Raw genomic sequence first — 144,179 nt, forward strand, 5'->3', positions numbered from 1 at the left:
CTGATGACAATGGTAGGAAAACCAGGAACAGAGCAAGGTGCTGTCGAACGTCCATCATGCTTGATTGTTCAGCCGAAATATGACTTGGCTCCTATCTGCCAATATATAGACCTTTCAGTGTCACAGACTAGACTGATAAGCATATCCATATCTCAACATTGACCTACATGCTCTGGTATTTGAGGCAATCACTTTTGTTCAAGCTTAAAACTAAGGTAGGAACGATTTAAGACATTTAATGAGATTTAGGAAATGTAACAATCGCATAATTTCATGCACAAATCTGTATGTAACAGTTTTCAACATCAGTGTCCTGGCTAAGGAGCTACAGGATTATCACAACGACTGTGCGATACATTCCTCTCAGATAACGCAAATATGCAACAACGACTGTGATATAAAGTCATGTCAGGTATCTATTCAAACTTAGAATCAGCACAGGGACAGAACAGACAGGAGGGTATAATGCTGCCTGAAGGATGCTACTACAAATAAAGAGAGTTTTTGGTAATCTAGTGAGTGAAAAGGTGTATGCAGTGTTATAAATTAAGGAGGGTCCGTGAGCAATATTAGTATATTATTCAAATTCAGGGACCTCCCTTGTTGCTAACATTGTGCATAAGGTTTATGAGCCTTTGTCTTTAATTATAGCCTACATTTCGGTTACTGGGCCTCCAACCTGGAATACGCAAGCAACTCACAATCTATGGAACATGCTTGCAAAATAAAGGCTCCGTGAACAGCCTACTTAACGTTGGGGTTGTGAAGACATAAACCCTTCTGGACAAACGTGAGGCTCAACAAACAAAATGAATATTAAGTAGCACACAACTCTGTTGCTCAATATGAAAGTTATTTTGCCCTCCTGCATAGACTAACTCACGTGTTGCTTTACGCCTATAGCTAAGGTCTTGGACGTTACGACTTGCATTTGTCATTTAAACATAATGTCCGCTGGATGTTGGTTTAAGTCACGATAGGATCATACACATGTTGGTGCATTTCATCACCTTGCAACACCTATTCTTTTCTAGGAAATACACTAAACTCTCTCTCGTACTGCAATCAGCGTTACATAGTTTGTAAAGCATCACTGTTGTAACTTTGAGTTGGGGCGTTTAGTGGTTAAAGCGTTCGCTCGTCACGCCAAAGACCCGGGTTCGATTCCCGACATGGGTACAATGTGTGAAGCCAATTTCTGGTGTCCCCCGCCGTGATATTGCTGGAATATTGCTAAAAGCGGCGTAAAACCTCACTCACTCACTCATTATACATGGTGTGACATGCCGTTTACAGTTCAAAGTCAGTATGACCCTGATATTCAAAGAATGAAATGCGATGTTAATATTGTGTACAGATCATGAAAGAGAGAGAAGGGGGGTGAGAGAGAGATGGGGTGAGAGAGAGAGAGAGAGAGAGAGAGAGAGAGAGAGAGAGAGAGAGAGTCTGTGTCTTGGCATAGATTAAACGCTGGAGAAATCTGAGGACTTCACACTGGCTGTCTATCCCATATCTCTTTGAGCCGCAATATTTGAGGCGTTTCGGCTCAAACCAAGAAAGAACTGACATCCTCTATTTTGTATTATATGTAAATGACTTTGTCCATACATACCCCAACTGGCACTGTCATGCATGGTTATGGGTTGGACCATTGATTCATACAGGTTTGTAAATACATCATGGGTGAAGCCATCTGCATCTAGATACTACAGTGCACCTCGCGCGCCCTTGGCCGATTTGCCTGCCTTATGTGTTGCAACTGCAAAATCTAATTGTTCCTTATGCCACAACCCAATATATTTATAGTTATTTTAGTAGTCAATATTCTCCTCGCCTATGGTGAAATTGTATTGAGAACGCAGCACAATTGTCTGTCTTAATTGTAAAACATTTAGTAATATACTGAACCTCAAATAAAACGTCACCCCAAGTAACATTGCATGAACAGTTGTCATTTAAATATCTAGGTACGTTTTGTCAAAGTTTCTAAAAATTAACATTACCTTGTCCGGAAAAATTAAGTTTGATGATAAAAAACCCAAAGCAGATGACAATAAAACCGCATCACGGCAACGGCCATGAAATTGAAATGCACATGCGTTCCCCAATTCATGCCCTATCGGATCCACCCAGATCAGATAACATACATTTGTTATTGAATTGCTACCACATGCCAAGATTGACAAGAAATCAGCGACACCAAGCGCTTGGACGATTGCAGGCTGAACAAACCGCCCGGCAAGTAGCCAATGCATTTCACGTCCACGTAAGGACCATATACAGGCTCCAGCAACAGTTCCAGACCACCAACACTACAGATGACCGACCACGTAGTGGAAGACCAAGGGTCACCACCCGACGTCAGGATCGTCAGATCATGCGACAGCATCTTCAAGATCGCTTTGTTACTGGTGCGAAAACTGCTCGACAGACCACGGGAACACCAGCGACACATTAGTGCGGACACCGTGCGTCGATACCTCCACTGTCACAGGCCACACCGAGGACCCATTCTGTCAAAACGTCATCGCCGGGACCGTCTTCAGTGGGCAACACAGCACCAGCATTCGCGCCATCAGCAGTGGAGAAGAGACCTCTTCTCAGACGAGAGCCGTTACTGTATCTCAACAGCAGATGGCATAGAGAGTCTGGAGTGGGGAACGTTATTCGGTACATTGATCAAGTCTTGAGACCACACGCCATACCTCATTTGGCACGTCGCCGCAACCACACGAAATTCAGCATGATGACGCCCGTGCCCGCACTGCGAGAGCAACAAGAGACTACCCCTTGCAGAATGCCATCAGAACCATGCAGTGAACTGCCCTCCGTCCCGATTTAAATCCCACTGAGCACCTGTGGGACGAGATTCAAATACGGCTGAATGACGTCCGACCTAGGCGAACACAACAGCTGAACTGCGTCAGGCGTTCCCCAGAGTGTGGGCTCAAGTGCCTATGACCTTCATCAACCGCCTCATCCATTCCATGTATCGACGTTGCACGGCAGTCATCAATCCACATGGCGGACACACGAGATACTGACTTGTAAGGGTTCCTTTTAGTGGCGTTATGCTTATTATCTGTCACCTGTATGTTTCCTGTAACATATGTTTATCTGGTTCCTTATGTATTATGTTAACACAGGTTTAATATGCATCGAATAGACTTGTGTTAGCTTCCAGTTCATTTTCAGTGTGGTATATATTTCAATTATCTTTACCAATTAATGAGTCAGGGACAAATGGTCTCTGTTGATATGCATTTCAGTAGCTCCAACATTAACAGTGCGTGAGTGAGTTGGGTTTAACGCCGCTTTTAACAGTATTGCAGTTGTATCGCGGCGTGTCAGCTTTAAGTGGGAGGAAAGCCCGAAGTTATGCAGGTCTCAGACGTTTACCACTTCGGTGAAACCCACGAGCACGGGTATGGTGCTGGCAAACCTAGAAACATAATCGGGGCGAACCGGGATTCGAACCCACAATCATAGGTTTCTGGCGTGCCCAAGGGACGCAACTCTGCACAGCGACGACTGGGCTGAAACAAAACATCCAGGTTGTTTGCACAAGATGAGCATGAACATGAACACAGGGTGACTTCACTGCTTTCTAATGTTAGCCACAGGGTATCTTCGATGGCCCTGTCAAGAACAGTGACCTTGAAAACACCAATAAGCTCATTTTTTATAAGCAATCATTTCACCACCAGAGCCACGTCGTGCCTTTTTTGTCAATATGTTTTCTGTACCAAGTGTAGCCTTTAGACTTTATTTGTACCTTGTCCCTTAAGAAAGTTACACATAAGATATGATATCATAGAAGTTAGTTTTGATCCCCTTTTCTCTGGCACAATCAGAGTTTTTAACAATAGTATGTCCTCTTACATTGTAGCTGTCCTACTTGACAAGTTCCTTAAACTGTAATAAGGCAATGCTGTGTCTGTAGTTCTGCTTTGGACATACCGTTTTCTATGTTGAATCTTATACATTTGACGTCTTTCACCTTTCATAACATAATTACACCTGGTCTTGTCCCTGTCCTCTCTCACATTCTGTAGTTTCAGACCATCTTTGATTAGGGCACTCACTTTATTTATGTGTTAGGGTCATTTTCTTCATTATTTGACGTAGGAAGATTTGTCAAAACGAAAGCATTGTCAACTGAAGCAACAGACGCATACGAATTTCCAGTTATATGACGGCAGTCTAAATATTCGAATCTGGACAAGACAATCCAGTGATTTACATCATGGGCATCTATCTACGCAATTGGGATACGATGACATACATCTTTTATCCTGAAAACCCGATCCTGATAAACGCCTCTTACAAGCATGGGTTGTTCAAGATGTATTCTAATCCGGATTGTAATGGCTCTTGTGCGATATGAGCAGTATGTGATACATGTAGGTGATATGTGATATATGTGTGGGGAATTTCAGAGTAATATTTCATTTTCTGCTCAGCACTATGACCCCGGTCAATGGATTAATGTGCACTCGAGTTTCATGCTCAGCTCCCTGGTTGATATACAGTCCACTCAGACCGTAAAGCGCCCTCGGGTTAACAGTCACCTTACCATGTCATCTTACCGGGTACCCATTCACAGCTGGGTGAAATAGATGCATATTTCAAACGAAATTCATTGCATAAGGATACACGACATATGCTACATGTGCTTTCGTTTGGGCCAGAACTGCAGGCCTAGAACCTCTCAGGATTCAATCTGCCGAAGTTTAATTGATTTGTAACATATATACTTTACACAGGGCTACGTACCACTACGGTGCCTTATGTTTGGCCCGATGTTCGGCCTGACGTTCGGCCTGATGTTCGGCCTGTTGTTCGGCCTGTTGTTTGGCCTGATGTTCGGCCTGACGTTCGGCCTGATGTTTGGCCTGATGTTCGGCCTGAGGGGGGGCAGGCTCGCTGACTTGGTTGATGCACGTCATCATATCCAATTTGCGTAGATCGATGCTCATAACGTCAATCACTGGATGATCTGGTCGAGACTTGATTATTTACAGACCGTCGTCATATTTCTGGAATATTGCTGACTGCGGCGTTAAACAACCACAAAAAAACACAATGCTGAATAAGCAATATGTGTAACATCGATGAGTATTGTATTTCTCATCTTTACCGCTTGAAAGGAATTTACATAAACGGTTAATATATTGAACATTGTCGGTTGACATCAGCCATACAATAATTATATAAGTCTTTCTACTGTTGGTGAATGGATGAGAGGATTGGGAATAGCTGTCACATATCAATTGTACATGGAGTTATCCTCTGAATATACCAAGTTTCTCATATGGCAGAATAAACACAAGCATTCGTTATGGCAGCCACGTTGACAACTGCAAGTCTCAAATTATTACACCGAAACATTGTCAGCATTTTACGTTGACAAAGGAGAAGGTCAGAGTTTAAATAGGTTCCACACTCAGCAAAGATGTAACTTTAGAACAATAAATGCAGTATTTTGTGAATGGGTAAAAAAAATGTGTTTGACGATGACCATGATGGGAAGATGCAACCAATGTCTTGATATATATCCACGTATACCCAAATTCATATTTAGATAACATTGTCTTACATGAGACACCGGGATCGGGTGGTCAGACTCGCTGACTTGGTTGATGCATGTCATCGTATCCCAATTGCGTGGATCGATGCTCATGATGTCAATCACTGGATTGTCTGGACCAGACTCGATTACTTACAGACCGCCGTCATATAGCTGGAATATTGCTGAGTGCGGCGTTAAACAACAAACCAACATGAGACACCCACTATTACCATTAACATCAATAGTAGTAATTGTTGTATATATGCTAGGTGACGAAGTCTATGATTTGGTAGGTCAAGTCTTGACCAGTACTTGACTGATCTGAATCTATAATGATACTGCATGTGGTGTCAGACATAATCTGTGGTTTATGATTATTTGCACTCTCCCAAAGATAGTACAATAAGTTTGTGTGTGTTTGTTTGGTGTTTAACGCCGTACTCAGCAACATTCCAGCTACATGGGGCGGTCTTTCAACCTGGTATTTATAATATCACAATACACCTTACAGAGAAATGCCTCTTTAAGTGGACGGGTGACATCATGAGCATCGAGGCACGCAACTGGGATACGATGACATGCATCAACCAAGTCAGCGAGCCTGACCACCCGATCCCGTTAGTCGCCTCTTATCTCCGATCCCGTTAGACGCCTCTTATCTCCGATCCATAGCACAGAATAGGTGTGATAATTGCATAAAGACATGTTTAAAATGAAAAAGGCTATTTAGTAATATATCAAAAATGTTACTTAAAGTTGGCGATTGAGAATATTGCTTTTCTCGCTTGAGTTGTTTAACTTTTTTTAGTCTTTGTCCATGACAATTTAGGTGGAGAATACAACACCAACATGTGTGTAAATGTTGACAATTTCTAATTCTTCTCCATTTCGGAACCGTCGACATCACAGGGAAATCAACCTCTATTTCAAAAGACTAATATTATAGTTGAAATAAAGTTTCAAACATTAATTGTTTTGACGGTGTAAAGTAGTTGGTGAGACATTATGAACAAATAGTAATGAAAACATCAGCGACATTAGGAGATTTATAAAATACCTCTCCAACCATCCTCAGCCCAAATTGTTGCAAACTGGTTGATGAAAATTATGAACATTATTAGGGGTTCAGGATCTTTGAAATTAAAGTGTCATTAATGTTGAGTTTGTGTAATTCTATAAACAAACAAGGGACTTGTACCATGGGTGTCATGGCATTTTTGTCAGTTCTTCATTATAGCATGGTATAGAACACTTAGACTCACCTAACAGGCAAGCAATTAATTGCAGAAACACCACTTAGACACATTATTTTAGGATAATGCTTTAGCAGAAGTAGATGCTGCACCATTGCAAGAAAAAACACAAAGACTTGAGTTGGATGTAAGGCCACAGGTTTATATACAGAAAAGTACAAGGACAGGAGAACACTTCTGGGCTGAGTGTCAACCCGAAGGTGCCTGGACAGAACAGCAAACGCGGCTCCGAGGGTACAAACCATACGGGGCCAAATGATGGGACCCCCCAGGGAAAAGCGCAGAGTGGGTCTGCTGTAGGCTCTACAACCACCATTATACAATAGGGCCTAGATGGTATGTCTCAAATACCCACAAAACACCAAAATCACTACTCCCAGCCCAAAAGCGTTCCGCGACGCATAAAAACCATTAGTCGTGCGATGTACATTGTAATGTGATCATGAAGAATATGCTAGTCAAGGATCTTCACCTGCTGTGCACATACAAACCCCTGTGATTTGTTCGACGCATGTTTATGCCAGGACAGCTCTTGCCTCGCATCAGTCTCATTAAGTCAGACCTTAGTTCTCGCTACCACTAAACAAAGATCTGAAGACATCCCATTAGGGGTCACGTCAGAACGACCTTTCATCCGACCAATCAGTGCGTCGCTTACCAGATCATGAAAGTGACAGTTGGAATGTGATTTCTAGTCATGCAATCTCGAAAACTTTAACATGGTGTATTCCGAACGATACTTACGGGTTAAACGACTGAATCCTTACAATCTAGATCATCTATTTGCCATTCCAGAATGGTTTTTTTGTTCAGGTTTCAAACTTGTATTCGAGAATTTGTCAAAATATGTTTCGAAGCTTAATCGCCAATTTGAAATTTGTGCCGTAAAGCACGAGAAAGCTGCCTTCTGATTGGTCATTCCATTGGTCGGTCAAAGTTCGCGCAAGGTCGGCCTGACGTGACCCGTAATGGGATGTCCTCAGATCTTTGTTTAGCGGAAGCAAGAACAAAGATCTGATTTTAATGAGATTGGCCTCGCAAAAACTGAATTGTCCAAAACTTGCCACAACTACGATATAAAGGAAAACAAGCAGCAGTATTAAACCAGGAAGAGAAGCTTTCCTTGCACTATTAAACCAGGAAGAGTAGCTTCCCTTTGACCGTGGAACACGAATGCAGGGTGAGAAAGACCCTTGAATTGGAATAATGTAAGATTACCAAAATAATGCATTTTATTATACTTAATAATTTTAAGTATACTTAATGAGCCGAAAAGTCCTTGTTTTTCCGATCATGCCGACCGCCAGGCAGGATTACAAGTGACGTCTTTTCAAGTCTCTTTGGAAGATGATCCTGTCACCGACCTTCCGGTCTCCGGGCAGACGCTCTATCCACTCGACCACGGAGGCGGGGATACTAAAGAGCAACTGACAAGTGTTTACAAATATTGATTTATTTGAAAGTTGATGAACATATACCTGTGTCAAGTCTATAACACGTTAGTGAAAGTAGAACATGGATATAACGAACTACAAGGGACCGGAGAAATCAGTTCGTTATATACGTTGTTCGTTATATACGTTTCGGCTCGGAAACGTCCGCCATCTTGGCTAAAACAAAACACGAGAACATACGTTTGTACACTTTGCCTCCCGCATCTACCGGTGATTCAGTTGAAAAGTACCCAATGACACAACTTCAAAAAATATTGATGCAATGGTCGGAAGAATTGTGTCTGAATTTATTATTTTATCAGAATAATACATTCCAATATCGTGTTATTTTACAGTTTTCACTATACATATTTAAAATTATAAGAACCATAAGCGTAGCTCTTTGGTATAGGTGATTGCTATTGACGGATATTTTTACGTATGGAACAATTTGCCTCAAATATGACTTTTAACTAGTCAAAGTATGGCATTTATGATATATGTATCTATTCTCTTGCAACTAAAGTTCATTTCAAGGCGTCAAAAGCGGTAAACTGACCGCGGTTGCTCAAATTACGGTGAGTTGAGCGATCTACGGATCACTTCACACACGGTTTCACCGAAATTAATGTAAACATTATTGAATGAAATTTGCCTGTTTAACAGACAAGATTAGTCGAATTACTTGGACAGATAAGATTAACATAATGCATGTTCAGCAAAGTTGATTCGTCACCAGTGATTATGCTGATTCATCTCGACTGTTTTGATTCATTCGCCTCTGATTGCGAACAGCCAATTGTCACTGACACTTGACACTGAGTGAGATTTCTCAGTTCGCTTTTCACGTCACTTATTAGCGGTAGATGGGATTGTGAGTGGTCAGATATCAGTTCGCTATATACGTTAGTTCGCTGAAGAGAGTTTGTTATGTACATAAATTATATATGATCATATAGAGGAGATAAATCGGGGATTTTTTAACAGTTCGTTGTATCGGTTTGTTCTCACTATCCGTTATATCCGTGTTCTTCTGTATATCAACTTCCGATAACGTCAATCTCAAGTGGGGGAAGTAACATCTTATTTCAAACATACATGTTACATCTTGTCAGTGATGAAAACGCATTTCATCACACATTCAAAGTGCACAGTGTCCAGGCTTGATCCAATACATTACTGAAATGGCGATCGATCCTCTTGTCCAGAACACTATGTCGGCACGTTATGTCTGGGAATTGTCAATTGCGATCTTGACTTCCTTTTTTCACCACCTTTTTTATCCCAGTGAAAGGAATACGACACATTTACATCTGACATCATCTAAAATAAAGTTTTTTGGTCAACTTGGAACTAACATCGGGGAATTGTCCTTGCCATTCCTCATAGCGGTTGACCACTTTCCTACCTTTGACTCGTCTCGTCACTACCGTCATGATATCTGCTAGATGATCGCTGTAAACATTCATTGAACAATTGATTAAATCATGGACTGCAGAAGGAACACCTGAATACCTGTAACAAGATGTTCTGATATCTAGATGTCACACTGAAACTAGTCCTTCGATCGTTGCAAAACATTTTCATCTAGCATTTCGCGATATGACTGCAATATTGCCGATGCGATGTAAAATTTTAACTCTCTTAACTCATCTAGCCTTTTTATCAAAGTGACATGATATGAAGTCTATATTCAGTATGTTTATACATAAAGCTTCAAATGATGGTACGGACTGTGAACAACCAGATAAGTGACAAGTAACTAGTAGTTTATAAGACCAATAATACACATAGGGTTATTGTAAAAAAAAGTGGACACAGTGGATATCTATAATCGGAATTTCGAATCGGCATATGTAGTGGCAAATATATGATGCTACTCAATGTTTTCTAACAAATATTAGATCATTTTACCTGCCCGACAGCTCAGTCATTACTTTTATAAATTCGTCAGTGAAAACATCTCCTGTCTCATTGTTTCGAATTGAACTTTCACCAGGTTGGGCAGCATAGCAGAAAAAGAAGTCTTCAATATCCTCAATATCGCCACAAGACTCATTACAGCTGACAGAAAAATCTGGAAAATGAATAAAATCAGGCAAAGATAACGCATTAGATTCAGTCACATTCAATCAGTAACATTTCACCAACAAGAGATATTTTATTTGCGTTTGGAAGGAATGTGTTTACCTACGATTCAGGTACATGAAGGAAGATACTCTCTCTAGGTTATCTATATGTACATTTAGATATACAGAAGGAACTGCGGTACAACTACTACTGATGCTCTAATAATGAGTTGTGAATTACTGAGGAAGATGACCCGTGAAGGGTAGAATAGGTCTTCAGCAACCCATGCTTGCCGTAAAAGGTGACTATGCTTGTCGTAAAAGGCGACTAACAGGATCGTGTGGTCAGGCTCGCTGACTTGGTTGATGCATGTCATCGATCCCAATTGCGCGGATCGATGTTCATGATATTAAGCACTGGATTGTCTGTCCAGACTCGATTATTTACAATCCGCCGTCATATAGCTGGAATATTGCTGAGTGCGGCGTTAAACAACAAACCATCCAACCAACGAACAACTGAGGAAGATAGACAGACTAAAATCTCGGTTGTTTAAATCAGAATTGGTTATTGTGATTCCAGACCTCTGATTCACAAATCATAATTGAGCATTTGCAAATTTCATGATAGATTCACGGTTTTATTTTTAACTCAAAACAGATATAATTACACGTGTGTGCAGAACGTGGACACTAAATACAAAACATGAGGTTGTAGAATATATTCAAATTCAGTTAAACTTTACCACTCATACATTGTGGGTGTGAGATTTTATGGATAGTTCATACTTACCATACTTCCTACATGCGTCAATGAAAAACAGCTTTGGTTTCCCTTTCAGATTGGGACACTTGTCAGGTCTAAATTGACGTGCAATGTCTTTGATACAAATCCTTTGGAGGTCTTTACTATATATTACCCCTTCTCTTCCATGTGAAGAAATAAAGACCACAAAACAGTCGGTGGCATTGTCGTCCATGTATTTGCCTGCATCTTCAAGTATCTTCTCTATTTCCTTCTTTGTGTTATCAGTGTATGACCAAACTTTAAACTTCAAGTCCTCAAATAATGTTTTCAGTTTCGCTGGAATTTAAAACATGGTATTATAAACATCATGTGAAAATAATCCATATAACATTAAACTTATATTCCAATATCTACTATCCTTAGTTGTTACTGAAAAACCTTGTCAATCATGACAAATAATCTTATGGTTAACAGCAATACATCAATGCTATCACACCTACCAAATCTATCACATCTATCACACCTTTTCAATGGAAATGTCCAGCAGAGAGGCAACAGTGAGATGTGTGTATGGGAAAGCCGAGTAATAACACATGACAAGGTACACAGTGATTAACACAAAGTCTATATGGGACATCAAACATGAGGTCATTTTCTAATCAAAGACTGCAAAGATTAAACAAATGTTCCGAACGTTTATACCCATATATACCCTATCTAATTATTGGTATAACAGTCATATAACCACAAACCATTTGCACCAGCTGCTGCATGTCTGTTGAAGCCTGTCTTGTCGAAATGTACAATGTTGAGGATGACACAAAGTCCTGAAACGTGTACACAGTGAGATGCTGCAAGTCTATATCTGATTGGGTTAATTGTCACGTAAAATTTTAGAACAACCACCTCAAGTAAGACCGGACTGTGGTCTAGGAAGGAAGGTTTCAAAGGTATTCTAAAGCATTTCAAATTCAACCAAAATGTATATCTGTATACGTCCTTATGCATGTATTCAAATGTACAAGAGCACCATTTGATTTGGGCGGAGGTCCCGCGAGACAAAGTAATCTGTTCCTGAAAATACTTAAACAATAATTTATCCTCGGGTTTAACAATAATATCGTTTTGTTTAATAGGCATTTTCTATTGTGTCTGCTTAACAATATTGCTCACTGGACATACTTGATTTTCTGAAGAATACCCCAAACACCCACAAATCGTGTGCCACCCGTGGGTCAGGATATGCGCACCTTTTTGCCAACGCCTGGTACCATCACAATTTGATGTTGATTTAAAAAAATATGCTCATGATGTAGTTGGAATAGTGCCATATGTTTTTAGAAGAGGCTTTTTTTATTATGGAAATAGCTTTATCACTATGATTGTACTTTCCAGAGGAATATACTGAAAACATTGACTGAAAAAATATCAGGTTTCAAATACAAATGCCAGCATGCCCTCCTACTTAATACTTATTATTAAAAAGTCTAACCCAGGGAATATATGATTCATTTACTTTTCATAAATCAATTACATCTCAGTACAAGTACCTCTTGGTTCAGACATCATTTCGTAGCAACGATCATCTGGAAAGAAAAGAGCTAGCTATGGATAAAAATGTTTGATCTTGCTCACGCATCATCATATGACATTTTTTAAGAATATCCCTAAGGCCAGTTAGGAATCAAGTATCTATATTTCCTTTACTTGGAAAAAAATGCTGCATTTGTCTTGGCAAAGCTACGACATTGAAAAGGAGCAATGTAGTTTTACCTGAATGCTTTATTGTCAGAGCCGACATTTCTGCTGCCAAAGGACTGCGTCTCTGCCATGTGATGATATCTTTCACTTTCTGTTTCATTCTCAGAGTGACAGGTTTTATCCAATCAAGGGCATCTTGAGATTTAAGACCATCTAAGGGCTTTAGTCTTTTGTCTGTACGTAGAGATCTCACGTAATCTTTATTTTCATGTATACGTATTTGTGCAATAGCTTCGTGTCGGGTAAATTCGGCAACTCTATCATTCGACATGTTGCATGTGTGGAGAAAGAGCACCAACCTGCATTTTGAAGCGATTACACCAGGTCTTTGTACCAGATCTGCACCAAAACATGGATGTGTGAAAAGTCTCACATCAACAGCAGTACCATCAGTTAAACAAAGTTGATTCATTTCTTCAAAAATTTCCTCAGCTAGATCCTCATCAGCCGTTTCATATACAAGTGCAGCATCAAAACTCTTACCAACTCTGTCTGTCCGTGAAGTCGTAGTTGTTACCTGTGTCGCCATGTTGGGAGCAATATCTGTGGTAGCCGTATCCCTATTTGCAACGATTTGTGTAGATGTGGCCTCAGGGGATGTGTTTGATGCAGCAAGTGACTCAAACGGCTCAGAATCTTCAATAAGGTCACAGATATTGTCGGCATCAAAACCTCCTCCTGCCATGCTTACTGCTCTGTAATGACAGTAAACCGGTTCGGTTACAAGTAGTGGAAATCACCCCTATCAAATCACTCTCTTGCCACCATCCCAATCCGACCCCAGTCCACCTCACCCCACCTTACCCCACCCCCATTCCCCACCCACCACCTTTCCTCATGACCGCACATTCCTTCTAGACTCAACAGTTTACTTTTCATATATGTCGCTATCTTCCCCTGGTCGTGAAGTAACTATGTTTTTACTTCATTTGTATTAATGTTAATGCGAGCCACAAGAACATTTAAAGATAAATGTGATGGTGATGACGCGGTCTAAAGTCTATGAAATAAAAGTTATCTTACAACTATTCACATGAGAAATCATGAGAATCTACTTCTGGAATCAAAAGATTCAAGCCATTTCTCTGACGTAAATAATGCTATGATTGACATATATTTTCTCTGTAGTTGACCTATAAGTGCGGCAGTTTGACGTGTTTAAAATGCAGGTTCAGAATGACCAGTGAGTTCCTGGCTCAGTATCAACTGCAAGAACAAAAGCATGACGTCATAATGAGATAGAGCAACAACAGTTCACCACCTACCAATATCTTGGGCTGGTTTGCCAAATATTATAACAACATATTGTTGTATAAATTGTTCTAATCAAAATACAAAACAATAAGCACTTTATTAGTTTGGGGGTTGTAAGTTTGCAATACCATTAACCACAAGACGTGCATTGCTGTGGCCCTTCTGTGCCCTTTGTCGGCGCTTCGACTGTGACGTTTTGGCTGTGTCAGTACAAAAGACAAAGGCGTGATACAGACAATATCGGTGGAAACGAAAATACCGATTGACTGCACAGTGCGAATATATATTAGCTAAATGCAGTCCAGGTGTGTATGCAAGGGAGACAACTGCGAAAGACTTATAGCACAAGATCATATGTGACTTTAATGTTCAGAGTTTTGTGTAATGACCAACCAGTATAATCCTTGATACAGATTGCACTTGCTCTGCTTCCTCGAACATCTGGTGCAGTTGTGCCATCAGACTAAGCCAGTATGGACTACATAGTCGAAAACGTGTTGTACATATCAAATATACTTCATTATTACGCCTGGCAACTTCCTTGTTTCGTTTTGATGTTGACATAATGGGGCGTGACGAAACATGTCGCAATATGCCACCGTGGTGTAATTCAGTGAAATTCTCTACACATATCACCATGAACACCTCTTCATGATTTGTAATATAAATGACAGAACAAGCAGATAATCATTCAACATAAATATACCAACAAAACAGAACATAAAAGGTTCTCACGTGTCCCCGGATAACTATCAACGTACAGTGTATACGTATAACTGCAGCACGGCTAACACCTCCCTCGTCGTCAGACTGCGCAGAAAGTAGGTCAAGCAGGTGTGCTATAATACTTCCTGTTCAGTGTGAGCTGTGGCGACGGGTAAGGGTATCAGCCAATGAACGGCACTAGTGATGCAGTATAGATAACTGCTGTCTTATCATGACAACAAACAACAAACTGCAATGCATTTCCGTATTATTTTCACATATATGATTATTAATATTTCGTAAATTATTTCTTAGTTATAGAAATCCTTACAAAATCACTAACTCAACCTTTAGGGACGAGCTATTCTGACAGTTTTCTCAACAGTGAAATTTCTTTTAATGCACATGATAATGTCTACGACTCACTAATATGCTCAAATGTGTGTGTGTACTCGTTACATGTCCCATACACTGTATAGTTAGTTCAAGTAATTGTATTTTCTAAATTTTCTATTACAAATTCACTAGTACTGTTACGATTGTTCACTGACAAACTATTGATTATCCTGCTGTGCGAACGTGCACAGCAGATAGTTAGTGCAAATCATTGAATCGGAAGGCCAACAATGAGGGCAGCACCATCAAACAATACGTTTAATGAGACCATAATGTATACTTTGCGCGCGCGTGTGTGTGTGTGTGTGTGTGTCCGTGTGTGCGTGTGTGTGTGTGTGTGTGTCCATGTGTGTGTATAGCTATGTTACTAGGCATCCTTATATAGTTTTAGGTATTTATAGGTTTCTGCAATATGCAAAGTATGTGTGGCGGAAAGCACTATGAATTGGCGCAAGTCTATACGACTTTGACGTCATACCTCGACGTGTACCATATGTGCCCATGTTTGTTCAGTTGACCAATATGCTTGCCTTTGCGTGCGTTTGGGACGGTGCCACGGCGAGACAGGATAAGCTTACATTTTTGTGAACACCTGGTATCGTCACTAATTGATAGTGATTGCTGACCACATGCTTGTGATTGAATCGGAATCGTAAAATTCATTCAGCAGAGATTTATTTTATCTATGGTAATTGTTTTGTCGCTTGTATTTGTTGAATAATATGATGGGACTGGGATTGGATTGATCGTGTCAGGTGTATGAGAGAATAACGATGACAATGGACGATGACGATGATAATGCTTATTATCTTACCAAGCTCTTACAACACTAATACTGATATGCATCGCGTGATGTTTCTGGCTGCGTCAGTGTCTACTCCAGCACATTGGCTACATTGTGTGTGTGCAGCTTAAATGACCACCATATAAAATGAAAACCTCCTGCAAACCCAGTTCCTCAGGAATCGCTGCGTTCTTGTAAAACGAGAGTGAAATCGTTATCTCTGCATATGCCACGATACCTGGCACGCTTTCAAAACATTCACAACGCACTCCCCTCAAAGCTAATCCAGAGTTGTTGAGCTCAAACTAAATATCCATCTGGGAATCTGTCTAACTAGGCCCGCAAACATAAATGCCTGTGAATATCACGAAATAACACTCAGACACAAACTGTATATATCATACACACGCCCCCGTTACACTCAGACATAGCCTGTACATATCATACACACGCCCCCGTTACACTCAGACACAGTCTGTATAGATCATACGCAGCCCCCTGTTACACTCAGACATAAACTGTATATATCATATACACGCCCCTGTTACACTCAGACACAGTCTGTATATATCATACGCAACCCCTCTTTACACTCAGACACAGTCTGTATATATGATACACATGTCCCCGTTACACTCAGACACAGTCTGTATACATGTATGTCATAAACGCTCCCCCTTTACACTCAGACACAGTCTGTATATATCATACACACGCCCCCGTTACACTCAGACATAGCCTGTACATATCATACACACGCCCCCGTTACACTCAGACACAGTCTGTATAGATCATACGCAGCCCCCTGTTACACTCAGACATAAACTGTATATATCATATACACGCCCCTGTTACACTCAGACACAGTCTGTATATATCATACGCAACCCCTCTTTACACTCAGACACAGTCTGTATATATGATACACATGTCCCCGTTACACTCAGACACAGTCTGTATACATGTATGTCATACACGCTCCCCCTTTACACTCAGACACAGTCTGTATATATCATACACATGCCCCTGTTACACTCAGACATAGCCTGTACATATCATACACACGCCCCCGTTACACTCAGACACAGTCTGTATATATCATACGCAACCCCCTGTTACACTCAGACATAAACTGTATATATCATACACACGCCCCTGTTACACTCAGACACAAACTGTTTATATCATACACACGCCCTCTTTACACTCAGACATAGCTTGTATATAGCATACACACGCCCCCATTACACTCAGACACAATGAGAGAATTTATCATACACACACCTATGTTACACTCAGACACAAACTGTTTATATCATACACACGGCCCCGTTACACTCAGACACAGTCTGTATATATCACAAACACGCCCCTGTTACACTCAGACACAGCCTGTAATTATCATACACATGCCCCTGTTACACTCAGACACAGTCTGTATATATCATACACACGTCCCCGTTACACTCAGACACGGCATGTATATATCATACACACGACTCAGTTACACTCAGACATAGTCTGTATATATCAAAAACACTCCCCCGTTACACTCAGACACAGCCTGTATCGCCCCTTTACACTCAGACACAGTCTGTATGTATCATACACACGCCCCTGTTACACTCAGACACAGTCTGTATATATCATACACACGACTCCGTTACACTCAGACAGTCTGTATATATCATACACACGCCCCCGTTACACTGAGACACAACCTGTATACTGAGTATATGATACACAGCCTGGATATATGATACACACGCCCCTGTTACACTCAGACACAAACTGTATATATCATACACACGCCCCCGTTACACACACACACACACGAACTTCTATTGTAATTTAAGGCAACATTTAGCTTGTCTATGCATCACGGCCCCTCGTCCATAGAAACACAAAGCCGGGTTAGTGATGTGAGACATTTTCATCTGGCTGGTTGAAGAGTTTTTGTTAGTCCGTAAATACGCTCTCATATAATATCCGTGAGAGAGAGGGGGCTTTCCTTCCATGTGCGAACTTTGTGATAACTCGACAGGATGTCACATCGATAGCAAATACATACTCACTGTATTCGTGTCTGCCTACATAGTCTTTGTTTATAAGTTATATAAAATTACTAAAATTAGAAAAAACATCACTTTTTCAAACCGAAAGGAAAACGAGTTGGTGGTTTACACGAGTATTGAAACGAAAGTGAAACAAGTAGATTCGAGGTCTCATCTTTTCGAGGTCTGCAGGAAGAGGAGGAGGAGGTCCGAAAACAAGGTGAGTAGTGGAATAAGGCTTGATGGGACAGAACAGGAGAGGCAGCATAGACTGGTGTGAATGAGAGGAGCAGCACAGAGAGGAGTGAATGAGAGATGTTGTGTACTGTATAGTGAATGAGGGGGGCAGTACAGAATGGAGTGAAATGGAGGGCAGCACAGACTGGAGCGGAGTACATGTAATGACAGTAGAGAGGGAATGTATGAGAGGGGCAGCACAATGGAGTAAACGAAAGGGGCAGAGTAGACTGGATTGGAGTGAAGGGCATCGCAGGTTTCAGTAAATCAGAGAGGGAGCATAGATCGAAGTGAATGAGGAAGGCAGCACATACTTTAGTAAATGAGAGAGACAACACAGAATAGTGAATAAGAGAGGCTCGACAGACTGGATTGAATGAGAGGGGCAGCACAGATTGAAGTGAATAAGAGAGGCAGCACAGGCTGTAGTGAATGAGAGAGGCAGCATAGGCTGTAGTGAATGAGAGAGGCAGCACAGATTGTGGTGAATAAGAGAGGCAGCAGAGATTGTAGTGAATAGGAGAGGCAGCACAGACTGGATTGAATGAGAGGGGCAGAACAGATTCAAGTGAATAGGAGAGGCAGCACAGGCTGTAGTGAATGAGAGGGGCAGCACAGGCTGTTGTGAATGAGAGAGGCAGCACAGACTGTAGTGAATTATAGAAGCAATAGGCTGTAGTAAATGAGAGAGGCAGCACAGTGTTATGTGAATGTGAGAGGCAGCACAGACTAAAGTGAATGAGAGAGGCAGCACAGGCTGTTGTGAATGAGAGAGGCAGCACAGGCTGTAGTGAATGAGAGAGGCAGCACAGTTTTATGTGAATTAGAGCGGCAGCACAGACTGAAGTGAATGAGAGAGGAAGCACCGACTGAAGTAAATAAGAGAGGAAGCACAGACTGAAGTGAATGAGGGAGGAAACAGACTGAAGTGAATGAGAGAAGAAGCACAGACTGAAGTGAATGAGAGAGGAAGCACAGACTGGAGTGAATGAGAGAGGCAGCAGAGGCTGTAGTGAATGACAGAGGCAGCACAGGCTGTAGTGAATGAGAGAGGCAGCACAGTTTTATGTGAATTAGAGCGGCAGCAAAGACTGAAGTGAATGAGAGGGGCAGCACAGACTGTACTGAATGGGAGTGGCAGCACAGACTGTAGTGAATGAGAGAGGCAGCACAGTTTTATGTGAATTAGAGCGGCAGCAAACACTGAAGTGAATGAGAGGGGCAGCACAGACCGTACTGAATGAGAGAGGCAGCACAGACTGTAGTGAATTATAGAAGCAATAGGCTGTAGTAAATGAGAGAGGCAGCACAGTGTTATGTGAATGTGAGAGGCAGCACAGACTAAAGTGAATGAGAGAGGCAGCACAGGCTGTTGTGAATGACAGAGGCAGCACAGGCTGTAGTGAATGAGAGAGGCAGCACAGTTTTATGTGAATTAGAGCGGCAGCAAAGACTGAAGTGAATGAGAGGGGCAGCACAGACTGTACTGAATGGGAGTGGCAGCACAGACTGTAGTGAATGAGAGGGGCAGCACAGATTGGAGTGAATAGGAGAGGCAGCACAGGCTGTTGTGAATGAGAGAGGCAGCACAGACTGTAGTGAATTATAGAAGCAATAGGCTGTAGTAAATGAGAGAGGCAGCACAGTTTTGAGTGAATGAGAGAGGCAGCACAGACCTGAGTGAATGAGAGGGGCAGCACAGGCTGTTGTGAATGACAGAGGCAGCACAGGCTGTAGTGAATGGGAGAGGCAGCACAGTTTTATGTGAATTAGAGCGGCAGCACAGACTGAAGTGAATGAGAGAGGAAGCACAGACTGAAGTGAATAAGAGAGGAAGCACAGACTGAAGTGAATGAGAGCTGAAACAGACTGAAGTGAATGAGAGAAGAAGCACAGACTGGAGTGAATGAGAGAGGCAGCACAGGCTGTAGTGAATGACAGAGGTAGCACAGGCTGTAGTGAATGAGAGAGGCAGCACAGTTTTATGTGAATTAGAGCGGCAGCACAGACTGAAGTGAATGAGAGGGGCAGCACAGACTGTACTGAATGGGAGTGGCAGCACAGACTGTAGTGAATGAGAGGGGCAGCACAGATTGGAGTGAATGAGAGAGGCAGCACAGATTGAAGTGAATAGGAGAGGCAGCACAGGCTGTAGTGAATGGGAGGGGCAGCACAAACTTGATTGAATTAGAGCGGCAGCACAGATTGCATTGAATGAAAGCGGCAGCACAGGCTGTAGTGAATTATAGAAGCAATAGGTTGTAGTGAATGAGAAGGGCATCACAGATTGTGGTGAATAAGAGAGGCAGCACAGGCTGTAGTGAATTATAGAAGCAATAGGTTGTAGTGAATGAGAGAGGCAGCACAGTTTTATGTGAATTAGAGCGGCAGCACAGACTGAAGTGAATGAGAGAGGCAGCACAGACTGGAGTGAATGAGAGAGGAAGCACAGACTGAAGTGAATGAGAGATGCAGCACAGATTGGAGTGAATGAGAGAGGCAGCACAGACCTGCGTGAATGAGAGGGGCAGCACAGGCTGTATTGAATGAGAGAGGCAGCACAGATTGTGGTGAATAAGAGAGGCAGCAGAGATTGTAGTGAATAGGAGAGGCAGCACAGACTGAATTGCATGAGAGGGGCAGCACAGATTGAAGTGAATAAGAGAGGCAGCACAGGCTGTAGTGAATGAGAGAGGCAGCACAGATTGTGGTGAATAAGAGAGGCAGCAGAGATTGTAGTGAATAGGAGAGGCAGCACAGACTGGATTGAATGAGAGGGGCAGCACAGGCTGTTGTGAATCAGAGAGTGAGTGAGTGAGTTAAGATTTAACGTCACATCGGCAGTATTTCAGCCATATCGTGACGAGAAGTACATTAATAATACATAAATGTATACAACATAAAAAGCTGTCAACGATGGACAGTTAAATTACTAGAATATCACAGATTAATATTTAAAACTAGCATACAACTATAAAAGATATCACTATATATAACGGTACAATATAAAAAAGGGCTATAGATCGCCAGCAGCTGAAGGTAGATCACCATGCTAGGGTCCATGGGGACTTACAGTACTTTTGCTACCTGCATGGACCCCAGCCGGATTTACATCATCCCTTCCGCTGTTGGCGATTAATGACAAAACTAGCCAGAATAAATGAACATATATACTACGTCTAAAAACGAGCAGAAATAAACATACTTTGAAAGACGTGGTCTTACATACCCTCTCAGGGGGACAATAATTTTACACTACTTTAACCCCCTTCGAGGATATAGCCACTAACGATCTCAGTTACTGAATAATTCTACCAATTATAAAAGTTATTTATTTAATTACAAACTATAACATTCAAAATTTGTGCAGTAATTCGATTTCCTTTAAAAAACCAATAATTAAATGACTACTTACCTGATAAAAAAGATCCTTGATACATGATACCTTGAAATATTTATCCCTTGTGATGGAAAAATCAATGCAGTCAAGCAGGACATGCTTGACCGTGATTCTTTCATCACAAGGGACGCAGAATGGAGGATCTTCACCTTTTAAAATATATTCATGAGTATAACGTGAATGGCCAATACGACATCGTCTTAAAATGACCTCTTCAAATCTGGACTGACAACCCAAGTAGGTATAACCGATATTCGCTTTTATTGCATGTAATTTATTTATACCAACTTGGGTGTCCCACTTCTTCTGCATTAGATCTCTGATGTAAGATCTAATGACAGGTTTATAATCACTGTATGGTAAAAGAAGTGGTGTCACAGATTTGTCGAGTGCTGCTTTTGCGGCAGCATCAGCCAGTGTGTTACCAACAATCCCAACATGGCTTGGTAACCAACAAAAAACGATGTCATATTGGCCAGTCGCAAGATCATTAAATAACTCAAGAATTTCAATTAAAAATGGATGTTTACATGACATATTTTTAATAGCCTGAAGGCACGAAAGTGAATCTGAAAAAATAATGAAGTCTTTATATTTTGATTTCTTCTTGATATATTGTAGTGCTGTTAAAATTGCGTGCGCTTCTGCTGTGAATATGGAACTATTATCGGGTAAACGTGAAGATACTGTTTTGGATCCAATGACGGTGGCACTAGCAACTGCGCCACCATCCTTGGATCCATCTGTAAATATAGATTTATATGTGTCATAAGTGTGTCGTAATTGATTGTATTCTTGTTTATAAATAAGTGGATTTGTATCAGATTTCTTAAGTTTTGTTAATGTGAGGTCTACAGTTGGTCTTACCATCTGCCAAGGTGGTGATGAAAAAAGTTTTGTGGGAGCTATATCCTGAAAGGTAATGTTCGCAGCAGAAACGACTGATTTAATTCTTATTCCTAGTGGTGGAACAAGAGATGTTTTCTTATTGTAAATATCTTCGTAAAGAGGATTAAATACGCAATTAAAGGCTGGATTTGACTGATTAGAATATAATTTAGTGATGTATTGTAATGATAGTTTCAGACGTCGTTGTTTAAGAGAAGGCTCATCCGCCTCAACAGACAGACTTGGAATAGGAGAAGTGCGAAAGGCTCCAAGGCAAAGCCTCAGTCCTTGGTGATGGATAGTATCAAGTTTTTTTAAATTACTTTTACAGGCTCCACCATAGACGATGGAGCCGTAATCAAGTTTTGAACGGATCAGTGACCTGTATAAGTGTAGGAGGGTTGTCTGATCCCCTCCCCACTTGGAATTGGATACAACTTTCAATAAATCAAGCGCCTTCAGGCATTTAGCTTTAAGTGATTGAATGTGTGGTAAGAAAGTTAAATGGCTATCAAAGATGAGTCCCAAGAATTTGGCCTCCTTTACAACTTTGATAGGGGTGCCATTCAAAAATAATTCAGGGTCTTTATGCGGCTTATATTTTCTGCAGAAGTGTATACAGTTAGTTTTAGACATAGAAAATTTGAACCCGTTTTCTAGAGACCACTTATGAATTTTATTGAGACAGATTTGTAACTGCCTCTCTATGGTATGCATATTTTTACCACAACAAGATGCATTAAAATCATCCACGAACAGTGATCCATCCACTGAATTACTTAAAACCTTGGACAGACTATTAATTTTAATACTAAACAAGGTGACAGACAAAATACTGCCTTGTGGGACACCCTGATCCTGATTATAATGATCAGACAGGGTTGTACCCACTCGGACTTGAAATTGCCTGTCTGTTAAAAACTGGGATATAAAATGAGGCAGACGGCCTCTTAATCCAAAATCATGAAGATCTTTTAAAATACCATGTTTCCATGTTGTATCGTAAGCTTTTTCTAAATCGAAAAAGATCGATACAGCATGTTGTCTATTTACAATGGAATTTTTAATGAACGATTCTAAACGCACTAAATGATCGATAGTACTTCTGTTCTTCCGGAAACCACACTGTATATTGGTAAGAAGATTATTTGTTTCCAAGTACCACACTAATCGATTATTTACCATGCGTTCCATCGTTTTACAAACACAGCTAGTTAGTGAGATAGGTCTGTAACTTGATGGATCAGAATGATCCCGCCCAGGTTTGGGTATTGGTATAACAATGGCATTATGCCATGAAGGTGGAAACGTCCCAGATGTCCAAATATCATCGAATATATTTAACATAGTTTCAAGGCATGATTCGGGCAAGTGTTTCAGCAGCTGATAATGAATATTATCAGCGCCTGCTGCTGTATCATGAGCTTGCCCTAAGGCAGTATAAAGCTCATGTAGTGAAAATACCTCATTGTAATCTTCACCATTATCAGATGTAAAATTTACTTTTTTCTTCTCCTGTTGGAGCTGATATTTTTGAAATTCAGGAGCGTAATTAGTTGAAGAAGAATGATGAGATAAAGTTTCACCAATGCTATTGGCAATGGCAGATTTATCAGTTAACAAAGTATCGCCATCCTTCAGATGGTTAACTGTAGAATTTGATCCCTTGCCTTTGATCTTTTTGATCATGTTCCATACCTTGGACATAGGGGTACGGGAGTTAATTTTGGAGACATAAGTCTGCCAGGATTGACGTTTATTTTGTTTGAATAGACGTCTCGCCTTAGCATTTGAAATTTTGACGATGTTCAAGTTATGGACAGTGGGATGTTTACGGAAATATTTCTCCGCCTTCTTACGACATTTCCTAGCGTGTTTGCAAGTGTCATCAAACCACGGTTTACGAACACGTGGGTTGATCGAGGACTTAGGTATTGATTCATCAGCAATTTCATTCAGTAGATCTGAGAACAACTGAATCGGGTCAGTAACATTCTGAAAAGACGTAGGTAGTAATTTATCTTTGCATAAAGATTGAAATAAAAGCCAATCAGCCTTCACAAAATTCCATCGAGGTGAAGGTGGATCATCAGCGGGATTAATTGGTTTAAGCACCGTGGGGAAATGGTCACTCCCACATAGGTCATCATGGACGGACCATGAGAATTCATTCAACAAAACTGAATCCGTCAAAGACAGATCTAATGATGAATACGTACCAGTTGCAGGGTGTAAGTAGGTGTCCGAGTCATCGTTAAAGATGCAGAGGTCATTATCAGAAACAAAATCCTCAATGACTTTACCCTTTTGATTAATGATAGAACCTCCCCATAAAGGATTATGACCATTTAGATCACCCATGATGAGACAGGGCTTTGGGAGCTGGTCGTACAGTTTTTGTAGATCATTACGCTGAAGATTTGAAGATGGAGGAATGTATAAGGAGCAAAGTGTGAAGGCAATATGCAGTGTAAGTCTAACTGCAACTGCTTGCAAATTCGTGTCAAGCGGAACAGGACTGTGAACAACGCCCCGCCGCACCAACATAGAAGCACCTCCAGTAGCTTTATCTCCCGGAGGAGAAAAAGAATGATAGGAACTATACTGCCTTAATTCAAATTTATCTGTATTTTTTAAGTACGTCTCTTGTAAAGAAATTGCTGATGGACGTAAATCTGTTGTTAATAATTGCAGCTCGTTAAAATTATGCCTAAGTCCTCTGCAATTCCATTGAAAAATATTTGAATGGTTCATGGCGGTTCTATAGGAGAACGCTCACGTGAACGTACAGAAGAGTCATCACTCATAGTAGATGGAGTAACATCCATATCGAGAGGATCAAAGAAATTCTGAACATCAACAGATGTTTCAGTGACAGTAGGGATCTTAGTAGTAATTTTCTTGTTTTGTTTCTTCTTTTGTATTTTGGGCATTTCAGTCGATGGTTTGTTAGTTGCTGCTAATTCAGGAGTCGGTTTAGGTTGGGCCATAGTCTGAGTCACAACCTGAGATGCTGGAGAGATGCCACAAGATTGAGTATCTGAATCATCTGTCTGACTCTCTGATGTTGTAACCACAGGCACAGGGTGTTCAGAGTGTGCCCATGTCAAGTCAGTTTGACATTCTATTGATCTTGTGGTAGAAGGTCGAGAGACAGCAGCAGCATAAGTGTGTACTGATGGAGGTGACCGGCTGGCAATGACTTTTTTTGCTTCCTGAAAAGAAATGTTGTTTTGACATTTGACTGTCAAGATATCTTTCTCATGTTGCCAAAGAGGACATGATTTTGAAGATGCAACATGTTTACCCTTACAATTCACACATTTGGGGTCAGCTGTACAATCTGAGGCGTCATGATTTGCACCACAACGGTGACAAACAATCGGCCGATCGCATGATTTGGAACCGTGTCCAAACTTCTGACACTTGTAACATCGGAGTGGATTGGGGACATACACCTCCACTCCGATGTTGAAATATCCTGCCTTTATAGATTGTGGTATGGTCGACAGTGAAAAGGTGAACAAATAAGTATTTGTTGGGACAATGTTATCTCCATCCTTTCTAGTGAAACGTTTCACAGACGTGACATGTTGATCATTGAGTTCATCAAGAATTTCCTCTTCTGTCATTTCTGCCAGACAACGGGCTCTGTCGCGGATGATGCCTCGACTTGAGTTTAACGTTCTGTGCGCAGAGACAGCAACTTCAGTGTTTGCGAATGTAGTACATTTCAAAAGATTGATAGCTTGCTGTCTCCGTGCACACTCTACCAAAAGAGAACCGCTCCGGAGGCGTGAAACATTCTTGACGTCACCACAAATACCTGCAATGGCTTTAGAGATAGCAAACGGATTAATTTTCAAGGGTAGTTGATTTCGCGATTCAACAACTATAAAACGTGCCCAAGAATTAGAATTTTGTGAAATCGAGACATCATCATCAGTTGATAAAATCTCAGCTTCGAGTCGTCTCTTCTTTTCATTGCGGTTGGAACCAGAATGATTGTGAGCCATGATGAAAGTAATTTATTCAGCACCCCTGCTCCCCACCCACCATGGAGTGCTACACAGAGCGATGTTTTCCTGCACCGGATCTCCAACATGCAAACATCAGGGATACAGAGGTGGTATACTCCAGTAAAAACAACATGAATAGCTGCATTTGTCTAACAAATAAAATGCCAGGCTGGTCCGGCCCATGACAAGAAATTGAAGACATACAGAACACAGAGGTCGAAAGTACCAGATTGGCCCATGAGCCACCGCCTTCTGGCGTAAGACTCTAGGCAATTTATACAATCCAAAATTGAGAATATACACAAGGTATGCATGGCCAAGACCAAAATATACATTACAATACAACACATGTGTGCATATACAATATTACGCACAGGGCCTGGCATGACCAGCCGATTGATAAGACCGGGCCCATCTTACCACCCGTCTAGGCGAAGTAAGGGTCGAAGTAGTGTGTTGGACAAAGGAACACAGTTCCAGGAACCAGTGCCCTCAACTACCAGACTCCCGTCCTCCGCCGACACAGGGACGCAACCCACGGCAAACGGGCTGCCCACTTTGGTCGCCTCTTACGACCAGCAATGGGGTGCTGTGGAAATATTCTACCCCGGTTCCACACGGGGGAAGAGCGATTAGCGTTACCCAGCACTCACCACGAGGAGGTTGCTCTTCACGAGTGCCGTGAATGAGAGAGGCTGCACAGACTGAAGTGAATGAGAGAGGCAGCACAGACTTGAGTGAATGAGAGAGGCAGCACAGACTGTAGTGAATGAGAGGGGTAGCACAGATTGTAGTGAATGAGAGAGGCAGCACAGATTGGATTGAATGAGAGGGGCAACTCAGACTGGAGTGAATGAGAGAGGTAGCACAGACTGGAGTGAATGAGAGAGGTAGCACAGACTGGACTTAATGCGGGGGCAGCACATTCTTGAGTGAATGAGAGGGGCAGCTCAGACTGGAGTGAATGAGAGGGGTAGTCCAGAAAGATCTTAATGACGCAGGCCGAGTGGAGTGAGGGGCAGTTCACTGTAGTATATTAATGGTCGAAATATAAATTGCATTCCCTAGACTATTGACTTATGTGCTACTTCAGGGGTTCACACTATTTCTGTCAAATATGTTTCAGTAATACAAAGAATGTCATCCCTACTTATTCCCGAAGAACAAGAAATGTTTCAATCCGAATCTGACACAAGGTATGTTTTCCACATTCAACACATGGTGATTTAAGTTTGCTAGAGATGTACATGTCTTCATTCCCGCTGCTTGTACCTTAATCGTCCTTTAATTTGACGCCTCATTTCAGATGTACTCAGATCATGGTGTGAGTACTACAATATCAATCATGTATAGACACTGTACTGTATTAAACTGTGTGTAATACATTAAGTGATATACAGAAAACTTGATATTATTTGATAAGTCACAAGAAGTTTAAAAGAAAGATAATTGTTGGAAGAGTTCAAAAACTGAAATATAAAATCTTCACTGCACATTAATGCTTTAATGAATATTTCTAAGCAAGAAAATTAAAAAAAATAAAACATAATAACTGTAGTCTTCTTAGAATGAAAACGTTTGGAGTTTCTTTGTCTTTCTCTGTCTCAGTTACTAAAACAGACCTGTCATTACATGGAATACAATTTTACCAATGCTGTTCTTGAAATATGGACATATCTCAGAATTAAAACAGTCACGCCAATGTATGTTTCTAGACTCGGGAAATGTTACTAAAGAAGAGTTACGTATGATAATGTTTTGTATCTCTCACATTATCGATTCCAAACATGTACACATATATATTGTATATTGATATCAATGTGATCATGATGTTCTGAAAATAATAGCGTCTGTCCAGCTATTCACATTTCGAACAAGATCCACCCCTGTCTGGGTATGATGGCACGCAATAAAGTTTCAGCGCTTTACCACTCGATCCAACGTGACATTTACGACAGCATAGGTTAATTGGGACCGATTCCAACCCAGAATCCAACGGTGGACTTATACCTCTAACCTTCTGAAACGCACTTTTTATAATCGCTTTGTAAAAACTGAAATGTCACTTCATACAGCTAAAACGGAGACATCGTTGAACCATTACCTTACAAGCTGATCTTAAGAAGGAAATTTATATTATGATGTTGTCATTGTTGGAGTAAATCATCGTCTTCAAACACCATTAGGCCATACAATAATCAGTGAATGTGAATATGCTGCAGACTGAGAATGATATACTGAATCAAGCGACTCCAAAGCCACTGTATGGACTAGCTGTCAGTATGTTTGTTTTGTTTGTTTGTTGATTAACGCCGCACTCAGCAATATTCAAGCTATATGTCGGCGGTCTGTAAATAAACGAGTCTGGACCAAACAATCCAGAGATTAATATCACGAGCATCGACTTACGCAATTGGGATCGATGACATGTATCAACCAAGTCAGCGAGCCTGACCACCCGATCCCGTTAGTCGCCTTTTACGACAATCATAGTCGCCTTTTACGGAAAGCATGGGTTGCTGAAGACCTATTCTACCTCGGATCTTCACGGGTCTGTCAGTAGGTAGCATTACTGCGACTGTTATTTAAACATTTGACAATAATCATCATTTCATGTTGTCTCTGGCTACCTTTATGTTTAAAATTGCGGTTACAATAGGTCTTCAGAAACCCATGCTTGTCGTAAGAGACGACTAACGGGATTTGTGGTCAGGCACGCTGACTTGGTTGATGCATGTCATCGTATCCAAACTGCGTAGGTCGATGCTCATGATGTCATTCACTGAATTGTCTGGTCCAGACTCGATTATTTACAGACCACCGTTATATAGCTGGGATATAGCTGCATGCTACTTTAAAAAACAAAAAAAACATTCACAAATCCCTAATGGTCACTTTTTTACCTGCTTTAGAAATTTAATTTCATTGCGCAGCATTGAGATCAATTTATATTTAACGAGACATGGAGTATCTGTATATTTCATATGTCGAAAAACACACATTGCATTATTTATCAGTTCTTTTCAACTAGGATATGTTTCGATACTTGGTAGGGGAAATAAACAAAATTCAGGCAATATCTTTTTTTAATCTGAAGAAAGTCAAACCGAAAGCATGTAGTTGTATATAACATGATGTGCGGAAGACTATACAAAAGACTAATGAATTCAAGTTCTGATATTAAACTTTACTTCTTCTAGTTTCCAACTGAGAAATAATACGATTTATCAATTTTACAAGGCCATTTTAATACTTCGAATACAAGTAAGTGGTAATTGTTCATTTACCCTTGTTTTTTTTCAGTAACCATGTTATCTATATATGGATGCCCGTTGGAGTCAGTCAGGTCGGACATGCATCGTTGTGCTGAGTAACGGTGTATACGTAAGCTGGTGGCCACAAGATAAGAAATCAAAATGTGGGTTTAAGAAGAAAGAAAATAAATGCAATAGTAGCCTGCAGGGAGACATCAAAGAAGAGGGCATGGATCCTGACTACACGTTTAAGATACCCTCCACAAAGTTAGACCTGACTGACTGATATGACAACCTTTTGGAATAAACAAAAAAGCACGGGTCACTATTCCTTACTGAAACAAAACTGTTGCTGGGTTGTGTACCGCGTCCTCCGTGCAGGCAGATCCCCAATGAGTCAAACAATTCTTTGGAGACCAGAAACTTTACGGAGGTATCTGGTCATTTACCTGGGTGGTGGATCAGGATTTTTTACTTTTTTTAACATGCCAGATTGGGATTTACGTTTCAAAGGTAAATGTAACAACCATATATTATGTCTTATATAATATCGACACATCGTCAGCAAAGATTCAAAAACAAGACATACCTGTATTTATGAACTAATGTGCGTTCCATGTTCAATATCTTAATCTTCCTGGTACCTGAAAGTCCAAACAAAATGAACGATTTAACAGAGTAAACGATGACTCAGGTTTTTTACTGTAGCACCTCTTGGGGTGTCAAGTGCGAGTGAGTGAGTTAAAATTTAACGTCGCATCGGCATTATTTCAGCCATATAGCGACGAGACCAAGCTAATGTATACACAATTTAGTTATTTAAGCAATGTCATATTAAAAAACAATTGATGACAATTGATGGACAGAGCCTTTAATAATGTCAGTTGCTTATAGCATCACATCAAATTTAAAAACAAGCATTTAATTATTCACATACATATTTAAAATTTATTATGCAGACCAATTTCTTTCAAGTTATTTATGATGAGATGCCCGCTGACACGGGAACAGAGATCTTTTAGATTTACACTTTGATAATGTGAATCCCTTGCGATTGCAAAGTCCACACAGTCAAGCAATATATGCTTGACGGTGAACCTTTCATCACAAGGGACACACTTAGGAGGTTCGTCCTCATCTGTCTTAAGCAGATATTCGTGTGTAAACCGACTGTGGCCAATACGACACCGTCGTAAAACGACCTCTCGTCATGTCTTGACTGACAACCCAAGGTATGACCGATTGTTGGTTTCAATTCGTGTAGTTTATTGCTTCCTACTTGGGTGTCCCACCTCTTTTGCATGAGATCCCGAGTATAAGATTTGATGGTTGGTTTGAAATCACTGTACGGGATAAAGAGTGGAGACAACGGTTTGTCAAGAGCTGCTTTAGCTGCAGTATCGGCTTTTGAGTTACCTGTTATGCCTACATGACTTGGTAACCAGCAAAAGACGATGTCACATTGGCCAGTAGAAAGATCATTATAGAATTCTAAAATGTCAAGGATTATAGGATGATTTGAGGAGATACTTTTAAGTGCCTGAAGGCATGATATTGAATCGGAGAAAATGATGATTTTTTTTTATTGGTTTTGATGTTTGATATAGGTCAAAGCTGTGAAGAAAGCTTTGGCCTCAGCAGTAAAAATTGAACTGGTGTCTGGTATTCTTGAGGGAGACAGTTCTGGATCCAATGACGGTGGCACTTGCAACTTTGCCACCATCCTTGGACCCGTCTGTAAAAATGGACCTGTTAGAATTATATTTGGAGCGTAATTGGTTATATGATTGTTGATATACCAAAGGATTGGTATCCGGCTTTTTTAGATTGGTTAGAGTGAGGTCTGCTTCTGGCTTCACCATCTGCCAGGGAGGAGAAGACAGAAGACGGTGAGGTGAAATAATATTTAAATCCATGTTAGCTGTAGTGATGTGTGGTTAAATTTTGATTCCAAGTGGTGGAACCAGGTTTGATAGATTTTGAAACAGGTTTTCATAATGAGGGTGGAACACACAATTGTATGCTGGATAAGATTTATCTGAGTGCAATTTAGTGATATATTGCAGTGAAAGTTTAATGCGGCGCAGTTCGAGTGAAGGTTCACCGGCCTCCACATACAAACTGTCCAAGGGAGAGGTCCAGAAAGCTCAGAAAGAAAGAGTAATAGGCCTTGGTGGTGTACAGTGTCCAATTTTTCTAAATTGCTTTTGCAGGCTCCACCATAGACAATGGAACCATAGTCCAGTTTGGAGCGTATTAACTCTCTGTACACGTGAAGGAGGGTGGTCTGATCCCCTCCTCACTCGGAATTTGAAATGACTTTTAACAAGTCGAGAGCCTTCAGGCACTTTGCCTTCAGATATTTAATGTTTGGTAAGTCACTGATTATTGTGATTTCAAACATGTAGAAATGACTGCTTTGTGTTGAGATTATGCCATAAACACTCTTTCTGTTTCAGAAAAAATCACACTGTATACATGGAATGCCAGAGGTGGGAGGGAAAAACACCAGTCACTATTGCTAGATAACTCAGTATATGTAAGCTGTTGGCCCCGTCACTTATTGTCAGAAGGACATGCTTCGTGCAGCTTACAAGACGATCGAAGAAAGATGGGCAGAGTGGAAGATGAGGCACATATCCTTCCTAATATGACGTTGGAGTACCACCTCGTGAGGAGACGCTGGAAGCAAATGATGACAGAGGAAACATCGGAAATGGGGGCAGCTAAGTCGGACTGGGTCATACGACAAATTCTGATTGCAGGTGGCGCTCCTATATTACTGCGAATAGGAATAATATGATGATGCACACTTGACTTTCTGAAAATAATCAACATATGACACATTCATTGGATGACTGGATGCGGAAGAATACATAGATTTATTACAGCTTCTGTTTTAAGTCTCCTGAAGTTTGTGACGTGTGCTGCAAATAGACTTTTGTTGCAACTTTGTACTCGCATCTAAAGCCAGTCAATACTCGATTTAGAAATTAATAACCTACGAGCAACGAGAGATTATATGTGTCTTGTGAATAAATTTTGTAAATTCTGAGCCTTAGTAATTATGCTGTACATTACCCGTGGTCTTTTTCAACGATAAGTTTGAAAAATGGAGTTTCCTTATTCCAAATGGAGTTAATTTGTTGTTAAAACGACGCAATCTTCAATTATTAGCGACAATGCGTTCGATCACGTCACGTGGCTGTGGTAATCTTCGAAAATCATGAAAACAATGGTTGTTCCATTGTTTTCATGATTTTCGAAGATTACCACAAAGAAACTCAAAAGAAAGAAAAGAAACTTACCACAATCCCAAAGAAACTCTATTGGTAGCCAATATTGGATCGCATCTAAGCGTGGTTTATTTAGGAGATAAACCTACTGTGTTTGGAAATTTGATGTAGTCCCACTGTAGAAGAGATACCTCTTTAGCGAGGTTCCTAATTATAATAAAGAGGTATCTATTCTACAGTGGGACTACATCAAATTATAAACCTCCAGTGATGCATCACCATTGTTACAACAGGTTGTTCTTTTCTCCGAAAATTCCTCTGCCCACGGGATTCTCGAGCTATGGGCTTTTGACTGAGAACCTTCGAGTGCTACAATTGAAATTTCAGAATTAAAGTTATGTCTTGTAAACAAAAAACATCTTCATATCTGTCGGTTTATGTATAGGATATACGCGGGCTTTTCCTTTGCCGGACTGCATTATTTTCACGGATAGCCCGTGGAGGTGGTTTATATCTTATACATAAACCACGATTCGTTCTTCATTGTTCTTTGCAACTAATCGCGTATCTATCTTATACACGAATATCATAAACTTCACAAAATAATATACTAGCCACATAAAGAAACTGTGCATGGAGAAAATATATTCTGGATTGAAATACAACACAGCAAGAACAAAATGATGCAGACGCTGTAGCAGCTGAATGATCGGACCATAAGAAAATGTCAACGGGACCTGAACAACATCTGTTGCGATGACGTCAGAAGATCAAAATGGAGTAGGGGGTCAAACGACAAAGTCAAAATGTCAATAACGGGTATGACCACCCTGTGCGTGAATCACAACAGTGCATCGGCGACGCATGGACTCCACCATATGGGCATTGGAGGCTTGGGGAATGGCCTGCCATAGCCTCCTCAAATCCTGTGCCAAGTCACGGACGTTATCTGGCGGATGTGGAAGATGACGCAGACGGCGCTCCATTTCATCCCACACATGCTCTATTGGGGAGAGATCTGGGGAATTTGCAGGCCATGGCAGTAACATGACATTGTCATGGTGAAGGAAATCCATTGCGACCCTAGCCGTGTGAGGACGAGCGTTGTCCTGTTGAAATGTCAATCCCAGGCCATGACGTTGCAGGACAGGAATGACCACAGGCCTCAGAATCTGATCTCTGTGGCCAACACCGGTGTGATTGCCCTGAACAACCACCAAAGGGGTTCGGTGCCGTGCTGTTATCCCACCCCAAATCATCACAGAGCCACCTCCAAAACGATTCCTCTCCACAATACAGATGCGTGCATAACGTTCTCCCAAACGCCTGTAGAGACTTTGGCGCCCGTCACTGTGGGAAATGTTGAACCTCGATTCATCTGTAAAGACAACATTTCTCCACCATATTCGAGGTTGGCGAACATGATTTCGACACCATCTTAGACGGTTGTCTCGATGACGGTGTGTCAGGATGGGACGTATGGCAGGGCGTCGTGGTCGAATCCTGTACTGACCTAAACGATTCATGACAGTATTGGGATGGATACGGCGCAGTCCAGGCATTGTCTGGGACGTCGTTACTGCCGTTTGGAACCTGTGTCGGAGATCTGTAACTCGAATCCATCTGTCCTGTCTTGGCGTCGTTACTCGTGGACGTCCTGAACGTGGGTGGTCGGCAACGTCATTTGTGTTCTGATAACGCCTCACCAATACCGATATCGTGTTACGATGACATTGGAAATGTGTTGCCACCTGTTGTTGCCTCATTCCCGCTCGGATCATTCCAATGACTTCATGACGCTGTGCAGCTGTCAATCTTGGCATGATTTGCTTGTGACATGCTTGTGTCTGCGCCTGAGAAGTTTTGAATTTTTGAATGACCACAGATCATGCTTTCCAAAGTGACAGCGAATTTTGATTTGCACAAACTGTGTACAGCTGCACAAGATGCACCTGCAGTAACACATTGCACGTCCATAGGCCCCCCATAAATGACGTCATATCGCATGGCACGTGCATGAGCGTTTGAATGTTTCCAATAATTGCTGTGTTCAAACCTATATTTCATATATGGACGGTGTGCCCTTATATCTATATTTTCTCCGTGCACAGTTTCTTTATATTATGTGGCTAGTATAGATGCCGTCACAGGAGGTTTTTGAGATCACACTACATCCCCTTTTGCTTGATAGTACATGTCTAAGAGATATAACTGTTTTTGTCACTGTGCCCATTAATCATCCCTTGTGACTTCGTGCCACACTTTTGTGCCGAGGACTTGTGTTATCCAGACAAATTATATTGTGACGTATGTCACAAAGTCACGGGTGATACACCAGCAGAAGGTTGTTTTGCACAAACGGTGTCGGGAATCCACGGCGGCTTATGGACAGGATGCGACTCAGAAGTAGGTCAGTCGTACTGAAGTCCTCTGTGACCTTAGCACCCATGTCGGTTGTACGTGAATATCTCGATTGTTACAGTTTGTTTTCTTTGTGATCATCTGGATGGTCCTGTGTGCAGGTGGATTGCTAGATTATCATCTGGGTTGTTACAAGTGCACATCAATTGCTAGATCATCATCTAGATTGCTACACGTGCACGTGGATTGCTAGATGATAATGTGTAAAGGTTTCATACGCAGATGAGTTGCTAGATGATGATATGGATTGTTTCATGTGCATGTGGATTGCTAGGTGATCATCTGTATTGTTCCAAGTACACGCCGGTTTCTATTTGATCACTTGGATCGTTACATGTACACGTGGGTTGCTAGATGCTCATCTGGATTGCTAAATATGCACGTAGATTGATGTACGTCATCTGGATTGGTACAAGTGCACATGGATTGCTAAACGATAATCTTTTACTATTACAAGTACACATGGATTGCTTGATGATCATTTGGCTTGTGTACAAGGATTGCTTGATATATATTATAGATTGCTACATATGACCATATATTGCCAGATGACCATCCTGATTGTTACATGGACACGTGGACTGCAATCAGTGCAGGTAGACTGTTACGTGTTAATGTCGCCCTAACGTTTAGTGTGCATTGTATTTGTAACCATAGCGTCAGAAACAGTTGATACAATCGTATGTCCACTCGGGCAAATATCACTTCATGCGAGCCAGTGTTTAGTTTACGTCATCCACACGTCATTGTTGACGTCATTCGAAACTTTTTGTGACGCAAGTTCGGAATGGCGTCACACGAATGAATTCATCGCTGAAGATTGCTAACGTTATTCCAAAATTTTGGTTTTCTAAGACTGCGGTCGTGATCGGTGGGTTTTCCTTAAGGGGAGCTCAAAGGGATTAAAAACGGATTTTATGAAGCTTGCAACCGTGTATGCAGTCACGAATTACCCTCGCTCTTGCTCGGGAACTACAAGGATTCTGACACTCAAGTACACTTAATATAATCAGTATGCCACACACACTCTTGTAATAACCTATATACGTCCATTTGGATTCTTGTGTGTAAGGATTATTACATCTGCACATGGATTGTTGGTTGTTAAGTATGTATGTGGATTGCGATGTTTGCCAAAGGACTGTTATGTTTGAGGTGGGTTGCAATGCGTGTAATTGCTGGCTTGCTGTGATATACATATAACATCAGTGGTGTTAAACTAGAGTCACTCACTCAGTCAACCGGTCTTTCTAAATGGACCATAATGCTATCACGGGGGACCCTCTCGTCTAAAGGCGTCGCAAGTAGCTGCGTAGCAGTGCGTCTATTAGATATGCAAGAACCCTATGAATTTGAATCCTGTTTCACGCTAATCATTTCTAGGTTTGTCAGCTCCATACCAGTGATTGTGTTTAACGTCTAAGAACTACGTCAGTGCGAATCTTTTTCATCCACCGCGTCGTTATTTAACTGATATAATATCAAGTGGCGTTGAAGCCAACTCACTCACTCTACCCCAAGTACTCGAATGTCATCCCTGCAGACAGCTACACTGGCAGCCACAGTAAGAAAAATCTTCAGATCCGAAGAGTGTTGTTAACGCCGGACATGTAATGGAACACTTCTTCTTGCGGATAATATCAGCGAGACTGGCACCTTATCATTATTCGTTTGTTACTGGCCCGTTACAACTGTTTAACATGATCAGACTGCATTGTTTCATACTCTAAGGGCCATGTAGGGCGCCCAGGAAAATGACACTATCGCACGTTGTATCTATGTCACAGCTGCAATCCATACTGAACGCGACAACTATTAATCTGATCACATATAGTTTCCTTGACTGCCTCTTAAATGAAGTATTTATCTACGCCATTGATGATGCGTATTTGTTTCCTGGTTGTATATGTAATTCACAAAAGCATACAATAAGCATCGACATCACTATTCAACCAAGCGACATTACAGATCTAATGTATACTCTCTTTACCTAAATATTTCTGGAAACTGAAAAGCCTTTTGATCATTGTTCTTGAAAATTGTTCAGTGCGTTAAAAACACACGACTCGCACACCGCAATCACGAGACAGCCACTACAGGTGATGTGGGGTCAACCCAGATTCAGTCAACCCAAGGACCGCCTCCGTGGTCTAGTGGTAGAGCGTCCGCACGGAGAGCGGAAGGTCCGGGGTTCGATCCCCGACCGCGTCATACCAAAAGACGATAAAAGTACTTATTGTTACCCTGTCTGGTGCTCGGCATTAAGGGGCTTAACAAGGACTGGTCGGCTCGGAGTCAGTATACTGTGTCTGAGTGGGGTATTCATGTTAAACTGCGGCATGGTATCTCAGTGAGCTAGCGCTATAAATCGGCATCAGTCCGGACTAGTACAAGCAGCCACACAAACATACATACACGTGCATGCACGTCGCTATATAAGTGCAATAATCTTGGACGCGACGTTAAACCCCATTTCACCACACCTCACCTCAGTCAACCCAAACATGTCCTTATAACAAAACAATAGCCCTGCTGAGAAAATTAGAAGCCTAACTTGTTTTAACCTCTGAGGCATATTTCCAGTCAAGTCCTTATTTAGGAATACTGACAGGCCACAGACCTATCCTACAAATCAGTGAGATAGTAGATGTACAGACATCATTCTCATTGTGTTTATCACGTCACATCATTTTCTATCTCTTTTTGCGTGAAATTTATATGAAGCTAATGTTGACAATGATACCTTGATGTTTACAGACGAATTTTTTTCATGAAACTTAAAGATGTTTGGAATATTGGCACATTATTGGAGCTGGATATTTACAAACGGAAACGGTGACGTTGATGAAATGGGTTTATGAGAACAAGGTGGCGCTCGCCTTCTATTAACAACAAATTACACATTTTACGCAATCTACATTCGTGATTGTGATGCGTCTTCCTAATGCATGAGTCATTGCTCGTGATGAGAATCTAAATCAGAAAAATGCAATCTCATTTCAAAAGATAGTGCGAATGAAGTGTCATTTTTGTATAAACATATATTTGAGTCTTGGACTACATTATCGACAAACATTTCGGAAGAATCTGTGTTTGGGTTTGATATCCATATCAAATTCTTACTCGTTGATCCTTTTTTCCTTTCCATTGTTGTCAAAGAAAAACGTCATATGATTACATTTTCTTGGATATCTATAACTCTGCGTACTTCTTAGCTTTAGACTTTAACATGTGCATATGTTTATAATGAACCTTCCACATTCACCAGATACAACTGCATTTGACGTTTATTTCTTAACACCCAATAATCTGTCACAGAGAGCAAAAGAGACACAGAGACAGAGAGAGACAGGCTGTATCATGTCCTAAGTATCACTAGTCTAACCAGGATTTTCCCGACCTAATACTAAAAGGACCAACAATGTCATGAACCCCGAAATGCGATTTTTGTATGTTTAATGTTTGGTATTGTGTTTTCAAAAGGTATATAAAACATTTACTTTCAATACATGTTGCATCTTACATCATTTACATTCTGTTTAAATTTCTTGGAAAGACGCATGCTGCTTACAACTGAGCTTTCCAATTTATGTTTAACATCAAAGGCCAGTTTGAGTTGTATGGCAGACAATTCAGAGAAATATACGAAATTTGGTCCGTCGCTTGGCTACGTGATGCGCGGACCTTTTCAGGACACTCACTTTGAAAATGAAAATACGGTGATTGGTGGATGCTATACGGTAGGAGGGGCAGTCGGGTAGCCTTGTGGTTAAAGCGTTTGCTCGTCACGCCGAAGACCCGGGTTCGATTCCCGACATGGGTACAATGTGTGAAGCTCATTTCTGGTGTCCCCCAGTGATATTGCTTGAATATTGCTAAAAGCGGCGTAAAACTCTTTACGTGAAAACCGCATATCACCACTGATGTTCAGTGGTCCATTTACATAATGATCATCACTATTTTGGATTCGAATGTGGGGCTGCAATTTGTTCAGTTCTAGAACAAAACTTTAGTCTTCACAGCCGCATCACGTGGTCCCCTTTGCTGCAGTTTTAGGGACTGATGGTAAATGTGGTTTGATCAAATCTGCCCCACTCGGCTGCAGATGCCCCTCCCACAACGACTGAAGACACTCTTTGTTAAGTTGGCTAATATATGTTATCATTTGTCAAATGCATCTTTTTATAAACTCCAATAGAGTCTTATATACCCCATACTCTGAATGTCATCATCCAGATCAGTGCCATTGGCGGTTTCCATTCCATTCGTGGCGCGATGAATTTTTCCGTCTTTAAGCTCTTTCTTATGTCTTGGCCACCAACTTATGTAAGTGACATCGCTCAACTTGGGAGACACGTGTCCGATCTTCAAAAACGTTGTTGGCATCCATATATAAACCTCATGGGACCTTGAAACAAAACATAACTGAAACACAGAAATAACCGAATTTGATCATGAATTCAACAACTAATGCAGGGCTAAAAAGGCCTGCAATCATGTTTTAAACAATGTTGGACCCGCAAAGTCAAGGTGTCAAGACGTTTTAGTGTTTAACGACCCATTCAGCAATATTCCAGTTAAATAACGACTGCCCTAAGTAAACAGGTCAGGCCAGGATCAGACAAACCAGTGATGGATGGTATATACACCGTTCAACGTCTTCAGGGTATGATGACACGTAATCAATCAAGTGGTCTATTGGTAGAGGGTCCGCCCGGAGAGCGTAAGGTTCGGGGTTCGATCCCCGGCCGCGTCATACGTTAAGACGTTTAAAGATTCGTCGGCTTGGTGTTTGAGTGGGGTATTCATGTTAAACTGCGGCATGGTATAACAGTGGGATGGCACTATAAGATCGGCATTTGTCCGTACACTTACAAGTAGATACACATCCACACATCCACACGCTCACACACACGCACGCACACACACACACACACACACACACACACACACACACACACACACACACACACACACACACACACTGTGCATGCACGTCGCTATCTAAGTGCAATAATCCCATTTCACCTCACCTATTATAACCAAGAATCAAGCAGGCGTTTAGAATCCTCTATTTTAAGCTTTACATTTTCAGATATATTTTTCTAAGATGACTTTAACTGTTTCGAAATAAACGTAAACGTCACAATAGCGTTTCTTGCAATAAGAACCAAGACCTCAATCTTACTTTCGGCATGCTGCCATGGTCAACTCGTCACTTGTCTCGGAGGTAGATGTTAATGAGACGTAAGTCTCCGAGTCTAAAATTGAAGCAGAAACGCCATAGTACATGTAAAACGTATCCGTTCAGCTGAAATAGTCTTTACCTGTATTCTAACAATACAATCTCTCAAATTATAACTGTAATTTATTTCGTTTTTAGTGATTCGGATTTATTGCATTTACTGTCCCCAGGTAATACATGCTCATCCACGTAACAAATCACAGGCATTTTGTTCATAAAGTTGACATGAAATACATGTAAAGCTGTTCTACATAGCCCAATGCAAAGTAGATGGTGATGACTTCACAATAAATACAGTCTAACTGAGACTCGAGACATGAAATAACGTGCTGTCTTTGGCAGCGACATAGGTAACAACAAATGTCAGTTTACATAGGGTCACAACACATTCTTGTCATACTGGACAGACGTCCATTACCGACGTGTAAGATCGCTAGATGTGCGTGTTATAGATGTCAATCTGTCTGTTGAACATTGTTGACGTCATTACCTTATGCCTTTGTGTGCGTTTCTGCATGGTTACACAGAGAGCTCAGATGAACTGACAGAGCCTTCACTCAGTGCTGACTTCGCTATGGCTGGAGTGAAATCAACTACAGCCAACCAAATACTCTGTTAGAAACACATATAAATTTCATTCAAACAATTGCTGAAGATATTGTATTGACAAGCCCGTACATTCATTTTAATTATGAAATTGGCCCTGTTCCGATTTTTGCAATTGCAACAGCCTCCATAATGAATCAAATGCATTATTATAATCTGATTTATAACTAAATTTATTTTAATGACTGGCTGACCACCACTGTTGTCAACATTGAATTTTAGTGATCCATTTAAATATATACATTTTATTGCCAGTTTTCCTTCTCCGCCCTTCGGGAACATGTTGCAGGGGATATTCCTGATTGTTTATGCTCTGATGTTTTGGACACAAACTGACTTGATGTCGTAGATTGTGTGTTTTGTCTGTGAAACGAAAATACTTCCGCATTCATTCAGTTAGTCACCTCCACATATTACATTTCACGAACCGCGCTACCTGCGAGGCCTTTTATGTGAACGCAATAAACAAGGTAAACGTCAAGTAGAGGTTTTCCGACAGTTGTCGTTTAAGGTCAAATAAGGTATTTTCCTCTGCACTGATTGTAGTTACAATACTGTGGATAAGCTTCTACCTGCGTCACAACTGACATGTTGTATAAAGCGCCTTTATGTGCCAGTCCCCTCCACCATACATGTATTGAGAATAGGCCATGTGAGATAACCACGGTATAACGAAGCAGATACACTAACAATGATTTGGTAAATTCCTGATTCATTTCCCCAGACGCCATGCTAAAAGCCAAAGCGGTATTTGTCTTCTTTACTTCAATTATTTTTGTTTCTCCGGAGTTAAACGTGAATATCTAAGACAGTGTGGTCAAACATCATTAGTAGAATTGTATTATGTTCCCTATGAAAATGGCTTATAATGTGATCAATGAAATGGCATTTTATACTGATTCGAATTACGTTGTTGTACATGTTTTCATCATGGACGATTTATGTTGATAACTTTGGGGATAGTGTGAAATTGTCCAAATCTGTCTTCTTTTCTTCAAATATTCTTGTTACTCCTGATTCAACGTGAATATCTGGAGACCCAGATTGGTCAAACATCGACCATTCGTAGAATTGTATTTTAAGCCTAATGATGAGTCCTTTGTGAGGAGGCAGGGTAACAACTTAATACTACCCCGCTACTACTACTACTACTACTACTACTACTACTATTACTATTACTACTACTGACCCGTGATGATTCCGGGGTAGAATAGGTCTTCAGCAACCCATACTTGCCTTAAAAGGCGACTATGCTTGCCTCTTCAGGGCAGAGATTTCTTATGAATATGGAAAGGGATTTGTCGCTTGTATTTAATGCATGATAAAAAGACACAGGATAGTAAATGGAAACAACTGTTTCATTGGAAATGGGAATATGGGAAAATATTTTTCAATGAACACTAACGAAATGTCGTTTTGATATTAAAAAAAAACCGAAATGACGTTCTTAATCTTCTAATAACAGTCAAATATAATCTTTATAAAGTTAGAACATGTTCGTTTGTTCGTTTTCGTTCGTTTGTTGTTTAACGCAGCACTCGGCAGTATTCCAGCTATATGACGGCGTTCTGTAAATAATCGAGTCTTGACCAGACAATCCAGTGATTGTCATCATGAGCATCGATCCACGCAATTGGGATCGATGACATGTATCAACCAAGTCAGCGAGCCTGACCACCCGACCACCTGATTCTACCCCGGAATCTTCACGGGTCTAGAACATGTACGTTTCCATTTGTAACAGCTTAAACCGAGGACTATGCGTAGAACATGTACGTATAGTCCTCGACTTAGGCTGTTACAAATGGAAATTACTCATGCATATAGCATACATACATACATGCCTTTCCTACTTGTAAATACACCGCTTTCGTGAAAGTCTGGTCTTTTTGTCATCTCTTATTCCTTAATCTTTCTTTTATTTATTTTATTCGTATGCAAAGGTAAATGTTACTCTTCTTCCGTTGTAACTGGGGACCAGGTATTCAGCAACCCAGCTTGCCGTAAAAGAGACTATGCTTATCGTAAGAGGCGACTAAGGGGATCGGGTGGTCAGGCTCGCTGACTTGGTTGATGCATGTCATCGTATCCAAAGGGGGTGGATCGAAGTTCATGGTGTGAATCACTGGATTGTCTGGTCCAGACTCGATTATTTACAGACCGCTGGAATATTACTGGGTGCGTTTTAAACAACAAATAATCAATCAATCATATTGTAACGGAGGAAAGTAACCATTGACTCATCTCTACAAAGTGTACGAATTTCGTAATTTTGTAACATGTCTCTGTTGTCTATTATTTTAAACTTCGATATAAACCTTAGAGTTGTTACTATTCCATTGTACAATGTGACTATATATGTTCATGAATACCAAGAAAATATACCAAGACAATTGTCCAGAAACGTCATTAATACTTTACGAGGCAATGACAAAATACATCACCGTCGCATCAACAAAACTCATCCAACTGAATCTAACAATATATCCAATTTCAACCCAACGTTTTCTTTAAACTATATGATCTAAAGCTGCACCTGGCTACACACTTTTGTACCAGGTTACTTACAGAAATAAATCCGTTCTTAGAATTTCATTCTTGGCATCATTTTGAAATTGAGCGCAATATTCCATATGGGCTTGCTAGGTATATGTCATAGCTTCTACGAAGTGCTACAACAGTTGTATTACTGAAAAGAACATCAAGAAAACGTTCTGACAGCATTATGAAATTGACTTTATTACATGATTTCCAAATTAAAACATAAAGGTTAACCCAGAAATAAGTTTGTACAGAACTACCTTGTGAAATTAATATTTGACCACACAACATCAATGAATAATCAATCCATTATCATGAAACACAGATTGAGCTATACAATCACGAAAACTCTTTGGGTCACAAATAAGCTGTAGCTGCGATATGTAACAAGCATACGAAGAATAAAATCATAAAGTCACACAATCAGACTTCTAGAAACATCTGTTCCCATCCCGAAACGCAATCCATCAACACTGTCGTGTTCTTTGAGTGTTTAATTCTACAGTAACACTGAAAACTGTTCACAACATTTTTCGAGTGCCTCACTTATTTACTACCACTGACAATCACCACAAATTAGCCTAAAACTTTCACTTCTACCGCATGACAATATTTTCCTGCGAGCACTAAAAATACCCTGCCTAAACAGAACAAAAATATGAAAACGTTGGTCTCTTCATTCAGTCATAATCATCAAAGTGCCATAGTATTGTAACTCTCACCAAATGAATAGAAATAAAGATGTAGGGTTCTTAATTCAGACGAAAACAAAAAAACTATGTGAGAAAGCTCTTATCAGTCTCTTAATAAGGGTGCCTTGAGTTTCGTGAGTGAGTGAGTTGGGTTTAACGCCGCTTTTAAAACATATTCCAGTTATATCACGTCGTGTCAGCTTAATGTGGGAGGAAAGCCCGAAGTGATGCAGGTCTCAGACGTTTGCCACTTCGGTGAAACCCACGAGCACGGGTATGGTGCTGACATTAAACCTAGAAACATAATTGGGGAGAACCAGGATTCGAACCCACAATCATAAGTTTCTGGTATGCCCAAGGTACACAACTCTGCACAGCGAATTGCGGCGCCTAAGACGACTGGGCCACCTGTGTCCCCACATAGAGTTTCGAAATGAGGTGATTCACGCAGACGTGTTAAAACCTACCATCGTTAGAGATAACAAATGACAAGGTTTTCTGTAAAAATCATAATAGCTACATAAAAGAGCGTGTGAGCATGTACATGTAGATTATAATGAACAAAACTCTTGAAACATATCGGAAAAAGGTAAATTTAAAAAAAGTGGAATTGGCCATGAACCGCCAGGGTAAGTAGCCAAGTATCGACGCAGGGTCTCTGGTCTCCATAATATGGTTGCACTGGCTGGTGCCCCACCTGCACGCAGGATCTTGTAGACAACCCAGCAACAATTTGAACCGAAAAGACTGTAATGACCGCTAGTAAACCAACTGTCCCAATTTTTCTTCATTTCTTCTTCATTTAATGTTTCCTCCGGTATAGTAAATGTATGAGTCGGCTCACGTTCCATCTCGCGAATATCTTCCTTAAGGCTGGAGTTGGTTGTGGAAGACTTCTTACCTATCCTGCATTTGGATTTCCCTTTTTTACCTCCACGTGGCCACCAGCTGACATATTTCCCGCTGCTCATCTCCAAGGAGGCGTGACCAACCGAATTTCCTTTTGGCATCCAGATGTAAACTTTATGCTCTCTAAAGAGAATCGAAAAGTTAAAGTGACTACAAACGCTATTGGTGTACAGTTTCCATGCAAGTCAAATAGGAAAGGAACGGCCTTTTATCGTGTGCGCAATAGCCATGCAAAATGAGTATAAAAAAACATTGAAGCAGGCGGAGAGTGTGGAAATAATCATTTAAAGAAGATTTGGCTGATGATATTGCGCACACTTCATCAGCGCATAAGGTTCCTGACGGTGACCTCATCTTAGTACAGGACATTATGACTCAGAGGAATTATAGCTCGCATACGTCAGGGGTGTGTAGAGATGTCAATGTCGACGGACCAGTCCTGTACGACGTTAACAGCACCGAGACTGACAATAAATAGCGAAACTGAAAGGACAGCAATACATGCAATCAGACAGATCAGAGCCCGTCCATCAAATTCAGTTATTTAACCTCTTGGGGCGGTCGGGTAGCCTAGTGGTTAAAGCGTTCGCTCGTCACGCCGAAAACCCGGGTTCGATTCCCGACATCGGTACAATGTGTGAAGCCCATTTCTGGTGTCCCCCGTCGTGGTATTGCTGGAATATTGTTAAAAGCGGCGTAAAACCATCCTCACTCACTCATTATTTCATCTCTTGCAACGAGCACTGGGGTTCCGAGGACATGTTTTTTAACATGGGTCGTAATGGGGGCTAATGTGACGGAAGCAGTGTCGCAGTTTGCCATGCACATGTACGCAGCTCATTCTAAGTATCATTATTTGGCACTACAATGCAATATTGTGCTCTTAAGTGTATCCCTGCAATAATGTGCTGCTTAGAAATCAATTTGAGTGTTCTCTTATAAACGAATGATTTGGTTGGTCTGTTGTTAAACCTTTTGTTGTTAGGCCTTATCATAGTCTTCCTGATCGTCGTCCAGTCCATTTCCTAAAATGAAAACATGGAACACATACAGGAGATTTGAAGGTTTGTTAGTTATTTTACATGCAGATATTATTATCTTGTTTCCAAATTATGTTATTATTATTTATTCGCGTTAAGAAACAACTAATTGTCATTGTGGGGGATAATTTACCACATACCGATGAATCTCGAATTTAGCAGGACAATGTTGTAACGTCAAGATATCATGGACATTCGAGATAACGAGGCGTGGACACCCAGACAGATCAAGTAACAGTATTATAGACAAATAGCAAAACGATTTCATACTCGAGAAATTAAGAACGCAATACCTGTGTGTACGATGAAAAGTTTAAATGTATTTTGCCGGCAATGATTTATAACATGTGTGACACATTATGTACCTTAGGCATAGCAGCAATCACTATTTAGGTTATCTTGACAAAAAAAACGCCTTGTTAAATTAATCGTTGCTTGGATATTGCAAGTTGCTTTGAATAAGGCTAGGTGTTCCTGGTAGCAATATAGGCACATTCGACTATTCCTTTACATGGCCTGGCCATACGTGATTGTTGCTTGACATAGTTCCCTAACATAACGGACCGCCTCCGTGGTCTAGTGGTAGAGCATCCGCCCGGAGAGCGGAAGGTCCGGGGTTCGATCCCCGACCGCGTCATACCAAAAGACGTTAAAAGATGGTACTTGTTGTTACCCTGTCTGGCGCTCTGCATTAAGGGGCTAAAACAAGGACTGGTCGGCTCGGAGTCAGTGTACTGTGTCAGTGTACTGAGTGGGGTATTCATGTTAAACTGCGGCATGGTATCTCAGTGAGCAGCACTATAAATCGGCATCAGTCCGGACTACCACAAGCAGCCACAAAAACACACACACGTACATGCACGTCGCTATATAAGTGCAATAATCTTGGACGCGACGTTAAACCCCATTTCACCTCAATGCACCTAACATAACGTTCAGCTGGGCATAAATGAAAGCTTAATGTGTCACATAATGTGTCATATATCCCTGTTGGAACAATGTGTCTTGTAACAAACGCGTACCAGAAACATTTATATTTATATATTGTTATATAATAAGTCTTTTTAAACGTCTTCAATTAATCAATTTCAGTCTTTACTACAATATCCTCTCGTTCACTCGTGATCAACGGGTACATACACATGCAAGAGCAGGAGCAATACACTTTGATTTGCATATAGATCCCTTACAAAGCCTGTTGTAGACATTGTTACAGTAAACTACGATTACAACGAACTCAAAGGGACCACTAATTTAAGTTCGTTATAATCCTAGTTCGTTATAAGCACATAAACAGCACACATACAACAAATGGCCCGGACTAAAAAATAAGTTCGTTATATCGGTCTGTTCGTTATCAGCGTGTTCGTTATAACCGTAGTTTACTGTATATTATTGTACATCTCATAACATTTGTACTGAGTGGTTAAAATTATGTCAAAAGACCCTGGTAATAGATAATATTAACCAACATGCAACAGTCTTGTTCACATAGCTGTTTTTACATTGCCTATAATCATATTGGCTGATTGCAGTCAAGGTATGCACGCAAGGGAGACAACTGTGGAAGACTTGTAGCAATGTTTACAAAAGTAATCAAGATCTTCATGTTCAGGGTTATGTGTAAATAACCCAACAGGGTAACTGGAGATCGCCCCGACTCTCTTTCCTTGAACACATGAGCAAGATGAGACTTTAGACTAAGCCAGTTTGAAAATACAAAGTCGACAACCCTTGTAAATAACAAGTGTACTGCATCATTACACCTGCCGACTTCCTGGTTTCGTTTTGATAAAGGGTGAGACGTGGCGAACTTCGGATATGGACTACGGAACATTTCCCTATTCATATTCAACCCCAAGTGTACAGTATCACATGTATGTGATGAGTGTCAATGGTATGTCAAAATACAGTCACCATTTTGTGAACATCACTATTTGATATAATTTGAATAAACACATGAGCCGAAGTCATCACTGATCTACGCAGCGGAATTGAATCATTGTGTAAACGTACTCCTGATTTGTAACAGTCATGACAGTGCAATCAGAGATTTAACCAGAACGAGGATAACAACATTACAGAACATTTAAAGAGTTCTTACGTGGCCCAGTTACCTATCAACGTCCACGTATTACTGAATGCAGCACGGCACGCACGCCTCGCGTCGTCAGATTGCTTTTAGTAGAGTAGAGTTTATTTCCTCCAAGTTTCAGGCCATAGGCCCATAGAACATACATTATATCAATATAGTGTATGCATAAATACATGAAAGGAATATCATACATAAATAATATATCAGTGAATTGTGAGTGACTCGCGTATTCTAAAAGCGTGGTAGATATATTTAGCAAGTTGTGTAATAGTGTATTTACATTTAGAAGACATAAGATTTACAATTTTTTCATATGATCGATTAGTGTAAAAATATGTATCAATAAAATGTAAACGTAATGTTGAATATGAAGTACAAATAAGAAGGAAATGATATTCATTTTCAATGTAGTTGAAGTCCAATTTTTGACATTGTGGGCAAAATCCTATGTTTTCTTCTATATTGGTATGACGTCCAGTTTCGATCATAAGTTTATGGCAGCTGCATCGGAATCTTGTAAGGGTTTCTTTATAGATCTTCTTGTTTACCCCCTGAAGGTACATTTCTATTGTTAATACCGATTTGAAAGTTAAATATGTTTTAAGTTTTGATTTTTGAGATAGATTTTCAATCCAACGTTGTTGACCACAGTCAACGATACGTTGTTTGAATTGTGAAATGAATTCTTGCGGATCTCCAACATCTTGAATTATCCAGGCGTAGCCACATCCATACTTGAAAAGAATGTTTTTTGTATATGTTGCCGAGGATATACGGCCAGCTTCATCTAATTTATACATCATTAAATACGTTTGCTTCGGTAGACGTTCAGTGTTCATAGAGATTAATTTTGTCCAGTATTTAATACATTTACTAATATAATACACATATAATCGTTGTCTTCCAGTTTCACCAACAGATTGCTTTTGGAAGTATGTCAAGGAGGTGTTCTATAATACTACGTGCGGCGTGACAACATAAACAAACTGCAGTCCGTTTGACTCCAAATGAGAACGATGAATTGCAAAATAACTCGAAATACAGAAAAGTGTATGAAACATCAATACGGTACTTGACCATGAATACCCTGTACCCAGCAAAATCTAAAGTTTGTTTATTGTAAGACCCATGACGGATGAAGTTCTTTAAGAAACTATCATGTAATTTTGTATAGAAATGTGTACATGACACGTAGGGGGGACCAATCGTGGAAGGCACAGCGTAAGCACGGTCTACACGTGCGACACAGTGACCGTGTTCATTCAATGACAAGATGCGCTACTCAGCAGATGTTAAACAGTTGATGTTGAATGTGTATGATTTCTTTAGAAGTGAAGCAGAAAGAGCAAAGCCTTTTTATGCAATTAATAAATTCTTGAAACGAGCTTCAAAAGTTCTTTGTATGTCCCCTCAGAAACTCAAAAATGTTGTTAGTCGACGAGATACAAATAGTCAGGCCAAGGAGGTAGGGAACATGTCAAAACCACGCAAGGTTGATCAATTAGACAGTTTTCAGAGGGATCAAGTCAATTGTTAAACTGCACTCAGAAAATAAGTACCTGTCCCTAAGAATTTTGAAGAAACACCTTGAAATGGACCATGATTTACGTGTTACAAAGTACAAACTATGGCAGCTGTTTCATACATTTGGTTACAAATACAAAAAAGATAACTGGAGAAAATAGGGCTGTGTTGTGTCAACGGGCTGACATTGTTCGTCTCCGAAATCATTACCTTCGTACCATCAAGCAGAAACGTGAAGAAGGATATGAGCCCGTCTTCTTAGATGAGACATGGGTAAATGCGTTACCCACAGCCAGCAGTCAGTGGGTACCCAGTGGTGACTGTAAGGAGTCTTGTAGAAAGTTACCAATGGGAAAGGGTGAAAGACTCATATATAGTTCTCCATGCTGGTTCTGCTAGTCAGGGTTTTCTCCCAGACTGCGACCTCGTCTTTAGAGCCAAGGCCAAAGACAACAGGGACTACCACACAGAAATGAACGGCAATGTATTTCTGGAGTGGGTGAAAGATAAATTAGTCCCTACTTTGTCTACCAAGTCTCTCATTGTCATGGACAATGCACCGTATCATAGTGTGCAGGATCCAGAAAGCAAGACTCCAACCTCTAATAACCGTTAAGGAGACATGGTTACTTGGCTGCAACGGAGAAACATTACCTTTCCTTCACGAGCGACGAAACCACAGCTCTATGAAATCATCAAAACTATGAAACCTGACCCAGTGTATAAAGTTGACAGTTACATCAAGGGTCAGGGTCACGCTGTCTTACGACTGCCACGGTTATTTTGCTTCCAGAATCAACAAATTCAGGTGATTTCTCTGACTTAAACCATGTTATAATTTTGCAAATATGAACTATAATTGTGTCTGATATGCTGGTTTAAAATGCACGATGAGAACGGTCAGTGAATGCCTGGCTCAGAATCAACATTCAGCAACAACATTCATCCACCAATATTGGATGTCAAGCTTCTTGAGACAATAACCACATGTTGTTGTATTAACTGTTCTAATTAAAAGACAAAAGAGGAACCAATTTATTAGGGTTTAAATTGCACGTTTTGCAATGTTATTTAAATGAAATACATACTCTGTTGCTTGTAAATTCTGGGCCCTTTATCTGAGTTTAGACTATGCCTATTTAGCTGTGTCATCACAAAACTAAAAGGCGTGATGTAGAAAATATCAGAGGCAGGTGCAAACAAAAACACAAAATTGTTTTTTTCTTTTAGAATGCATACAAGGGAGACAACTGCTACAGACTTGTATCAATGTTTACAAAATCATACGTGATTTTAATGTTCAGGGTTTTCTGTAATAGCCAAAAAGTATGATCGTTGCTGCAGAGTGATCAAGCTCTGCTTCCTCGAACACATTAGGCAATTGTGACAATAGACTAAGCCAGTAACTTCTTGTAAATACTGCATTATTACGCCTGGCAATTTTCTAGCTTCCTTTTGATGTTTGACGTAATGGAGTCTGACGAAACATGTCACAATATGCCACCGTGGTGTAATTCAGTGAAATTGTCTATACATATCATCATGGACACCTCTTCATGATTTGTAATATGAATGACAGGACAAGCAGATAATCATTCAACATAAATATACCAACAAAACAGAACATAAAAGGTTCTCACGTGTCCCGGATAACTACCAACGTACAGTGTATACGTATAACTGCAGCACTGCAAACACCTCCCTCGTCGTCAGACTGCACTAAAAGTAGGTCAGGCAGGTGTTCTTACTTCCTGTTCAGTGTGAGCTGTGGCGACAGGAAAGGGAAGCGAATATTGCTGAGTGCGGCATTAAACAACAAACTGACCACCAAACACAACAGAAATCCATACACAATCAACTCAGCCTTTAGGGACGAGCTATTCTGACAGTTTTCTCAACAATGAAATCTCTGAAATACATGACACTGTCTACGACTACGACGTGTGTGTACTTGTTACATGTCCCATACACTGTATAGTTCAAGTGCTTGAATTTTCTACATTTTCTATAACAAATGCATTATTACAATTGTTCACTGACAAAATGAACCGTTCGAATGTGTCTGTCTGTCTGTCTGTATTATACTGGACCAACAACGCCGATTTAAAAATGTCACCGACCGTCTGCTTTCTGGGAAAATGTTCTACCCACTTCATCATGGTGTTACAAGGCATCCTTATATAGTTCTATGTACATTTATAGGTAACTGCAATATGCAAAGTATGTGTGGCGGAAACAAAAGTTGGCGCATGTCTATACGTCTGTGACGTCACATCTGCGTCACAATGAGAGATATGACTTCATGATAGTGACGTACGGTCTTGACGAAATCTTGCATGGCTTGCTTAGTTTTCTTTGAGATTAAGTACATTTCCAAATTTGATCCATTAGTGACAAATAATGTCACCTACAAGTCCTTATATTGACGTGAACCATATGTTCCCATGTTTGTTCAGTTGACCAATTTACTTGCCTTTGCGTGTGTTTTGGACGGTGCCACGGCGAGACAGGATGAGCTTACATTTTTGTGAACACCTGGTATCGTCACTAATTGATAGTGATTGCTGACCACATGCTTGTGATTGAATCGGAATCGTAAAATTCATTCAGCAGAGATTTATTTTATATATGGTAATTGTTTTGTCGCTTGTATTTGTTGAAATATAATGGGACTGGGATTGGGTTGATCGTGTCAGGGGTATGAGAGAATAACGATGACAATGGACGATGATGATGATAATGTTTACTATCTTACCAAGCTCTTACAACACTAATACTGATATGCATCGCGTGATGTTCCTGGCTGCGTCAGTGTCTACTCCAGCACATTGGCTACATTGTGTGTGTGCAGCTTTAATGACCATCATATAAAATGAAAACCTCCTGCAAACCCAGTTCCTCAGAAATCGCTGCGTTCTTGTAAAACGAGAGCGAAATCGTTATCTCTGCATATGCCACGATACCTGGCACGCTTTCAAAACATTCACAACGCACTCCCCTCAAAGCTGATCCAGAGTTGTTGAGCACAAACTAAATATCCATCTGGGAATCTGTCTAACTAGGCCCGCAAACATAAATGCCTGTGAATATCACGAAATAACACTCAGACACAAACTGTATAGATCATACACACGCCCCCTGTTACACTCAGACATAAACTGTATATATCATATACACGCCCCTGTTACACTCAGACACAGTCTGTATATATCATACGCAACCCCTCTTTACACTCAGACACAGTCTGTATATATGATACACATGTCCCCGTTACACTCAGACACAGTCTGTATACATGTATGTCATACACGCTCCCCCTTTACACTCAGACACAGTCTGTATATATCATACACACGCCCCCGTTACACTCAGACATAGCCTGTACATATCATACACACGCCCCCGTTACACTCAGACACAGTCTGTATAGATCATACGCAGCCCCCTGTTACACTCAGACATAAACTGTATATATCATATACACGCCCCTGTTACACTCAGACACAGTCTGTATATATCATACGCAACCCCTCTTTAAACTCAGACACAGTCTGTATATATGATACACATGTCCCCGTTACACTCAGACACAGTCTGTATACATGTATGTCATACACGCTCCCCCTTTACACTCAGACACAGTCTGTATATATCATACACATGCCCCTGTTACACTCAGACATAGCCTGTACATATCATACACACGCCCCCGTTACACTCAGACACAGTCTGTATATATCATACGCAACCCCCTGTTACACTCAGACATAAACTGTATATATCATACACACGCCCCTGTTACACTCAGACACAAACTGTTTATATCATACACACGCCCTCTTTACACTCAGACATAGCTTGTATATAGCATACACACGCCCCCATTACACTCAGACACAATGAGAGAATTTATCATACACACACCTATGTTACACTCAGACACAAACTGTTTATATCATACACACGGCCCCGTTACACTCAGACACAGTCTGTATATATCACAAACACGCCCCTGTTACACTCAGACACAGCCTGTAATTATCATACACATGCCCCCGTTACACTCAGACACAGTCTGTATATATCATACACACGTCCCCGTTACACTCAGACACGGCATGTATATATCATACACACGGCTCAGTTACACTCAGACATAGTCTGTATATATCAAAAACACTCCCCTGTTACACTCAGACACAGCCTGTATCGCCCCTTTACACTCAGACACAGTCTGTATGTATCATACACACGCCCCTGTTACACTCAGACACAGTCTGTATATATCATACACACGACTCCGTTACACTCAGACAGTCTGTATATATCATACACACGCCCCCGTTACACTGAGACACAACCTGTATACTGAGTATATGATACACAGCCTGGATATATGATACACACGCCCCTGTTACACTCAGACACAAACTGTATATATCATACACACGCCCCCGTTACACACACACACACACGAACTTCTATTGTAATTTAAGGCAACATTTAGCTTGTCTATGCAGCACGGCCCCTCGTCCATAGAAACACAAAGCCGGGTTAGTGATGTGAGACATTTTCATCTGGCTGGTTGAAGAGTTTTTGTTAGTCCGTAAATACGCTCTCATATAATATCCGTGAGAGAGAGGGGGCTTTCCTTCCATGTGCGAACTTTGTGATAACTCGACAGGATGTCACATCGATAGCAAATACATACTCACTGTATTCGTGTCTGCCTACATAGTCTTTGTTTATAAGTTATATAAAATTACTAAAATTAGAAAAAACATCACTTTTTCAAACCGAAAGGAAAACGAGTTGGTGGTTTACACGAGTATTGAAACGAAAGTGAAACAAGTAGATTCGAGGTCTCATCTTTTCGAGGTCTGCAGGAAGAGGAGGAGGAGGTCCGAAAACAAGGTGAGTAGTGGAATAAGGCTTGATGGGACAGAACAGGAGAGGCAGCATAGACTGGTGTGAATGAGAGGAGCAGCACAGAGAGGAGTGAATGAGAGATGTTGTGTACTGTATAGTGAATGAGGGGGGCAGTACAGAATGGAGTGAAATGGAGGGCAGCACAGACTGGAGCGGAGTACATGTAATGACAGTAGAGAGGGAATGTATGAGAGGGGCAGCACAATGGAGTAAACGAAAGGGGCAGAGTAGACTGGATTGGAGTGAAGGGCATCGCAGGTTTCAGTAAATCAGAGAGGGAGCATAGATCGAAGTGAATGAGGAAGGCAGCACATACTTTAGTAAATGAGAGAGACAACACAGAATAGTGAATAAGAGAGGCTCGACAGACTGGATTGAATGAGAGGGGCAGCACAGATTGAAGTGAATAAGAGAGGCAGCACAGGCTGTAGTGAATGAGAGAGGCAGCATAGGCTGTAGTGAATGAGAGAGGCAGCACAGATTGTGGTGAATAAGAGAGGCAGCAGAGATTGTAGTGAATAGGAGAGGCAGCACAGACTGGATTGAATGAGAGGGGCAGAACAGATTCAAGTGAATAGGAGAGGCAGCACAGGCTGTAGTGAATGAGAGGGGCAGCACAGGCTGTTGTGAATGAGAGAGGCAGCACAGGCTGTAGTGAATGAGAGAGGCAGCACAGTGTTATGTGAATGTGAGAGGCAGCACAGACTGAAGTGAATGAGAGAGGCAGCACAGGCTGTTGTGAATGAGAGAGGCAGCACAGGCTGTAGTGAATGAGAGAGGCAGCACAGTTTTATGTGAATTAGAGCGGCAGCACAGACTGAAGTGAATGAGAGAGGAAGCACCGACTGAAGTAAATAAGAGAGGAAGCACAGACTGAAGTGAATGAGGGAGGAAACAGACTGAAGTGAATGAGAGAAGAAGCACAGACTGAAGTGAATGAGAGAGGAAGCACAGACTGGAGTGAATGAGAGAGGCAGCACAGGCTGTAGTGAATGACAGAGGCAGCACAGGCTGTAGTGAATGAGAGAGGCAGCACAGTTTTATGTGAATTAGAGCGGCAGCACAGACTGAAGTGAATGAGAGGGGCAGCACAGACTGTACTGAATGGGAGTGACAGCACAGACTGTAGTGAATGAGAGGGGCAGCACAGATTGGAGTGAATAGGAGAGGCAGCACAGGCTGTTGTGAATGAGAGAGGCAGCACAGACTGTAGTGAATTATAGAAGCAATAGGCTGTAGTAAATGAGAGAGGCAGCACAGTTTTATGTGAATGAGAGAGGCAGCACAGACTGAAGTGAATGAGAGAGGCAGCACAGACTGGAGTGAATGAGAGAGGCAGCACAGACCTGAGTGAATGAGAGGGGCAGCACAGGCTGTTGTGAATGACAGAGGCAGCACAGGCTGTAGTGAATGAGAGAGGCAGCACAGTTTTATGTGAATTAGAGCGGCAGCACAGACTGAAGTGAAAGAGAGGAAGCACAGACTGAAGTGAATGAGAGCTGAAACAGACTGAAGTGAATGAGAGAAGAAGCACAGACTGGAGTGAATGAGAGAGGCAGCACAGGCTGTAGTGAATGACAGAGGTAGCACAGGCTGTAGTGAATGAGAGAGGCAGCACAGTTTTATGTGAATTAGAGCGGCAGCACAGACTGAAGTGAATGAGAGGGGCAGCACAGACTGTACTGAATGGGAGTGGCAGCACAGACTGTAGTGAATGAGAGGGGCAGCACAGATTGGAGTGAATGAGAGAGGCAGCACAGATTGAAGTGAATAGGAGAGGCAGCACAGGCTGTAGTGAATGGGAGGGGCAGCACAAACTTGATTGAATTAGAGCGGCAGCACAGATTGCATTGAATGAAAGCGGCAGCACAGGCTGTAGTGAATTATAGAAGCAATAGGTTGTAGTGAATGAGAAGGGCATCACAGATTGTGGTGAATAAGAGAGGCAGCACAGGCTGTAGTGAATTATAGAAGCAATAGGTTGTAGTGAATGAGAGAGGCAGCACAGTTTTATGTGAATTAGAGCGGCAGCACAGACTGAAGTGAATGAGAGAGGCAGCACAGACTGGAGTGAATGAGAGAGGAAGCACAGACTGAAGTGAATGAGAGATGCAGCACAGACTGGAGTGAATGAGAGAGGCAGCACAGACCTGCGTGAATGAGAGGGGCAGCACAGGCTGTATTGAATGAGAGAGGCAGCACAGATTGTGGTGAATAAGAGAGGCAGCAGAGATTGTAGTGAATAGGAGAGGCAGCACAGACTGAATTGCATGAGAGGGGCAGCACAGATTGAAGTGAATAAGAGAGGCAGCACAGGCTGTAGTGAATGAGAGAGGCAGCATAGGCTGTAGTGAATGAGAGAGGCAGCACAGATTGTTGTGAATAAGAGAGGCAGCAGAGATTGTAGTGAATAGGAGAGGCAGCACAGACTGGATTGAATGAGAGGGGCAGCACAGGCTGTTGTGAATGAGAGAGGCTGCACAGACTGAAGTGAATGAGAGAGGCAGCACAGACTTGAGTGAATGAGAGAGGCAGCACAGACTGTAGTGAATGAGAGGGGTAGCACAGATTGTAGTGAATGAGAGAGGCAGCACAGATTGGATTGAATGAGAGGGGCAACTCAGACTGGAGTGAATGAGAGAGGTAGCACAGACTGGAGTGAATGAGAGAGGTAGCACAGACTGGACTTAATGCGGGGGCAGCACATTCTTGAGTGAATGAGAGGGGCAGCTCAGACTGGAGTGAATGAGAGGGGTAGTCCAGAAAGATCTTAATGACGCAGGCCGAGTGGAGTGAGGGGCAGTTCACTGTAGTTTATTAATGGTCGAAATATAAATTGCATTCCCTAGACTATTGACTTATGTGCTACTTCAGGGGTTCACACTATTTCTGTCAAATATGTTTCAGTAATACAAAGAATGTCATCCCTACTTATTCCCGAAGAACAAGAAATGTTTCAATCCGAATCTGACACAAGGTATGTTTTCCACATTCAACACATGGTGATTTAAGTTTGCTAGAGATGTACATGTCTTCATTCCCGCTGCTTGTACCTTAATCGTCCTTTAATTTGACGCCTCATTTCAGATGTACTCAGATCATGGTGTGAGTACTACAATATCAATCATGTATAGACACTGTACTGTATTAAACTGTGTGTAATACATTAAGTGATATACAGAAAACTTGATATTATTTGATAAGTCACAAGAAGTTTAAAAGAAAGATAATTGTTGGAAGAGTTCAAAAACTGAAATATAAAATCTTCACTGCGCATTAATGCTTTAATGAATATTTCTAAGCAAGAAAATTAAAAAAAATAAAACATAATAACTGTAGTCTTCTTAGTATGAAAACGTTTGGAGTTTCTTTGTCTTTCTCTGTCTCAGTTACTAAAACAGACCTGTCATTACATGTAATACAATTTTACCAATGCTGTTCTTGAAATATGGACATATCTCAGAATTAAAACAGTCACGCCAATGTATGTTTCTAGACTCGGGAAATGTTACTAAAGAAGAGTTACGTATGATAATGTTTTGTATCTCTCACATTATCGATTCCAAACATGTACACATATATATTGTATATTGATATCAATGTGATCATGATGTTCTGAAAATAATAGCGTCTGTCCAGCTATTCACATTTCGAACAAGATCCACCCCTGTCTGGGTATGATGGCACGCAATAAAGTTTCAGCGCTTTACCACTCGATCCAACGTGACATTTACGACAGCATAGGTTAATTGGGACCGATTCCAACCTAGAATCCAACGGTGGACTTATACCTCTAACCTTCTGAAACGCACTTTTTATAATCGCTTTGTAAAAACTGAAATGTCACTTCATACAGCTAAAACGGAGACATCGTTGAACCATTACCTTACAAGCTGATCTTAAGAAGGAAATTTATATTATGATGTTGTCATTGTTGGAGTAAATCATCGTCTTCAAACACCATTAGGCCATACAATAATCAGTGAATGTGAATATGCTGCAGACTGAGAATGATATACTGAATCAAGCGACTCCAAAGCCACTGTATGGACTAGCTGTCAGTATGTTTGTTTTGTTTGTTTGTTGATTAACGCCGCACTCAGCAATATTCAAGCTATATGTCGGCGGTCTGTAAATAAACGAGTCTGGACCAAACAATCCAGAGATTAATATCACGAGCATCGACTTACGCAATTGGGATCGATGACATGTATCAACCAAGTCAGCGAGCCTGACCACCCGATCCCGTTAGTCGCCTTTTACGACAATCATAGTCGCCTTTTACGGAAAGCATGGGTTGCTGAAGACCTATTCTACCTCGGATCTTCACGGGTCTGTCAGTATGTAGCATTACTGCGACTGTTATTTAAACATTTGACAATAATCATCATTTCATGTTGTCTCTGGCTACCTTTATGTTTAAAATTGCGGTTAGAATAGGTCTTCAGAAACCCATGCTTGTCGTAAGAGACAACTAACGGGATTTGTGGTCAGGCACGCTGACTTTGTTGATGCATGTCATCATATCCAAACTGCGTAGGTCGATGCTCATGATGTCATTCACTGAATTGTCTGGTCCAGACTCGATTATTTACAGACCACCGTTATATAGCTGGGATATAGCTGCGTGCTACTTTAAAAAACAAAAAAAACATTAACAAATCCCTAATGGTCACTTTTTTACCTGCTTTAGAAATTTAATTTCATTGCGCAGCATTGAGATCAATTTATATTTAACGAGACATGGAGTATCTGTATATTTCATATGTCGAAAAACACACATTGCATTATTTATCAGTTCTTTTCAACTAGGATATGTTTCGATACTTGGTAGGGGAAATAAACAAAATTCAGGCAATATCTTTTTTTAATCTGAAGAAAGTCAAACCGAAAGCATGTAGTTGTATATAACATGATGTGCGGAAGACTATACAAAAGACTAATGAATTCAAGTTCTGATATTAAACTTTACTTCTTCTAGTTTCCAACTGAGAAATAATACGATTTATCAATTTTACAAGGCCATTTTAATACTTCGAATACAAGTAAGTGGTAATTGTTCATTTACCCTTGTTTTTTTTCAGTAACCATGTTATCTATATATGGATGCCCGTTGGAGTCAGTCAGGTCGGACATGCATCGTTGTGCTGAGTAACGGTGTATATGTAAGCTGGTGGCCACAAGATAAGAAATCAAAATGTGGGTTTAAGAAGAAAGAAAATAAATGCAATAGTAGCCTGCAGGGAGACATCAAAGAAGAGGGCATGGATCCTGACTACACGTTTAAGATACCCTCCACAAAGTTAGACCTGACTGACTGATATGACAACCTTTTGGAATAAACAAAAAAGCACGGGTCACTATTCCTTACTGAAACAAAACTGTTGCTGGGTTGTGTACCGCGTCCTCCGTGCAGGCAGATCCCCAATGAGTCAAACAATTCTTTGGAGACCAGAAACTTTACGGAGGTATCTGGTCATTTACCTGGGTGGTGGATCAGGATTTTTTACTTTTTTTAACATGCCAGATTGGGATTTACGTTTCAAAGGTAAATGTAACAACCATATATTATGTCTTATATAATATCGACACATCGTCAGCAAAGATTCAAAAACAAGACATACCTGTATTTATGAACTAATGTGCGTTCCATGTTCAATATCTTAATCTTCCTGGTACCTGAAAGTCCAAACAAAATGAACGATTTAACAGAGTAAACGATGACTCAGGTTTTTTACTGTAGCACCTCTTGGGGTGTCAAGTGCGAGTGAGTGAGTTAAAATTTAACGTCGCATCGGCATTATTTCAGCCATATAGCGACGAGACCAAGCTGATGTATACACAATTTAGTTATTTAAGCAATGTCATATTAAAAAACAATTGATGACAATTGATGGACAGAGCCTTTAATAATGTCAGTTGCTTATAGCATCACATCAAATTTAAAAACAAGCATTTAATTATTCACATACATATTTAAAATTTATTATGCAGACCAATTTCTTTCAAGTTATTTATGATGAGATGCCCGCTGACACGGGAACAGAGATCTTTTAGATTTACACTTTGATAATGTGAATCCCTTGCGATTGCAAAGTCCACACAGTCAAGCAATATATGCTTGACGGTGAACCTTTCATCACAAGGGACACACTTAGGAGGTTCGTCCTCATCTGTCTTAAGCAGATATTCGTGTGTAAACCGACTGTGGCCAATACGACACCGTCGTAAAACGACCTCTCGTCATGTCTTGACTGACAACCCAAGGTATGACCGATTGTTGGTTTCAATTCGTGTAGTTTATTGCTTCCTACTTGGGTGTCCCACCTCTTTTGCATGAGATCCCGAGTATAAGATTTGATGGTTGGTTTGAAATCACTGTACGGGATAAAGAGTGGAGACAACGGTTTGTCAAGAGCTGCTTTAGCTGCAGTATCGGCTTTTGAGTTACCTGTTATGCCTACATGACTTGGTAACCAGCAAAAGACGATGTCACATTGGCCAGTAGAAAGATCATTATAGAGTTCTAAAATGTCAAGGATTATAGGATGATTTGAGGAGATACTTTTAAGTGCCTGAAGGCATGATATTGAATCGGAGAAAATGATGATTTTTTTTTATTGGTTTTGATGTTTGATATAGGTCAAAGCTGTGAAGAAAGCTTTGGCCTCAGCAGTAAAAATTGAACTGGTGTCTGGTATTCTTGAGGGAGACAGTTCTGGATCCAATGATGGCACCATCTGCCAGGGAGGAGAAGACAGAAGACGGTGAGGTGAAATAATATTTAAATCCATGTTAGCTGTAGTGATGTGTGGTTAAATTTTGATTCCAAGTGGTGGAACCAGGTTTGATAGATTTTGAAACAGGTTTTCATAATGAGGGTGGAACACACAATTGTATGCTGGATAAGATTTATCTGAGTGCAATTCAGTGATATATTGCAGTGAAAGTTTAATGCGGCGCAGTTCGAGTGAAGGTTCACCGGCCTCCACATACAAACTGTCCACGGGAGAGGTCCAGAAAGCTCAGAAAGACAGAGTCTTAGGCCTTGGTGGTGTACAGTGTCCAATTTTTCTAAATTGCTTTTGCAGGCTCCACCATAGACAATGAAACCATAGTCCAGTTTGGAGCGTATTAACTCTCTGTACACGTGAAGGAGGGTGGTCTGATCCCCTCCCCACTCGGAATTTGAAATGACTTTTAACAAGTCGAGAGCCTTCAGGCACTTTGCCTTCAGATATTTAATGTTTGGTAAGTCACTGATTATTGTGATTTCAAACATGTAGAAATGACTGCTTTGTGTTGAGATTATGCCATAAACACTCTTTCTGTTTCAGAAAAAATCACACTGTATACATGGAATGCCAGAGGTGGGAGGGAAAAACACCAGTCACTATTGCTAGATAACTCAGTATATGTAAGCTGTTGGCCCCGTCACTTATTGTCAGAAGGACATGCTTCGTGCAGCTTACAAGACGATCGAAGAAAGATGGGTAGAGTGGAAGATGAGGCACATATCCTTCCTAATATGACGTTGGAGTACCACCTCATGAGGAGACGCTGGAAGCAAATGATGACAGAGGAAACATCGGAAATGGGGGCAGCTAAGTCGGACTGGGTCATACGACAAATTCTGATTGCAGGTGGCGCTCCTATATTACTGCGAATAGGAATAATATGATGATGCACACTTGACTTTCTGAAAATAATCAACATATGACACATTCATTGGATGACTGGATGCGGAACAATACATAGATTTATTACAGCTTCTGTTTTAAGTCTCCTGAAGTTTGTGACGTGTGCTGCAAATAGACTTTTGTTGCAACTTTGTACTCGCATCTAAAGCCAGTCAATACTCGATTTAGAAATTAATAACCTACGAGCAACGAGAGATTATATGTGTCTTGTGAATAAATTTTGTAAATTCTGAGCCTTAGTAATTATGCTGTACATTACCCGTGGTCTTTTTCAACGATAAGTTTGAAAAATGGAGTTTCCTTATTCCAAATGGAGTTAATTTGTTGTTAAAACAACGCAATCTTCAATTATTAGCGACAATGCGTTCGATCACGTCACGTGGCTGTGGTAATCTTCGAAAATCATGAAAACAATGATTGTTCCATTGTTTTCATGATTTTCGAAGATTACCACAAAGAAACTCAAAAGAAAGAAAAGAAACTTACCACAATCCCAAAGAACTCTATTTGTAGCCAATAATGGATCGCATCTAAGCGTGGTTTATTAAAGGAGATAAACCTACTGTGTTTGGAAATTTGATGTAATCCCACTGTAGAAGAGATACCTCTTTAGCTAGGTTCCTAATTATAATAAAGAGGTATCTATTCTACAGTGGGACTACATCAAATTATAAACCTCCAGTGATGCATCACCATTGTTACAACAGGTAGTTCTTTTCTCCGAAAATTCCTCTGCCCACGGGATTCTCGAGCTATGTGCTTTTGACTGAGAACCTTCGAGTGCTACAATTGAAATTTCAGAATTAAAGTTATGTCTTGTAAACAAAAAGCATCTTCATATCTGTCGGTTTATGTATAGGATATACGCGGGCTTTTCCTTTGCCAGACTGCATTATTTTCACGGATAGCCCGCGGAGGCGGTTTATATCTTATACATAAACCACGATTCGTTCTTCATTGTTCTTTGCAACTAATCGCGTATCTATCTTATACACGAATATCATAAACTTCACAAAATAATATACTAGACACATAAAGAAACTGTGCATGGAGAAGATATATTCTGGATTGAAATACAACACAGCAATCACAAAATGATGCAGACGCTGTAGCAGCTGAATGATCGGACCATAAGAAAATGTCAACGGGACCTGAACAACATCTGTTGCGATGACGTCAGAAGATCAAAATGGAGTAGGGGGTCAAACGACAAAGTCAAAATGTCAATAACGGGTATGACCACCCTGTGCGTGAATCACAACAGTGCATCGGCGACGCATGGACTCCACCATATGGGCATTGGAGGCTTGGGGAATGGCCTGCCATAGCCTCCTCAAATCCTGTGCCAAGTCACGGACGTTATCTGGCGGATGTGGAAGATGACGCAGACGGCGCTCCATTTCATCCCACACATGCTCTATTGGGGAGAGATCTGGGGAATTTGCAGGCCATGGCAGTAACATGACATTGTTATGGTGAAGGAAATCCATTGCGACCCTAGCCGTGTGAGGACGAGCGTTGTCCTGTTGAAATGTCAATCCCAGGCCATGACGTTGCAGGAAAGGAATGACCACAGGCCTCAGAATCTGATCTCTGTGGCCAACACCGGTGTGATTGCCCTGAACAACCACCAAAGGGGTTCGGTGCCGTGCTGTTATCCCACCCCAAATCATCACAGAGCCACCTCCAAAACGATTCCTCTCCACAATACAGATGCGTGCATAACGTTCTCCCAAACGCCGGTAGACACGTTGGCGCCCGTCACTGTGGGAAATGTTGAACCTCGATTCATCTGTAAAGACAACATTTCTCCACCATATTCGAGGTTGGCGAACATGATTACGACACCATCTTAGACGGTTGTCTCGATGACGGTGTGTCAGGATGGGACGTATGGCAGGGCGTCGTGGTCGAATCCTGTACTGACCTAAACGATTCATGACAGTATTGGGATGGATACGGCGCAGTCCAGGCATTGTCTGGTACGTCGTTACTGCCGTTTTGAACCTGTGTCGGAGATGTGTAACTTGAATCCATCTGTCCTGTCTTGGCGTCGTTACTCGTGGACGTCCTAAACGTGGATGGTCGGCAACGTCATTTGTGTTCTGATAACGCCTCACCAATACCGATATCGTGTTACGATGACATTGGAAATGTGTTGCCACCTGTTGTTGCCTCATTCCCGCTCGGATCATTCCAATGGCTTCATGACGCTGTGCAGCTGTCAATCTTGGCATGATTTGCTTGTGATATGCTTGTGTCTGCGCCTGAGAAGTTTTGAATTTTGAATGACCACAGATCATGCTTTCCAAAGTGACACCGAATTTTGATTTGCACATACTGTGTACAGCTGCACAGGATGCACCTGCAGTAACACATTGCACGTCCATAGGCCCCCATAAATGACGTCATATCGCATGGCACGTGCATGAGCGTTTGAATGTCACCAATAATTGCTGTGTTCAAACCTATATTTCATATATGGAGGGTGTGCCCTTATATCTATATTTTCTCCGTGCATAGTTTCTTTATGTGGCTAGTATAGATGCCGTCACAGGAGGTTTTTGAGATCACACTACAGCTCCTTTTGCTTGATAGTTCATGTCTATGAGATATAACTTTTGATGTCACTGTGCCCATTAATCATCCCTTGTGACTTCGTGCCACACTTTTGTGCCGAGGACTTGTGTTATCCAGACAAATTATATTGTGACGTATGTCACAAAGTCACGGGTGATACACCAGCAGAAGGTTGTTTTGCACAAACGGTGTCGGGAATCCACGGCGGCTTATGGACAGGATGCGACTCAGAAGTAGGTCAGTCGTCACTGAAGTCCTCTGTGACCTTAGCGCCAATGTCGGTTGTACGTGAATATCTCGATTGTTGCAGGTTATTGGCTATGTGATCATCTTGATGGTCCTGTAGGCACGTGGATTGCTAGAGTATCATCTGGGTTGTTACAAGTGCACATCAATTGCTAGATCATCATCTAGATTGTTACACGTGCAAGTGGATGGCTTATGGTAATGTGGAATGTTTCATACGCAGATGAGTTGCTAGATGATGATATGGATTGTTTCATGTGCATGTGGGTTGCTAGGTGATCATCTGTATTGTTCCAAGTACACGCCGGTTTCTATTTGATCACTTGGATCGTTACATGTACACGTGGGTTGCTAGATGCTCATCTGGATTGCAACATATGCACGTAGATTGATGTACGTCATCTGGATTGGTACAAGTGCACATGGATTGCTAAACGATAATCTTTTACTATTACAAGTACACATGGATTGCTTGATGATCATTTGGCTTGTGTACAAGGATTGCTTGATATATATTATGGATTGCTACATATGACCATATAATGCCAGATGACCATCCTGATTGTTACATGAACACGTGGACTGCAATCAGTGCAGGTAGACTGTTACGTTTAAATGTCGCCCTAACGTTTTGTGTGCATTGTATTTGTAACCATAGCGTCAGAAACAGTTGATAAAATCGTATGTCCACTCGGGCAAATATCACTTCATGCGAGCCAGTGTTTAGTTTACGTCATCCACACGTCATTGTTGACGTCATTCGAAACTTTTTGTGACGCAAGTTCGGAATGGCGTCACACGAATGAATTCATCGCTGAAGATTGCTAACGTTATTCCAAAATTTTGGTTTTCTAAGAATGCGGTCGTGATCGATGGGTTTTACTTAAGGGGAGCTCAAAGGGATTAAAAACGGATTTTATGAAGCTTGCAACCGTGTATTACCCTCGCTCTTGCTCGGGAACTACAAGGATTCTGACACTCAGTACACTTTATATAATCAGTATGCCACACACACTCTTGTAATAACCTATATACGTCCATTTGGATTCTTGTGTGTAGGGATTATTACATCTCACATGGATTGTTGGTTGTTAAGTATGTATGTGGATTGCGATGTTTGCCAAAGGACTGTTATGTTTGAGGTGGGTTGCAATGCGTGTAATTGCTGGCCCGCTGTGATATACATATAACATCAGTGGTGTTAAACTAGAGTCACTCACTCACTCAACCAGTCTTTCTAAATGGACCATAATGCTATCACGGGGGACCCTCTCGTCTTAAGGCGTCGCTGCGTAGCAGTGCGTCTATTAGATATGCCAGAACCCTATGAATTCGAATCCTGTTTCACACTAATAATTTCTAGGTTTGTAAGTTCCATACCAGTGATTGTGTTTAACGTCTAAGAACTACGTCACTGCGAATCTTTTTCATCCACCGCGTCGTTATTTAACTGATATAATATTAAGTGGCGTTGAAGCAAACTCACTCACTCTACCCCAAGTACTCGAATGTCATCCCTGCAGACAGCTACACTGGCAGCCACAGTAAGACAAATCTTCAGATCCGAAGAGTGTTGTTAACGCCGGACATGTAATGGAACACTTCTTCTTGCGGATAATATCAGCGAGACTGGCACCTTATCATTATTCGTTTGTTACTGACCCGTTACAACTGTTTAACATGATCAGACTGCATTGTTTCATACTCTAAGGGACATGTAGGGCGCCCAGTTAAATGATACTAGCGCACGTTGTATCTATGTCACAGCTGCAATCCATACTGAACGCGACAACTATTAATCTGATCACATATAGTTTCCTTGACTGCCTCTTAAATGAAGTATTTATCTACGCCATTGATGATGCGTATTTGTTTCCTGGTTGTATATGTGATTCACAAAAGCATACAATAATCAACGACATCACTATTCAACCAAGCGACATTACAGATCTGATGTATACTCTCTTTACCTAAATATTTCTGGAAACTGAAACGCCTGTTGATCATTGTTCTGGAAAATTGTTCAGTGCGTTAAAAACACACGACTCGCACACCGCAATCACGAGACAGCCACTACAGGTGCTGTGGGGTCAACCCAGATTCAGTCAACCCAAGGACCGCCTCCGTGGTCTAGTGGTAGAGCGTCCGCCCGGAGAGCGGAAGGTCCGGGGTTCGATCCCCGACCGCGTCATACCAAAAGACGTTAAAAGATAGTACTTGTTGTTACCCTGTCTGGTGCTCGGCATTAAGGGGCTAAACAAGGACTGGTCGGCTCGGAATCAGTATACTGTGTCTGAGTGGGGTATTCATGTTAAACTGCGGCATGGTATCTCAGTGAGCTAGCGCTATAAATCGGCATCAGTCCGGACTAGTACAAGCAGCCACACAAACATACATACACGTGCATGCACGTCGCTATATAAGTGCAATAATCTTGGATGCGACGTTAAACCCCATTTAACCACACCTCACCTCAGTCAACCCAAACATGTCCTTATAACAAAACAATAACCCTGCTGAGAAAATTAGAAGCCTAACTTGTTTTAACCTCTGAGGCATATTTCCAGTCAAGTCCTTATTTAGGAATACTGACAGGCCACAGACCTATCCTACAAATCAGAGAGAGAGTAGATGTACAGACATCATTCTCATTGTGTTTATCACGTCACATCATTTTCTATCTCTTTTTGCATGAAATATATATTAAGCTAATGTGGACAATAATACATTGATGTTTGGTATGGTGTTTTCAAAAGGTATATAAAGCATTTACTTTCAAGACATTGTGCATCTTACATCATTTACATTCTGTTTAAATTTCTTGGAAAGACGCATGCTGCTTGAGTTGTATGGCAGACAATTCAGAGGAATATACCAAATTAGGTCCGTCTCTTGGCCACATGATGCGCGGTGAAATCCCATACCATGACCTTTTCAGGACACTTACTTTGAAAATGAAAATATGGTGATTGGTGGATGCTATACGGTAGGAGGGGCGGTCGGGTAGCCTTGTGGTTAAGGCGTTCGCTCGTCACGCCGAAGACCCGGGTTCGATTCCCGACATGGGTACAAAGTGTGAAGCTCATTTCTGGTGTCCCCCCGTGACATTGCTTGAATATTGCTTAAAGTGGCGTGAAACCCTTTACGTGAAAACCGCATATCACCACTGATGTTCAGTGGTCCATTCACATAATGATCATCACTATTTTGGATTGGAATGTGGGGCTGCAATTTGTTCAGTTCTAGAACAAAACTTTAGTCTTCACAGCCGCATCAAGTGGTCCCCTTTGCTGCAGTTTTAGGGACTGATGGTAAATGTGGTTTGATCAAATCTACCCCACTCGGCTGCAGATGCCCCTCCCACAACGACTGAAGACACTCTTTGTTAAGTTGGCTAATATATGTTATCATTTGTCAAATGCATCTTTTTATAAACTCCAATGGAGTCTTATATACCCCATACTCTGAATGTCATCATCCAGATCAGTGCCATTGGCGGTTTCCATTCCATTCGTGGTGCGATGAATTTTTCCGTCTTTAAGCTCTTTCTTATGTCTTGGCCACTAACTTATGTAAGTGATATCGCCCAACTTGGGAGACACGTGTCCGATCTTCAAAAACGTTGTTGGCATCCATATATAACCTCATGGGACCTTGAAACAAAACATAACTGAAACACAGAAATAACTGAATATGATCATGAATTTAACAACTAATGCAGGGCTAAAAAGGCCTGCAATTATGTTTTAAACAATGTTGGACCCACAAAGTCCAGGTGTCAAGACGTTTTAGTGTTTAACGGCCCATTCAGCAATATTCCAGTTGAATAACGACTGCCCTAATTAAACAGGTCAGGCCAGGATCAGACAAACCAGTGATGGATGGTATAAACACCGTTCAACGTCTTCAGGGTATGATGACACGTAATCAATCAAGTGGTCTATTGGTAGAGGGTCCGCCCGGAGAGCGTAAGGTTAAGGGTTCGATCCCCGGCCGCGTCATACGTTAAGACGTTTAAAAGATTCGTCGGCTTGGTGTCATCGGCTTGGTGTTTGAGTGTGGTATTCATGTTAAACTACGGCATGGTATATCAGTGGGTTGGCACTATAAGATCGACATTAGTCCGTACACTGTACAAGTAGACACACACACACACACACACACACACACACACACACACACACGTCGCTATCTAAGTGCAATAATCCCATTTCACCTCACCTATTATAACCAAGAATCAAGTAGGCGTTTAGAATCCTCTATTTTAAGCTATTCATTTTGAGATATTTTTCTAAGATGACTTTAACTGTTTCGAAATAAACGTAAACGTCACAATAACGTTTCTTATAACCAAGACGTCAATCTTACTTTCGGTCTGCTGCCATGGTCAACTCGTCACTTGTCTCGGAGGTAGATGTTAATGATACGTACGTCTCCGAGTCTAACATTGAAGCAGAAACGCCATAGTACATGTAAAACGTATCCATTCAGCTGAAATAGTCTTTACCTGTATTCTCACAATACAATCTCTCAAATTATAACTGTAATTTATTACGATTTTAGTGATTCGGAATTATTGCATTTACTGTCTACTGGTAATACATGCTCATCCACGTAACACATCACAGGCATTTTGTTCATGAAGTTGACATGAAATACATGTAAAGTTGTTCTACTTACCCCAATGCAAAGTAGATGGTGATGACTTCACAATAAATACAGTCTAGCTGAGACCCGAGACACTGAATAACGTGCTGTCTTTGTCAGCGACATAGGTACAACAAACGTCAGTTTACATAGGGTCACAACACATTCTTGTCATACTGGACAGACGTCCACTACTGACGTGTAAGATTGCTAGATGTGCGTGTTAAAGATGTCAATCTGTCTGTTGAACATTGTTGACGTGATTACCTTATGCCTTTGTGTGCGTTTCTGCATGGTTACACAGAGAGCTCAGATGAACTGACAGAGCCTTCACTCAGTGCTGACCTCGATATGGCTGGAGTTAAATCAACTACAGCCAACCAAATACTCTGTTAGAAACGCATATACATTTCATTCCAACAATTGCTGAGGGTTCTACTACACCAAATCAGAACCAGTTTGGACAGTGCGGGACAGTGCGGTTTTCGTAGGGAGCCTTCAGTGCAGATCGAGAGGGGTGGGGTGTTTAGCTTCCTGTACTCGGAAAAGGAGCTGGCTAAGCTAGTCATTTTTTATGTTTTTATTGCTGCTCTAAGGCCAAACTGTGCACACACGTACAGGTAATAGCTGTTGAATGCTTAGTTATTTTTTAAGAAAATATAACGTTACTATAGAAGTTTATGGGAAAACATTTGGTTGTGTGTAACCTGTAGATATTGTTTTGACCAGCCCTAACATTCATTTTAATTATGAAATTGGCCCTGTTCCGAGTTTTGTAATTACAACAGCCTCCAGTATGAATTAAAAGCATTATTCTAATCTGATTTTAACTATTTTAATGACTGGCTGACCACCACTGTCGTCACCATTGAATTTTAGTGATCCATATAAATATATATATTTTTTATTGCCAGTTTTCCTTCTCCGCCCCTCGGGAACATGTTGCAGGGGATATTCCTGATTGTTTATGTTCTGATGTTTTGGACACAAACTGACTTGATATCGTAGATTGTGTGTTTTGTCTGTGAAACGAAAATACTTCCGCATTCATTCAGTTAGTCACCTCACATATCACATTTCACGAACCGCGCTACCTGCGAGGCCTTTTATGTGAACACAATAAACAAGGTAAACGTCAAGTAGAGGTTTTCCGACAGTTGTCGTTTGAGGTCAGATAAGGTATTTTCCTCTGCACTGATTGTAGTTAAAATACCGTGGATACGTTTCTACCAGCGTCACAACTGACATGTTGTATAAAGCGCCTTTATGTGTCAGTCCCCTCGACCATACATGTATTTAGAATAGGCTATGTAAGATAACCATGGTATAACGAAGCAGAAACACTAACAATGATTTTGTAAATTTCTGTTTCATTTCCCCAGACGCCATGCTCAAAGCCAAAGAGGCATCTGTCTTCTTTACTTCAATTATTCTTGTTTCTTCCTGATTTAACGTGAATATCTAAGACAGTGTGGTCAAACATCATTAGTAGAATTGTATGATGTTCCCTATGAAAATGGCTTATAATGTGATCAATGAAATGGCATTTTATAATGATTCGAATTACGTTGGCGTACATGTTTTCATCATGGACGATTCATGTTGATAACTTTGGGGATAGTGTGAAATTGTGCAAATCTGTCTTCTTTTCTTCAACTATTCTTGTTACTCCTGATTCAACGTGAATATCTGAAGACCCAGATTGGTCAAACATCGACCATTAGTAGAATTGTATTTTAAGCCTAATGATGAGCCTTTGTGAGGAGTCAGGGTAACAACTCAATACTACCCCGCTACTACTACTACTACTATTACTACAACTACTACTACCCGTAAAGATCCCGGGGTAGAATAGATCTTCAGCAACCCATACTTGACGTAAAAGGCGACTATGCTTGTCGTAAGAGGCGACTAACGGGATCGGGTGGTCAGGCTTGCTGACTTGGTTGTTGCATGTCATCGTATCCCAATTGCGTGGATCGATGCTCATGATATTAATCACTGGATTGTCTGGTCTGGACTCGATTATTTACAGACCGCCGTCATATAGCTGGAATATTGCTGAGTGCGGCGTTAAACAACCAACCAACCAACCAACAAACCAACCAACCAACTACTACTACTACTACTACTACTACTTGTCCTTGTGTGGATTGATGCCCAGGGAAAGCAGGAAACAGATGATGCAGGTCAATCTTTGATAGTATTCCTTCTGAAAACCCTTGACAAACTTGACGAACTGGGCAAGAATCTACTCCAGCCATGATTGTAAGACAGTTGTGAGTATGGATGTATTTATTTTCCTTGTCAGTTGTCAATAGTGTAACACATAAAGCACCTTCAGTTCTAGACATTTCCTTTATAATTTGTATATAAATGTTTATATATGTTTTTTCAACTTTATTAAATTCTGAGTTTTAGTATTTGCTTGCTTGACATTTTAGTTTGTCTTTCCCTTCGCCATACCCTGATACAGTACTTCATCTCACAGGTGTTAAGACTTCCTGTAACAGGAGGGTCTAGTATTCAGGACACAGTCAGAAGAATTATGACAGAAGTTGTCCCGCTTGGCATCGCCCTGCAATTCAACAGACTTTGAAAAGGAAACAAAAAAGTATTTGGTAGCCCGAAGCTGAGTCCGATCATTACCAGTAAGAATATGTGGTGGTTTCTGTTAAATTCACCTTAGTTGTGTTGCCGTGGTAACTGTAGTTAACACATATATTTAATAGCTGATCTATGTATCGCTATGCCAAATTTCCTGATGCAGAAATATATCGAAACATTTGGGGCTATTGGTAAGTGTGTATCTGCTGTAATACACACATATTGTATGGTAAGTTTTTTTCTGTAGAAATGCAAACTGTCTGACCCTATGGCAAATTGTGTGACTACCCTGGTCTGTAAGAAGATGTATTACGTGGGAACAATATGTATATATGCTGTGTTTGGAGGCAATACCAACTTTCCTACTACCTGCATACAGGCAAGTTTTAAGAAACTAAGTTTAAACTTGTTGTTTACTTTTTCTCATGGACCAACTGAATGCGCAAATATTGAACAGATACTTTGAATTCCGTGCCCAAATACTTTCGTCTAAAAATTATCTATCTTGACAAGCAAAAATATTTCCGTGACAAAATCGTATTTTGTTACATGCAAAGCGAAATATGTATTTTCTTGTTGTTTCCAATCTCGTTGCCAGATGAGTATATAATACATTATATAAATATATTTATGGTTACCATGCTCACATACCCGAAGAAGGAATGACTGCGTTTTACCATTAGTATTGAGTCTATAAATTGCAACTATAGTCGGAATGGTACAATCGACTCTCTTCAGGGCAGAGATTTCTTGTGAACATGGAAAGGGATCTGTCGCTTGTATTTAGTGCATGATAAAAAGACACAGGATATATGGAAACAACTGTTTCATTGGAAATGGGTATATTGGAATATAAATAACAATGAACACAAACGAAATGTCGTTTTGATATTTAAAAAACCCGAAATGACGTTCTTAATATTCCAATAACAGTCAAATATAATCTTTATAACATGTTCGTTTGTTCGTTTTCGTTCGTTTGTTGTTTAACTCCGCACTCAGCAGTATTCGAGCTTTATGACGGCGGTCTGTAAATAATCGAGTCTGGACCAGACAATCAAGTGATTGTCATCATGATAATCGATCCACGCAATTGGGATCGATGACATGTATCAACCAAGTTAGTGAGCCTGGCCGCCCGATCCCGTTCTTAGAATTTCATTCTGGGCATCATTTTGAAATTGAGCGCAATATTCCGTATGGGCTTGCTAGAAATATGTCATAGCTTCTACAAAGTGCTACAACAGTTGTATTACTGAAAAGAACATCAAGAAAACTTTCTGACAGCATTATGAAATTGACTTTATTACATGATTTCCAAATTGAAACATAAAGGTTAACCCAGAAATAAGTATGTACAGAAATACCTTGTGAAATTAATGCATGACCACACAACATCAATGAATAATCAATACATTATCATGAAACACAGATTGAGCTACACAATCATAAAAAGGCAACTCTGTGGATCACAAATATGTTGTAGTTGCGATATGTATCAAGCATACAATTGATAAAAGTGTGCTCGCAAATGTCATAAAGTGGAAGCTGTTAGCAATATGTGTTTTATAAGATATCACGTCTGCACTTGATAAGTATCTAAGAAAATCGTCCTCGTGTCGCACTTACACAGGTACATCCAGACTTCTAGAAACATCTGTACCCATCCCGAAACGAGATCCATCAACACTGTCGTGTTCTTTGAGACACAAGAGTGTTTAATTATTAAGTACCACTGAAAACTGTTCACAACACCTCACTTATTTACTACCACTGACAATCACCACAAATTAGCCTAAAACATTCACTTCTACCACATGACAATATTTTCCTGTGAGCACTAAAAATACCCCGCCTAAACAGACCAAAAAGATTAAAATGTTGGTCTCAGTCATAATGATCAAAGTGCCATTATGTTTCGAAATGAGGTGATTCACGCAGACATGTTAAAACATACCATCGTTATAGAAAACAAATGACAAGACTTTCTGTCTTGAACAAAATCGTAACGGTTACATAAAATAGCGTGTGCGCATGTACATGTAGATTATAATGAACAAAAACTCTTGAAAATATTAAACATGTCTTGCTTTTACTTCAGTTTGTGACAATGATATAATTATGTTTAATACGGAGATGCTCTCAGGATAGGTTGCCAGGCCTACAATGCTAATACCTGACCTGATAACAAAATACCATCTAACAAAACATATCAGAAAAAGGTAAGTTATAAAATGTTGTAATTCCCCATGCACCACCCAGGTAAGTAGCCAAGTATCGACGCAGAGTCTCTGGTCTCCATAGTATGGTTGCACTGACTGGTGCCCCACCTGCACGCAGGACCTTGTAGACAACCCAGCAACAATTTGAACCGAAAAGACTGTAATGACCGCTAGTAAACCAACTGTCCCACTTATTCTTCATTTCTTCTTCATCTAATTTTTCCTCCGGTATAGTAAATGTATGAGTCGGCTCACGTTCCATCTCGCGAATATCTTCCTTAAGGCTGGAGTTGGTTATGGAAGACTTCTTACCTATCCCGCATTTGGATTTCCCTTTTTTGCCTCCACGTGGCCACCAGCTGACATATTCGCCGCTGCTCATCTCCAAGGAGGCGTGACCAAAAGAACCTCCTTTTGGCATCCAGATGTAAACTTTATGCACTCTGAAGAAGATCGAAAAGATAAATGTGACCACAAACGCTATTGGTGTACAGTTGACATGCAAAATGAGTATAAAAAACATTGAAGCAGACGGAGAGTGGAAGTATACATTTAAAGAAAATTTGGCTGATGATGTTGCGCATACTTCATCAGCGCATCAGGTTCCTGACTGTGACCTCATCTTAGTACAGGACATTATGACACAGGGGGGTGTAGAGATGTCATTGTCCACGGACCAGTCCTGTACGACGTTAACAGTAACTGAAGGGCAGCAATACATGCAATAAGACAGACCAGAGCCTGTCTATCAAATTCAGATATTTCACCTATTGCAACGAGCATTGGGGTTCCGAGGACATGTCGTAACTTGGATCGTTATTGGGGATAATGTGGCGGAAGCAGTGTCACAGTTTGCCATGCACATGTACGCAGCTCATTCTTAGTACCATTATTTGGCCCTACAATGCAATATTGTGCTCTTAAGTATATCAGTGCGATAATGTGCAGCTTAGAAATCAATTTGAGTTTTCTCTTATAAACGAATGAGTAGGTTTGTTTGTTGTTTAACGCCGCACTCAGCAATATTCCATCTACATGACGGCGGTCTGTAAATAATCGAGTTTGGACTAGACAGTCCAGTGAATGATATCACGAGCATCGATCCACACAATTGGGATCGATGATATGCATCAAACAAGTCAGAGAGCCTGACCATCCGATCCCGTTAGTCGCCTTTTACGACAAGCATCGTCACCTTTTACGACAAGCATGGGTTGCTGAAGACCTATTCTACCCCGGATCTTGACGGGTCTATAAACGAATGAAACAAAACAGACCTTCCCATGGTCTTCCTCTTTGTCGTCCGTTGCTAAGGGGTAAGTCCTAAAATGAAAACATGGAACACATGCAGACGATTTGAAGGTTTATTTGTTACTGTACTTGTACATGCAGATGTTATTATCTTGTTTCCAAATTATCTGTTTATTATTTATTCGTGTCTAGAAACTACTGAGTGTCATTGTGGGGAAAATGTACCACAAAACGGTTGAAACCCGTTATCTCGAATCTAGCGGAACAATGTTGTAACTTCGAGATACCATGGACATTCGAGATAACGAGGCGTGGACACCAAGACAGATAAGTAACAGTATTATAGACAAATAGCAATACGATTCCATACTCAAGAAATTAAGAACGCAACACCTGTGTGTACGATGAAAAGTTTAAATGTATTTTTGCCAGCAATGATTAATAACATGTGTGACAAATTATGTACAATGTACGTGTACCTTAGGCATAGCAGCAATCACTATTTTGTCTACCTTTACTAAAAAAACGCCACGCTTGCCTCAGGCTTTTTAAATTTATCGCAGCTTGGATATTGCAAGTCGCGTCACGGGGCTTTGGATAAGTCTAGGTGTTCCTGGTAGCAATATAGGCACATTTGACTATTCCTTTACATGGATTGACCATACATGCTTGTTGCATGACATAGTTCCCTAACATAACGTTCCGCTAGGCATACATGAACGCTTAATGTGTCACATAATGTGTCATATATCCCTGTTGGAACAATCTGTCTTGTAACAAACGCGTACCAGAAACATGTACAGTAAACTACGGTTATAACGAACACGCTTTTAACGAACTGACGGATATAACGAACTTACTTTTTGGTCCCGACTACTTGCTGTAGTTATGCTGTGTATATGCTTGTAACGAACTACGGTTATAACGAACTAAAATTAGTAGTCCCTTTGAGTTCGTTATAACCGTACTTTACTGTATATTTAAATTTATATTGTTACATAATGAGTCTTTTTAAACGTCTTCCGGTAGACAAGGGGAGGACATTTCCATTCTGTGCTGTCCCTCCCATTCACTCCAGTCTGTGTTGTCCCTCTCATGCACTCCTCTCCCTTCTGCCCCTCGCGTTCAATCAATTTCAGTCTTGACTACCCTGTCCTCTCGTTTACTTGTAATCAACGGGTACATACGCATGCAAGAGCAGGATCAATACACTTTGATTTGCATATACATTAAACTACGGTTATAACGAACTCAAAGGGACTACTATTTTTAGTTCGTTATAACCGTAGTTCGTTATAAGCATATATACAGCATAACTACAGCAAATAGTCGGGACTAAAAAGTAAGTTCGTTTTATCCGTCAGTTCGTTATAAGCGTGTTCGTTATAACCGTAGTTTACTGTAGATCCCTAACCGAGCCTGTTGAAGACATTGTTACAGTAAACTACGGTTATAACGAACTCAAAGGGACCACTAATTTAAGTTCGTTATAACCGTAGTTCGTTATTAGCACTTAAACAGCATATATACAACAAATGGCCCGGCTAAAAAATGAGTTCGTTATATCGGTCTGTTCGTTATCAGTGTGTTCGTTATAACCGTAGTTTACTGTATATTATTGTACATATCATTACATTTGTACTGAGTGGTTAAAATTATGTCACCCTGGTAATAGATAATATTAACCAACAAGCAAAAGTCTTGTTCTTATAGCTGAATTTACAGTGCCTATAATTATATTGGCTGATTGCAGTCAAGGTATGCACGCAAGGGAGACAACTGTGGAAGACTTGTAGCAATGTTTACAAAAGTAAACAAGATCTTCATGTTCAGGGTTATGTGTAAATAACCCAACAGGCTAACTGGAGATCGCCCCGACTCTCTTTCCTTGAACACATGAGCAAGATGAGACTTTAGACTAAGCCAGTTTGAAAATACAAAGTCGACAACCCTTGTAAATAACAAGTGTACTGCATTATTACACCTGCCCACTTCCTAGTTTCGTTTTGATAAAGGGTGAGACATGGCGAACTTTGGAAGATGGACTATGGAACATCACCCTATTCATATTCAACCCCAAGTGTACAGTATCAAATGTATGTGATGAGTGGCAATAGTATGTCAAAATACAGTCACCGTTTAGTGAACATCACTTTTTAATATAATTCGAATAAACACATGAGCCCAACGTAGCCATGTCATCACTGATCTACGCAGCGGAATTGAATCTTTGTGTAAACGTCCTCCTGATTTGTAACAGTCATGACAGGGCAATCAGAAATTTAAACAGAACGAGGATAACAACATTACAGAACATTTAAAGAGTTCTTACGTGGCCCAGTTACCTATCAACGTCCACGTATTTCTGCAGCACGGCACGCCCGCCTCGCGTCGTCAGATTGCTTTTTAAAGTATGTCAAGGAGCTGATAACAGAAGCATTCTACTTGCATACTTCTTGCCTAATTATGACAATGACGAACGGCGAACAACAAACTGTATCCACTACTGGCCTTATTATAAATGGATTTAATATAAATTATCTTCATATGTCTGTTTATTTACCATCACTGCAATTCCATTGGTTAATCCGTACCAAGAGACGAAACAATACATGTCAATGTCGACCCCCAAATCACGTGACTGCCAATGATGTCACATGATGAGTGTTGTCCTGTCTCGTGATGACGTTTGACTCATCTGCTAAAGAACAAGATGGAGTCTGGATTACTAACACTTTAGGGTTCTAATCGAAGTTACGTAACAGATTGCGTCCCCCGATGTCGGGCATGGTTGCTAATAATATAAATCACTGGATTGTATGGCGTAGACTCGAGTGTTCACAGGTGGTTGTTGTATAGCTGGAATATTGCTGAGTGCGGCGTGACAACATAAACAAACTGAATGAGTTGATAGATTGGTGTTGTTTGAAAGACCTGTTTGTCCAAATATCTCCCTGAAGCCTTGCCTTTAATCTCATTAATCAATATTTATTCTAAAATGAATTTTGAAATTTTTCGGTTGTCATTGGTCAATCACATGTATCAAATAACAGTGACAATCTATGATTGAAACAGCAGATGTAACGGCTACATCACCCGGTAGGTAATCTGTACTTCAAGTGAGGTCATATAGGGTGATATAGGGTTTACCATTGCGTTCATGATTATTGAGACGTATATATTGCGACGGGTCGTGTGTGTGTGTGTGTGTTTGTGTGTGTTTGTGTGTGTGTGTGTGTGTGTGTGTGTGTGTGTGTGTGTGTGTGTGTGTGTGTGTGTGTGTGTGTGTGTGTGTGTGTGTGTGTGTGCGCGCGCGCGCGCGCGTGTGTGTGTGTGTGTGTGTGTGTGTGTGTGTGTGTGTGTGTGTGTGTGTGTGTGTGTGTGTGTGTGTGTGTGTGTGTGTGTCGGTGTCTGTCTGTCTGTCTGTCTGTCTGTCTCTGCCTGTACTAGTCCACACTAATGCCGGTTCACTAGTGCTGGCTCACTGAGATACCATGCCATAGTTACTAACCTACATACCGGGGCCGACCTGTCCTTGTTTTAACCTCCTTTGTCGAGCGCCAAGCAGGATATACGTACCGTTGTGAAACGTCCTTTGGTATGACCCACTTTCTGCTCTCCGGGAAGACGTTCTACCCACTACATCATAGATGCGATTTGTCTGTAGGCATTCTTACATAGTTTTATGTACACTACTAGCTTACTACACTTTTCGAAGAAAACATCACAGAAATTACCAAAGAGAATGTATTTGAAGTTTTACTTACATCAGGGAGCTAGACAATTGGCGAATTTCTTTAGAAGACTGTGACGTCATATCTGCTTCACAAAGAGTGAGTGAGTGAGTTCGGTTTTACGCCGCTTTTAGCAATATTCCAGCAATATCACGGCGGGGGACACCAGAAATGGGCTTCACACATCGTACCCATGTCGGGAATCGAACCCGGGTCTTCGGCGTGACAAGCGAACGCTTTAACCACTAGTTTACCCGACCTCACCGCATCACAAAGAGCGATGTGACGTCATAATAGTGACGACAGGTCTCGAACAAATCCCAACAAGGGGTGCACACTTCATTCGAGATAAGGTACAAATTCACATTTGATGCATCAGTGACAGATTATGTCGATGCAATTCCCCATATTGACTTGCACCGTACGTTCCCATCATTGTTCAGTTGATCAATTGCCTTGCCGTTGCATGTGTCTGTAATGGGTGTCACGAGTGCGACTCGATACCTTTTCTTGAACACCTTGTATCTTTATTGATTTATTGTATTTTTTCAAGACTCCTTATAGGGACGAATTAGCATTAAATAGTTAATGGCCAGTGAAGGACTGTAATATGACAAGGGCACACACAGAATCATACTTCCACTGATTACAACCTTAGGTTCTCTTTCGTCCCATGTTTAACATTCATTTGATAGACGTCCACCTGTTATTGATACGCGAATATTCCCCTTACTCCATGGATTCAAAATGCTGGGAACACATCAAAATAGTTAATGACATGCTATCAACTGTTTTGGAACATTGACATGAACATGCTACCACATCGTGTAAATGTGACAACATCACGCCATGTAAACCGAGCCTAACACGTTCTTATATGTGACATGGGCACAGGTTGTCCAAGTCGATTATTCGATTTGCAGAGCGTCACTTGGACAAACCTATGATTGTGGGTTCGAATCCCGGTTCGCCCCGATTATTTTCTAGGTTTGTCAGCACCATACCCGTGCTCGTGGGGCTCACCGAAGACGTAAACGTCTGACACCTGCACCACTTCGGGCTTTCCTCCCACATTAAACTGACACGCCGTGATATAACTGGAATACTGTTAAAAGCGTCGTTACACCCAACTCACTCACTCGTCGGTTACTAGGTATTTACACGCATGAGAGCACCGATCTTCTTGTGGACACATGTTCATTCGTATATCACGCATGTCAGTGCATATTATATAGGCGTTGGTGTTTCAGGTGACTCATCACGCTGAAGATCCGGTTTAGATTCCTCACAAGGGCATGCTATGTGAAAGCTATCTTTGGTGTGAATCTATTGTTTAAGTGCTGAAGCAGCGTAAATCTCTATTTACTCACTCACTCACTCACTCACTCACTCTACCACTCACTCACCCACTCACTCACTCTACCACTCACTCACGCACTGACTCTACCACCCACTCACCCACTCACTCACTCTACCACTCACTCACCCACTGACTCTACCACTCTCTCACTCTACCACTCACTCACTCACTCACACACTCACTCACTCACTCACACACCATCTGTCTGTGCTTCGTAGAATTGTGATAATACCTCCAGTATGAACTATTGCAGCCATCACCTGTGATGATAAACATTCAAACTTAAGTACATGGCCCTTATTCGCCGAGTTTGTTTACGGTGAGGGTGTGTGCTACACAGTTTATGAAACATATGAATATTTAACTTAACAGTGACATTTCACACCGTAACATGTATAATTCCTAAATAGGATATGTCGAATATGTATGAATAGTTATGTGACGTTCTACGGCAAAAAATGTAGTTATAACTAACACTTGTTTACACTCCACACATGCGTTTGGATGTCCTCATTTGATGCCTTTATTTTTATAAAGTTACCTTCCAGTATTAACGTACCCTCAAGACTTAGTTTCAGCTTAGACGTGAAAATGGAGAATGTATTGTGGTGAATGTTATATTACATATTTGCTCTGCTCATTGTACCAATCCGACTATACCATGAGCATGTGTTTATGAATCACTATCAACAAGTGATGAAACCAGGTGATGAAATGTTAGCGTATCCTGCCCCACTGGTGGCGGGGAGACTAATGCTGTCCCTGTCAGCAAAAAATATGATTTCTTCTTCACTGTGAGTTGAACATTCACAAACAAACATAATTTTGAGTAACATATAAACTGTCGATTTGCCACAATAAAAACTACAGCGAGGAAACGTGACTTTAAGTATCACTTAACATACTGTTAGGCTTAGGGAGAGATTGCCATAACGTTAAATATTGAATAACATTTACGTTGATAATGTATAATTATGAGTATTTGAAGCCTTACATTACTTAACACTGACACGGATATGCACCCCGTGATCTTCCTGGTTCCTTCAGTGTCAACGCCAGCACCCTGGCAACATTGTGTATGTGCATCTATTATGAACACTACACAATATGCATACCTCATGGGCACTCAATTCCTCAGGATTGACTGCGTCCCTGTAAAACGCTAGTGAAATGTTTATCTAAGTCACGATACCTTACATGCTTTCAAAACATTCACTAAACATTCCCCGGAAACCTGATCCACTCTCTTGAAAAGCTACGTTGAGAAACTAGCTGACAAGCTAGTGTTTGGGGCCCAGTAGAGGTGGGTGACCTGAGCCATGAGTGAGTGTTTGGGGCCTAATAGAGGGGCGTCACCTGAGCCTTGAGTGCGTGTTTTTGGCCAAGTAGAGGGTGTGGGGGTGGGGTGGGGTGTGTGTGTGTGGGGGGGGGTTGGGGGGGGGTGGGGGGGTGGGGGGTGATCTGATCCTTGATCTTGGCCCTGTAGAATAGAGTGATCTGACCCTTGACTGAGCGTGTTGGGCCCTGTAGAATAGAGTGATCTGACCCTTGACTGAGCGTGTTGGGCCCTGTAGAAGAGAGTGATCTGACCCTCGACTGACCGTGTTGAGCCCTGTAGAATTGAGTGATCTGACCCTTGACTGAGCGTGTTGGACCCTGTAGAATTGAGTGATCTGACCCTTGACTGAGCGTGTTGGGCCATGTAGAAGAGAGTGTTCTGACCCTTGACTGAGCGTGTTGGGCCCTGTAGAATTGAGTGATCTGACCCTTGACTGAGCGTGTTGGGCCCTGTAGAAGAGAGTGTTCTGACCCTTGACTGAGCGTGTTGGGCCTGTAGAATTGAGTGATCTGACCCTTGACTGAGCGTGTTGGGCCCTGTAGAATAGAGTGATCTGACCCTTGACTGAGCGTGTTGGGCCCTGTAGAATTGAGTGATCTGACCCTTGACTGAGTGTGTTGGGCCCTGTAGAAGAGAGTGATCTGACCCTTGACTGAGCGTGTTGGGCCCTGTAAAAGAGAGTGTTCTGACCCTTGACTGAGCGTGTTGGGCCCTGTAGAATGGAGTGATCTGATCCTTGACTGAGCGTGTTGAGCCCTGTAGAATGGAGTGATCTGACCCTTGACTAAGCGTGTTGGGCCCTGTAGAATGGAGTGATCTGACCCTTGACTGAGCGTGTTGGGCCCTGTAGAATTGAGTGATCTGACCCTTGACTGAGCGTGGTTGGCCCTGTAGAAGAGAGTGTTCTGACCCTTGACTGAGCGTGTTGGGCCTGTAGAATTGAGTGATCTAACCCTTGACTGAGCGTGTTGGGCCCTGTAGAAGAGAGTGATCTGACCCTTGACTGAGCGTGTTGGGCCCTGTAGAATTGAGTGATCTGACCCTTGACTGAGCGTGTTGGGCCCTGTAGAATGGAGTGATCTGACCCTTGACTGAGCGTGTTGGGCCCTGTTGAATGGAGTGATCTGACCCTTGACTGAGCGTGTTGGGCCCTGTAGAAGAGAGTGTTCTGACCCTTGACTGAGCGTGTTGGGCCCTGTAGAATTGAGTGATCTGACCCTTGACTGAGCGTGTTGGGCCCTGTAGAAGAGAGTGTTCTGACCCTTGACTGAGCGTGTTGGGCCCTGTAGAATGGAGTGACCTGATCCTTGACTGAGCGCGTTGAGCCCTGTAGAATGGAGTGATCTGACCCTTGACTGTGTTGGGCCTTGTAGAACAGAGTGTTCTGACCCTTGACTGAGCGTGTTGGGCCCTGTAGAAGAGAGTGTTCTGACCCTTGACTGAGCGTGTTGGGCCCTGTAGAAGAGAGTGTTCTGACCCTTGACTGAGCGTGTTGGGCCCTGTAGAAGAGAGTGTTCTGACCCTTGACTGAGCGTGTTGGGCCCTGTAGAAGAGATTGTTCTGACCCTTGACTGAGCGTGTTGGGCCCTGTAGAATTGAGTGATCTGACCCTTGACTGAGCGTGTTGGGCCCTGTAGAAGAGAGTGATCTGACTCTTGACTGAGCGTGTTGGGCCCTGTAGAAGAGAGTGATCTGACCCTTGACTGAGCGTGTTGGGCCTTGTAGAAGAGAGTGATCTGACCCTTGACTGAGCGTGTTGGGCCCTGTAGAAGAGAGTGTTCTGACCCTTGACTGAGCGTGTTGGGCCCTGTAGAAGAGAGTGTTCTGACCCTTGACTGAGCGTGTTGGGCCCTGTAGAAGAGAGTGTTCTGACCCTTGACTGAGCGTGTTGGGCCCTGTAGAATTGAGTAATCTAACCCTTGACTGAGCGTGTTGGGCCCTGTAGAAGAGAGTGATCTGACCCTTGACTGAGCGTATTGGGCCCTGTAGAATTGAGTGATCTGACCCTTGACTGAGCGTGTTGGGCCCTGTAGAATGGAGTGTTCTGACCCTTGACTGAGCGTGTTGGGCCCTGTAGAAGAGAGTGTTCTGACCCTTGACTGAGCGTGTTTGGCCCTGTAGAAGAGAGTGATCTGACCCTTGACTGAGCGTGTTGGGCCCTGTAGAAGAGAGTGTTCTGACCCTTGACTGAGCGTGTTGGGCCCTGTAGAAGAGAGTGTTCTGACCCTTGACTGAGCGTGTTGGGCCCTGTAGAAGAGAGTGTTCTGACCCTTGACTGAGCGTGTTGGGCCCTGTAGAAGAGAGTGTTCTGACCCTTGACTGAGCGTGTTGGGCCCTGTAGAATGGAGTGATCTGACCCTTGACTGAGCGTGTTGGGCCCTGTAGAAGAGAGTGATCTGACTCTTGACTGAGCGTGTTGGGCCCTGTAGAAGAGAGTGATCTGACCCTTGACTGAGCGTGTTGGGCCTTGTAGAAGAGAGTGATCTGACCCTTGACTGAGCGTGTTGGGCCCTGTAGAAGAGAGTGTTCTGACCCTTGACTGAGCGTGTTGGGCCCTGTAGAAGAGAGTGTTCTGACCCTTGACTGAGCGTGTTGGGCCCTGTAGAAGAGAGTGTTCTGACCCTTGACTGAGCGTGTTGGGCCCTGTAGAATTGAGTAATCTAACCCTTGACTGAGCGTGTTGGGCCCTGTAGAAGAGAGTGATCTGACCCTTGACTGAGCGTGTTGGGCCCTGTAGAATTGAGTGATCTGACCCTTGACTGAGCGTGTTGGGCCCTGTAGAATGGAGTGTTCTGACCCTTGACTGAGCGTGTTGGGCCCTGTAGAAGAGAGTGTTCTGACCCTTGACTGAGCGTGTTTGGCCCTGTAGAAGAGAGTGATCTGACACTTGACTGAGCGTGTTGGGCCCTGTAGAAGAGAGTGTTCTGACCCTTGACTGAGCGTGTTGGGCCCTGTAGAATGGAGTGATCTGACCCTTGACTGAGCGTGTTGGGCCCTGTAGAATTGAGTGATCTGACCCTTGACTGAGCGTGTTGGGCCCTGTAGAATGGAGTGTTCTGACCCTTGACTGAGCGTGTTGGGCCCTGTAGAAGAGAGTGTTCTGACCCTTGACTGAGCGTGTTTGGCCCTGTAGAAGAGAGTGATCTGACCCTTGACTGAGCGTGTTGGGCCCTGTAGAAGAGAGTGTTCTGACCCTTGACTGAGCGTGTTGGGCCCTGTAGAATGGAGAGATCTGACCCTTGACTGAGCGTGTTGGGCCCTGTAGAATTGAGTGATCTGACCCTTGACTGAGCGTGTTGGGCCCTGTAGAATAGAATTATCTGACCCTTGACTGAGCGTGTTGGGCCCTGTAGAATGGAGTGATCTGACCCTTGACTGAGCGTGTTGGGCCCTGTAGAATTGAGTGATCTGACCCTTGACTGAGCATGTTGGGCCCTGTAGAAGAGAGTGATCTGACCCTTGACTGAGCGTGTTGGGCCCTGTAGAATTGAGTGATCTAACCCTTGACTGAGCGTGTTGGGCCCTGTAGAATGGAGTGATCTGATCCTTGACTGAGCATGTTTGACCCTGTAGAAGAGAGTGTTCTGACCCTTGACTGAGCGTGTTGGGCCCTGTAGAATGGAGTGATCTGACCCTTGACTGAGCGTGTTGGGCCCTGTAGAAGAGAGTGATCTGACCCTTGACTGAGCGTGTTGGGCCCTGTAGAATAGAATTATCTGACCCTTGACTGAGCGTGTTGGGCCCTGTAGAATGGAGTGATCTGACCCTTGACTGAACGTGTTGAGCCCTGTAGAAGAGAGTGATCTGACACTTGACTGAGCGTGTTGGGCCCTGTAGAATTGAGTGATCTGACCCTTGACTGAGCGTGTTGGGCCCTGTAGAAGAGAGTGATCTGACCCTTGACTGAGCGTGTTGGGCCCTGTAGAAGAGAGTGATCTGACCCTTGACTGAGCGTGTTGGGCCCTGTAGAATAGAATTATCTGACCCTTGACTGAGCGTGTTGGGCCCTGTAGAATGGAGTGATCTGACCCTTGACTGAACGTGTTGAGCCCTGTAGAAGAGAGTGATCTGACACTTGACTGAGCGTGTTGGGCCCTGTAGAATTGAGTGATCTGACCCTTGACTGAGCGTGTTGGGCCCTGTAGAAGAGAGTGATCTGACCCTTGACTGAGCGTGTTGGGCCCTGTAGAATTGAGTGATCTAACCCTTGACTGAGTGTTTTTGGCCTAGTAGTCACCTTCACCTCTAGAGTGAATGTTAAAGGGATTGATTTGAGCCTGCTCCAATGGGTTGCAAATGGATGCTGACATAAAAGTGAGTGAGTGAGTATTATTTTTCGCCGCTTTAAGCAATATTCCAGCAATACGGCAGGGGAGACCAATTATGGGCTTCACACATAGGGGAATCGAGCCAGAGTCTTCGGCGTGACGAGCGAACGCTTTAACCACTAGGCTACCCCACTGCCGGCTCACATTAAGGTGAGTGAGTATTGTTTTACGCCGCCTTTAGCAATATCCCAGCAATATCACGGCCGGGGACACCAGAAATGGGCTTCACACATTGTACCCATGTCGGGAATCGAACCCGGGCCTTCGTCGGGACGAGCGAACGCTTTAACAAGTAGGCTACCAGGCCGTCAATTGCTCACATTATAAATGAGAAGATAATGTGATGTTGAGCGGTAGTTTTTGTTGTGCCTCCACACATTCCATTTTGTGTTCCTGATAAAGGTGGCCATGGAATACTTATTTGTCATCAGTTGTTGGGAAAATATTCCTGTCACACATTCCGTCCCCACCTTCCCTCCTCTCACCAGAATATCGAATGTTCGGTACCTCACATAAACCTGTGAGCCATTTCATAAGTCAGAGTTTGTGAGTTCATAGTGAGTGAGTTGGGTTTAACGCCGCTTTTAACAGTATTCCAGTTATATCTCGGCGTGTCAGCTTAATGTGGGAGGAAAGTCCGAAAGGTGCAGGTCTCAGACGTTTATAATTACCACTTCGGTGAAACCCACGAGACGGGAATGGTGCTGACAAACCTAGAAACATAATCGGGGTGAACCGGGATTCGAACCCACAATCATGGGTTTCTTGCGTGCCCAAGTGACGCAACTCTGCACAGCGAATCGCGGCGCCTTAGACGACTGGGCCACCACTGCCCCTTGTGAGTCCATAAATATGATCCATATATGTAGAACTGGCTGCTTTATGTTGTGAATATTAGCAAAATAGTCGAATTCCCTCTTATATCGCAGAACAGATCATATTGTACGTATGGAATGCCAAAAATGGAATTGAAAATCATCATTCGCTATTGCTAGATTACACTCTATATGTAAGCAGGTTGCCCAGTCTCACTCTGTCAGTAGGTATGCTGAGTACAACATAGAGGAAGATCGAAGTAGGAAAGGCAGGGTTGAAGATACGAGAGAAGATACAACTTACAGGACGATCTCACAGAGACAGGCACAGTGATGGATATGGATGGAGAGCATGCTGCGTCCAGCTCTGTGGATGATCGGAGAAAGATGTGAAGAGGGGAAGGTGGGAAGGTGAGGCATGTATCTTGAGAATGTGCTGGAGTACCACCTCATGATCATGAGGAGGCGTTGGAAGCAAATGATGACAGAGGAAATATCGGAAATGTGGGGAGCTAGGTCGAAGTGGATGATGAGACAAATTTTGATGGCATGATGCTTTTGTTTTACAGATAATGGGCATAATGATACCATACAGAATGTGACCTGCTGCACATAATCTACATATAATCTGTACAAATCCATAGGACATTTGGATACAAATTCTGTTTTAAATATCCTGAAGTTGTGATGTGTACTGACAAGAGAAAACAAGAATAGTTTTGTTGCAACTTTTTACTCTCATATAGAAGCAAATCACTACAAATTTTAGAAAAAATGACAATAAAGGCACACACGGCCGAACAGAAGTTTTTGAGCATTGTTATTTCTCTTTGAATACACTCTCTCAAAGACAAAAGATGAAGTTGGCGTTTTATTTAATAACGATTTTTTCTCCTTGAAACAAACATGATACTTGCTTCAGTATCTCGCCGGAAAAGAAGAAACATATTACCAGGATAAAAAAGGAAGTCTCTGAACACTTATACATGTAACAACATGAATATGACAGAATTAGAGAACCTCCTACAAGCACCGAAGGAATGCGAATTATCTGTCCCGAGTCAATTAAATTGGTAAACTCTGAGCCTTAATCGTTGTTCTATACAATACCAATATAGTCTTTTTCTGAAAAAAAAATTGACAAAATGAGTATGTGTTTCCTTACGGACAAAATCGTCATGACGTCATTAACAATAGCGTCATCTTCCATTATCAGCAAGAGTTCGTTCATGTCACGCCATCAAGAAACCAACGGACTACTTGTATTTTCTTTAATGCTAAGTGAGTAATATTTTCGCCTATATCTACATGTATGTTGTTTCAACAACTATGAAGCACACATATTTCTAACGGAAGCCTTTATAACTGCTGTAATTTCCTCGGCTTTAATTATTTTAACAGAGATGATTTATCCTATTGATTGGATTAATAAACAGAAACATTTCGGAAAACATTTGTTGACAAGATATATTTATGTTTTTCTTTAAGATTTTCTTAAGATCTCGGCATAGATGATGTATGAAAGCACCCGACATGATAAACATGATTAATAATGTCAAAATGGAAATGACAATTTCTACTCCTGCTACTTGTGTATTTTCGACTCTCTAGGCTTTCTTAAATCTACTTAAAAATATTCGCTGTAAGCTTCAACCATCCTTGAAACCTTTGGCCTCAAAGTTTCAATTCCAACCGTTCAGTTACATATGTATTACTATGTATTATCTGAAACTGAAATCAAACACATCTCATATGATAGGAAACATAACTAAATGGATTCACCTCAACGAGTGAGTGGGTTTGGTTCAACGCAGCTCTAATTTCATGTACGGCGTGTAGGACCTTTTCCATATTGTGGAAACCCACGAGCATGAGAATATTGCTGACAAACCTACAACGGTACCATAATCAGGGTGAACTGTGATTCGAACCCACGATCGATATGTTCTGCTAAGTCTTCGGGAACGTGTATCTCCAGAGCAAATTGTGACTCCTTAGATTACTGGGTCATGCGTGCTCTCATTTCCCTCAAATAGCGAGTCTGGACCGGACAAACCACTGATCATCACGAGCATCGATCTAGGCAACTGGAATATCATGTTATGCACCAGCCATGTCCGCGGTCCCGTTAGTCGCCTCCGAAGACTAGCAGGGGTTGCTGAAATCCAGTTTTAGCCCTGTGTACGGCGCATTAACGTTGTTTACATACTTATACGCAAGTGAACATACTTTTAGACATGCTACAATACATCATAACTTCAAGTTTGTTAATTGAAAAGAACGTACCTCGCCACAGATCCAGAGCAGCTTTTTATAACCATTTTAAGAGTCAACATAAAACAATCTATCGCAATAATAATTCGACAACTTAACATCGCCTTAGAAAGGAAGGAAGTTCCCAATAAGTCGAAATATCGGAGAACCGTCTCCCACAAAGTTGACCATGTATCGTCGTATCATCCCTGGTCGCCATGGTGACCACACTGATGCTGGAGGGGCGCCTCCAGCAAGTAGTACGTTGTACACAACCCAGCAGCAGTTCTCCTTCTTTGGGTCAAAGTTACGAGTTGTAAGGACAGATTCCCAGAAATCTTTCATTCTCTGCAGATCCAATCTTTCTGAAGGTATTTCAAATTCATGATTATAAGTGTACTCCATGGATTGTATGTCCTCTTCCAAACTTGCACCATTCGATGGCTCAATGCCATGCAGAGTGAAAACCTTTGCTTTTTTAAAGTCTTTCCCATGACGTGGCCACCAACTTATGTATGTCCCATCGTTGAGAAGCAGAGACACATGACCACCTATCTGAAAATTCTGTCTTGGCAACCATATGTAGACTCTATGTACGCTGGAAATAAAGGTAGGGTGGCTGAAATCGCCTGATGAAGTGTGTAATGCAATGGACAGTAAATGAGACACATGAAGCATCTTCAATAAATCAATGAACATGTATATCGCTGACAAAGCTGTTTATGATGGATATGCTTTGCTGCTGAGACCGGTATCGGGGTGAACACCTTGTAGATGTAGATGTTGTATTTGCCTCAAACATCAACACGTTTAGTAACATCTTTGGATACAGTTTTTCCCGCAATCAAGATGTCAGTACAAATGTATTGTCGGGAAAGAATATTCAAAATGTACCATCGTATATGAACGGTTGATTTGACGTCGTCATGAGACCTTTATTGTTGCCTAGGTTACCAGACCAAACAGGACCTACCTTGCACTTGATGCCATTATCGTCTTTGGGGGCGTGACTGTGCTTTACCTTAACACCAAGTTGGAACCAGAATCTACAAAAACTTTCCTGTAACATATAAGCTAAGTTAGTCATGCCCAGTTACCATGACAGTTGTATTATGTTATTGCATGTAAACAAATAACATGTTTATGTGTCGTGTATAGTGGTCCTTTGTCTTGTAGGAATATATTTGTGTAACCAAATTTCTCGAACTCTATAACACGCTCTAATTTCAATTGGGAATCTTTGGGGAGAAAATCAGCCCAATGAAGTACCCTCGTGTGCCCAACAAGTGAACAAGCATGCCGGTGCGCAACACATAAATTATAGGTATCCTCAGAATTTGTAAACGTATCAATCCTGATATTACAAGTTCTTCAGCAAGTTCATTAATAAATTGAGTGGGACAGTTCCTTACATGTTTAAATGACCATGTTGCAACGTAAAGGTGACAGAATCATTCCCATATTCAACAGCAATTCTAACTATAGCATTAATATGTGTTTATGAATCACTGTCAAGGAGTCTTCACGAAAGGTGAGTATATCGTGCCCTGCGATGGTACAATCGGTGGCAACTGGTACATAAGGTACAATAGGGAATTGTATCCAACATCATTTCAAAGGAAGGTTTAAGATACATATATCTTCTGCACGCGGTCCAAGTGGTATATATATGGCATGGCAGCATTGGCTCGTCATCATGGTAGTGTGTTAGAATAAAAACGTTTGTTTCTAGTGTACCTCTAGTACTGCCGTTTCCTCCAACGTCAACGCTGTGGATCATGAGACTACAGCCAAATCCGGATTCGGTGTATTCGTACAATTGGTATGATTCATCCTGTTAGTGGCGAGATACGTTGACTATACCTTCTGTTGGGTATTGAAATATACAGCCTGTTAGGCCAGGTTTTGCAGTGTGTTGATCAATGGGCGTTTTGAAGACATAACAGAGATCTGGCAACACGAATAAAGCATGACGTAGACGCAAGAAATACGTTAAATCTGATTCCATTGATCCTTTGTATTCCATGTCTCATAGCTCATAAAGGGGGCACACCAACATTATCCTGATTCGCATTTTGTGTGACATTGAGTACTCGCTTTTTATCCTCTACACGTCCAAACCGTGTTGAAACGTAATGTCCGACCATAAGGCATTACGGGATGGTTACGACCCCTTTTGGAAACCATACCATGTGTTATTGGTAACGAACGTTCTCTTGAAATGTGCATTCGACATTATCACTAAAAAAATCAAAATCACCAAGTTAATGATTTCAAAGCTAGTGTTTTGGGACGATAACTATCCTGTATTAGGAATAAGCACTCGTCAAGACTCACTAAATACAAAGTTTATTTACCCTTCAAAGGATATTTACCCTTCAAAACACACTCGAGGGATAACCTTCACGTAGCCATGGCCAGAAATAGTCTTTGGTATCATCCAAATTAGTTCCATATTAGACCATATTTCTGTTCTACAAAAGTAAACTACACGTACAGTAAACTACAATTAAGAATATATCAACTGGACACAATTGTATTGGATTTCTGGAATCAAGTATGTGCTCCCGTAATCATATGCATTCCCTACATGTGTTAATAGCCTCTGTTTCCAAGAATGATATAACAGGTCCTGTTCCAAGATAGATATAACAGGTCCTGTTTCAAGATAGATATAACAGGTCCTGTTTCAAGATAGATATAACAGGTTGATACAACACCAGAATGCATATGCTAACTAGCAATGCTGGTAGACCGACCTGTGTAACTGAAACAGCACCAGCAACTTCCAAACCATATCCACTGACGCTTGCGGGTGCACACGAGGAGTACATTACAGGAGTATTTTGTCAAAACTGACAAATATAATAATAACAGTATGTGTAGTTATATTGTGCTGGACTCCAAACAGAAGGTGTATGCTCAAGGAGCTAACATTATTATTTGTGTCAATGGATCAGGGTACGGTGTACTCGAGTTTCATTCTCAACAAAATGTGTTCTTACTATTGCTTTGGACTCTTCCCTGGCTGCTCCCCGACTGAGGCGGTCATATGGCCAGAGTGGTTGTCACCAGTGGCTATGTTACCAACATTGCCCTTGTTCTCGATGCGCGTTTCTCCTGAAAAGCATGTTATACACTATACTTTGGGATTACGACTGGTTTGTTTGCGTGGTCGTTTGTTTGAGTGTCCAGCTATATGACGGTGACCTGTAGATAATTAAGTCCCGACCAAACGAACCAGTGCTCGATATCATCAAGTTTGAGTTCAAACAATCCGATCCATTTAGTCGCCTCTCAGGATGTGCACATGGACATGGGTGCACATACTCTTAAAATACACACGAACGTGTAAACATCAAAGAGACAAATATATAGATGGCAAGGTATATGCATCAGATTAACAACACATCTAACATACAGGGGCGGTCGGGTAGCCTAGTGGTTAAAGCGTTCTGTATGTTAGAGTGAGTGAGTGTGGTTTTACGCCGCTTTTAACAATATTCCAGCAATATCACAACGGGGAACACCTACCAATGTCGGGAAACGAACCCGGGTCTTCGGCATGACGAGCTAACGCTTTAACCACTTGGCTACCCGACCGCCCCCGGAGAGAACATAAGCACGCGTTTTGGTATTACACAATGTGAATACAGCTGTTTGTTTATTAAACGGGTGATCTCTTCACGGGCAAGTAATAAATATTATTACATGAGAGTGTGTAATTGTGTTTAAGGACATCAAGTGATCATATTAGTACACCATATTAATAAATTACGTTAAGAAGTAATTACCCTCTTTGTGTGAACTATTAACATTCACATCGATGCACAGCTCCTTTTCTTTCCCTGGTTTAGCACCCATTTACTTTGATATCTGGTAAAGGAAAGCAAAGATAGGAAACACCGAACAGTTTTGTCGTTTTGTGTCTGCAACATCGTGCTGGAATCATACTCCGCAATCATATATTTTCAAGACATTTCTACATATATAAATATTCCACCCTACGTGAAACATTTAGAAAACCTACCGTATGTATTTGTCATACAGAATGATTCCCAAGGATTACAGATCGCCATCTATAAGCTCCGACAACAACGTCATATATGCGTCAGTCTTTTCATACTGGAATACCCTAGTCCTTGTAAATACATTATGATGTATACACTATATCATAAAGACTGAGATAGACACAGTCCGTCAGGGCTCTTCTCACCTAATTGTAGTGTAACAACCGTCATGGCCAGACAAGCTGTTAATAAAACCAAACGTGAATAGGACAGTTCACGTGGTATAGTAAACAGAACTTCTGCTTGATTTCCTGTCCGCGTCATACAACAATATGGGAAAAGAAGTTACTTTTTCTTACCCTTCCTAGCGCTTGGCATTAAGGGGATAAAATAAGGACTGTGTCCAAATGGGTTGAATAATCGGACAAAACAGATTACATTGAGTGAAAAGCAAAATAGCGGTGACAATGACATAAGTGGACCACGCAGACCCACACACATACATACACACGAGTCTGTACATAAATAAAATAATTTTGAGCCCCATTTCACCTCACCAGATGGAACAATGACATCAAACACTAATGATTCAGAATTGCCAACTATGGGTGTAGTATAAGGAGTATAAAACAAAAAGACTATCAATACAGTAAAGTACGTTTATAACGAACACGCTTATAACGAACTGGCGGATGTAACGAACTGATTTTTTTGTCCCGACTATTTGCTATATATGCTGTATATATGCTTATAACAAACTACGGTTATAACAAACTAAAGTTAGTGGTCCCTTTGAGTTCGTTATAACCGTAGTTAACTGTATGTATCAGGGCACTGATACAGGTGTCCCGGTGGTTTTAGGGTTTTACAGTTGCGTCACTTGACTGCGAAAATTTCTCGAATTTTAGGAGATACAAAAAAAACGCAGCAGTCAAAGCGGTGTTTAACTAAACTAGCTCACTGCTTATTTTTATTTATTCGTGAGTGGGTTTTGCTAACGCCAATGGCGATACATGCCTCGCCTCTCTCGTGACACTCCCTGTCAGTTGATAAGTTTCGTCTTTCCTGTGAAATATATGGGGATAATGTATTTCAGACTACGATTCATTTTAAGCGTTTTCTTTAAGACACAAATTAATCATGTCACAGATACAACGCTAAACAATAAAAGACAGCTGCTCTGAAAATATCTGTCAGCTCAACCCAAGTATCGTGTGAAGGTCATAACACGACATGCTAGGGATTGTAAGACATGAGGAAAGCGAACTGAGGGAACGGAAGACCGAGGTCAAGATCGAGGGCGAAGTCCGATGTTTTCATTCCGAGTGTCTTACGATTCCAAACTGAGGAGGAGAGATTAAACTAGTGATCAAAACGATCAAAATATGTCATAATGAATTGAGGAATTATTTCAAATATCGAGCATAAACAAATACTGGATGCTTTGTCTCCTTCACAAAGAAACAAAACAACAAACACTTAAAGTCGGTGATCGACGCCGCTCTGGAGGCCCAAGTGCAACAGCTCCAGCCCAGGACAGATTAGTGAGAACGATGGCATTAAGAAATGGGTTGCCACACATATAAAGGACGACATGCAACTTGTGTAGGAGTACATGCCCATATGTCGTGAGATCGTCTGCACAGATGACATTTGCGTGCACGACGTCCACGTGTCATCCCACAATAATGAGCGTTTATGGACGTTAACGTCGTACAGCATGATTGTTTTGGAGTGGATCATAATATTGTGGGATGGTATCAGAATGACTGGACGAACTGCGCTCCATATAGTGCATGGTAGAGTCACGGGTCAATGCGTTCTGCACATCACTGTACCGCTTGTGCATGTCATGCTATTGCCAGCACTCATGACCTTTCCCCCATTGAACACGTCAGGGACGTCATTGGCAGACGTGTACGTCAACGTCACAATGCACCCCCCACTCTTAATGAACTTGACGTTGACTGCAACATGCAAATTTCGAATTTGACCCCCGACCTCTTTAACGAACTAGAGCGCCACCATCTCATCACACAAACCATTAAAACCCATTAGATCTTATCGCCCACCCCCCGTAGATATGATCATAGTATTTCCATCTACCAATACCATATAAATCGGAATACATGTCTTATTGATTCCAACTATTCCCTATTTTTCTAAACATATTTTATTTTAAGAAATATTATTTCGGATATGACAGGTTAATGTATTGGATTTAGATGTTTGTCAAAATTCATGTCTAAGAGATAGAACCTATTGTATGTCACTTAGCCCTATAATAATCCTTTGTGATCTCGTGCCAATCTTTAGGACTGTGTACCCGTGTTGTCCAGACATATCATACTGTGAAGAATGTAAAAGAAGTCACGGGTGATACACCAGGATAAGGTTGTACTGCACATAAATTCCCGGGTATCCATGGCTGCTTACATAAGGGGAGCGACTCATGTAGATTGTACGGGGATTGCTAGGTGATGATCGCGATTGCTACATGTCCATGAGGATTCCTAGATGATAATACGGTTTGTTATATGTGCACGTGGATTGCTAAACGATAATACGGATTGCTAAATGCACACGTGGATTGTTAGATGATAATACGGATTGTAACATGTACACGTGGATTGCTAGATGATATTACAGATTGTTACATGTACACGTGGATTGCTAGATAATATTACAGATTGTTACATGTACACGTTGATTGCTAGATGATATTACAGATTGTTACATGTACACGTGGATTGCTAGATTATTATTCGGATTGTCACATGTACACGTGGATTGCTAGATGATAATACAGATTGTTACACGTACACGTGGATTGCTAGATTATTATTCGGATTGTTACATGTACACGTAGATTGCTAGATGATATTACAGATTGTTACATGTACACGTTGATTGCTAGATGATATTACAGATTGTTACATGTACACGTAGATTGCTAGCTGATAATACAGATTGTTACATGTACACGTAGATTGCTAGCTGATAATACAGATTGTTACATGTACACGTAGATTGCTAGCTGATAATACAGATTGTTACATGTACACGTGGATTGCTAGATGTAAATACATATTGTTACATGTACACGTGGATTGCTAGATGATACTGCAGATTGTTACATGTACACGTGGATTGCTAGATGATAATACAGATTGTTACATGTACACGTGGATTGCTAGCTGATAATACAGATTGTTACATGTACACGTGGATTGCTAGCTGATAATACAGATTGTTACATGTACACGTGGATTGCTGGATGATAATACAGATTGTTACATGTACACGTGGATTGCAAGATGATACTGCAGATTGTTACATGTACACGTGGATTGCTAGATGATAATTCAGATTGTTACATGTACACGTGGATTGCTAGATGATAATCCAAAGTGTTCATGTACACGTGGATTGCTAGATGATAATACAGATTAATACATGTACACGTGGATTGCTAGATGATAATACAGATTAATGCATGTGCACGTGAATTGCTAGATGATATTTCGGATTGTTACATGTACACGTGGATTGCTAGATGATGATACGGATTGTTGCATGTACACGTGGATTGCTAGCTGATAATGCATATTGTTGCATGTACACGTGGATTGCTAGACGATAATACAGATTAATACATGTGCACGTGGATTGCTAGATGATAATTCAGATTGTTACATGTGCAAGTGGATTGCTAGATGATGATACGGATTGTTGCATGTACACGTGGATTGCTAGATGATAATTCAGATTGTTACATGTACACGTGGATTGCTAGATGATAATCCAAAGTGTTCATGTACACGTGGATTGCTAGCTGATAATGCATATTGTTGCATGTACACGTGGATTGCTAGACGATAATACAGATTAAAACATGTGCACGTGGATTGCTAGATGATAATTCAGATTGTTACATGTGCAAGTGGATTGCTAGATGATGATACGGATTGTTGCATGTACACGTGGATTGCTAGCTGATAATGCATATTGTTGCATGTACACGTGGATTGCTAGACGATAATACAGATTAATACATGTGCACGTGGATTGCTAGATGATAATTCAGATTGTTACATGTGCAAGTGGATTGCTAGATGATGATACGGATTGTTGCATGTACACGTGGATTGCTAGCTGATAATACAGATTGTTGAATGTACACGTGGCTTGCCAGATGATAATACGGAATGTAACATGTACACGTGGATTGCTTATGTAAATACAGATTGTTACATGTGCAAGTGAATTGCTGATGTTAATCCGAATTGGTACATGTGTCTCGTGGATTGATAGATGATACTCCGGTTATTACATATGCACGTGGATTGCTAGTTGATAATTCGGACTTTTACATGTGCTCGTGGCTTGATAGATGATGATCTTGGGTGTTACATGTTCCGGTGGATTGCTAAATAACCATCTGGGTTGTGCCATATGCACGTGGATTGCAAAATGATCACCTGGATTGTTACATATGCACATGGACAGCTTGATTATAACATACATTGCTACATATGAACACATTTTGCTTTTTGTCTTGATTCTGACAAGTGCACGTTGATTTGTAGATGATCATCTGGATTGTTACATGCACAGATGGACTGCAATCAATGCAGGTGGACTGTTCGTTAAAATATCGACCTAATGTTTGGTGTGCGTGTAAAATGTAATATGTGCATTTGGATTCTGACGTGTGTAAAAGGGGTATTGCATCTACATGTGGATTGTTGGTAGTGCAGTGTGTATATGGATTACGATGGTTGCTAAAGGACTGCAACTGGAGGAGACAAGCCAGGCTCACTTACTCACTCAACTGGTCTTTCTAAATGGTGGATCCTCATGATATCTCCGGGGAGCCTGTGGTCTAAGGCGTCGTAAGTAACTGCGTGGTGATGCGTCCTATAATGAGATGTGCCAGAAACCTATGATTATGGGTTTGAATCCTGGTTCACACTGATTATTTTCTTGGTTTATCAGCATCAAACCCGCGTTCACTTTGAATCTTCTTGCTGACCCCGCGCCGTTATTCAACTGATCTAATATTAAATGGCGCTAGACCCAACTCACTCACTCTACACAAAGTACTCGAATGCTAACCCTGAGTCTGCCACATTGGTATTCGACAAACGGAGTGCTTAAGGGACAGAATGCCGTCCATTAACAACAGATAAAGGAACCAAGAACAAAGTGCATCCACTTTTCCTAATGGATGCCTCACTTTGCAGTTGAATAAAATACAACATACATGTACATCACGCACACAAATACACTTCACTTCACACTTTCGAATTCTGTGGACAATTCCCCTTTTCTGTGATATCACCCACTGTCATTTTAGGCATAGGAAAATTACTGCAAATGACCTCTGAAAGATAGGTACATCGTAAATGTCGCCATTTTACACATTACTAAATCACCATTCACGGCGTTATTTACAGCATGTTTCGAAATCTAAATTTCGGATATTTACTCGGAGAAATCATGTTAAAAATAGCATATTAGTGGTCTGTATCTGTCTTTCATCAAAGCACCAATGATCATTCCAAAACGTCGCCGATAATCCTAGAATCGTTTAGAATGTTTTGGGAAATACACGATCGCCGTAGTGAACCTCCAGATCTCCGCCATAGTGGATAGTGTTTCGATATATGTCCCTCAGTCATCCAGAGGGGTAAATTAGAAACGTAATGTATATGAATTATATTTGTATTTATTGTTTCCACTGTCAATTGACAACCTAACATGCTTGTCACTCCCTTAACTTCTCTTCAATCGTTTGTACTGTCATGCAATGATCTGTTACAACTGTTTCATATTATCTGATTGCACTGTTTCATAAGCTAGGGGCCATGTAGGGCGCCCAGGTAAATGACACTGTAGCACGTTGTAACTGTGCCAAAGTTGCAATCTTTTCTAATCTATTTGTTTCCTGGTTTTACAGAAAATAAACGTGATTCACTATTGTATATAGTCAATACTGATATCACTGTTCAACCAAACGATATGACAAATCAGGGTGCCGTGGTACAAAGCGATCTTAGCGCTAAGGTGATTGTAACTCCCATACCTTAACATAGACTTACGACAGTCGTTAGCGCTAAGGTTGTTTTGTACAACGGCACCCTGACATATATACAACAATAGAGGCTGGGAAGTGAAGTCGTAAAGATATTTACCTCTCTTTAATCCAAATCTGTCTGGAAACGAGAACGAGTGTTGATGACAGTTCTTAACACACGACACGCACGCGACATTCACGAGACTACACGCAACTACAGATGCTGTGCAGTAAACCCAAACATTTCCTTGTAACGAAACAATGACGCGTACTTTCCTCGGTGATAAACAATAGTTTCTGTTTTGACGTTGCTGTTGAGGAAATAAGGAACCTGACTTGTTGAAACCTCTTAAATATATATTTCTATTCTTGTCTTTATTTAGAAAACTGAAAGGCCATAGACATGTGGTACAAATCCGTGTGAATAGTAGATGTACAGAAATAATTATTGTTGGTGTACATGGTAATCTTGGCCAATATTTTAAAACGTGTGCATATATTTACAATGTGAATCGCTTTCAACATCAACAACTGCATATAAAGTGTATACCATAACACCAAAAAATCTGCCGAGGTGGGGGTGGGGGAGCAAAAGGCAGAATGCATCATGTCTTTAGTATCACTACCCTAACCAGGATTTATCGACCCACTGCGAAAAGGACCATCAATGTCAAGAAATTCCAGATTCGAAACAAATGCGATACTGTTTTTTCATATATTATATATTTGGTATCGCATTTTCAGAATGTAGATATGAACATGAAGCTTTTAGTTTCCATACATGTTGTACCTCACAACATATATATTCTATACACATTTCTTGAAACAACGCATGCTGCTTACAACTTAGCTTTCCAATGAGTTGCATGGCAATTAAGAGAAATTTACCACATATGACACGTCGCTTGTCAAAATGATGCGCGATGATACCAAATACTATGACCTTTACATGGCTTTTACTTTTATAATGAAAATAGCTGGTGTTTGATATACGGTAGAAGAAAACATGCATACCCTTTTCGCAAATAACTGATATCATCACTGATGTTGAGTGATCCATGCGCATAATGATCATCACTACTCTGCCTTTTATATTTATTTCGGCAGAGTTTTAAAACTGATTATTCTCTTGCGCTGGTGTTTGAATTATATACCATAAACAGTTAAGAATGCACATTTATTTGTTTATCTCGTTATTTCAACATGATAATCCATAAACTTCCATTTACCTTATTTGATCAACTCAACAGTGTCCGGTTTCAAACAGGAAAAGGCTGTACACACATAATCCTAAGATATGAAGATGACTGAATCCTATAGGCTGATCTTATGCGTTCCTTAACAATACATAATAACATGTTGCTCTGATCTTCTATTGACGTCTTAATTCATTGTATTAAACAAATATTTACAGAAATAAAACACGATCGTTCTTTCATATACAAGGATGTGAAACTAAAAAATACATTGGCCGGTTACATCACGTGCCCTGGCCTCATTTAGAGGTCAACAATTTGACATTCGGAAGGGAGAGGGAGTGGGGGCGGTTCTTTTTAAATAACCTGGCCGGAAAATGCTAAAAAATAATTTGTTTAGTGGACATAATTTTCATAATGTGTTGCAGGATCAGGGTTCAGGAAAATGTCTTTCGGTCCTCCTTTCACAGTGAAGAAAATGAATGTTTTGTGGAACTGGCTGATTTCTTTTTGCCTCAAGCATAGAAATAAAGATATTCATGGGGATGTTGCCTCCAATACAGATTTAGCTATGACGTCGTATCTATGACGGCATTAGTATAGTGACCGATGTTGACAACTCGTCAATGAAATCTAACTGTCAAATAATGTCCACATTGGATCTTTCCATGTTCATACACGAAGGTAAAAATCAACACACATCCAGAACAGCAGGTGGTGCAACGGCGTTTTGTAGTTGTCATCTGATGAATTCACGATCCCCCTACTAAGCTCGACACATACTGACGTATCATCCATGGTCGCCATGGCGACCGTACATCTGCAGATATAGCACCCCCAGCATGCAACACGTTGTAAACGACCCAACAGCAGTTTTCTTTCATTGGATCAAACTGACACTTCAGAAGAATAGATGACCAGGAATTCTTCATTTTCTTGAGATGTAACACTTTGGATGGTATTGTGAATTCCACGTCATACTCATACCCCATAGTCTGAATGTCATCATCCAGATCAGTGCCATTGGTGGTTTCTATTCCATTCGTAGCTTGATGAATCTTTGCATCTTTAAGCTCTTTCTCATGTCTTGGCCACCAACTTATGTAAGTGCCATCACTCAACTTGAGAGACACGTGTCCGATCTTCAGAAACTGTGTGGGCATCCATATATAAACCTCATGGGACCTTGAACAATAACAAGGAGTAGCAATAACAGAAACACTGAAATACCCGAGAGTTCATTCAGCCATCAATATATGGTTACAAAGTACAATTTTACAGTCATGTTACAATGTTGGACCAGCTTAGTCCAGGCGTTTAGACGGTTTCGTGTTTGACGCCTCATTTAGCAATATTCCATTTAAATGGCGACGAGACAGGTCAGGACTGGATCAGATAAACCAGTGATTAATAATATGAACATCACTCCACTTCGTCCGGGTATGATGGCACGCAAATCAGCCAGGTCACAGAGCCTGACAACCAAATCTATTACGTTGCTTCTTACGACAAGCGGGGGCACGGGTGGCACAGTCTTCTAAGGCGCCGCGATTCGCTGTGCAGAATTGCGTCCCTTGGGCACGCCAGAAACCTATGATTGTGTGTTTGAACCTCGGTTCGCCCCGATTATGTTTCTAGGTTTGTCAGCACCATACCCACGCTCGTGGGTTTCACCTAAGTGGTAAACGTCTGAGACCTGCATCACTTCGGGCATTCCTCCCACATTAAGCTGACACGCCGCGATATAACTGGAATACTGTTAAAAGCGGCGTTAAACCCAACTCACTCACTCACAATTACAACAAGCATTGGTTAATGGGGACCTAATCCAGAATCCCAATGGAGTAGCCGTTTACAATCCTCTATATTCAGTTTGGTATTTTCACATATATCTTTCTTAGTTGAATGAGGCTGTTGATAAATAGATGCTATAGTCACAATAACGTTTTTTGCAAGAAGAACCCATAAGTAAGTCTTACTTTCGGCGTGCTGCCATGACCAACTCGTCACGTGCCTCGCAGGTAGATGTTATTGCGACGTACGTCTCCGAGTCTAAAATAAAAGAAGAGACATCATTGCTCGTGTCTTCATGATGCATATCCATTCAGCAGAAATAGTCTTGATCTGTGTCCCCACAACGCAGATAGTAACTGTAGTTTATGTGATTCACGTTATTTACTCTTGTCTGTGGTGATTCACGAATAGCGGAATTCACAGTCGATTGGTTGGTTGGTTGGTTTGTTGTTTAACGCCGCACTCAGCAATATTCCAGCTATATGACGGCGGTCTGTAAATAATCGAGTCTGGACCAGGCAATCCAGTGATTAATATCATGAGCATCTATCCACGCAATTGGGATCGATGATATGCATCAACCAAGTCAGCGAGCCTGACCACCCGGTCCCGTTAGTCGCCTTTTACGTCAAGCATAGTCGTCTTTTACGGCAAGCATGGGTTGCTGAAGACCTATTCTACCCCGGAATCTCTACGGGTCGAATTCACAGTCGAAAAGATCTATATTAATGACTGTCAACGAGTTAACAAACCCAGCACACATACATGTTGCATATAATGTTGAGATGAAATATATGTAAAGGGAGTATACTACTTACCCTAATGCAAAGAGAGGCCTTCAAAGCAAACCAAACTGAGACCTGAGACATCGAGTACCATACCGTCTTTGGCAGAGTCATAGGTGTAATTAGAACCGTTAGTTTACATCGGATTCACGCGGCGTTCTTGTCACATTGTACAGATGTGCGTGTTGTAGATGTTAATCTGGCTCTCGATACCACTGAACATTGTTGACGTGATTATCGTATGATTGTGTTTACATTTCTGCATGGTTACACCAAGAACTCAGATCTACTGACAGACCCTTCTCTCAGTGTAGATCTAGATATGACTGGGGTGAAATCAACCACAGCCAGACTCGTACCCTAGAAGTAATATATTTAAGGATCGGCTGTATTTTACGGTTCATTGAGGTATGACGCGAAAAACCGATGAGCAAACTGTATAAAACGCGTAGCGGATTCTAACAAAAGTTTGCACATCGGTTTTTCGATTCATACCTCAATGAACCGATACTAATACACAGTCAATCTGTATTATTTAATTCGATAACAAAAATGTGTTATCTACAATAGTTTAATTAAAAATAGTATTAATACAAGCAGACAAAAATTACGTGATTGATAAACATTCCAGGCGTAGGTATATATATACCGTGGCGTGACAAGGCGTGGCGTGGCGTGGACCTGATGTCACCACTGAGTGAGTGAGTGAGTGAGTTGGGTTTAAAGGGGCACTGATCTAAAGCAATTCTCAGGGACTGGTGGTTGCCTTTGTTATGTTTTTTTCCCCGTGAGTACCCGGATGATACGCAACGAAACTGAGCGTGACAAGAGACTGGGCTACCGTCTGCAAGGACAGCTGAATAAACTTGGAGGCAATAATTGTTTTACTCATTTTTGAACACTGATTGGTTAACCGTGATCTATAAAGATTTCTACAAAGGGCGCATGTTAATTAATTTCTTCAGCCTAAACAAACGGACAAAAAGAAACTCATCGGATGTCGTCATTTGGAAATAGTTATATGATTGTTATAGTTAAAAAAAGAGTATCCATGCAGTGAAAGCATTTTCGGATTTCGGATTAGGTGGATAATACAATTACTACTCCCTTGTTGTCATCCACGTTTTCTCGTATATCCCTACACTTGTGTATTTGTCGTCATTCACTTGATGCTCAGTTAATGAATTTATTACAGATATGATTAGTGGTAGCACCGCTCAGAATACCTGACAAAGGTTCAAATTTGGCATTTATTGTGCCTGGGGTAGTTATTCAATCTAAATCCAGGTTTACAGTGAGGTGAGATGTGTGTTATGGAATATGCACGTGGCAGCCCAGCAAGAGATGAATGATCAGTTGATTTACTTTTTTGTAAATCAACGGATCGTAACCCTAGTCATCAAAGGATTAACAGAATATACATTGATTGATTAATCACTGTTATCTTGCACAGTGGATATGTCAAAAGTGAGTGTTTACATGTCTAGGTTTACTAAAACAAAGGGAATACACTCATATCATGGGTTAACCGATGATATATTGATTGATTGTTCATTGTTTTCTAACTCAATGGATTTTTTTAGGAACCGTGGACGTTATGAAAATAGTTGCCACGTGGGCTTTCTCAGCCGACCTTTGAGACATGACACCTATGTGAAACACCTGAAACAATCTAAGTGATCAGTTGACAAACGAACACCGGTCCTTCTAAATAACGCCCGGGGGCGTCCGGAAACGTCCGGGAGCGTCCGGGCAATGCCAGGGAGCGTCCGGGAGAATGATACTGAATGATAAAGTGTTTTCTATATAATTGTGTTCTTGTATTAATTATACAAAATAACATATAGCTGGAAAAAAATTACATACACCCCTATTCTTTTTAAATGGTGAATCTGCGAAGCAAATACGATTTGATTTTATTCGAACTGACGAGGTAGTCGTAACGTAGGCTTTGAAGGATGCAATGTAAATTTGCTTATGGAACAAAAATAATGTTCTTTTATAGTGTCATATTCTGTATGCTATTCCATAGCTAATAACGTCGGGGAGCATCTGGTGGGAGTGTCCGGAAGAATGATACTAAATAATAAAGTGTATTCTATATAATTGTGTTCTTGTATTAATTATACTAGCGTACGTGTTTGCCACGTGCAGCGGCCGGAAGCTTCCGGTTACTAGTACTTCCATTTTCTGGCCGCTGCACGTGGCAAACACGGACGCCAGTTGATATTCTCACGATCTTACCAAACTGTGAAAGAAATATTTTATTGACTGCACTGTATTTTTAAACCCCCGGACGTCTGATGAAACCTCACGGACGTTTCCGGACGTTTCCGGACGCCCCCGGACGTTCCCAGGCGTCCTCGGACGTTAAATCGTAGGACCCACGAACACGGGTTATAATATGCCGAAACGATATATATATTTTTTAATATTTGATTGTTACAGAGACACGTGACATCGAATAAGTTTCTTTGTACAGCTGCAGACGTTTGGCATATTGTTCCTTTGTGTTGATATTCACGGATGCATTCCTCGAACAAGGAAGCTGCCTAAAATTATACACATAAATTTGGTAGGTTGTAGTTATGATATTGCATTTTGTTTTCCTTCATTTGCTGTAGCATTGGACAGATTCATTCCTGTTCCTCTACGTCTTGATTGGGAAATTCTTCGATGCGCGATAGACGTTGTTTTTCACAAGTCTGTTCCTTTGAAAGCGTGTATATATTACAGTCAATTTGTAAAATGTGATTCTCTCAGGCAATTTATAAAATGTGTAAATATTTAAGACATTTTGACTGAAAAATCTGTCCATTTCTTTAACAGATTGACTAAAACTGATTAAGACGATCAAAGGGGCCAAAAAACATCACAATAGATAATTATGTAGGATCAGAAGCCAAACAATATAGAAATGTACTTTTCATGGTAACATTTTCAGTCTCTTGGTGATGACATTAAACATCAAAATGTTTGGAATTCGATATTATAATATAATACAGGTGGGCATATTTAATATTTTTTTAGCCAATTTGCAAAATAACTGAATATTCAGGCGTTTAATAAATTTCCAAAGTGAAAATTTTGCACATTTTGACTGTAAAAAATATAAACACGATAAAATAAGAAATGCTCAGGAGAAATATTTATTTTGTGTTGCAAGTCAAAATAGTGTAAACGAAAATCGCACAATTACCAAGCAAGTGACTCATCAAAAGTTCGTCACCATAACCGATGCTACCCACAAAGATACGTACATTTCCTTATTATCTCCAAAACTGTATTTCATTTTGTTGATAGATGTGACCATACGCCCTCATACTGTCAATAAAAGTGACAAATGTGCTTACGAATTGCGCAGCACAGGTCGCGAACTAGTCTAGGTTTCATTCGTGACCAACTCGTGCTATCCCGGGACAAGCCGAATAGCGACTCGTGCCCCTCTCATGGCCATTTTTTGCGACCGGGTTCCGTCTTAGCGCAAACGGGCATACCTAAAACAACTGTCAACTCGTTGCGTAATGGTTCACATATTATTTCTCCATATATTTCAGAAGCAATTTAAAGCACATTGGGACGTGCGGAATTATACACTATTATGATTGAACACATTAAACTGTGTCCTTGGTTATTTTTTAGATGCAAGACATATGTAAAATCAAAAATTATTTCTGAGGAATTCATTGACGAAGAACTTGAAATCATACGCGCATTCTGATTGGTTTGTCGTATTTTCGCACATAACATTCATCGATAGGGGGACGAGTCTTCTTGCAGGTTACGGAAAGGGACGAGTGGTGACGAATGGTCTAGGTTTCTGCTATATCATCCGGGTACTCACGGGAAAAAAACAAAAACAAAGGCAACCACCAGTCCCGGGGAATTGCTTTAGATCAGTGCCCCTTTAACGCGGCTTTTAACAGTATTCCAGTTATATCTCGGCGTGTCAGCTTAATTTGGGAGGAAAGCCCGAAGTGATGCAGGTCTCAGACGTTTACCACTTCGGTGAAACCCACGAGCACGGGTATGGTGCTGACAAACATAGAAACATAATTGGGGCGAACCGGGAATCGAACCCACAATCATAGGTTACTGACTCTGCAGACAAACAAGAAGGCAGACATTCACAAAGTCACATACACATACAGACACGGACACATCAACATAGACACACACACACACAGACACAGACACACACGTACTTTTTTTCAAAATCCTGTGCCCGCCTCTGTCGAGTAACATACACTCTCATGTTTATAAGAGCAAGACATGTGTGACGTGTGCAAAAGTCATTGTTGTTCGATACGACGGTGCGACAGCATTCTCATTTAAACACCATACCTGACAGTTATAATACAAAGAAACCTTCCACCATCCTCCGCCATCAGGTGACAGTGATTCACTGACGACTCACAGGGCTTGAAACACTTGATGTCACTCCGCGTTGGCGAGTGATGGAGACGGGATGTGTTTGTGGGATTACCTAAAAGTCGAACGTCTCTTCGGTGCAAGTGTTGTTTTGTCTGTCAAGCGGAAATACTTCCGTATTTATACAGTAAGCCACCTCACATATCAACGAACCGCGCTACCTCCGTTTACACTGTAAACAGGTTAAACGTCACGCTGTTCACATGAAGGAGTTTTCAGACAGTTATCGTCAAATCATGTATTTTCCTCTGCATTGATTATAGATACAACATCGTGAAAACGCTCACGACCTGCGTCACGTTTATCTTCCATCTCACATTACCTGGACATACCCCGACATAACTGGCATGTTGTATAAAGCGCCTTTGTGTGTCCGAGCAACAAAAGGTCTCCTCCACCATACACGTATTCAGAATAAGCAATGTAAGATAACCATAGGGAAGACCAAGTAGTTACACGAACAATTATTTAAGAAATCCATGTTACATTCCTGGAACGATATTCTTAACGCCAAAGGGACGGTCGGGTAGCCTAGTGGTTAACGCGTTCACTCATAACGCCGAAGTCCTGGTTTCGATTCCCAACATGGGTACAATGTGTGAAGCCCATTTCTGGTGTCCCCGCCCTGATATTGCTGGAATATTGCTAAAAGCGGCGTAAAACCATACTCACTCACTTAACGCCAAAGCAGTATCGGCCTTCCTTTCTTCCATTGTTAGTATTTCTTCCCGATTCAGTGTGAATGTCTAAAACATAGCCAAACATTATTTGAAGAATTGTATTATATTCCCTATGAAAATATCTTATAACCTGATAACGGAAAAGGTAAAATGATTTTTATAATAATTCAAATTCGTAAACGCGTCTCTTCGCATATTACCTTTTTGAGCATCTTTAAATTAAATTTTCATTATGGACGATTTATTTTTGTTTGTGAAAAATTGTGTTAACCTGAGAGTACTGGATAGTACTCATGCCAAATAAAGGAAGCGCGCTCGGGTGCCCCAGTGGTAAACGCGTTGACAGGTCACGCCTTAGGCCCAGCTTCTTTTCCTGAAATGGGTACAGTGTGGCTGGCTCGTGTTTGGTGTCCCCTGACACAGTGTCAAAGTAAAGTGACAAAATACTTTCGATAAGGGACATCTGCTGACAGCAGAGCTCACTATGCGGCTCAGAATAAGCATGTGTTGATCAGCATTTTTCCTCGGATTCTCAAAAATATCAAGACACGGGAATTTGGAGAGGAAGTTTAACTTTAAGTGAGTGAGTGAGTGAGTGAGTGAATATGGTTTCACGCCGCTTTTAGCAATATTCCAGCAATATCACGGCGGGGGACACCAGAAATGGGCTTCACGCATTGTACCCATGTCGGGAATCGAGCCCACTAGGTTACCATACCGACCCTTAACTTGAGCTTAAGGTATCTCGATGATAATAACAGTCATATAGTCATTTCCCTACCGCCGATTTACCCACCTAAGCTAGAAACAAAAGAGACCAGTGAAACAGTTTCATCTGTTTCATATTTCTGGGCCAAATTTCCATATTCCCAAATGTCCTAAGAGAAGAAACTCTTTCTCAAAAAGAGATCAGCAAGGAGTGAGTGGGTGGGTTTAACGCCGCTTTTAATAATATTACAGTTATATCGCGGCGTGTCTGCTTAATGTGGGAAGCCCGAAGTGATGCAGGTATCAGACGTTCACCACGGTGAAACCCACGAGCACGGGTATGGTGCTGACAAACCTAGAAACATAATCGGTGCGAACCGGGATTCGAACCCATAATCATAGGCGTGCCCAAGGGACGCGACTCTGCACAGCGAATCGCGGCGCCTTAGACGACTGTGCCACCCGTGTTCCATTGATCAGCAAGGGGGGGGGGGGGGGGGGGGGGGGGGGGACTCACGCACTCAAATGAAACTGTCACCCACATTATAATTAAAGACACTCCTGTTTGGGGATATTTGTTTTGAATTATGTTTTGAGTATTTGATTTATGTTACATTAACACATTTATTATAATGTCATTCCGTGTCTATTTAATACATGTCACTCATTGTTAATTATGTGCGCTTTCAATTACGTCTATAAGGTGTCATATTCTGATACATTATGGGGATTAATGTAACGGCGTTGACCAGGTGTATGTATTTAGGTGATAGATTTCAATGAAAATGTAACACTGATAGATGAAACACATTTAACAGAATACTTCATATTGCATCAGAAGGATAGGCATACATCTTCCCAGCTGGAGATGTCAGTGTTAACAGCCGATACAAACTGTATGCGCATCCTAGAACTTGCTATTCCTCAGGAATTACGCGCCTGTGTGAAACGAAAGTGAAATCTATACGACATGGATCTATAATAAGCACCATATGAGGGCTAGGCGCAGCCCGCCCTGAACGTGTTGATATGACTCACTTCCTGAATGGAGACGAAGCGCACAGAGGAGATATCTGAACCTTATTATATATCTCCTCGAGAATCTTTATCGAGCTGTGATTTAACACCTGATTTAATATGTATGACATTTTTTGTATGAACATTTTCGTTTCCTTTTCGGACACAATCTATGATAAAGTTGACAACCAAGATGGCACGGAGCAATCTTAGTAAACCCATTGCTGACCTGAATTGAAATATATTTTGTCTATTAAGTGTATCAAGTGACTTCAACGTACACACTACTGTAGAAATGTACTCAAGAATAAGGACACACATTTCTCACGGTGATGCAGATAGAATATTGTACATTTCATGCCGTCAACATATACAATGTCGTTAGACATATGGTAGGCACCAACATTCAAATTAATATGACTAGACCCGTGACGATCTCGGGTAATATAGGTCTTCAGGAATCCATGCTTGCCGTAGAAGCATGTCGTATGAGGCGACTTAGAGGATCGGTTGATGCATGTCATCGTATCCCAATTGCGTGGATCGATGCTCCTGATATCAAACACTTGATTGTCTGGCCCAAACTCGATTATTTACAGACAGCCCTCACATAGCTGGAATATTGCGTCTTTAAACAACATCGATGTAGCGCATCAGGTGTCATTTTGGGATGTGACCTCCTAAGTGTTTGTTACATATCCTAACAGTACTTATGAAGGGCGTGTGAATGTTTGTGTGCAGTAGCTGTTCCATCGCCAAACTGACACTGTCTTGATCTGTTCCAGAGTAATCACTGGATGCAAAAAACAACTAATATAAATATCACAGACACATGGGGTTGAAAATTTGAAGAAAACAATGCCCGACAAAATGCACTGAGCAGTAACAGTTTCCCTAAATGAACACTCACCCGGTTCATGCAATAAGACTCACAGTCTGTAATATTGATGTTTCCGTATATAGCATGGTGCAATGAAAAGAGATGAACACTTGCAGTAATTATTTGTCATGCGTAACTGTGACACGTTTTGGTCTAACTAGCTACTCGCTAAAGCTGCATAGATTTAATTGTTTTGCTAATCTGAATTGTTGGCTGACTGAATTTTATATGAGCAAGCGTTTTTAACGTGTGTTAATACATCTGTAGCCTTGAATAGGTATCGGTGTGCGAAAGGACATGGGGATACAGACTAGAGTTTTTATTCGTCAAGTGGGTGAGTGAGTTGGGTTTAACGCCGCTTTTAACAGTCTTCCACTTATATCGCGGCGTGTCAGCTTAATGTGGGAGGAAAGCCCGAAGTGATGCAGGTCTCAGACGTTTACCATTTCGGAGAAACCCGCGAGCACGGGTATGGTGCTGACAAACCTAGAAACATAATTGGGGCGAACCGGGATTCGAACCCACAATCATAGGTTTCTGGCGTGCCCAAGGGACGCAACTCTGACGACTGGGCCACCCGTGCCTCCTTATTCGTCAAGAGGTCAGATACAAAATATACTTGGTTACCATAGGATCTATACCGACACGCAGCGCTCCATAATAGAATAAAGATCTTGTCATCAATAAAATATCTTGCTTTAGGGCTCAGTCACACATTCAGGATTTTTACTGCCGTCCTTGATAGGACCATTCCTATTAAAATTTGTCAAAAATCTGATCAAGATGCTGTGATTCGTGGCGGAAAGTTCACACATTTGTAAAAACATTTATTTAATCACGACAGCAATGAGATATTGTTCAGGAAGCGTCCCGATCAAGCCGTTTCTAGCCGAATTCGTCCCGATTCTCCCGTTCTCAATCCGAATCTTATCCGATTTTTTTCCTGATCGACAAGAAACGGCAATGAAAAATTTCTAAATGCTGTCACACATTCAGAATTTTTACTGCCGTTATTGATAGGACCATTCCCGATTAAAATTTGTCAAAAGTCTGATCAAGAACCTCTGATTCGTGGCGGGAAATTCACAAACAATCAGATATTGTTCAGGAAGCGTCCCGATCCAGCCGTTTCTAGCCGAATTCGTCCCGATTCTCCCGTTCTCAATCCGAATCTGATCCGATTTGTAACTTCCGCATGGTACAAAACGACCGAATCTGTCGACAGAGATCAGACAGTGACCGGACAGTGAACCGACAGTGAACCGACAAAGACGGTTCGCATTCGGCAAGATCTGGACGCAATCTTGACTCAATCGACAAGAAACGGCAATGAACAATGACAGCGTCTCGATCCACAGGACCACGCCCAGACAACACAGGACATTGTTACGATATTGATCCGATACAGCAGAATCTGTCACGACATAGTCACGATGGTGGAGTTTCCCGAATGTTACGGGACGCACCATACTGTCGGGAGTGCATCGCCGACCTCTGGACCTTTCCCGATTCCCAGGACTCTGTTACGAACGTATAAGACTGCGTTCAGACAATGATAGGTCATTCCAGGTCATTGAGGATAGTAATCCGACTTTTTCACTTTTCGTGTCGTAGGGCTGTCTGATCTCAAACGGGAGCCAAAATCGACACTGTGTGAACGCAGCCTAAGGGAAGTAACTCTCGCTAATGTTGCCCAAATATGCGTACGACTTTTTAGGTTTGTGTTGTTTCCGCATATTCTATGTATTCCAATGTCTTGATGCGTCTATCACAGTCGTCAGCATCCTTCGTGCATAACACAATGTATTCCTCAGGAAGTTTGCTCCAGTGTTGAGTATTGTTTATACTGCTGTAAGCAACAATTAAGCTTTACCACGGCGGGGGATACCGGTAATGAGATTCGCACCTTGTACCCATGTGGGAATTAAAGTCATTCGACGTGACGAGCGAACGCCCCAACCACCAGGCAACGCTTCCCTCCCCCTGCACGGTCGGGGAGACCCGTGAAGATCCGGGGTAGAATAGGTCTTCAGCAACCCATGCTTGCCGTAAAAGGCGACTATGCTTGTCGTAAGAGGCAACTAACGGGATCGGGTGGTCAGGCTCGCTGACTTGGTTGATGCATGTCATCGATTCCAACTGCGTGGATCGATGCTCATGGTGTCAGTCACTGGATTGTCTGACCCAGACTCGATTATTTACAGACTGCCGTCATATTGCTGGAATATTGCTGAGTGCGGCGTTAAACAACAAACCAGCCAACCAACTGGTACTGTTTCTAATAACGGCGAAAGAGATGTTTTGATTTGAATGCCGACAAAGACAGTACAGCTTTCAGGTGAACTGACAAACGAGGGCTCCCAATTACTGTAACATCTACCGCCATCTGACGTGACCTTCTAGGATGACAACTCAAGTTACTGTTGATTTATGAACCTGAGACAAGGCTTGCAGGGTCATTTTGAGTCGTAGCATATACGCATCGCTGCACATACAAACAGATGTAACAAACATTTTCTATACGGTTGTATAATACAGAGGTAAGTTGTCACTGTGAGTCGAACTACAGTAGTTTTATACAGACATATTCATGCTTAGGCTTCGTGTCGCCAGTCATTATGAGGTCAGGCGTTGTACGTTGGTGTTAATATCTCCTACCTCACAGATGTGTCACCAAATGTTCACATCTATAGTATAGTATTACATCTACCTAAATAACACACACCCCACGTCCTCCCCCCGAAGATCAAAGTTAGAATTGGACTTTGGCAGCCCATGTTTGTCGTAAGAGGCGACTGACGGGATCGGATGATCAGCTTCACTGACTTATGATCCCAATTGTGTAGATTGATACGCATGATATCAATCACTGGATAATCTAGTACACACTGAATTAATTACAGACCGCTGTGATATAGCTAGAATATTGCTGAGTGCGGCGTCAAACGACCAATAAACAATCATATCTAAAAACCACTTTATTATGTTAGAGATCGTTTGTATTTGACGCAAATACGATGTTCGAAACTATTTTAACATAGTCTTTTAGGAGAGTTTGGTCTGTGTTCGGTCCGACTTTGTAGAGGTCACAGATCATCGTATTTAAAGCAGACGCTTTGGCTAAAGTGAACCTCCTCTTCACCAGAACCACTCTGAAACGTGTTTGTTCTGACCTGGCTGCCCATGACACTTTGAACGTCGTTTAAGTCGAACATTTGACTTTCCTTTGCATGTGTGTGTGACGATAGCCACCGGTGGGTCAGGATACGCTCACCTTAAAAGCTTTTCGCGACCACCTAGTATCATAACTATTTGATAGTGATTCATAAACACATGTTTATGATGTAATCGGAATCCTTCAATCTATTTCTATTGGATAAGGAAGGGGCTTGTCGCTTTAATTAAATTATTCTTCGTTCCGTTATCTTTATATCATAAATGTCAAGATGACACAGTGAATTGCCACTGCGTGGAATCCAAATATTCTAAAGTAAGCTCTACTTCCCGTCCCTCTTCAGTGCAAATTGACCCTGACAGAAGTATCCGTATTTAACTTCATCTAACTTCCTTGCTGGTACGCGCATAATGCAAATTTGTATCACAATAGTTGGAAATATTTGATACTTTCAAATCCTATTTCGCTTAACGAATTCCTCTTTTACATGTAACCGAGCTCAGCCCCGCTGAAGGACCTCTTGACTTTCTGATTTTCAAGCGATTTACTCGCAATAACGTAATTATGTTTCAAGATTTTGATTAATTTTTCATTACTGCCATGTGTGTATGTTGCATTAAAAAGATGAAGGTACAGTTGTCAATAATTGGCTATTAAGCGAATAATAACGGTAGCCCGGCCCGGCCCGGCCTGACATTTACATTTTGTAGGTATTCCCTAATTTCACTTCCTGTCTCCAGGACTCGCTGCATACATAGGAGGTCACATCATGTCACTTGTGTTTCAAGCCCTGTGAGTCGTCAGTGAATCACGGTCAGCTGATGGCGGAGGATGGTGGTAGGTTTCTTTGTATTTAATAACTGTCAGGTATGGTGTTTACAACTCCAGCATTAGTTTGCTGTCGCACCGTCGTATCGATCAGCAATTACTTTCGCACACGTCACACATGTCTTGCTCTTATGAACATGGGAGTGTGGGATACTCGACAGAGGCGCACACAGGATTTTGAAAAAATGTATGTGGGTGTGTCTGTGTCTGTGTCCGTGTGTGTCTGTGTCCGTGTGTGTGTGTGTGTGTGTGTGTGTCTATGTTTATGTATCAGTGTCTGTGTCTGTCTGTGTATGTGTCTTTGTTGATGACTGCCTTCCTGTTTGTCTGCAGAGTTGCGTCCCTTGGGCACGCTAGGAACCTATGATTGTGGCTTTGAATCCCGGTTCGCCCCGATTATGTTTCTAGGTTTGTCAGCGCCATACCCCTGCTCGTGGGTTCGCCGTAGTGGTAAACGTCTGAGACCTGCATCACTTCGGGCTTTCCTTCAACATTAAGCTGACACGTCATGATATAACTAGATTACAGTTAAAAGCGGCGTTAAACCCAACTCACTCACTCACTCACTGGCCAAAGTAGTTTCACGTCTACGACCTGCATCACTCCGGGGAAACCTCCCAAGTTGACACACCACCATATAACAGAAATACTGATATAATCAGTGTTAAATCCAACTCACTCACTCACTCACTCACTCACTCACACATCCACGTGGTTACACGTCTTCGACCTGCATCACTCCGGGGATACCTACCAAGTTGACACTCCACTACATAACAGACATACTGATATAACCAGTGTCAAACCCGACTCACTCACTCACTCATCCAAGTAGTTTCACGTCTACGACCTGCATCACTCCGGGGACACCTCCCAAGTTGACACACCACCATATAACAGAAATACTGATGTAACCAGTGTTAAACCCGACTCACTCACTCAACTGACTGACCCAAGTAGTCACACGTCTACGACCTGCATCACTCCGGGGACACCTCCCAAGTTGACACACCACCACATAACTGAAATACTGATATAACCAGTGTTAAACCCGACTCACTCACTCACTCATAGAAGAAGTTTCACGTCTACGACCTGCATCACTCAGGGGATACCTACCAAGTTGACACTCCACTACATAACAGACATACTGATATAACCAGTGTCAAACCCAACTCACTCACTCACTCACTCACTCACTCACTCATCCACGTGGTTACACGTCTTCGTCCTGCATCACCCCGGGGATAGCTCCCAAGTTGACACACGACCATATAACAGAAATACTGATATAACCAATGTTAAATCCAACTCACTCACTCACTCACTCACACATCCACGTGGTTACACGTCTTCGACCTGCATCACCCCGGGGATTCCTACCAAGTTGACACACCACCATATAACAGACAAACTGATATAACCAGTGTTAAACCCGACTCACTCACTCACTCATCCAAGAAGTTTCACGTCCACGACCTGCATCACTCTGGAGATACCTCCCAAGTTGACACACCACCATATAACAGAAATACTGATATAACCAGTGTCAAACCCGACTCACTCACTCACTCATCCAAGCAGTTTCACGTCTACGACCTGCATCACTCCGGGGACACCCTCCAAGTTGACACACCACCATATAACAGAAATACTGATGTAACCAGTGTTAAACCCGACTCACTCACTCACTCACTCATAGAAGTTGTTTCACGTCTACGACCTGCATCACTCCGGGGACACCTCCCAAGTTGACACACCACCACATAACTGAAATACTGATATAACCAGTGTTAAACCCGACTGACTTTCTCACTCATAGAAATAGCTTCACGTCTACGACCTGCATCACTCCGGAGACACCTCCCAAGTTGACACACCACCACATAACTGAAATACTGATATAACCAGTGTTAAACCCGACTCACTCACTCACTCATAGAAGTAGTTTCACGTCTACGACCTGCATCACTCCGGAGACACCTCCCAAGTTGACACACCACCACAGAACTGAAATACTGATATAACCAGTGTTAAACCCGACTCACTCACTCACTCATAGAAGAAGTTTCACGTCTACGACCTGCATCACTCCGGGGATACCTACCAAGTTGACACTCCACTACATAACAGACATACTGATATAACCAATGTTAAATCCAACTCACTCACTCCCTCACTCACACATCCACGTGGTTACACGTCTTCGACCTGCATTACTCCGGGGATTCCTACCAAGTTGACACACCACCATATAACAGACAAACTGATATAACCAGCGTTAAACCCGACTCACTCACTCACTCATCCAAGTAGTTTCACGTCCACGACCTGCATCACTCTGGAGATACCTCCCAAGTTGACACACCACCATATAACAGAAATACTGATATAACCAGTGTCAAACCCGACTCACTCACTCACTCATCCAAGTAGTTTCACGTCTACGACCTGCATCACTCCGGGGACACCTCCCAAGTTGACACACCACCATATAACAGAAATACTGATGTAACCAGTGTTAAACCCGACTCACTCACTCAACTGACTGACCCAAGTAGTCACACGTCTACGACCTGCATCACTCCGGAGACACCTCCCAAATTGACACACCACCACATAACTGAAATACTGATATAACCAGTGTTAAACCCGACTCACTCACTCACTCATAGAAGTAGTTTCACGTCTACGACCTGCATCACTCCGGGGACACCTCCCAAGTTGACACACCACCACATAACTGAAATACTGATATAACCAGTGTTAAACCCGACTCACTCACTCACTCATAGAAGTAGTTTCACGTCTACGACCTGCATCACTCCGGAGACACCTCCCAAGTTGACACACCACCACATAACTGAAATACTGATATAACCAGTGTTAAACCCGACTCACTCACTCACTCATTCATAGAAGTATATTACGTCTACGACCTGCATCACTCCGGGGACACCTTCCAAGTTGACACACCACCACATAACTGAAATACTGATATAACCAGTGTTAAACCCGACTCACTCACTCACTCATAGAAGTAGTTTCACGTCTACGACCTGCATCACTCAGGGGATACCTCCCAAGTTGACACACCACCACATAACTGAAATACTGATATAACCAGTGTAAAGCCCGACTCACTCACTCACTCACTCACTCACTTACTCATCCACGTAGTTATACGTCCACGACCTGCATCACTCCGGGGATACCTCCCAAGTTGACACACCACCATATAACAGAAATACTGATATAACCAGTGTTAAATCCAACTCACTCACTCACTCACTCACTCACTCACTCATCCACGTGGTTACACGTCTTCGTCCTGCATCACCCCGGGGATACCTCCCAAGTTGACACTCCACCATATAACAGACATGCTGATATAACCAGTGTTAAACCCGACTCACTCACTCACTCATCCAAGTAGTTTCACGTCCACGACCTGTATCACTCTGGGGATACCTACCAAGTTGACACACCACCATATAACAGAAATACTGATATAACAAGTGTTAAACTCAACTCACTCACTCATTCACTCATCCAAGTAGTTTCACGTCTACGACCTGCATCATTCCGGGGACACCTCCCAAGTTGACACTCCGCCATATAACAGAAATACTGATATAACCAGTGTTAAACACAATTAACTCATGGACGTTTGTGTCCAACACCACCTGTACTAAACGCCGGATACTATGGATGCGAGGGAAGAGACACGGCGAACGATTATGAGTGTGAAAATTAACCTCCCACTTTGTATGCTCCTGTAGACAAGTATTTCTCACGTGTGGGTGTTGCAATGTATTGCTTAAAAGTTGTTCGATCAAGGTTACAATTACTAAGGCCAAAGTAAAGCTTTCAAAACGTTTTACGGTGGACATGTGCAGGACATGTCCGACAGGACACGAATGATGTCCGATGCAATTCCCTATTTTGAATTGTACCATATGTTCCCGTGTGTTATTTTCAGGTGAATAAATGACTTGCCTTTGCATGTGTTTGTGCCTCCGGTGGGGCAGGATACGCTCACGTTTTCGCCAATATCTGGTGTCATCATTATCTGATAGTGATTCATAAACACATTCTCATTAGAAAGTCGGAGAAAATCGCATCACAAGGGATACATATTCCAAATCTTTTGGCAGAGATTACTCATGAATATGAAAAGGGTTTTGTCGCTTTTAGTCAGAACAGGTGTGGTCCTGCTTTTATATACATACAAACATAAAATTAAAATAAAATATCTAGTAAGATAGGTTTTATTTCCTTGTAGACACTGTGAGTGAGTTGGTTTTAACGCCCACTCGTTTTATCTCGGCTTATCAGGTAAATGTGGGAGGAAAGGCCGAAGTGGTGGTCTTAGACGTTTACCAGATCGGTGAAACCCACGAGCACGGGTAAGGCGCTGACAAACCTAGAAACATAATCGGGGCGAACCGGGATTCGAACCCACATCATAGGTTTCTGGCGTGCCCAAGGGACGCAACTCTGCACAGCGAATCGCGGCACCTTAGACGACTGGACCACCCATGTAGATACTGTAACTATTAGCGGAAGGTCTTTTACAATTTTGGAACATACACATTTTAGTTGTATCTTTGCAGATATCGATCCATCCCATGGTGATGGCAAACCGACACAAGAACAGATAGAAATGGTTTCCCTGAGGTGAGAGGCTATTGTGCATACTTCAGTGACAAGGCAGACACAATATTATGGATAACAACTTCTTTAATACTGTGAATACTTAATACTTATATTGTTATGCATAAAATTGTGTCTACCCTGTCTTCCGTCAACTTCCGTCAACTTCCGTCAACTTCTAAGTAAAAAATTCTTACTTCAGTGTTTGAATACATCCACTCGATAGTTGCAATAGTATCCACCCGACTAGATGGGCTGATATCAGGTAGGCTCCCTGAAGGTTAAAAAAAGTATTTTTTTATATTTCTTGCTCCTCTGAAGTTGTATTTATGTTCCAAACTGAAACAGAGGTATTATGAACCTTACACAAACGCCTGTATTCATTCGTCCATCTGTGATCAATTTACACTCATTATATTACACATAAGGGCACGAATATATGTTTCAGTATTTCTTACTGACCCTCGTCGTCAGAGCATTATGCGAAAATCTCCCAAGCAACTATGAACGCATTCTCGTAAATAATTGACGTCATTCACTGAGATAATGACGTCATCCACTGTTCATGATGTCATGACGATGTTATGTGACGTCGCTCAAGACTCTGACATTATTTCAACCCGGACTGATCATCATGGGTTATTCTCTGTTGGGGAACTACCTGTGAAACATAATATTCGCTTCTGTCGTCCAGCCAAGAATGTTTGATTGTTTGTTGTCAGCAATGTTACAGCTTTATGACGGCGGTCTGTATCAAATCGAGTCTGGACCAGACAATCCAGTGATTGACATACTGGGCATCGATCCACGCAGTTGGTATCGATGACATGCATCAACCAAGTCAGCGAGCCTGACCACCCGATCTCGTTAGTCGCCTCTTACGACAAGCATAGTCGCCTCATGACAGGCCGCTGTCACGTGGCTGGAATATTGCTGGGTGCAGCGTTAAACAAACAAACAAACAAACTAACATTAACATAAGTTTTCTTTATAAAATTACATTGTGTCTATGCATCATTTTTTGCAGAGACGTGGAAAACAACACCTATACTTCTTATACGGAAAGGTAAGTTAAAATGATCCAAAATATATATTCGGGAAGATGTTCTTAAACTAGAACATAATACATCACAGAACTGTTCATTCCACATCACTCACATAAAGTTTTGCATACACATATAAGTAATTACAATAAAGAGCCAAGCGTGGATGAACATACTGTGAAATTTTAGTGTATTTCTACAAAGAAAGATGTGCCTTTTATGTCAAACTTTGGTTTGCATAGTTCTGACAAGGCGGTCTGGATCACTGCAACCATTGTGCACACATATCATGTAACCCATATCATTCTTCCTGTGTGATAAACCTAAATATCTATTAACGATATTGGCATGACATTAGAAATTATAAAGAAACAAGTCTCGTCACGTGTCATTGTCTCTTTTGGACGTTGGTGTAGCCTAGTTGTCAAAGCAGTCGTTCGTTCGAGCATGGTATAATGTGAGAAGCCGATTGATGGTGTCATCCGCCGTTATATTGCTGGAATACTGTCAATACATCAACAAGAGGGCACGCATGGCAAGTCGTCGAAGGCGCCGCGATTCGCTGTGCAGAGTTGCGTCCCTTGGGCACGCCAGAAACCTATGATTGTGGGTTCCAATCCCGGTTCGCCCCGATTATGTTTCTAGGTTTGCCAGCACCATACCCGTGCTCGTGGATTTCGCCGAAGTGGTAAACGTCTGAGACCTGCATCACTTTGGACTTTCCTCCCACATTAAGCTGACACGCATTGATATGCCTGGAATACTGTTAAAAGCGGCGTTAAACCCAAATCACTCACTCACTCAGTACATGTACAACCTCACTCACTCATTCACTCACTTAATTTCTCATTTGTTTCAGTTTTCATGATGTTTATGTCTGGATGCCAAGAGGGAAACAGGTGGGACACGCATCTGTTATGTTGAGTAATCGTACGTACATCAGCTTATGGCCAGACGACGACAAAACGAAATGTAGAGTGTTTAAGAAGGCTATGGACAGAAGCGTCCGCCCAGAAGACGACATTTATAAAGAATCATTCGAGCCACATTATACTTTCAGGATACCTGCTAAAAAGTTGGATGTATTAAAAATGCAAGCTTTCTGGGATGAATGGAAAAGAACCGGTGAATACGGTTTATTTTTCAAAAACTGTTGCTGGCTTGTGTACAGCATCTTGCGTGAAGGGGGCGCACCTAGAAGTGCAACTGTGTTGTGGCGACCAGAAACATTACGAAGGTACTTGAGGATCTATGAGAATGATGGACATTGGATCAGAGCCTTCTTCAATCTATGGTGATTACACTTCTGAACGAATGGATTCTCCATGTACCTGTGGTGCATGACCTCTGCTAAATGAATGGACGAAAGCTCCCTTGGACCGACATCAATGGCCTCAACGTTCACTCGGGAGGATTCTACATGTGTGGCATGTCATTTGTATCACAATATTTATAGTGAATCGTGAGGTTATGATCTGTCTTCCCTTTCATTTGACAGAGATGCGGTTCCCCGTTGGTGGGGAAGTTGGGCATTTGGTATGAATACATCATTACAAGTCTGAGTGCAAGACACTATTGCTCACCAAGAACAAGTGAACGAAATATGTCCAGAGAAAGTATTCGCCAATTAACAAGGAGAGCATGGCTAATAATTGGCTGCATAATGAAGTCTGTTGGGGACAACAGGTCCGCCATGGCATCTGCTCGAAACTTAAAAGAACAGTCTTACGGTTACAAGGCAGTTTCTTATTTGTATATTTTTATATATTTTTACAACATCGTCAAATTTTCAATCCGTGTCCCTCATGGCGAGATAGTGGATATGTGGACATTCAATGCAATGGCCACATGTCCGTTCGGAGAGAGGAAGGTCCGGTGATCGATCCCCGGCCGCGTCATACCAAAAGACGTTAAAAGATGGTACTTGTTGTTACCTTGTCTGGCGCTCGGCATTAAGGGGCTAAAACATGCACTTGTCGGCACGGATTCAGTATTCCGTGTCTGAGTGAGGTATTCATGTTAAACTGCGGCATGGTATCTCAGTGAGCTAGCACTATATATCGGCATCAGTCCGGACCAGAACAAGCAGCCACACACAAACACACGTCCATGTACGTCGCTATATAAGTGCAATAATCTTGGACGCGACGTTAAACCCCATTTCACCTCACCACAAACGACGGAAAGCTGATGTGCCCTTTGATACGGTTGGTTGGTTTGTTGTTTAACGCCGCACTCAGCAATATTCTAGCTATATGATGGCGGTCTGTAAATAATCCAGTCTGGACCAGACATTCCAGTGATTGATATCATGAGCATCGATCCACGCAATTGGGATCGATGAGATGCATCAACCAAGTCAGCGAGCCTGACCACCTGATCCCGTTAGTCGCCTTTTACGGCAAGTATGGGTTGCTGAAGACCTATTCTACCCAGGAATCTTCACGGGTCTGTGCCCTTTAAAATATAAAGCGACAAAAATCCTAATCCTAATTGTAAGAGCCAAAACTATTTTATGAGTGTTTCAGTAAACCTCTTGCAATGCGCAAAGGGACGTAACTCTGTATACTGTAGACAGTCATTCGTGCTATGTTCACAATTTTCGTGTGCTGTGTTCATTTGAATATTGTTTTAGTGAACATGTTAAATTGTGTATGCAGCATATTGGTGAAATTTGAGTTTGAAGTATGTATAGCATGTTCAGGGCAACAGTATTTGTTTTCTATCTGTTAAAGTTAATTGTATCATATGAGTGAATGGTGAAACGGAGAAAGAAATAAACAGAATAATCATCGGATGGGAGAAATTTGTATTTTATTCATTATACGGGTTTGGAGTCTGTAAAATGAAGGGGAATGACTTATTCAGGATAGGTTTTTTACTAATTAGCTGTCACATTCTGTGACTTAGTTATGTTTCGTAATGTCCATAATCCATTCAATTTGTTCATTTTGGTTTTAAAAGAGCTAAAAATATATAGAGAAATATATATCCTTTCGCTAAAGGTAACCGGTTTACATTTTGTGAGAATAAACTATTGCGCATTGAGCGATTATCTCCTTTAGCTGTAGGCGTAGTATATATAGCTTTATCACGCACTGACCTTGCAATGCTGTACATCATATCTTATTCAAGCTGTATCACTGAGAGTGAGTGATTATCTCACAAACCGAATAGCTCCATTGCGCACTACCTTTGCAATGTATCGTATGTTATTCAGGCAGCCAGCGAGAAAGGTTCTCGGGAGGGGAGAATTCAGGTCAAGCGTGTAATGTGCTATCAATCTTCCTCCCTTCACACTGCTATTGCAACTAATCGTTCAACACGATTAAATACTAGGCGTGTCTATAAAGTATGACTGTTCAATAAACAACACATGTAAAACAACGGGCTTGTTATGAGATATTTGTAATTAGTTGTCTTCACAATCACATATATATGGTCTTCCTGTGCATTGTTGAGCACACTATTGTTTCAAGTAGTTCACTGTATGTAATGTATGAGTCATGCCGTTTCATGCGGCGGTTTACGGTTCTGCATGGTTTATTGCTTTGGCAGTTTCTTAAACTTACGGCAGAGATTTTACACCCGTATATGTTCATTGCTTCTGGATACATAGCAAATCAACAGGTTGGTCTGTGGTTTGCAGTTATGTTCTTAAAACATAACACGGATGCATGATATGTTCACGATTTTGGGGTTGAACATGGTAACATTCTTCTGAACATACTTCAAATCTAAATCTAATCACAACACAAACCCAGTTAACCAAATGGAACCGAACACGATAGTAATGAGTAAGTGAGTGAGTTGGGTTGAGTGGCAATTCGCTATGCGGAGTTGTGTCCCTTGGGCATGCCAGAAACCTATGACAGTGTGTTGGAATCCCGGTTCGCCCCGATTAAGGTTTGTCAGCACCACACCCGTTTTCGTGGGTTTCACCGAAGTGGTAAACGTCTGAGACCTGCATCACTTCTGGCTTTCCTCCCACATTAAGCCGCGACATAGCTGGTATACTGTTAAAAGCAGAGTTAAACCAAACTCACTGCATAAAGCAGAGTCGATTGTACGATTCCGACTATATCATGAGCATTTGTTTATGAATCACTATTAAATAGTAATGATACCAGGTCATCGTGAAAAGGTGAGCGTATCCTACCCCACCGGCAAAAGTTGGTTGGTTGGTTTGTTGTTTAACGCCGCACTCAGCAATATTCAAGCTATATGACGGCGGTCTGTAAATAATCGAGTCTGGACCAGACAATCCAGTGATTTACACCATGAACATCGATCCACGCAATTGGGATCGATGACATGCATCAACCAAGTCAGCGAGCCTGACCACCCGATCCCGTAAGTCGCCTTTTACGACAAGCATAGTCACCTTTTACGGCAAGTATGGGTTGCTGAAGATCTATCCAACCCCGGAATCTTCACGGGTCCCACCGACAAAAGAACACTTTTTTTAATTCAAAACGACGACCACATGACTACATTCTTTGGTTATTGAAAAGTGATCATCAGTTCAACTCCATCACATTATACTTTGACGTGGGTTTCAGCACCTAAGATGGTAGTCAAACAAATATTCGGTTTTTTCTGAGCCTGCACCTGAATACCTTCAAGTTGTTATCTCTGACGTGACATGGTTTGGACATACACACTGGGTGGAACCTAGACAAAAGGCTGCAAATTTGTATCTAATCACTAACTGATAGTTATAATAGACACATGCGGGGGCACGGGTGGCCCAGTCGTCTAAGGCGCCGCGATTCGCTGTGCAGAGTTGCGTCCCTTGGGCACGCCAGAAACCTATGATTGTGGGTTCGAATCCCAGTTCGCCCCGATTATGTTTCTAGGTTTGTCAGCACCATACCCGTGCTCGTGGGTTTCACCGAAGTGGTAAACGTCTGAGACCTACATGACTTCGGGCTTTCCTCCCACATTAAGCTGACACGCCGTGATATAACTGGAATAATGTTAAAAGCGGCGTTAAACCCAACTCACTCACTCACTCACTCACTATAACACATGCTTATGATGTATTCGGAATCGTACAACGGATTTTGCTTTTTACGAATCTCTCAATCAGGCATTGATCAGTTAAACACGCTATACGTGGACATACACTGACAAAGCACTTTGTCATGGAGTATTTGTATGTATGTACAAAATATAACACACTAAGGCATGATCCTTATGTAGATATATTGACATAAGTACAATTGATTAGCACCACCCAGGGGTCCAAGAGCCGCCATACAGCCTGGGGTCAGATGCAGGATCCGTATCGGGAAAATTGGCTGGCACCATCGTCTTCTTGTAGTCCTCAAACCGGGCACGCAAATACGCCACCATGTCCGGCATCTGCTGTGCAAGGTCGTTGTGCTCAGTGGGATCCTCTGCGTGGGTATCAGAATATTTGTAAAAACTTTGGGAGAGAGCTTTTTTACTTATAAGTTAACAAAAAATATATGTTCATCTTTATAATACATTGCGTGTAATGGGGTTTAGACTGATTAGGTTAAACCCACAGCTTGCCTTGCAGCAGTACACATTGCGTGTAATGGGGTTTAGATTGATTAGGTAAAACCCACAACTGGCCTTGCAGCAGTATACATTGCGTGTAATGGGGTTTAGATTGATTAGGTTAAACCCACAGCTGGCCTTGCAGCAGTACACATAGCGTGTAATGGGGTTTAGACTGATTAGGTTAAACCCACAGCTGGCCTTGCAGCTGTACACATTGCGTGTAATGGGGTTTTGATTGATTATGTTAAACCCACAGCTGGCCTTGCAGCAGTATACATTGTGTGTAATGGGGTTTTGATTGATTAGGTTAAACCCACAGCTGGCCTTGCAGCAGTACACGTTCGTGTTTAAATGAACTATATACTGTACATTACGGAGATTTAGGAAGGTATGTATAAGTGTACCTCTTATGTTGAAGAGATGTAATGGTTCATCTCCTGTAGTGTAAACTGTCTGTTCATACTTGTCATCCTGGGTTCTGTTCATGGGTTGGTGCCAGCCATCAGGACCTCCAGGGTACCCCAGGATCAGCTTGTAGTCGCCTACTCTGATACATACGAATATAATTGTTACAATTGGTATTTGCACAGTTAGAATTGGTTTTTATTTGTTTTACATGATAACTATAGTAATGAGTGCAATTTGATATGGGCCATGTGATATTTCATCTTGTTACTTCCAAATTGGAACAATAAGTTAACCCAGATTATCTATAAAATCAGTGTGAAACCAACAAACAACAAAGAAATGGTATACACATTACAATTGTATATTAATATTAATTGGGTTTACAAATCAATATAAATTACTGCATATCCATTACAATGGCAGTACACAAAAGTGTGGCAGTACAAAATTCAATTGCAGTATAAAATATAATAGAAGTGGTAATAATATTCATTCAGCAGTAACAGTGGTAAAGCTTGCAAAATAGGCCGAGGCTGGATACCTAGGGTGAAAACAATTATCTTCACGCATCCGCTGGTCCTGAGGTAACATGAGATGTGATGCGAGATACGAGAGTCATGTCCTTACTCCTCTTATATAGTCTAAATATCTTCTAGAAGGTTCTGTACAGTGCTGGACTAGTCCAGCTGTTCCAGAAGATTCTAGATTACACTTGACTTTGACAAAGAACCATCTCAATATAGTGACATCAACACCACTCCTTAAATAAGATAGGACTACATTCCTGGCATCTAATTATTATCAAAACACAATGCTATGAACTTCAACTGAATCTCAACAGAAACTATGTAATAGAAATACAACACCATTTAACAATAAATTACTCTGCCAAAAACAATCTGAAGTAGGTTGTCATATGAATATGCAAATCGCCATGAGGATAACAAATCAAACATGTGAAGTCAGATAATCGGCTCATTCGTCACCACTCGCCCCTTTCCGTAACCTGCAAGAAGAATCGTCCCCCTATCGATGAATGTTATGTGCGAAAATACGACAAACCAATCAGAATGCGCGCATGATTTCAAGTTCTTCGTCAAAGAATCCCTCAGAAATAATTTTTGATTTTACACATGTCTTGCATCTAAAAATATACCCAAGACACGGTAACATGTGTTCAATCATACTGTATAATTCCGCATGTCCCGATGTGCTTCAAAATGCATCTGAAATATATATAACATACGGGGAAATATATGTTAACCATTAGGCAACGAGTTGACAATTGTTTTAGGTACGCCCGTTTGCGCTAAGACCGAACCCGGTCGCAAAAATGGCCACGAGAGGGGCAAGAGTGGCTATTCGGCTTGTCCCGGAATAACACGAGTTGGTCACGAAGGATAATCGGCTGGTCATGAAAGCTCATGGGCCATGTCCTTTCATATGTCTACATGCATGCAATCAAATCAATTGACTAAATGTTTAAAATACCTTATTCCAGCATGCCCCTCGACTGGAACTTCAAAGTCGTCAATGTTGTAAATGAACTCCGTCCTTTTAGACGGGAGGCCGTTTCGAATAGAATCCCAGTGACTCATTCCATCAATGGTAGTTTCTACGACCAACATATAATGAAAGGTGGTAAAAACACTTCGTAGTACGCTAACGATGATTTATTATTCGAATTATATATTCAAAATAATGACAGATTTTTTGGCAGTAACAAATTAGTGTTTCTTGTTTACTATTTGGACAAACACTCTTCTAGTGTTCAATTTTCTATAAGTTTTACTCGTGTGTTTTTTAGTGTCTTAATTCAGTCTGTACATATGTTGTCATCATATCTTTTATTTTTGACATTTTGTGCTGATCAAGTGTGCAATGTGAATTTCCCCTGAGATAATAAAGTCTTATCTTATCTTAACACGTATCTTAACACTCATGGGAAATACACATGAGAGACCCGTGAAGATCCGGGGTAGAATAGGTCTTCAGCAACTCATGCTTGCCGTAAAAGGCGACTATGCTTGTCGTAAAAGGCGACTAACGGGATCGGGTGGTCAGGCTCGCTGACTTGGTTGATGCATGTCATCGATCCCAATTGCGTGGATCGATGTTCATGGTGTTAATCACTGGATTGTCTGGTACAGACTCGATTATTTACAGATCGCCGTCATAAAGCTGGAATATTGCTGAGTGCGGCGTAAAACAACAAACCAAACCGAAACACACGAGAATCTCCGTACCTGGAGCTCCTCCAGCAGCGGACACTAAAGTGGGTTTCCAGTCCACAGCGTGGATCATCCTGTTAAGACATATAATCGATCCACATTTACAATAAACCGCATACTTAATCCGCTACAGCATTTAAATAAGGTTAAGATTATCATCTAAGTATTCAACTAAAAGTGCATTTTGAATACACTATGTGATAAAAATTATTATAGTAATTGATGTGTGACAAGGTGTACACGATTATGGAAACATGAACGTTGTTATACTGCATATGATATGCTTTCCTGCATTCCAGTTTATATTGGACCCTTACCATTTTACTGGCGGAACCATACGCTTGTCTGAACACGAATTAAATCATTTACCTTATTTTTAGACACCATCTCTGGAACACATTAATAAAACAGGATCATTTAGTTTGATCTGATTATATTCCAATATGTCACCCGTCGTATGTCGTCCTTGTCTTCTGGAGCCCAGCACCATACATGAAGGATGCTCCTTTCGTACCCCCTTCCCAGATCGTGTGCTTCCCTCCTCTCAGAGGCCAGTTGTTGGCATACTTCTCGATAGGGCCTCCATTCTGAATGAACATACGTTCATGTCTCATTATATTACAAGGAAGAACGGCATAGAGGCACAACACTTGCATGAACTCGGGATGACCCATAGACACATGTCCAAAATAGGTGGATTTAACCCTACTTGAATAATTGAAACAAACATGACTATAGAAGAGTTTCCCCTTACACATTTTTCATGGGAAAAGTAAAATGTTCCCAGCATATCACACAGACAAACTTGAAGCTAGTAACCATGTATGACGAATTGACAAAGATGTCCCAAAGGCACATGCGTGATTATGCTTTGTGTGGCATTTTAGAAACAAATGCGCCACATTTAAAACAATACCATGGCATGCGGAAAACTATATTAAATAAATGTTTAACGGCTGAAAAGTCATAACAAAAGAATACTTTTCTGAAAATATACATTACTCAGGTTCCCACTGAGCGCATGAAGTGGAACATTGTTTTAAGATTCTCCTCGATGTTGAGAACAACTTACATCTGCCGTAAATAGAATCAGAGTATTGTCAAACAAGCCCCGATCCTTCAGGGCCTGTGTAACATTTCCAACCGCCTCATCCAGGGCAGACACCATTCCTGTTGGGAATGAAAGTAGCGGGCCAGTACTTCAGATGTATCACAACCTTAGTTAAGGATTGAAGTTGTATTTGTTGACGTTAATCAGTGGATACGACCGTGCCACACGTGAGCAAATTCCATTATGGACGTCAATACAACGTATTAATATAATACATACATACATCATGACATAACAATCTATTTAAACAACAAACTGTTATTATTTAAAGCAATATATTAACGCGGTACGTTGCTGTTCTTTTGACGTCATCCGTGTCACACCTTCCATGGGAGTTACGTCCCTTGGTTTTACAAACGTTATAATTTTATCTACAATTGGAAATAATTCCAGACCCGGTTGCTTCTGAAAATAGATTAATATAACCGTTCTGTGAAGTTTGGATGTGTTTTTGAGTGTTACAAAGGTTAAATGAGCTGCTCATGACGGGATTTACCGCCGCGGTGATTTCTCTTTGTAAGGAGAGCATTCCCTGTTGTAACTTCGAATGGACGCTTCATTTTGATGACCCGACATATAATGATCTGTGTGGCTTCATTCATAGCCTAAATTGTTCGATGACACCGTCCTTTTGTAACGTTATTTGAGACATTGGGTAATTCCACTGTCTTCACTCGACTGGCATCCGGGGTAGAATAGGTCTTCAGCAACCCATGCTTACCATTAAATGTGAATATGCTTGTCGTAAGAGGCGACTAAAGGGATCGGGTGGTCAGGCTCGCAGACAATTGCTTGGATCGATGCTCATGGTATCAATCACTGGATTGTCTGGTCCAGATTCGATTATTTACAGACGGCTGTCATATAGCTGGAATATTGCTGAGTGCGGCGTAAAACAACAAACCAACCAACCAACTCGATTGACAACGCAATCACGCGACATACTGACGCTTATCGGGAAATGAACGACAGTTAGCTTGGTAGTGTTCATCTCGGCGAACACACACGCAACTGTCAACATTGCATGTTTGACAAAAGCTCATCATGATCAGTCAGAAGACGTTTTATCACTTCACTTACACTCACAAGCTTGACTGCGTGCAGGCAAACACATGCTCCTAATCAGTACGAAACAGGGACTCGAACCGCGATCCTAACATGCACAAGGGGCACAACTTCCCATAGAGTTCCGATGACCACGTGGATTTTAATAGTAAATTGATATAATATTGCTTGGAACTGTCCATAAGCATGATAATCAAAATAGTGATTTCTAAAAATACAACTATCTGATACTAGAGGCAAATTGATTAAAGCTAAAGATAGAAAATATAGCCATAAAGAGATACCACTATACGTTCTTCGTCCTGCGTTGACCACGTTTGGATACATATCCTCATACTTCTTGGGAACCTGTGGTGTCAAATATTGAAAGACATACATTCACAAATGGATTGTCATACTTATATGTATATGTAATCCTAAAAATATTAAATCATCTGCATGTATCACTCATCAACTGTGTCCTGTTGTAGAGTCTTTTTTTTTAGCAGTCGCCTGTAAGCGGATGTAGTTGCTCCAGGTCTCTCTCTCTCTCTCTCTCTCTACACATATACCCTCTCTCTCTCTCTCTCTACATATATACCCCTCTCTCTCGCTCTCTACATCTCTCTCTACATAAATACCCCTCTCTCTCCCTCCCTCTCTCTCTCTCTACATATATACCCCTCTCTCTCGCTCTCTACATCTCTCTCTACATATATACCCCTCTCTCTCTCTCCCTCTACATATATACCCCTCTCTCTCTCTCCCTCTCTCTACATATATACCCCTCTCTCTTTCGCTCTCTACATCTCTCTCTACATATATACCCCCCTCTCTCTCTCTCCCTCTACATATATACCCCTCTCTTTCTCTCCCTCTGTCTCTACATATATACCCCCTCTCTCTACATATATACCCCTCTATCTCGCTCTCTATATCTCTCTCTACATATATACCCCCTCTCTCCCTCTACATATATATCCCTCTCTCTCGCTCTCTACATCTCTCTACATATATACCCCCTCTCTCTCTCTCTCTACATATATACCTCTCTCTCTCTCTCGCTCTCTACATCTCTCTACATATATACCCCCCTCTCTCTCTCTACATATATACCTCTCTCTCTCTCTCGCTCTCTACATCTCTCTACATATATACCCCTCTCTCTCTCCCTCTCTCTCTACATATATACCCCTCTCTCTCTCCCCCTCTCTCTACATATATACCCCTCTCTCTCTATCTCGCTCTCTACATCTCTCTCTACATATATACCCCCTCTCTCTCTCTCTCGCTCTCTACATCTCTCTACATATATACCCCCTCTCTCTCTACATGTATACCCTCTCCCTCTCTCTCTCTCTACATATATAAAACCTATCTCTCTCGTTCTCTACATCTCTCTACATATATACCCTCCCCCTCTCTCTCTCTCTCTCTCTCTCTCTTGTATAGTTGTCATGACTGATGGAGATAATATTTGCTTGTTTGACCACATGAGTCAGTCACAAATATAGGCCGATGGAATTTAACATGTGCATATTGTCAGTGAAGTTGTTTTAAAGTACCTCAATAGGAGCATGTACATTCTGATACGGAAGGTACATAAACAACGGCTGGGAAACATCATGTTGATGGATGATGTCAACGGCTCTCTGGGCGAATGTGAACTGAAATGATAATAGCAATGTATGGCAATGGTCACACCAGTTAACGACGCGCCGAGGATTTGGCAATGTTACAAATAATATGTATTTTGTAAAGTAATCGTGATTGTTATAAAACTTGTCCATTACAGTTACTGACAGACAAAGTGCATACTTACGGCAGAATATACGCCTGAATAGTTTCTTGCAGGTAGCAGATTGTCACTGTAGTCTAAGGAAGGATCCCACCCTGATGAAATATGAAATATTTAGACTATTGTACATCTGCTTACATGTTCATGGATGAAACTGAAATCTAAATACACGATATCACTTTGAGCATGCTTCCCTAAATACCCCAAAGCGGAATAACACGCACCAGTAGAGTGATTGTAGTAGTCTTCAGCCGCATTATAATAGCCAAAGTAAGTATCGAAGCCTCGGTACGTCGGTGTACACTCCCACTTGCAGAAACCCAGGTGCCATCTGAAATAATAGTGCACATTATGCACATATATACAGTTTGATTTTTTAAATGCGACTTAAATATAATTCTTTTTGTACGTTGGTATATCTGGGAGTGACAGTCCTTACCACACTCACACATCCGAAACCAAAATGCCACGTTAGTAGACATTAAGGAATGCGTGTATATTTGTTTATCTAAGAATGACAACTGTTCCCGCATTCCCACACCGATGTGCCGCACTACAATGATAGTGCACATAGTGAATGTAGGTACCTAAGTGTATCACAGAATGGCAATGGTTCATCTACAAGCACAGATACTGGTTTAATTAATGCTGATTATAGTGTACAATGGTACCTACTTTCCGATCATGTGCGTAGCGTAGCCGAGTTTCTTCAGTTCCTGGGGCAGGAAGGTATAGTTGAGGGGCACACACACTGCTTGGCCAGGGAGCAGTACCTCATGCTGAGTATGGATATGTCTTTGTCAGATACTCAACGTGAAAGAAAACAGCCTTCCCATTTACGTGCATTCCTTTAACCCCATAACACTTCAGCGTACATAATTTAGTCTAGACCAGACAATCCAGTGATGAACACAATCCAGACATCATGAACATCGATTTACGTAATTAGAAAATGATAACATCCAAAGAGATGAAGTCGCCGAGCCAGTTTGTCACCTATCACGAAAAGCATAGTTTGCGGCGGTCTGATATTTTTTCACAGAATCCCCATGGCTGCTCATGCATAGTAAGATGAAAAATGAGTCTTTTCTCATGAGGAACAAAGCCACACAACTTTACAAACTGCCATCGTGGATATATTACAATCTGTGACTGTCTGATCATGACCAAACAAGTGTAAAAGCCTTTTGTTTCATAAATATCAGTTGGATACGCCTAATATGAGAAGACATGAAAAGGTATTTTATAGAAATCACTTTAAGCCTGAATGAGAATTTCGAAAAGAAAAAAGAAAAGTCTCTGTTGGTATAGGCAGTACAAAATTGACATTGTCCAGAGGAATAGGAAAATGTTATTATGATACACAAAATATGTCAAGTACAGGACGAGAAGTTCAAGTCCCTAAATAACCTCTCAACTGGATCAGCCATTCCAACAGAGCTGAGTACCTTCTGGTAAATTTGATTCGTACAAACCATTGAGTGTATTGAGATAGTTTGATCAATCAAACAGCCGAATACTGCACGTGGGTCCCGATGGTCCCTAGTAGTATTTACATCATGTTATTATTTGATGATCCGAACACCATCAGAATTGTTATTTCACATTAGTTTTAAACCCAATCTACTATGTGTTTTTAGTTATCTTACAGTCCATTATCGGCGGTCGGGTAGCTCGTCACGCCAAAGACCCTGGTTCGATTCCCGACATGGATACAATGTGTGAAGCCCATTTCTGGTGTCCCCCGCCGTGATATTGCTGGAATATTGCTAAAAGGCGGCGTAAAACCATACACACTCACTACAGTCCATTATTGACATGTCATTAGAAAACATAAAGGGTTATTTTTTTCTTATCACAATGTGACTGAAACAGTGGTGACGTGACAACATATTTGACTATCTCACTCAGGATAACATTTAACAACATGTATGTAGTTCATAGATAATGTGCACTGGCCATGTTTTTTTTAAAACAACGACATTTTTACCTGCATGCCTGCGTGGAATGGAAACATTCCACTCATAAAGGAAGTACGGGATCTGAAACAATAAGTGTATTGATGCTTGTGTCGTATTGCAATGAATAGCCTGTTCACAGCATCCCAAACACGCCGCTTTGGCAGTGGTCATGAGAAAATATGATTTTGGTTTGGCTTGTTTTTTTACGCCGCACTCAGCAATATTCCAGCTATATGACGGCGGTCTGTAAATAATCGAGTCTGGACCAGACAATCCATTGATTTACATCATGAACATCGATCCACGCAATTGGAATCGATGACTTGCATCAACCAAGTCAGCGAGCCTGACCACCCGATCCCGTTAGTCGCCTTTTACGACAAGCATAGTCGCCTTTTACGGCAAGCATGGGTTGCTGAAGACCTGTTCTATCCCGGATCTTCACGGGTCTGAGAAAATATGAAAGCCAAATGATACCTTTGACGTTGGCGACATTTCCAACATAGGCAGTTCAGCAATTCACAACTTAAACCAGTTCGTTCTCCAATTTTATCCGTTAATTTTTTAATCATGTGATTCTCAATTAGAAATGGCAACACAGTTATCACAATTTACATCAACAATTTATGTGGTACCTTTAAGGTTATGTCTGTTGAGAGTTATTCAATTTCAGTAATAACACAATTGTAAGAAGTAATATATACATAAGAATATGGTCGTTCTCCTAATTCATTATTATGAGGCTGTGGTATACAAAATAACACGTATTTACGGGCTGCACAGAGGCTGGACATATGCATTTTCGAAGATGATTCCCTCTGTGGCCAGTTTGTCGATGTTTGGGGTTATCATGTCAGGATTCCGGAAACCAACATCATTCCAGCCTGTACAAACACACATTTCTCTGTGAAAAATTAGCTATGCAGACCCTACAGGACTGTCATTATCTCCACTTGGGATAAGACACATTGAGAGTGACATAATGTTTAAGTATGTATTTCACATTAACTCACTTTGCTATTATTTGCAGTGTGTGCGCTCACCTAAGTCATCTGCCACAATAAACACGATGTTAGGACGCTCTGCCGATGACAATGATAATAAATACAGGAACAGGGCAAGAATTTCACGAACCGCCATCGCGTGTGCCTGTTGAGCAGAAATGAGACAGTGTTCCACTATCAGCTTACATTTTAACCTTCCAGTGTCTAGACTAGATTGATAAAGCATATCTACATCTCAACCTTGATCTACATATTTTTGTACTTACATAATCCCGTTGTTCAAGCTTTATCAATAAAGTAGGATTTAACACATTTCGTGAGATTTAGGGAACGTTGCGAACGTATAGTTACGTGCAAGAATTGATATGTAACAGTTTTAAGCATAAGTTCTCTCATCATGAGCAACAGAATGTTAACAACGAATGTGACATACGTTCTTCATAGATAACGAATATATGTTTATTGTACACATCTGTAATCTTCCGTTACTGTAGAACGTTCCTACTTACATAAAGGTCATAAAATACAATTCATAATTCAGAATGTGACACTGGTCAGGTCCTCCTGTGAACCTTCAAACTAAGTCAATGTGTTTGTTGTTTATTGACGTAATAGGCTATGATATCCTGTATATGTTGCCTGAAGGAGAATACTTGGAGAGTGTTTGGTTATCTAGTGTGGGAATTTCTTAATTATGCAGTGTTTGGAGAAAACAAGGTGGTGTCCTTGGGTCTTTGATATTTTATGTATAGTTCGAATTCAGGTACATCCCTTGATCGTTACCTTTGTACATACGACTTATGCCTCTATAATTCGTGCATAGGTTAATAGGCTTCTAATCTTACCTGGAATACACTGGGACCCCTCGATCTGTGACACATGAAGGCAAAATTAAAGGAAGGCTGCGTGATTAGCCAGCTCATTGTTGGGGTTGTGAAGATGTAAACCTTTGGATACGATGACATGCATCAACCAAGTCAGCGAGCCTGACAACTTGATCCCGTAAGTCGCCTGTTACGTGAAGCCTAGTCTCTCTTCACGATAAGCCTGGGTTGCTGAAGACCTATTCTTCCCCGGATCTTCACGGGTCATCATTGTAAGTAAATCCGCCTTTCTTTCAATTAGGGGAGATGGCTTGACGTGGCATCGGACGATACCGCTACCGAATCATCAGTAGTTGCCGTCATCTAGAAGCTTAATAGGCCGGGTCCGTGCTGAGGATATATTGTTCTAAACGATTTTATCTGTAAATTGTTACTCCAGCAGCGAAGGATAGCAACAGATGTAGGTAGCTGTAAGCAGTGGTGTACAGGTAAAGATTTGGTTCTTGAGAATAATATAAATGGAGAATGAATGCAAACTATAGACCTTCAAGGACTCATCTGGCATTGTGGGTAGTTCATTTCGGTGGACACCAATAATGTGGTTCACATATTACACAGGTAAATCCAGTCAGAATGATCTAATGACACCATTTATCACAATGATAATCTGAATGGTGTTGTATCGTCAGCGGCTACCTAGGTTCCGAGGCGAAATGGCCAAAAGTGCCAAAATGTACCACGTAAATATCAGAACCATACTCTTGCTGGTGGGTTGCAGTAAAGTGCCAAAGCATGAAACAGCTACTTCTTGTGTCACATTAACAGTTCAAAGTGACGTTCAACAAAACTCGCCAACTGTATCAATGAAATAAAGACACCGGATATTGACACCCATTTATTTTTCAAGCGATGCAAAATTCAAAATGAATTTCAACCAACAAATTCTCATGTAGCATTTCAGGCAAATGAATTTGAACCAACATAGTGTTATAGTTACATGCTACTTTATTCAAATGGTATTCGAACCAACATTGTCAGAGTAAACTTGACACAAGTCGAAGATCAACACCATCCGGGGCTCCAAGCTTTCCCAAACTTTCTGGGGTCAGATGCAGGATCCCCATGAGGGAAAAGGGCGGGGACCATCTGCTTCCGGTAGTCATCAATTCGCGCTCTTAGTTTGTCAACAATGTCCGGCATCTTTGCTGCCAGATCGTTATGCTCAGTGGGATCCTCTGTAGGAGGAGAAGGGAATATTCATAAGATGGTCCGCATACGGATGGTTGACATGTTTAACCAAATACTTCTCATATGTCTATCAGAATTAAGCAAGGTGAATCATCCTGATAATTTTACAAATTGTTAGCAAAATAAGTTAGATAAATTAATAGGTAACTATTTATGTTCTGCACCTACCACGTATGTTGTACAGATGCACTGGGCTATCGCCTTTGGCATATATGGTGTTCTCATATCTATCATTCTTTGTTCTGTTCATAGGCTCGTGCCAGCCATCCGGTCCACCTGGGTAGCCCATTATTAGCTTGTAGTCTCCAACCCTGTCAACAACCAATACCACACAGGATCACTTCCAGCACCGTCTGTAGTTCATAATATGAAAGGTTCAATATGAATACATGTTGGGAAACATTATGTAATGCATATCCATGGTTAAAGTCCAGCTCCAGAAATCTTTGATCGCAGTGTAGATATTTCTCTCAAGTGTTCGTTATGTGTGTTGAGATATAAACTGCTCCTTCTAAGTTTCTGTATCCTAATACCTGAACTAGTTACCTTATTCCAGCATGTCCTTCCATTGCAGGCTCAAAGTCGTCCAGATTGTATATGAACTCGGTCCTTGACGATGGAAGGCCATTCCTGATAGAATCCCAGTGGCTTATACCATCGATTGACGTCCCTACAATATTGGTGGATGTAACTGATATGTTTATATAAAGTAGAGTGAATGTAAATAGACTACATGTTTTGTCCCTTCAAATTAAGGTCATCGCATTGAAAAGCTTCACATTTACTCATCTATTCTTTGAGATAAAAGATAGAAAATAAACATTTCCAAAGGGGAGATACAAGTAATGTTATTATAGATAGTGTACAAGTGTGATCGCTGTACTCGGTGAATCTATTGCTGTGCGAGGCTTATTAACATTGCTAAAGATAATCACTCTGGACATAAGGTTGAGGCATACTCTTAGATACATACAGTTGCAAGGCTATTGGGTTAATGTAGAAGCCTGTGTGACAAGTGAACACGTGCGTGTGGCTGACAGATGTAATGCTTTGAGAGAATCTTGGTCCCGTGAAGACTGATCTGCAGCAACCCATGTTTGTCATAAGAGGCGACTGAAGAGGTCGAGTTTCAGGATTGCTGACTTGTTTGATGGGAGTCATTGTATCCCAGTTGCGTAGATCGATGCTTTTGATGTCAGCATCTCCATTGTCTGGTCCAGACGCGATTATTTACAGACCGTCATCATATAGCTAGAATATTGCTGAGCGTGGCGTTAGACAAAAAACGAAAATCTAAGAAGGAAGTTTTTTTTACCAGGCGTTCCACCAGCTGCTGACACCAAGGTGGGCTTCCAGTCTACAGCATGCATCATTCTGTAACAACATGGGTCTGCGATACTATCCAATCTCTTTAACCAAACATCTTTAAGTGAGAGAATCTTTAATAAAACTTTCATCTCCTTTAGAAATATAACTTTCTTCTCAAATGTACAAAATTAAAGTCATGGCACTAACGAACCCATTATAAGTTGTCTTGGTTTTCTTTAGTCCGGTGCCATACATGAAGGATGCCCCCCTCGTGCCTCCCTCCCAGATCGTGTGCTTCCCTCCTCTCAGAGGCCAGTTGCTGGCATAAGCTTCAATAGGACCGCCATTCTGGAGGGATTTTAAATTGCTCACACTGAATGAGTTATTATTCAGAACTATCTGTTTCACAGTATAATGAAGCTTACATGTTGGTTGGTTGGTTTGTTGTTGAACGCCGCACTCAGCAATATTCCAGCTAAATGATGGCGGTCTGTAAATAATCGAGTCTGGACCAGACAATCCAGTGATTAATATCATGCGCATCGATCCACGCAATTTGGATCGATGACATAAATCAACCAAGTCAGCAAGCCTGACCACCAGATCCCGTTAGTCGCCTTTTACGACAAGCATAGTCACCTTTTACGGCATGCATTGGTTGCTGAAGCCCTATTCTACCCCGGATCTTCACGGGTCGAAGCTTACATGTAATTGATCTGCACAATCAATAACATAAAACCACCGCCGTTCGGGGTATTTGTATGATTACCGATGATTGATGATAAACGACATTTTGACTTCCTTTTCTTTTTTATGAGTGTATTTTGTATTCTCAGTATGTCTTTCCTTACATCAGCTGTAAACAGAATGAGCGTGTTTTCAAACAACCCCTTCTCCTTAAGTGCCTTTGTTACGTTCCCAACTGCTTCGTCGAGGGCAGACACCATTCCTATAAAGAGACCATATCTGCATAAATGCCTTTATGTAATAACCTATTAAGCATTTCGTTACAGGAGAGTTTATGTTCACTGAAGAATCAAAGCTCATATAAGGCACAAATGAACAATTTATCACCTGTAGCATTAATAGGTGAGGTGAGGTGAAATTGGGTTTAACGTCGCGTCCAAGATTATTGCACTTATATAGCGACGTGCGTGCACGTGTGTGTGTGTTTGTGTGGCTGCTTGTACTAGTCCGGACTGATGCCGATTTATAGTGCTGGCCCACTCAGATACCATGCCGCAGTTTAACATGAACACCCCACTCAGACACAGTTACTGACTCCGAGCCGACCAGTCCTTGTTTTAGCCCCTTAATGCCGAGCGCCAGACAGTGTAACAACAAGTACCATCTTTTAACGTCTTTTGGTATGACGCGGCTGGGGATCGAACCCCGGACCTTCCGCTCTCCGGGCGGACGCTCTACCACTAGACCACGGAGGCGGTGTAGCATTAATAATATTCATCTGAAGATGGAGCCCTGTTTGTTTCTGTATCATGTGGTTCTGGCTGTGAGTGATTCATATTGTGTAATACAACTATCACAGTTCAAACAGGGGCGGTCGGGTAGCCTAGTGGTTAAAGCGTTCGCTCGTCACACCGAAGACCCGGGTTCGAATCCCGACATGGGTACAATGTGAGAAGCTCATTTCTGGTGTCCCCTGCCGTCATATTGCTGGAATATTGCTAAAAGCGGCGTAAAACCATACTCACTCACTCACAGTTCAAACTGGATTTAAAACGTTAGTTTATGTAATGTGTTGGTTCCAATACTTTCCTTCAGTAACTATTCTGAGGTTGATGCTTTGTATCTATCACAGATCATACACAATATCAAGGGGTATTCACATTTCATACTGATATTCTTGAAATATGGTACTTAAGTGTAACCAATAGCATAAACGTTAAGAAAATATATCTTAACAAAATAAACCATATGATATATTTTGCCATTCGATCCATTTTGGTCACTTCATAACAGACTGTCTGTGAGGTGACGTCGGGTTTTAACGTCGCGTTCAGTATTATTTTACTGAAAAAGCCACGAGGAGGCACATGTCTGTGACTGTTTGTACTAGTCTGGACATATAGCGATTAATTCGGCTCACCCACTGGTATATATTGCCTTAGTTTAACATGGATGCCCCAGTCTCACACAATATACTCCAAGCCAGCAAGTATTTGTATCCCTTGAATACAGAGCCGCTTGCATGGATACGAGTACCTATTTTAAGGGTCATTTGCTATGACGCGGCCAGGCGATCGAACCACCGACCTTCCGCACTTTCAACTACACCCCGGAGTTGGAATAGGCAACACGTGGAGAAAATGTATGTGCAATCACAGTCAGAAGAAATTCACAGTACCTGAATATGTCCTGCGACCTTGGTTTATCACATTAAGATACATGTTGAAGTACTTTTCGGGAACCTGAACGTAATATGATCAGCGAATAAGAATATGAATCTGCATGATCATCAAAGTAACTGACAGCTCTAGATCTGGTGCAGCTCTCTCCATGGAGAGACAAACATTTTAATTATTAGAAGGTTTTTTTCTCAAGACACATTTTCAGTGAAAGGTACATTGCTCAATTGCTACATTATACTTTTCATTTTGGCTATTATAACACAAGATACATTTCCGAATATAACAAGGGTATGCAATGTGTATGCATGTGCAATCAAGTTTGAGACCTATCTTTATTCTTATAGAATTATTTTTCCAATCGGATTTAAAAGGCCTAACGTACGTTGCAGGTTTTGTCCTGTAAAGAAAGCAGTTAGTTTTACCTCAATGGGACCATGTACATTCTGATAGGGCAGGTACATGAACAGAGGCTGGGAGACGTTGTGTTGGTGGATGATGTCAACAGCTTTCTGGGCGAATGTATACTGAAACAGAGAGACAACAAGAGTACATCAGATATAGTGTCGCTCTTTTCTCCTCCCCTTCAACGTCGGGAAACACTTAGCATGAAGTTGCATATGTTTTAGTGGTAAAAACGTTGGCTCGTCCCTCGCAAGGCCAGGGATCGATTCCACATTTTGGTAACAATGCAGAAAGCCCATTTTTGGAGTTTAGTGTCCCCCGCCGTGATGTTGCTGGAACATTGCTTAAGACAAAGTGACGCTCATGATTAATTCAAAGAACAATACAGAAGGGAGTCCCTGTGTAATTTGCCATAATATGATTTTAGTTTCCGTGATGTTTGACACTGCAGTTAGCAATATATCTCGGATTGATCATTGCTGTCTGTAAAAATTAGGATCTGGGCTAGAGAAGTTAGCTGTTGATATGATGTGGGTAACATGTCAATTGTATTGGTAGAAGATACATGTCTGTAAATCATTGGTCGAACAGTCGTGTCGTTTGCACTAAGCACATTGCATAAACACAACATGCTTACCCAGGTCATAAACGTTCTTGTTGATTTTGCGAAAAGGAGTTTGGTCAAGAAAACAAAAAGTTGGATACGGAAAAAGAATCACATAAGCACAGATACGCAGTGCATTTCCAAGGGTGTGGAACATTTTAATCTTTATTGACGCTGTCGTAAAGTATCGATATATTTAACTGGTTTCGAAACTGTTTTTGCACGTTACTCACAGCTGAATACTCTCCCTTGTAATCCCAAGCAGGAAGTTCGTTATCCCGGTAGTCTAAATAGGCACCTAGGAATATATCAACGAACACTGATATCCACAACGTATATCCATACATCACACCTGGGCATCTCATATAAAATATATATTCCAGGCTGTTGTTGCAAACATTTAAACGCAGTCATGAAGTACCTACGAAGTGAGAAGGAAATTGAGTTGGATTGAATGTCGCGCCCCCGTTTATGAATTAACTCACACAATTTATTATCAAACAGATACTAGTAGTTATACTCAGACATATATTCGTAGTTCCAGGAAATCTGCCGAACAATTATGGGAAAGCGTTTTTTTAGATTTAGTGTTAATCAAACAACCACCTGCCAGTGGCAAATATGCATAGACAAGCAATCTATAAAGTAATCCCTTCTAACATTGAATACAATCAGAAGGTCCATCAAAATGCGTTTTAAGCAGACATGCATCAGTAACCTGTTGCACACACGACATACATGACCCATAATTATTAATGTGTAAGGAGGATTGTTATTTTAAGTTCATTGAGTTCATCGGTACCAGTTTGGGTATCCACTATCAATAGCTTGTGTCATTCTTAGTTGATCCTTGGATGGACATTTCTCCGATTTTACCAGCTACCACAGTTCGGTGTGCAGACATGT

General features: G+C 41.4%; 5 protein-coding genes and 4 long non-coding RNA genes across 18 annotated transcripts in view; 3 read left to right on the forward strand and 6 right to left on the reverse strand.

Annotated features, from left to right (window-relative positions):
* Positions 1-8,266: 8,266 nt before the first annotated feature.
* LOC124151583 (caspase a-like) lies at positions 8,267-51,918 on the reverse strand. 7 transcript variants are annotated; one of them, XM_048394472.1, is made up of 7 exons: positions 51,802-51,918; positions 12,849-13,531; positions 12,626-12,661; positions 11,828-11,902; positions 11,121-11,411; positions 10,173-10,335; positions 8,267-9,713 (listed from the first exon to the last, which is right to left on the reverse strand). In XM_048394472.1, the coding sequence occupies exons 2-7, from the start codon at positions 13,519-13,521 to the stop codon at positions 9,578-9,580; spliced, it is 1,374 nt and encodes a 457-aa protein (XP_048250429.1). In that variant the 5' UTR covers positions 13,522-13,531; positions 51,802-51,918; the 3' UTR covers positions 8,267-9,577. The 7 variants fall into 7 exon arrangements, with proteins under 7 accessions (XP_048250429.1, XP_048250427.1, XP_048250426.1 ...); XM_048394470.1 differs by having other exon boundaries at positions 51,777-51,918; XM_048394469.1 differs by lacking the exon at positions 51,802-51,918 and adding an exon at positions 30,417-30,771.
* On the forward strand, positions 17,883-32,882 carry LOC125378641. The gene is made up of 4 exons (XR_007220440.1): positions 17,883-18,249; positions 27,700-27,769; positions 29,877-30,340; positions 32,287-32,882. It is a non-coding gene; the product is annotated as an uncharacterized LOC125378641 (long non-coding RNA).
* Positions 51,919-54,694: 2,776 nt separating the features above from the next.
* LOC124151585 lies at positions 54,695-62,998 on the forward strand. 2 transcript variants are annotated; one of them, XR_007220439.1, is made up of 5 exons: positions 54,695-55,050; positions 57,973-58,042; positions 60,150-60,613; positions 61,708-61,832; positions 62,403-62,998. It is a non-coding gene; the product is annotated as an uncharacterized LOC124151585 (long non-coding RNA). The 2 variants fall into 2 exon arrangements; XR_007220438.1 differs by lacking the exon at positions 61,708-61,832 and having other exon boundaries at positions 54,705-55,050.
* An 11,132-nt stretch (positions 62,999-74,130) lies between these two features.
* On the reverse strand, positions 74,131-78,831 carry LOC124151586. The gene is made up of 3 exons (XR_007220437.1): positions 78,651-78,831; positions 76,345-76,390; positions 74,131-75,510 (listed from the first exon to the last, which is right to left on the reverse strand). It is a non-coding gene; the product is annotated as an uncharacterized LOC124151586 (long non-coding RNA).
* Positions 78,832-88,611: 9,780 nt separating this feature from the next.
* On the reverse strand, positions 88,612-100,469 carry LOC124151588. 2 transcript variants are annotated; one of them, XR_007220442.1, is made up of 5 exons: positions 100,355-100,469; positions 93,942-94,023; positions 93,153-93,267; positions 91,121-91,207; positions 88,612-90,745 (listed from the first exon to the last, which is right to left on the reverse strand). It is a non-coding gene; the product is annotated as an uncharacterized LOC124151588 (long non-coding RNA). The 2 variants fall into 2 exon arrangements; XR_007220441.1 differs by lacking the exon at positions 100,355-100,469 and adding an exon at positions 94,178-94,415.
* Positions 100,470-100,614: 145 nt separating this feature from the next.
* Positions 100,615-103,710, reverse strand: LOC124151587. Its single transcript, XM_046524117.2, has 2 exons — positions 103,412-103,710; positions 100,615-102,617 (listed from the first exon to the last, which is right to left on the reverse strand). The coding sequence occupies exons 1-2, from the start codon at positions 103,534-103,536 to the stop codon at positions 102,185-102,187; spliced, it is 558 nt and encodes a 185-aa protein (XP_046380073.2). The 5' UTR covers positions 103,537-103,710; the 3' UTR covers positions 100,615-102,184.
* Positions 103,711-115,395: 11,685 nt separating this feature from the next.
* On the forward strand, positions 115,396-123,759 carry LOC124151589. Its single transcript, XM_046524119.2, has 5 exons — positions 115,396-115,460; positions 115,643-115,739; positions 120,347-120,410; positions 121,414-121,452; positions 122,289-123,759. The coding sequence occupies exons 2-5, from the start codon at positions 115,724-115,726 to the stop codon at positions 122,725-122,727; spliced, it is 558 nt and encodes a 185-aa protein (XP_046380075.2). The 5' UTR covers positions 115,396-115,460; positions 115,643-115,723; the 3' UTR covers positions 122,728-123,759.
* A 2,864-nt stretch (positions 123,760-126,623) lies between these two features.
* On the reverse strand, positions 126,624-136,698 carry LOC124151545 (arylsulfatase B-like). Its single transcript, XM_046524062.2, has 14 exons — positions 136,558-136,698; positions 136,287-136,398; positions 135,544-135,595; positions 134,229-134,332; positions 133,778-133,884; positions 133,578-133,648; positions 133,321-133,422; positions 132,061-132,124; positions 130,673-130,770; positions 130,051-130,187; positions 129,616-129,674; positions 128,861-128,984; positions 127,366-127,508; positions 126,624-126,831 (listed from the first exon to the last, which is right to left on the reverse strand). Exons 1-14 carry the CDS (start codon positions 136,652-136,654, stop codon positions 126,659-126,661), a joined length of 1,443 nt encoding a protein of 480 aa, XP_046380018.2. The 5' UTR covers positions 136,655-136,698; the 3' UTR covers positions 126,624-126,658.
* A 1,524-nt stretch (positions 136,699-138,222) lies between these two features.
* The window catches only part of LOC124151557 (arylsulfatase B-like), an 8,933-nt gene continuing 2,976 nt past the window's right edge, over positions 138,223-144,179 (reverse strand). For both annotated transcript variants that reach the window (XM_048394464.1, XM_048394466.1), the window contains exons 6-14: positions 143,507-143,571; positions 142,690-142,791; positions 142,264-142,327; positions 140,750-140,847; positions 140,110-140,246; positions 139,906-139,964; positions 139,137-139,260; positions 138,759-138,901; positions 138,223-138,577 (exon numbers count right to left, since the gene is read on the reverse strand). In XM_048394464.1, the coding sequence (XP_048250421.1) occupies positions 138,405-138,577; positions 138,759-138,901; positions 139,137-139,260; positions 139,906-139,964; positions 140,110-140,246; positions 140,750-140,847; positions 142,264-142,327; positions 142,690-142,791; positions 143,507-143,571 (965 nt within the window). In that variant the 3' untranslated portion in view covers positions 138,223-138,404. The remainder of the gene's footprint in view (positions 138,578-138,758; positions 138,902-139,136; positions 139,261-139,905; positions 139,965-140,109; positions 140,247-140,749; positions 140,848-142,263; positions 142,328-142,689; positions 142,792-143,506; positions 143,572-144,179) is intronic.

Source organism: Haliotis rufescens, unplaced genomic scaffold (genome assembly GCF_023055435.1).
Source record: "Haliotis rufescens isolate VD_foot unplaced genomic scaffold, xgHalRufe1.0.p SCAF_13, whole genome shotgun sequence".
Taxonomy (NCBI): domain Eukaryota; kingdom Metazoa; phylum Mollusca; class Gastropoda; order Lepetellida; family Haliotidae; genus Haliotis; species Haliotis rufescens.

What these genes read in the sequence shown, in the direction of transcription:
- LOC124151583 (XM_048394469.1), bottom strand. Translation starts at nt 30,445, where the DNA reads ATGGAACGCACATTAGTTCATAAATACAG. An exon ending in ACATTAGTTCATAAATACAG is followed by an intron (nt 13,532 to 30,416) that starts GTATGTCTTGTT and finishes CTGTCATTACAG; the next exon opens with AGCAGTAAGCATGGCAGGAG. An exon ending in TGACGCATGTAGGAAGTATG is followed by an intron (nt 10,336 to 11,120) that starts GTAAGTATGAAC and finishes TTCATTTTCCAG; the next exon opens with ATTTTTCTGTCAGCTGTAAT.
- LOC124151587 (XM_046524117.2), bottom strand. Translation starts at nt 103,536, where the DNA reads ATGGATATGCATCATGAAGACACGAGCAATGATGTCTCTTCTTTTATT. An exon ending in GTCATGGCAGCACGCCGAAA is followed by an intron (nt 102,618 to 103,411) that starts GTAAGACTTACT and finishes TTATTGTTCAAG; the next exon opens with GTCCCATGAGGTTTATATAT.
- LOC124151589 (XM_046524119.2), top strand. An exon ending in ATAGAAATGGTTTCCCTGAG is followed by an intron (nt 120,411 to 121,413) that starts GTGAGAGGCTAT and finishes CATTTTTTGCAG; the next exon opens with AGACGTGGAAAACAACACCT. An exon ending in TATACTTCTTATACGGAAAG is followed by an intron (nt 121,453 to 122,288) that starts GTAAGTTAAAAT and finishes CATTTGTTTCAG; the next exon opens with TTTTCATGATGTTTATGTCT.
- LOC124151545 (XM_046524062.2), bottom strand. Translation starts at nt 136,654, where the DNA reads ATGGCGGTTCGTGAAATTCTTGCCCTGTTCCTGTATTTATTATCATTG. An exon ending in TATTGTGGCAGATGACTTAG is followed by an intron (nt 136,399 to 136,557) that starts GTGAGCGCACAC and finishes GTGTTTGTACAG; the next exon opens with GCTGGAATGATGTTGGTTTC. An exon ending in CTACTACAATCACTCTACTG is followed by an intron (nt 133,649 to 133,777) that starts GTGCGTGTTATT and finishes ATATTTCATCAG; the next exon opens with GGTGGGATCCTTCCTTAGAC.